General features: G+C 47.8%; 1 pseudogene; it reads right to left on the reverse strand.

The window, feature by feature from the left end:
- Positions 1-31,709: 31,709 nt before the first annotated feature.
- LOC147985369 (uncharacterized) lies at positions 31,710-32,405 on the reverse strand (annotated as a pseudogene).
- Positions 32,406-144,179: the final 111,774 nt, after the last annotated feature.

Here is a 144,179-nt window from a genome sequence, read left to right on the forward strand (position 1 = left end):
CTCAGATCTCAATAACCATCTCACTCTTGGCTAACCGGCCAAGCAATATACCATCTCGATCACCTCGTGATCCATCTGATCACCTTGTGACCACATCACCACTGAATGATCATCGTCGAGATCATACCAACATCATCATCAACATCCTGCCAAACTGTACTGCTCACAATATATATCAATATATAAATCATCTGAAGTCATTTCGTCATTTGAGTGTTGATCAAATGGTGTGACCTAGTACGAACTTATGCCCATGACTGCGGACGTGGCTATCGATAGATTAAACACACACACTCTTTGCAGAGGTAACACACTTTACCCACACCATGGAACCCATGGCCTCGTACTCCCATTCGGGTGGACCAACGGTGTTCCGAAAAAACCGATCTACTACCATGACACTCTCCCGGCCACTCCGACCAACTCCCCTCTGGGATAAGTCATGGGTGGCCTCGTCCCACCAAAGGTATCAACGGCCACCATCGTGGCAAAACAAAAATGGTCCCAAGCAGGGACAAAAAGGGCCTTATCCAACTACGGGCACACAAGGTTATGTCTGCTCATCGGGCCAGGGTACTGCATGCCCATAACCTTCCCTCGTTGGAGGCACCAGCGAGAGGCACGACAATAAACTGCATTAGGGCCTTCCCCATAAAAGACAAATGTGGTTGCACTGGAAAAGCCCGGTTCGGTGGCACCTGACCAACTTAATAACGAAATTTATCCCCAAAATATAATAGTGATAACTAATACTCCGATATCATCTATCAACCTGTAATCCAGGTCAAAGCAATATCCAACAACTAATCCAAAGCATACTATCGTCATACCAACATACTCCGAGGATAGCATAACACTTCTATCCTGATGAATCCAAGAACGATAATACTACTACTCAAATATCAAGAACAAGCTATCCAGCTAAGATCCACATGCAAGCATCATCTCTGAAATCATACTCCAAAACATAACATCAACTAGCATCATGATGAAAATAGCACTAGCCACTAATAATCCAATGGCAACGTGATATCCAAAGTAATACCCCAAAGCATAATACCATCATGAAAATAATCATAATAGCCACTAAGAATCCAAAGGCAACATGTTATCCACCTAAGCTGCAAAATATAAGTCCTAGAACTCCAAGCAACATCATGGCAATAGCAAGATCAAACAATACTCCGAGAAATGCCATGAACAAGATCACACGTAGCTAAAGCAATATTTTAAACAAGTTCAAATAATTTAAACCAGGTCGCTGCATTGCAATCATGCAAATGGATGGTGTGGCTTGCATGGGGTGAAGGGATTCATCAAGAAGAAGTGCGAGAAGCTCACAGAAAGAATCGCCGGAAAATGTTCTCCCTCAGAGGGGGCTGATTTAGTGCAAGGAAAAAATGGTCATTTTCAAAATGTGACAACATTATTAAAATGTTACCAACAGAACAGGCTCTACGAGACGAAGAAGTGGCCTTTGGAATCACCTCACTTGGAGTTACGAGCAAAAAGTTGTAAGGGTTTGACTGCCAGGGACCTATCTGTAATAAAATCATCACAAAGAGGCCTTGGCTGGGAAAACAGAATGTGCACTTCGCATAAATACGCCTTTGCCTCGGGGAAGCGTATTCCGGGCTGAAACAGAGAGAAAATACGCTTTCAGTTAAAGGAAACATACTCTGGCTGAAGGAGAAGCAAAATACGCTTTCTGAAAGAGAAAGCGTAATCTCCGGAAGTACGTATCCACTTATATAATTGGGATTTTTACATCTGTGCCCCTGATTCCTTAGCCATACTCATTCATACCCATGCTCTTAACTTTTTCTCACTTTTCCCCACTCCCTTGCCCGAAACCCTCAGAACTGGTCACAAACGGTGGATGCCGCCGGGTCAGTGCTTTGACCGTTAACTCTGACGAGTGGGGCCGCGCTGACTGTGAAGCCCGTTGGACCTGATGAGTGGGGTCACGGCGGATGGTGCCGCGGTTAGCCCATTGGTCCGTGGTTAGACTTGGGCCGTGCGCACGCCGCAACGACAGAAGCCTGTTATGCATGCACGACATGTCCAGGTAGCCTACATGCATGCACGTAGCTAGCCTACCTGCATGCGCCGCCGCCCGCCACCATGATGCGCTGACCGGCCTCTTCTTCACGCAAGCCACCACGGACGCTGAGCGGCCTCTTTTTCACGTGATCCGCCACGGACGCTGACCGACCTCATTTTCATCGTGGCAATTAGAACCTGTTGGAAATTAAAGTGGTATATCGATCGACGCGGCTCGTTTGAACGTAGCAAATCTAAAGTGTGGCCGGTGCCACTCCCCTTCCCTTCCCCTTTCCCTATTTAAACCACCACCTATTCTCCACACATCCATTTGCGCTGCCCCCTTCTCTTCTTCACCCAAACCCAGAGCACTTTCAAAGCGAGGCAAGGATGCAATACAATGGCCCCACCTTCGAGCTCCCACCGACCGTGTCAGAGAGATGGTATCCGTCTGGCGTCGTGGTGGAGAGGATGCTCCGCGTGTGGGCATTCTCACACTGGAGGGGTGCAAGGGGGTTTGCCGAGTGGTTCCTCCGTGCAGGCTTCGCCCACCTCTCGGCGGGCTTGCCGGTGATGTTTCGACTGGAGGAAGTGTGTCCAAACTCCAGGACTCCGCCGATAGGGCTCACCATCACCTTCACCAATAGATTTGATGCGTACTACCTCCTCGGCAAGGTGTTTTGGTGTGGATGTGAATTCATCGCATTCACAACCCACAACATCTTCACAAACTTCGACTGCATCTTCCCCACCCGCGATGGTATGCACAACCTCCCCTACTATATCGGCCAGGATGGCATGGAGAGGGAGCGGTGAAGAGAAGGCGCAGTGAAGATGGTGGTGAAGTCCCTGTCTCGATCGTGAGCTTGTCTTTCCCTAGGGTGTTAGGGATTTTTATCTTTTATATATTTCTATCTTAATTATGTCGTTGGTTGTACCATGAACTCTTAATCCCTATCGTGTTATCCCCTAAGAACTTTGTTATGCTTTCTACCCTTCTTTGATATGTCATTGGTTATCTGTGTTTTTGCTTGCTATTTCTATCTTATTTGACGTGAGATAAATCGCTAGATGGATATGGTGCTGTACACGAGCCCTTCTTCTAAAACAATAAATGATTGAGTATTCCTCAATGAAAACCAGCAAGTTTTCGCCCATTTAGAGTAGGGTCAAGTTTTCGCCCATTTAGAGTAGGGTCAAGTTTTCGCACGCGCGGATAATGGAGTAGTTGAAGTGTCAAAAAGGAAACTAAAGCTAGAAAAATGAGTCATGTTGATGTTGAAAAGAAGAAGAAGAAGAAAAGCTAATTTTTTTGAATTGTTGGTGGCCCTATTCCGTATATTTTATGAACAAAAACAAGCTAATTTTTGAATAGTTTGTGGACTATGCTATGGTTTAGGGTACCCTATGTTTTATGTAAGAAGTATGCTATGGTTGCTACTTTTTATGTTATGGATGTATGCTTTCTACGTGAGATATCGGTCGATGGATATGGTGTCGTAGCCGAGCCGTAGACAAGCTCTCTAGATGGATATGGTGCCATAGCCGAGCCTATACATGCTCTCTAGATGGATATATGCTGGCTAATGGTGCCACCGGACTTTATTTTAGACGTGGTTTCAGATGGATATCATGATCTACATAATTAAGTCTGACATGTTCTTAATAAAAAACAAAAACAAAAAATCGTGTATACAATATTTTTCTTGCAACAAAAACTTGTTTATAATACCCACATGTCAAAAAATGAAAGTGTTGTGCCATAGGCTATATACAGAAGGAAATTGCCATGTTATGTACAAATAAATTTGACATGTGCAAGTCCAACAATAAATCAATTTACCATCATGCACTATTTTTGTTCGGCATGGCAATAAATGGATTTACCATGGTAATAATCAAGGGAAAAACAGAGCCAACATGTGGGCCTTCGACACTCAACGCAATGAGATGGCCCAACCAGAGCTTAGTTTCAATTCGGGCCCTAGAACTACGTTTTTTTATTCTACGATCGGTGTTGTCTGACGAAACTGAAAGTGTACAAAACTGACGAAACTGACGGGTACCCGAAACTGACATGATCCACAAATTAAGCAACACAAAGCATAGAGCACATGATCCACAAATTAAGCAACACAGAGCATAGAGCACATCATCCACAAATTAAGCAACACAAAGCATAGAGCACATCATCCAAAAATTTAAGCAAATCATAGAGCACATGATACACATATTTAACCAAATCCTAGAGCACATGACACCACACTAATAACATCTCTAACGAGTGATGACTAGCAAGCAAGCAAATCCTAGAGCAACTACACAAAAATAAAAGGGATAAAATCCTAAAACTATCAGATTCGCCTACTTGTTCAATTGAATCATCTGCTTCAAGTTCTTGTCCATCTTCTTTATTTTCCCCTTCAGATCTGCATCCCCGACTGTCAGAGCAGCACTTTTAAAGACCAAATTTGTTGTTGCTGGCGGCAGATTGAGCTCCCGGGTTGGGGCCCCATTGAATTAAATCCGCTTAACGTAGTCATCCAGCCATTCAAAATGTGTGCATTTCTTCACGATTTGAAATGAAAACATGAACCCTAAATCCCAGATCGAAAAAGAATTAAAAGCAAATAGAAAAAGAAATCAGAGAAAAATGATGAGATCTAACCCGCCCTTGTGGCTTGCTCTTGCATTTCACGAACTCGCGCCCATAGTTGCCATTCTTGACCTCCTTCGAAGTCAACCGTATCAGTGGCGCGCTGCATGGGCAGTCAGGACATCGCTCCATGGGAAGTGGACCATACTGGGTCCATGAGGGGTGGGAGGTTGAAGTGGAGCTCGACATATCGCCCAAAGTCACCAGAGAAGAAGAAGCAGAGGAGTGGCTCCTCTCGTCGCCGGAGAAGAAGAAGCAGAGGAGTGGCTCCTCTCGTCGCCGGAGAAGAAGAAGCAGAGGAGTGGCTCCTCTCGTCGCTGCAGAACCAGCACCAGAATAAAGGGGGTACCCGAAGAAAGGGGAGGCACAACCAACAAGTCTCGCGGATCGGCTCTCACGGATCGCCCCACGATCCAACGATGCGAAGCCGTCCATGTGATCCAATGGCGCGGAACCTGCTCGCAGCCTGCCCTCAGTATTACTTATAGAAGACCACATCTGAGGGCTGTCGCTTGGCACTAGGGTTTGATCGGACGGCTAACGTTTGAAGCTAGGGTTAGGCGAAACCCCGTGGGGTTTAGAGGGGCTTTGAGCGGGTCAACGGGGTTTCAAAGGCTTTGACTGAGCATAAATAATTTAAAAAATCAAAAAAATATGAAACCTTCGCCGTTTGTCGTTTTATAGGACACACTAACGAGGAAAAATACTAAACTTGGTATACGTACATTTAGAGAAAAAAACCTAGCTAGCACGATCGAGGTCAAATGATCACCATTAATTAAAAAAATCAAAAAAATATAAAACCTGCACACAATGTTGTCTTATGTGACATGTTACCAACCAAAAATCATAAACTTGGTCTATGGGCATTTTCATGAAAAAACCTTCACACACATGAGCTATCATGTACAACGTTTCATAGAGACCAAGGCGAAGAGTTAGGGTTTCCCTTCGGTTTTTTGAAAATTTAAAAAAAATCAGAAAAATCACCAAAGCTTGATTTCAAGGTGAATAAGAAGGATCTGAACTTAGTTTTCCATTTTCATATGGTAAACGTGTTATTTAATGATTTTCTATTAAACTATGTTTTTTTGAAAAAAATGTGAAAATAGAAAGATTAATTCAATAAATATAGATTCTTCGAATATACAATATATAGATTGATTTGGTGTTAATAAAAAATATTTGGCTCATTTGGAGTAGGTCCAAAAAAACTTGATTACAAATGGGGCTGTTTACCCTAGCTTGGGAGCTCATTTGGAGCACATTTCTCATGACTACAAGTTTTGTAGACGCAAAAGAGATCGAATTGATCACCTAACGTTTATAATAGTTCAGCAAACTGTGCAACTCACACCACAGGGGAATGGACTGAAGTGTTGGTTCAAATTCAATGTTTGCCTAAAATTCAAAGTTTGCCTCAATAGTTCAAATTCAAATTTACATATAGAATTATTACACCTTACAAGTTTTCACAGTACTTCAAAATTTCAAATTGACGACAGAATCCTTATTACAAATCTTTAAAGTTCAAAGTTTATGACTTGCATTCAAGTTCAAATTCAAATCTTTGCCTTGCTCCTTGTGTTCTGGGATGGGTTAACCGTCTTGCTTATGGTTTCCCTGGCTGGGATATTTTGTGCTTTTGAAAGCTTTGTCTTGTTGCTTCTGATCTTCACTTATGGTGGTGGCGGTTTTGTTGAGCTTTGACTGATCGAGCAAGTGATGACCAGTTGACGGTCATCTGTGGGCTCACTAATGTTTCAAGGAACTTCAGACAAAATAACTTCCTCCTCTCTTATAGCTTCAAAACCTTCATAAGCCATGGTTTCAAATTCCGCATCAGATGATGGTTCAACCGAAGTTTCTTCCTCTCTAGGTCTTTTCTGTCTTGTGCCTCTAATTATCCTAGAGCTAGGTCAAACAAAAATAAGCTTAGCCATCGATAAAAAAGAGAACAAATGCAAAAAAATGGAAAGATTGCACACCTACCAAGCTGCTACTTCAGTTGCTTCATTCTCTAAACTTGCTGCATTCTCCTGTGATGCTGCATTATCCTCTAAACTTGCTGCATTCTCCTCTGCTGCTGCATTCTCCTCTACATTTTCTGCTGCCCATTGTTCCTCTTCTCCAAATGATGCATCAACTGGATTGGGACAACGCCTAGCAATATGCCCTAAGATACCACATCTTTTGCACTTACGCTGTTTTTTACACGACCCTCTTCACTAGCTCTTATCCTGTTTTTCCTTGGTCTTCCTGGTGGTCTAGTCAGTACAGGAGAATGGAGTTTGAACCCTGGGTCTACTATGTTCCATTGGTCTTTTCCCAAGAGTGCAGGCATATTTTCAGCATAAGCAGCCCTAAATTTGGCAACAGAGAAATATTCAGAGCAATACTGATCAACTTCACCATCTTCACCTCCAATAACAGTCATGAGATGTAGGGCATGTATGCACGGCTTCCCGCGGATCTGCCATTTCCTACAACTGCATTCATTGGTTGCAAGGTTCACTAGATATCTCCATTCCCTATTTTTACTGCTAGTGTATGTCACCTCAGCCTCGTATGTCGATGGTCGAATGCATTTCATTCTTAGTCCTCTTGCCTTGGCATGCAATGCCTTAATCAGAGATGGGAGCATAAGATGGCCAACATATTGTGTTTCTGAAATTCTTTTACGAAGAGCCATCTTTACCATGATCATCTGCCTAATCTTATCAAATGCTTGCCACAACAAAATCCCTTTCACTGACTTGAACTTTGCATTGAAACACTCAGCGAGGTTATTGGTCACATAGTCTACTTTGCAGATTTCATTGAATTTGCTTCTTGACCACAACTTTCCATGATGTTCATCCATGTACTCCTTCACCAAAGGATTATGAGCATACAACACTCTCAAATGGTGCTCATGCTTGCTCAAGATGCATGTGTATGATGCTGGCCATAGATTCTCATCATAAACTTTGCATTTGAATTTCTTTTTAAAATTCTGTGCTAGGTGTTGCATACATTCCCTATGTTTCACTCCAGGGAATACAATTTCTACTACAGTTTCTAAGCCCTTGCAAGCGTCTGTGTGTATAACTAAACCTGAGGGTGTACCTATAATGTTGCGCAACTGCTGCAGAAACCAGACCCAACTCTCCTGAGTCTCTACCTCCAACACACCAAATGCAACTGGGAATAGCCAGTTGTGTCCATCAACTGTAGAAGCTGCTGCTAGCTGGCCTCTCCATCTTCCATTCAAAGCAGTCGCATCGGCAGCCAAATAGGGCCGACAACCATTCACAAACCCCTGCCAGCAAGCCTTGAAACAAACAAAAGCCCTCCTGAAGCACTCCTTCTCCATTGCCTTCCCTTTTAATTTGTACTTAACTGTATGCTTGTCAATCTCTACAACACTCCCTGGACTAGTCGTCTCCACTTCAGCTTTGAAGGTGTAAAGCAACTGAAAACTCTCATTCCATGGACCATTAATCCTATCCCTTTCCTTCGCATAGAAAATCTTCATGTATTGTACATTAATCTTGTAGTTCTCAAATAGCTTCCCACAGAGTGCTGTTGGACCAATTGTTGGTGTTCCCCTCACCCAATCCAAGATTGCATCTGCCACCCACCTAGTCTTCGCAAGCTTAGGTCTGTCCTTTCCCCCTCCCCCTCCAGGTGGGCAAGTGTGCCCGTGTGGGTTGCTTTTTATCTGAAACAAAATGAAAAATGATGTCAAATACAATTAAGAAACAATACACATGACCTGAATATAGAATGGATAAATAATCTAATAACAATATTCAGTTGTAATACCTGAATCAATTTGCTCTTTCGCATAGTGCATGCATGCAACCTCCACCTACACCTATCATAAGGGCAATGAACAGTGAATCTTCCTGGCTCACTCCTATCAACCTCATAAGAGTTTTCAATGAGAATGCAATATGTAGTCACTGCATTACGATAGTCCACCATCGATTCGAATACGGTTCCTGGAGTAAGGTCAGGATTCTCCCTGTTCCACTCAATTGTTGGCAAGTCCTCACCATCATATTCTTGTAAAACTAAGGAGTCGATGTTCTCCTTCCTCTCTTCATCATCAGTGTCATCAAATCTACACGGCTGCTAGGCTCCTCTGCATATTCATCTTCCACTGCCTATTGACTGACTCTATCTATCAGTTCAGGGAATAGAATATCATCCTCATCATCATGTCAAGGCACTTCCTCGTCAGGATCTGCATCTACTTCTACATCAGGTGCAGAAGGGAGAGGAGAAGTGGCAGAATTAGCGGCAGCCGACATGTTGTGGCTTTCAAGACCACTAGGTTTACTTGGTCTCGACCTACAAGGAGTGCGAGGACGCTCGCTATTAGCAAAGACAAATGATGCCTGAACACCCTTCGGGATATGTTGTTTGCGTGACTGAAGCACACCGATATGGATTTTATTGAAACGGCTGTCAGCATTCAAACTAAATAGCAATCCCAGATGCTCATCACTAGTTAATGGGAGAAATCTCTGCTCGGTACTGTTGAAATATCTCAGTTCAACATCATCGGCAGGGCTCCACGGATACTCAGAATAGAGTGCCTCATGGAAATCTTTGAACGAAATGCTGATTTCTACCACTTTAGGATAGAAAAATCCAGAATTCACACACGATTTAGTTCCACGCAGTTCGCTAGTTTCCATTCCAACCGCCAGCCGAAAAGCAAGTGCAAGATCAACCCTATTCGATTGAAATAAGATAAAGGGCGCAGTTAGGCCAAAAATTTTCAGATAAATTGCAGTGATTCACACCAACGGTGGTCAAATACGGCCTAATTTATGGATCTCCTAATCAATTTGAGAGGGAAATGATGCTTACCCAGGTGGAATCCATGAACTATCAGCCTCTGATTCAACCCAATCATCTCCACGGTCCATGGGTCGGACGGGGTGCCCCCAACATCGCTTCCTTATCCTAGATGGGGAGATAGGGTAGATGCGGTGGAGGCGGAACAACGACGGCACGGCAGCGGCGGAGGGGGCGGCGCAGAAGCGACTGGATCTGATTCAGGTTACAGTGAGTGTCAGCTTCGCGGCCCCACTGTATACCACCTAACGGTCAAAATGTGGACTCCGCCCTACGCGACCCCACTGGTTAGAGTTAACGGTCAAGCCATTGACCCGACATCAACGTCCGTTGTGACCATTTCTGAGGGTTTCGGGCAAGGGAGTGGGGAAAAGTGAGCAAAAGTTAAGAGCGTGGGGATGAATGAGTAGAACTAACGAACCAGGGGCATAGAAATAAAAATCCCTATCCAATTTGGCAAAGGCGGGGCCGGGCTCTGGGTCACTGACGGACGGGGCCCGTCACATTACTCTCTCTCCTCCCTCCTTCTCCTTCTCTTCCCCGACGCGCACATAGAGCAGAGGAGGGTCAAGGCAGCAGTGAGGCCAGCGTAGGCCCGGCCAACTCCGGCGACCTCCTGCCGGAGTGTGGGCACTGGCGAGAGCAGGGAGAAGTGTCGCATCCTCCTGGACCCCGCAGCAGCGCCAGGACGGAGCGGGATGACGGCGGCTAGCTGCGACCGAGGAAGAGGGCGGCGACCAAGACTTGGGCGCATGTCCACGGTGGCTCCGGCGAGGAAAAGAGGGGTGGGAGAGGTTCGTTGGGATGTGTGTGAGCTAGTGGTGGTGGTGGCATGGAGAGAGGGGCTCAGGCTCGAGTGAATTTAGCCGGAGGAGGGCAGTGGCCGTGGCGGCAATGGAGGTCGAGGAGGACTCCGGGAGCTCGGGGAAGTGGATGGACGGGGCTAGTGGAGTGCGGGGATGACGATGAAATGCTCAGGAGAAGCTCGGGTGGCCTTTAAATAGGCATGGACGAGGAGGCCGAGCTGGCCGTCGCCGTAGACGCGTGGCCGGCGCCGCGGATGCGTGTGCACGCACCCGAGCTTGATGGTAGACGATGGGGAGGCACAGGGATAAGCTCACGGGGATATGGGAGCCAAGGGAGCATGGGGAGGAAGAAACGAACACCATTAATGCTTGGTCGGCTACTGTGCCCCCGTGGGCGTGCGTCGGTGAGCGTCGACGAGGAGGTTTCCCGAGGGGTCAGTGACACGAGAGCGATGGGAGAGGAAGGGGGAGTCAGGTCGGAACGCTAGGACACCAAAACTCCGTCGAAGAAGAGCTGGCCGGTGCTCAGAATGTGTCGGATGCCGCCAGAGCGTGAGAAACGCCATGCCAGGGCGGCAGTGACCATGGGCACTAGCATGAAGAGGACAAGAGAGGCTGCAATGAGATGTCTGGTGATTAGTCCCTGCATCACTGAGTCTGTGGGGGGTGATGGATCAACAAAAGGAGCTCTGAGGTGAAGTGAGGCATCGAGCAAAGTTTGTTGTATCAAACTTGGCTGTGCACTGCTGATCAACAGTGAATTAATTGGTACCAATGGAGTTGTCTGGGCTGATTAACTGAGGAAGGACTATGATCCTGGAGGTTTTGAGAATAAATGGACCAAGGATTAATATAGTTGCTTTGCAACTGACCAAAATGGTCCAGAATCAAGATCATGATGGTTCAGTCACATGGAGTATCAACTTGAGCTGAAATTTGGCAAGGCATAATGATTTGGACATATAGAGATGCTGTAAAAATTTCATACCAATTGGATTCACCAAAATGGTACTTCCTTCATAGCTATTCTCTCTGTCCAAAAACTTGCAAAAATTCTAGAGAAATATGGGATTGAAGAATTGACACCAAAATTGGTGTAGGGAGGTTTTATGGTCATGAGAACGCTTGGTAAATTGTCAGCCAAAATGAAGCAATATAAAATATACTTGCTTCACAAACTAAAAATATTGACAGAAGCAAATATTTGGTCCTGTGCTCACATAGATGATTGGATGGGGCTGCAAATTGGAGGAGTGGAATAATGTGAGCACCTAAAGCAGTGTGCAAAATTTCAACTCATTTGAATACTCCTAGATAGTACTTCACAATGCCTTCTGTTTGACAAAAAGTTTGAAAAATTGTTGAGGAAGATTGGCTAGGCAAATAAAATTGAATTTTTGCATGAGGCAATGATTTTGATGAGATAGCATGCCCAAAAGGTTTGGGAGCAAACAAGATAAGATAAATGGCAGTTCCTTCACAGAATGCCATTTAGGACAAAATAGAAAAAACGAATATTGGGGAATTATTTTTGAACTGGCCAAGGAAATATTTGGGCATATTTGAGCAATATATGACCCAAAGGAATTATGAGAATTATTTTGGAATTTTTGGATAGACTATAGGTTGCTTCACAACCTAGGGCACTTGAGGTTATTCCTTTAATAGAAAAGGAATTTTCCCCAAGAAAAAGAATTATGGAGTTGGCTTAGAATGGAAATGGCATGATCTTGGAATGAGTTTGAGGTTGATGAGTCACTTGGGAGAAGAAATGATGATGATCTCCTAGGTTGCAAGGCCACAGAACCACTCAAAAATAAAAACAAATCAAAAATCAAATAAATCAAAGGAAAAAAGAAAAGGGCCAAAAACCAGGTTGTTACAAACCTTCCCCCCTTAAATAAATCTTTTCCTTGAGATTTGGTTGCTCAGGGAACAAGTATGACTTGAAGACACCATTTCCAACTCGGGTATCCATTTCCTTTATTTATTGTTCCCCCAAGAATTTTAGATGATCAACTTACCTTGCTCTGGGGTGGTTTGCTTTACCTTTCCCAAATTCTGTTAGATTTTTGCTCATATACCAATTCCCCTTGCTGACATTGATTCTCTCATATATGTGATGTTATCCAATGGATCTGAGCATAAATTTTCCTTTTGTCATGAAAACCTTTTTACTTCTGCAATGGGGTTGCTCAAACAAATGCATGTCCTCCGGTTTCAATAAATGCTGAGAACCATGGCCGTTCTCCTGACGGGATCTGACTGCTCATAGAGGGTACTGATTTATCTGGATTGATTTCCTTGGCTCGAGCATGATATAGGTACCAAAAATTTGACTGCCTTCTGTCGTGAGCAATATGCAAGGGTATGGACTTATAATCGTGTCAAACCTCGAATATTAACATCTTGGGGCTGTCCTGACAGGAATGCTGGCGGGAAAAATACTTTTCATGACCTGTTGCCTAGGCACTTGGTTCCACCAATGAAGATACCTTATCTGGGCTGATGGTTCAACTTTTGATTTACCCATTTTGTCGGTATACCCATCTGCGGCAATAGTCTGTGAGATGCTTTAACACTACCATTGAAGTCAAACTGCTGAGGCTGCAAAGAAATCTTGGATATGACAGAACAGACTTGGGTATTCCACACTAACCATTTTAAGCGGGTCAACGGGATATGAAATCCTTGTAGAACAGAGTAGGCCTCTGAGGGTATGCCTTTGTGGATCCATATGGAATCATGGCCTCTAACTGAATTGGGTATCCCGACCCTGACGGTGGCGCAAAAATCTTCATACCTTTGCTGTTGGTCTCATCCTTTGACTATCATGATTTTCTTTGTCAGGATACCTTATTGAAATAACTTGGCCACATATGTCCTTGATCCTTCGTACGACCATGCAGGTGGTTATTGTAATGTTTTTGGCATTGTTCCTTGTGCTGATTTTCTGACCTAGGTCCGCACATATATGACATATACTCGGAGCTTGTAGCTGTATAGAGCTCGTTGTGGTGGCCAATCATGCAATAGGGTGACAAGAGTTCACGAGATCTCCTTGTCAGTTGCGGGAATAATGACCTTGATGACCATTATCAAGGCTGTTGATGCTGTGATGTCATCTCCAGATCTTGTCGATCCTTGTATTACATGAGATGCATCTCTGCTTATCTTCCTTTGCATGACTTATGAGGTTGTTAAATCTTACTTTTCTTAGGTATATCTGCTTGACCTTTGCCACATCTTGTATGAGTGACTGATATGACCGGGGATACACGCTTACCATATGTAAGAAGAATATGATACTGAACACTCGATCCTTGCGATAGGCATATGTCTTAACTGAATTGTACTTCTGACAATATTATTGCGGATCTGATCCTTGAGTTGTACTGCCATATACTTCCAATCCATCACATAATCTTTGAGGATGGTGCAATAGTGTGGTACTGTCGTGAGCTGAGTGGCTTATGAGAGAAGCCATCCGAGTAGCTTGCCGAGGAAGACTCATTAGCTTCTGCTCGAAGCTTTTGTCTGGGTAGCGTGCTGGAGAAGTCTGGGTTCCGTATCTGAGAAGCTTCTCCTCAGGTTGCTTGTTGGGAAAGATTCGCTCCCATCTGTCAGAAGCTTTTACTGAGGTATCTTGCTGAGAAAGACAGGGTATCTCGGACCAGAATCTGCCATATTTCGTACTGAGAAAAATTGAGGATCCTTGCATCATAAGCTTCTTCCAATGGTGTCTGGAGGAAGACTGAGTTTCTCATATTCAAAACTTCATACTGATATGCAGGCGGAAGGCCATACACACACCCATAATATTCTGCGACTGATTACTTGCATGAGAAAATTTGTTTGACTGTCTTCCTTGATCATAGCACATTCTAGCTTCCTTTAGGATGACAACATATTTCAAGCATCATTTCTTGCTGAGCCAGACCTTGTATATGAGCCATACCCTTGACTAAAAATATTCCATTGGTCTTGCAACTGACTTGTCTTTCTACTGTGAGGATTTTGTACTGATGTAGACTCGATGCTGATAATCAATCCAAGACACCATTGGTATTCTGAGCAGATATTAATGCGGTTGACTGGGCAGACCATAATGTTCAGCTGAGCTTCTTCCAAATTTGTAAAATTCTTATTGCTTCTTCGAGTCTGGTGTCGGTTGATGAGAAATTTCCATAAGGGGAAATAAGGTAACACCGAGGGCCCAAAAAGAAAGAAGCAAAAGAAACAACTCAACGAAACAAAAGCACACAACAATCAATCCACACACAAACAAGGTCACATATTACTGCTAGTCACACAATATGCATGCATACTTAAGCACACAAATCTCGCGGAATCTCCGGTTCTACGATCTAGCATGCTGTGACGGTGTGCATGAATATGGATTAATGTGTGGAAGAATTGGTGTAAACATCGCTACACCAAGTGGTGGCTTAACCAGGTAGCAACCTGGACTAGCTCGGAGGCAAGGACGTACTTGGTAACCGTGTAACGGGACACGAATGCCGCGACCACATTATTATCAAGCGGACGGAAAAGATTCGTACTCATCCAAGGAATAGGATAGCGAGAAAAACTGAGTCGGCTGGCATTGCCCTTTCTTGAGAACTAAGACCATTAAGGGTTGCCAACACGAGAAGATAAAAAGGACAATCCGGGGTAGCAACATCTCTACCACCAAAATGATAGGCGGGACTGAAAGAAAGATATCAATGCGATACCCGAGCACCATTTTCTGCAAACAGTTTCGGGATCACTTGGCATCACTCTGCTGGGATAGAAATGACTCCAAACACCGAAGAATGAGCAAGAAAAGAAACTGCAAGAAATGCAGGGGCTGAGTTGTAGTGGATCGAACCGATGCCAGCTACACTCACAAGATTAAACCGTTAGCAGCTAAATAATAACTCTATATGCATGATATGCAACAAACAAATGCAACAACCAAGGCAGACTCCATACTACCAGTTTCTATCAGTTTCTACCGTTTGCGCTAACTAGGGCGTCCTACAGCCAGACCTGCTCTAATACCAAGCCTATGGCACCCCGGCTCAGAGAAACTGGAACGCCCCGTATTCCATCCCAGTGATCGAGGAGAAGTCTCTGGAATACGACACTTCTTGACATAGAACAAATTAGCTCTTATTACAAGGATAATAATACAAGGGTCTGATATTACAAAGAATCACATCAACACGGCGACACTACGCCTCTGATACTACACTTTTTTTCGACAAAGGGTGGATTTTATTGACTCAAAATGAAGCATCAAGTAAATACAAACATAATGAGCACACACCTGGCCTCTGCATAGCTAGGATGCACACAGCCAACACCAACGTACACACACAAAAACACACCAGCAAATAGCAAAGTCATACAAGACCAAAGCTATGCTTAAGCGAGATAAAAAACCCTCCAAAGAGATCAAAACAACGATCGACAAACTACAACAACGATCATATCCGCACCAACCATGTCTTGACACCACAAGGACAACTAGGTTCTTCAACAGCAACACCTGCAGGAAGGAATGATGATCAAGCGTCGTCGTTGCCGGATTCAACAACCAAATGTCAGAATCTAGGTTTTCACCCTGAAGAACGAGTCTAGAGCACATACGAGCAATGCCTTCAACAAGGTATCATTGCCTGGTATAACATTGGGTCAACCTAGGGTTTTCACCCCGGAGCTCAAGACCGGGTGCTCGGGAAGCACCACCAAGTCGAAGTCAATTATGTGTTGTCGTCGCCACTTTTCTGCAATCCCGGCAACTACATGCACTGGGTTAGAAATCCATCACCGCTGTTGCACAACCATATCCTTTGCGTCAAGACATTATCCATAGATTTCCTTTCATCACTGAAGGCAAACTGGCCAAAGTGAGATCAGCCAAAAATCACAAAGAAGCCTTCCGACTGCACCCCACACCATTGGTACGAGCCGCCCGCAGTAGCCCCGAGATCTCGAGAGGCAAACCCTCATGAAGAATTTTCTGTGGCCACCGCAATCTGGGCGCCGACCTAGGCCGTATGTCGCTGATCCACTGCATGGCTTCCATAGCTCGACTTCCAGCAATAGCAGGCCCAATGCAAAGGACTAGCCATGAACCAAGCCCGTGGAAGGATCCACACAAATCGCATCTGTTGCATCAGATCCAAACAGAGGGCAGATGGACTCACCGACCTGCAGCCAAGCTATGAGCGGGTAGATGCCTTCATCACAGAGGAGCTATGCCTCATATGGAGTTGCCATCATGCGTCGGCCGGGCCAAACTATCATTGATGAGTAGTAGTAGCGCAAACAAATCACAAACTATATGCCATACCAGATCGGGAGAGGAGGGTCAGGGGATGGGATGGCGCAAGCGAAGTGAGGTGGCCCGCCGCCACCGGCTGGCCGGCCATGGAGGCCGCCGCCGGCGATGGCGAGGAGGATCGAGAAAGGAGGGAACCGAGGTTGCTGGCGGTTGGGGTGCCTCCGGAGTCGCGAGAGCAGCGAAACAACTCGTAGCAGCGGAATACTGTTGGGGAACGTAGTAATTTCAAAATTTTCCTACGCACACGCAAGATCATGGTGATGCATAGAAACGAGAGGGGAGAGTGTGATCTACGTACCCTTGTAGGCCGACAACGGAAACGTTAGCACAACGCGGTTGATGTAGTCGTACGTCTTCACGGCCCGACCGATCAAGCACCGAAACTACGGCACCTCTGAGTTTTAGCACACGTTCAGCTCGATGACGATCCCCGGACTCCGATCCAGCAAAGTGTCGGGGTAGAGTTCCATCAGCATGACGGCGTGGTGACGATCTTGATGTACTACCGTCGCAGGGCTTCGCCTAAGCACCGCTACAATATTATCGAGGATTATGATGGAAGGGGGCACCGCACACGGCTAAGAATATGATCACGTGGATAAACTTGTGTGTCTAGGGGTGCCCCCTGCCCCCGTATATAAAGGAGCAAGGGAAGGAGGCCGGCCGGCCCCTATTGGCGCGCCAGGAGGAGTCCTCCTCCTAGTAGGAGTAGGACTCCTACTAGGAGGGGGAAGGAAGTGGGGAGGGAGAAGGAAAGGGGGGCGCCACCCCCCCTCTCCTAGTCCAATTCGGACCAGGGGGGAGGAGGCGCGCGGCCCACCCTGGCTGCCCCTCTCTCTCTCCACTAAGGCCCATATGGCCCATTACTTCTCCCGGCAGGGTTCCGGTAACCCTCCGGCTCTCCGGTTTTCTCCGAAATCACCCGGAACACTTCCGGTGTCCGAATATAGCCGTCTAATATATCAATCTTTATGTGTCGACCATTTCGAGACTCCTCGTTATGTCCGTGATCACATCCGGGACTCCAAACTAACTTCGGTACATCAAAACTCATAAACTCATAATATAACTGTCATCGAAACCTTAAGCGTGCGGACCCTACGGGTTCGAGAACAATGTAGACATGACCGAGACACGTCTCCGGTTAATAACCAATAGCGGAACCTGGATGCTCATATTGGCTCCTACATATTCTACGAAGATCTTTATCGGTCAGACCGCATAACAACATACGTTGTTCCCTTTGTCATCGGTATTTTACTTGCCCGAGATTCGATCGTCGGTATCTCAATACCTAGTTCAATCTCGTTACCGGCAAGTCTCTTTACTCGTTTCTTAATACATCATCTCGCAACTAACTCATTAGTTGAAATGCTTACAAGGCTTATGTGATGTGCATTACCGAGAGGGCCCAGAGATACCTCTCCGACAATCGGAGTGACAAATCCTAATCTCGAAATATGCCAACCCAACATGTACCTTTGGAGACACCTGTAGAGCTCCTTTATAATCACCCAGTTAAGACGTGACGTTTGGTAGCACACAAAGTGTTCCTCCGGCAAACGAGAGTTGCATAATCTCATGGTCAGAGGAACATGTATAAGTCATGAAGAAAGCAATAGCAACATACTAAACGATCGGGTGCTAAGCTAATGGAATGGGTCATGTCAATCACATCATTCTCCTAATAATGTGATCCCGTTAATCAAATGACAACACATGTCTATGGTTGGGAAACATAACCATCTTTGATTAATGAGCTAGTCAAGTAGAGGCATACTAGTGACGTTTGGTTTGTCTATGTATTCACACAAGTATTATGTTTCCGGATAATACAATTCTAGCATGAATAATAAACATTTATCATGATATAAGGAAATAAAATAATAACATTATTATTGCCTCTAGGGCATATTTCCTTCAGTCTCCCACTTGCACTAGAGTCAATAATCTAGATTACAGAGTAATGATTCTAACACCCATGGAGCTTTGGTGCTGATCATGTTTTGCTCGTGGAAGAGGCTTAGTCAACGGGTCTACTACATTCAGATCCGTATGTATCTTGCAAATCTCTATGTCTCCCACCTGGACTATATCCCGGATGGAATTGAAGCGTCTCTTGATGTGCTTGGTTCTCTTGTGAAATCTGGATTCCTTTTCCAAGGCAATTGCACCAGTATTGTCACAAAAGATTTTCATTGGACCCGATGCACTAGGTATGACTCCTAAATCGGATATGAACTCCTTCATCCGGACTCCTTCGTTTGCTGCTTCCGAAGCAGCTATGTACTCCGCTTCACATGTAGATCCCTCCACAACGCTTTGTTTAGAACTGCACCAACTGACAGCTCCACCGTTTAATGTAAACACGTATCCGGTTTGCGATTTAGAATCGTCCGGATCAGTGTCAAAGCTTGCATCAACGTAACCATTTACGATGAGCTCTTTCTCACCTCCATATATGAGAAACATATCCTTAGTCCTTTTCAGGTATTTCAGGATGTTCTTGACCGCTGTCCAGTGATCCACTCCTGGATTACTTTGGTACCTGCCTGCTAGACTTATAGCAAGACACACATCAGGTCTGGTACACAGCATTGCATACATGATAGAGCCTATGGCTGAAGCATAGGGAACATCTTTCATTTTCTCTCTATCTTCTACATTGGTCGGGCATTGAGTCTTACTCAATTTCACACCTTGTAACACAGGCAAGAATCCTTTCTTTGCTTGATCCATTTTGAACTTTTTCAAAACTTTGTCAAGGTATGTGCTTTGTGAAAGTCCAATTAAGCGTCTTGATCTGTCTCTATAGATCTTAATGCCCAATATGTAAGCAGCTTCACCGAGGTCTTTCATTGAAAAACTCTTATTCAAGTATCCCTTTATGCTATCCAGAAATTCTATATCATTTCCGATTAGTAATATGTCATCTACATATAATATCAGAAATGCTACAGAGCTCCCACTCACTTTCTTGTAAATACAGGTTTCTCCAAAAGTCTGTACAAAACCAAATGCTTTGATCACACTATCAAAGCGTTTATTCCAACTCCGAGAGGCTTGCACTAGTCCATAAATGGATCGCTGGAGCTTGCACACTTTGTTAGCTCCCTTTGGATCGACAAAACCTTCCGATTGCATCATATACAACTCTTCTTGCAGAAATCCATTCAGGAATGCAGTTTTGACATCCATCTGCCAAATTTCATAATCATAAAATGCGGCAATTGCTAACATGATTCAGACAGACTTAAGCATCGCTACGGGTGAGAAGGTCTCATCGTAGTCAATCCCTTGAACTTGTCGAAAACCTTTTGTGACAAGTCGAGCTTTGTAGACAGTAACATTACCGCCAGCGTCAGTCTTCTTCTTAAAGATCCATTTATTCTCAATTGCTTGCCGATCATTAGGCAAGTCAACCAAAGTCCATACTTTGTTCTCATACATGGATCCCATCTCAGATTTCATGGCTTCAAGCCATTTTGCGGAATCTGGGCTCACCATCGCTTCTCCATAGTTCGTAGGTTCATCATGATCTAGTAGCATGACTTCCAGAACAGGATTACCGTACCACTCTGGTGCGGGTCTTACTCTGGTTGATGTACGAGGTTCAGTAGTATCTTGTTCTGAAGCTTCATGATCATCATCATTAGCTTCCTCACTAATTGGTGTAGGTGTCACAGAAACTGGTTTCTGTGATGTACTACTTTCCAATAATGGAGCAGGTACAGTTACCTCATCAAGTTCTACTTTCCTCCCACTCACTTCTTTCGAGAGAAACTCCTTATCTAGAAAGTTTCCGAATTTAGCAACAAAAGTTTTGCCTTCGGATCTGTGATAGAAGGTGTATCTAATAGTTTCCTTTGGATATCCTATGAAGACACATTTCTCGGATTTGGGTTCGAGCTTATCAGGTTGAAGCTTTTTCACATAAGCATCGCAACCCCAAACTTTCAGAAACGACAACTTTGGTTTCTTGCCAAACCATAGTTCATAAGGCGTCGTCTCAACGGAATTTGATGGTGCCCTATTTAACGTGAATGCGGCCGTCTCTAGAGCATAACCCCAAAACGATAGCGGTAAATCAGTAAGAGACATCATAGATCGCACCATATCTAGTAAAGTACGATTACGACGTTCGGACACACCATTACGCTGTGGTGTTCCGGGTGGCGTGAGTTGCGAAACTATTCTGCATTGTTTCAAATGTACACCAAACTCGTAACTCAAATATTCTCCTCCACGATCAGATCGCAGGAATTTTATTTTCTTGTTACGATGATTTTCAACTTCACTCTGAAATTCTTTGAACTTTTCAAATGTTTCAGACTTATGTTTCATTAAGTAGATATACCCATATCTGCTTAAGTCATCTGTGAAGGTGAGAAAATAACGATATCCGCCACGAGCCTCAACATTCATCGGACCACATACATCTGTATGTATGATTTCCAACAAATCTGTTGCTCTCTCTATAGTACCGGAGAACGGTGTTTTTTGTCATCTTACCCATAAGGCACGGTTCGCAAGTACCAAGTAATTCATAATCAAGTGGTTCCAAAAGCCCATCAGTATGGAGTTTCTTCATGCGCTTTACACCGATATGACCCAAACGGCAGTGCCACAAATAAGTTGCACTATCATTATCAACTCTGCATCTTTTGGTTTCAACATTATGAATATGTGTGTCACTACTATCGAGATAAGAATAGACCACTCTTTAAGGGTGCATGACCATAAAAGATATTACTCATATAAATAGAACAACCATTATTCTCTGATTTAAATGAATAACCGTCTCGCATCAAACAAGATCCAGATATAATGTTCATGCTTAACGCTGGCACCAAATAACAATTATTTAGGTCTAATACTAATCTCAAAGGTAGATGTAGAGGTAGTGTGCCGACCGCGATCACATCGACTTTGGAACCATTTCCCACGCGCATCGTCACCTCGTCCTTAGCCAATCTTTGCTTAATCTGTAGTCCCTGTTTCGAGTTGCAAATGTTGGCAACAGAACCAGTATCAAATACCCAGGTGCTACTGCAAGCATTAGTAAGGTACACATCAATAACATGTATATCACATATACCTTTGTTCACCTTGCCATCCTTCTTATCCGCCAAAAACTTGGGCAGTTCCGCTTCCAGTGACCAGTCTGCTTGCAGTAGAAGCACTCAGTTTCAGGCTTAGGTCCAGGTTTGGGTTTCTTCTCTTGAGTAGCAACTTGCTTGCTGTTCTTTTTGAAGTTCCCCTTCTTCTTCCCTTTGCCCTTTTTCTTGAAACTAGTGGTCTTATTGACCATCAACACTTGATGCTCCTTCTTGATTTCTACCTCCGCAGCTTTCAGCATTGCGAAGAGCTCGGGAATAGTCTTATTCATCCCTTGCATATTATAGTTCATCACGAAGCTCTTGTAGCTTGGTGGCAGTGATTGGAGAATTCTGTCAATGACGCAATCATTTGGAAGATTAACTCCCAATTGAATCAAGTGATTATTATACCCAGACATTTTGAGTATATGCTCACTGACATAACTGTTCTCCTCCATCTTGCAGCTATAGAACTTATTGGAGACTTCATATCTCTCAATCCGGGCATTTGCTTGAAATATTAACTTCAACTCCTGGAACATCTCATATGCTCCATGACGTTCAAAACGTCGTTGAAGTCCCGATTCTAAGCCGTAAAGCATGGCACACTGAACTATCGAGTAGTCATCAGCTTTGCTCTGCCAGACGTTCATAACATCTGGTGTTGCTCCAGCAGCAGGCCTGGCACCCAGTGGTGCTTCCAGAACGTAATTCTTCTGTGCAGCAATGAGGATAATCCTCAAGTTACGGACCCAGTCCGTGTAATTGCTACCATCATCTTTCAACTTTGCTTTCTCAAGGAACGCATTAAAATTCAACGGAACAACAGCACGAGCCATCTATCTACAATCAAGCAAAAACAAGCAAGATACTATCAGGTACTAAGTTTCATGATAAATTTAGGTTCAATTAATTTACTTAAAGAACTCCCACTTAGATAGACATCCCTCTAATCCTCTAAGTGATTACGTGATCCAAATCAACTAAACCATGTCCGATCATCACGTGAGATGGAGTAGTTTCATTGGTGAACATCACTATGTTGATCATATCTACTATATGATTCACGCTCGACCTTTCGGTCTCCGTGTTCCGAGGCCATATCTGTATATGCTTGGCTCGTCAAGTATAACCTGAGTATTCCGCGTGTGCAACTATTTTGCACCCGTTGTATTTGAACGTAGAGCCTATCACACCCGATCATCACGTGGTGTCTCAGCACGAAGAACTTTCGCAACGGTGCATACTCAAGGAGAACACTTCTTCATAATTAGTGAGAGATCATCTTATAATGCTACCGTCAATCAAAGCAAGATAAGATGCATAAAAGATAAACATCACATGCAATCAATATAAGTGATATGATATGGCCATCATCATCTTGTGCTTGTGATCTCCATCTTCGAAGCACCGTCGTGATCACCATCGTCACCGGCGCGACACCTTGATCACCATCGTAGCATCGTTGTCGTCTCGCCAATCTTATGCTTCCACGACTATCGCTACCGCTTAGTGATAAAGTAAAGCATTATAGCGCAATTGCATTGCATACAATAAAGCGACAACCATATGGCTCCTGCCAGTTGCCGATAACTTGGTTACAAAACATGATCATCTCATACAATAAAATTTAGCATCATGTCTTGACCATATCACATCACAACATGCCCTGCAAAAACAAGTTAGACATCCTCTACTTTGTTGTTGCAAGTTTTACGTGGCTGCTACGGGCTTAAGCAAGAACCAATCTTACTTACGCATCAAAACCACAACAATAGTTTGTCAAGTTGGTGCTGTTTTAACCTTCGCAAGGACCGGGCGTAGCCACACTCGGTTCAACTAAAGTTGGAGAAACTGTCACCCGCTAGCCACCTTTGTGCAAAGCACGTCGGGAGAACAGGTCTAGCGTAAGCGTACGCGTAATGTTGGTCCGGGCCGCTTCGTCCAACAATACCGCCGAACCAAAGTATGACATGCTGGTAAGCAGTATGACTTATATCGCCCACAACTCACTTGTGTTCTACTCGTGCATATAACATCAACACATAAAACGTAGGCTCGGATGCCACTGTTGGGGAACGTAGTAATTTCAAAATTTTCCTACGCACACGCAAGATCATGGTGATGCATAGCAACGAGAGGGGAGAGTGTGATCTACGTACCCTTGTAGACCGACAGCGGAAGCGTTAGCACAACGCAGTTGATGTAGTCGTACATCTTCACGGCCCGACCGATCAAGCACCGAAACTACGTCACCTCCGAGTTTTAGCACACGTTCAGCTCGATGACGATCCCCGGACTCCGATCCAGCAAAGTGTCGGGGTAGAGTTCCGTCAGCACGACGGCGTGGTGACGATCTTGATGTACTACTGTCGCAGGGCTTCGCTTAAGCACCGCTACAATATTATCGAGGATTATGGTGGAAGGGGGCACCGCACACTGCTAAGAATATGATCACGTGGATCAACTTGTGTGTTTAGGGGTGCCCCTTGCCCCCGTATATAAAGGAGCAAGGGGAGGAGGCCGGCCGGCCCCTATTGGCGCGCCAGGAGGAGTCCTCCTCCTAGTAGGAGTAGGACTCCTACTAGGAGGAGGAGTAGGACTCCTACTAGGAGGGGGAAGGAAGTGGGGAGGGAGAAGGAAAGGGGGGCGCCGCCCCCCCTCTCCTAGTCCAATTCGGACCAGGGGGGAGGAGGCGCGTGGCCCACCCTGGCTGCCCCTCTATCTCTCCACTAAGGCCCATATGGCCCATTACTTCTCCCGGTAGGGTTCCGGTAACCCTCTGGCTCTCCGGTTTTCTCCGAAATCACCCGGAACACTTTCGGTGTCCGAATATAGCCGTCTAATATATCAATCTTTATGTCTCGACCATTTTGAGACTCCTCGTTATGTCCGTGATCACATCCGGGACTCCGAACTAACTTCGGTACATCAAAACTCATAAACTCATAATATAACTGTCATCGAAACCTTAAGCGTGCGGACCCTACGGGTTGGAGAACAATGTAGACATGACCGAGACACGTCTCCGGTTAATAACCAGTAGCAGAACCTGGATGCTCATATTGGCTCCTACATATTCTACGAAGATCTTTATCGGTCAGACCGCATAACAACATACGTTGTTCCCTTTGTCATCGGTATTTTACTTGCCCGAGATTCGATCGTCGGTATCTCAATACCTAGTTCAATCTCGTTACCGACAAGTCTCTTTACTCGTTTCGTAATACATCATCTCGCAACTAACTCATTAGTTGAAATGCTTGCAAGGCTTATGTGATGTGCATTACCGAGAGGGCCCAGAGATACCTCTCCGACAACCGGAGTGACAAATCCTAATCTCGAAATACGCCCAACCCAACATGTACCTTTGGAGACACCTGTAGAGCTCCTTTATAATCACCCAGTTACGTTGTGACGTTTGGTAGCACACAAAGTGTTCCTCCGGCAAACGGGAGTTGCATAATCTCATAGTCATAGGAACATGTATAAGTCATGAAGAAAGCAATAGCAACATACTAAATGATCGGGTGCTAAGCTAATGGAATGGGTCATGTCAATCACATCATTCTCCTAATAATGTGATCCCGTTAATCAAATGACAACACATGTCTATGGTTAGGAAACATAACCATCTTTGATTAATGAGCTAGTCAAGTAGAGGCATACTAGTGACGTTTGGTTTGTGTATGTATTCACACAAGTATTATGTTTCTGGATAATACAATTCTAGCATGAATAATAAACATTTATCATGATATAAGGAAATAAAATAATAACATTATTATTGCCTTTAGGGCATATTTCCTTCAAATACTTCTAGCAGCGGAACTGTTGGGAACGTAGCATGCAATTTCAAAAAAATTCCTATGATCACGCAAGATCTATCTAGCAGATGCATAGCAACGAGAGGGGGAGAGTGTGTCCATGTACCCTCATAGACCGAAAGCGAAAGCGTTAGGTTAACGTGGTTGATGTAGTCGAATTCGCGATCCAACTGATCAAGTACCGAACGTACGACACCTTCGAGTTCAGCACACGTTCATCTTGATGACGTCCCTTGAACTCTTGATCCAGCAGAGGGTTGAGGGGGAGTTCCGTCAGCACGTCGGCGTGGTGACGGTGATGGTGATATGATCCGTGCAGGGCTTCTCCTAAGCACTACGACGCTATGACCGGAGGAGTAAACCATGGAGGGGGGCACCGCACATGGCTAAGAGAACAATTGGTGTGCCTTTGGGTGCCCCCCACCCCTATATATAAAGGAGGGGGGAGGCGTGGCCGGCCAAGAGAGGCACGCCATAGGGGGAGTCCTACTAGGACTCCCAGTTCTAGTAGGATTCGCCCCCCCTTTTCCTTTCTTCACTGGAGGGAAAAGGAAGGAGATGGAGTAGGAGAAGGAAAGGGGGTGGCGCCCCCTTCCCTAAACCAATTCGGCCTCCTCCCTTGTGGGGGGCGCACCAGCCCCTTGTAGGCTGGTTAGCCTCCCTCCTATGGCCCATATGGCCCATATCTTCAACCGGGGCGTTCCGGTAACCCCTCCGGTACTCCGGTATATACCCAATACACTCCAAACCCTTCCGGTATCCGAATACTACCTCCCAATATATCAATCTTTACCTCTTGACCATTTCGAGACTCCTCGTCATGTCTGTGATCTCATCCGGGACTCCGAACAAACTTCGGTCACCAAAACACATAACTCATAATACAAATCGTCATCCAACGTTAAGCGTGCGGACCCTATAGGTTCGAGAACTATGTAGACATGACCGAGACACATCTCCGATCAATAACTAATAGCGGAACCTGGATGCTCATATTGGTTCCTGCAGATTCTACGAAGATCTTTATCGGTCAAACCGCAATAACAACATACGTTATTCCCTTTGTCATTTGTTTGTTACTTGCCCGAGATTCGATCGTTGGTATCATCAGACCTAGTTCAATCTCGTTACCGGCAAGTCTCTTTACTCCTTTCGTAATGCATCATCCCATAACTAACTCATTAGTCACATTGCTTGCAAGGCTTATAGTGATGTGCATTACTGAGAGGGCCCAGAGATACCTCTCCGATACTCCGAGTGACAAATCCTAATCTTGATCTATGCCAACCCAACAAACACCTTTGGAGACACATGTAGAGAATCTTTATAATCACCTAGTCACGTTGTGACATTTGATAGCACACAAGGTGTTCCTCCAGTATTCAGGAGTTGCATAATCTCATAGTCAGAGGAATATGTATAAGTCATGAATAAAGCAATAGCAATAAAACTTAACGATCATTATGCTAAGCTAACGGATGGGTCTTGTCCATCACATCATTCTCCTAATGATGTGATCCCATTCATCAAATGACAACACATGTCTATGGTCAGGAAACTTAACCATCTTTGATTAACAAGCTAGTCTAGTAGAGGCATACTAGGGACACTCTGTTTTGTCTATGTATTCACACATGTACTAAGTTTCTGGTAAATACAATTCTAGCATAAATAATAAACATTTATCATGATATAAGGAAATATAAAATAACAAATTTATTATTGCCTCTAGGGCATATTTCCTTCAGAAACAACAACGAAGGTGGTGAACTCCACTCCGCAGGGACTCTAGCTGGGACACGATCTAGCTCGCATGCGTGGAAACCTCGACAAGCAATCAATCAAACATGGCATTACCTGCAATCTGGCATGACACGCCAGGTTAGTACATTGAATGTACTTGGAAGATCACAACAACTAAAAGCATCAAGGAAGGACAATAACATAACATTAACAGGTTAATTAATTATCAAATACCATGGTAAGAAAGCAACTACTAAACCTGATATGAAACTACTACAATACTGATAAACCAACATCTCAGATCTTAATAACCATCTCACTCTTGGCTAACCGGCCAAGCAATATACCATCTTGATTCCCTCGTGATCCATCTGATCACCTTGTGACCACATCACCACTGAATGATCACCCTTGAGATCATACCAACATCCTGCCAAACTGTACTGCTCACAATATATATCAATATATAAATCAGTTAAAGTCATTCCGTCATGTGAGTGTTGATCGAACGGTGTGACCTAGTACAAACTTATGCCCATGACCGAGGATGCGGCTATCGATAGATTAAACACACACACACACACACACACACAGACACACACTTTCTGCAGAGGTAGCGCACTTTACGCACACCATGGAACCCATGGCCTCATACTCCCATTCGGGTGGACCAATGGCGTTCTGACAAAACTGATCTACTGCCATGACACTCTCCCAGCCACTCCGACCAACTCCCCTCTGGGATTAGTCATGGGTGGCCCCGTGCCTACCAAAGGCATCAACGCCACCGTCGTGGCAAAACAATAAAGGTCCCAAACGGGGACAAAAAGGGCCCTATCCAACTATGGACACACAAGGTTATGTCTGCTTACCAGGCCAGGGTACCGCACGCCCATAACCTTCCCTCGTTGGAGGCACCAGTGAGAGGCGCGACAATAGACCGCATTAGGGCCTTCCCCATAAAAGGCAAATGTCGTTGCACTGGAAAAGCCCAGTTCGATGGCACGTGACCAACTTAATGACGGAATTTATCCCCAAAATATAACAGTATAACTGATACTCCAATATCATCTATCAACCTGTAATCCAAGTCAAAGCAATATCCAACAACTAATCAAAAGCATGATATCGTCATACCAACATACTCGGAGGATAGCATAACACTTCTATCCTGATGAATCCAAGAACGATACTACTACTACTCAAATATCAAGAACAAGCTATCCATCTAAGATCCACATGCAAGCATCATCTCCGAAATCATACTCCAAAACATAACATCAACTAGCATCATGATGAAAATAACAGTAGCCACTAATAATCCAATGCAACGTGATATCCAAAGTAATACCCTAAAGCATAATACTATCATGAAAATAATCATAATAGCCACTAAGAATCCACAGGCAACATGTCTCCACCTAAGCTGCAAAATATAAGTCCTAGAACTCCAAGCAACATCATGGCAATAGCAAGATCAAACAATACTCTGAGAAATGCCATGAACAAGATCACACGTAGCTAAAACAATATTTTAAACAAGTTCAAATAATTTAAACCATGTCACTCCATTGCGATCATGCAAATGGAGGGTGTGGCTTGCCTGGGGTGAAGGGATTCACCGAGAAGAAGTGCGAGAAGCTCGCGGAAAGAATCGCCGGAAACGTTCTCCCTTGAAGGGGGCTGATTTAGTACAAGCGCAAAATGGTCATTTTCAAAATGTGACAACATCATGAAAATGTTACCAAAAGAGCGGGCTCGACGAGACGAAGAAGTGGGCTTTGTAATCACCTCATTTGGAGTTACGAGCAAAAAGTTGTAAGGGTTTGACTGACAGGGACCTATCTGTAATAAAATCATCACAAACATGCCCTTGGCTGAAAAAACAGAACACACACTTCGCAGAAATACGCCTTTGCCTAGGGGAAGCATATTCCGTGCTGAAACAGAGAGAAACTGCGCTTTCAGTTAAAGAAAACGTACTCTGGCTGAAGGAGAAGCAAAATACGCCTTCTAATAGAGAACGTGTAATCTCTGGAAGTACGTCTCCACTTATATGACTTGGCAAAGGCGAGGCCAGGCTCTGGGTTACTGATGGACAGGGCCCAGGCATCTCTCTCTCCTCCCTCCTTCTCTTCCCTGACGCGCACGCAGAGCAGAGGAGGGGTGGAGGCAGCAGCGAGGCCGGCGTCGGCCCGGCCAACTCCGGCCACCTCCCATCGGAGTGAGGGACCGGCGAGAGAGGGGAGAAGTGACGCATCCTGCTAGACCGCGCAGTAGCGCCATGACAGAGCGGGACGACACGGCTAGCTACGACCAAGGACGAGGGCGGCGGCCGAGACTTGGGCGCCTGGCCACGGCAGCTCCGGCGAGGAAAAGAGGGGTGGGAGTGGTTCGAGGGGTCTGGGTGAGCTACTGGTGGAGGTGGGATGGAGAGAGGGGCTCGAGCTCGAGTGAATTTAGCCGGAGGAGGGCGGTAGCCGTGGCGGCAATGGAGGTCGAGGAGGACTCCAGGAGCTCGGGGAAGTGGATGGACGGGGTTAGTGGAGTGCGGGGATGACGATGATATGCTCGGGAGAGGCTCGGGTGGCCTTTAAATAGGCGGGGACGAGGAGGCCGAGCTGACCGTCGCTGTGGACGTGTGGCCGGTGCCGCGGATGCGTGTGCATGCACCCAAGCTCGACGGTAGATGACGGGGAGGCGCAGGGATACGCTTACGGGAAAGAGGGAGCCAAGGGAGCACGGGGAGGAAGAAACGAACGCCATTAATGCTTGGTCGGCTACTATGCTCCCATGGGCGTGCATCGGCGAGCGCTGACGAGGAGGTTTCTGGAGGGGGCAGGGACACGAGCGCGACAGGAGAGGAAGGGGGAGTCAGGTAGGCACACTAGGACACCCGAACTCCATCGAAGCAGAGCTGGCCGGTGCTCAAAACGCGCCGGATGCCGCCAGAGCGCGAGAAACGCCATGCCAGGGCAGAAGTCACCACGGGCACTGGCATGAAGAGGACAAGAGAGGATGCAATGAGATGTTTGGTGATTAGTCCCTGCGTCACTGAGGCTGTGGGAGGTGATGGATCAACTAAAGGAGCTCTGAGGTGAAGTGAGGCATCGAGCAAAGTTTGCTGTATCAAACTTGGTTGTGCACTACTAATCAACCTGGAATTGGTTGGTGCCAATGGAGTTGTCTGGGGTGATTAAATAAGGAAGGACTATGATCCTGGAGGTTTTGAGGATAAATGAACCAAGGATTAATATGGTTGCTTTCCAACTGACCAAAATGGTCCAGAATCAAGATCATGATGGTTCACTCACAGGGAGTATCAACTTGATCTGACATTTGGCAAAGCATAATTATTTGGACATATAGAGATGCTGTAAAAATTTCATACCAATTGGATTCACCAAAATGGTACTTCCTTCACAACTATTCTCTCTGTCCAGAAACTTGCGAAAATTCTAGAGAAATATGGGATTGAATAATTGACACCCAAATTGGTGGAGAGAGGTTTTATGGTCATGTGAATGCTCTGGTAAATCTTCAACCAAAATTAAGCAATATAAAATATACTTGCTTCACAAACTGAAAATATTGACAGAAGCAAATATTTGGTCCTGTGCTCACATAAATGATTGGATGGGGATGAAAATTGGTGGAGTAGGATAATATGAGCACATTAAGAAGTGTGCAAAATTTCAAATCATTTTAATACTCCTAGCTAGTACTTCCTGCACAATGCCTTATGTCTGACAGAAAGTTTGAAAAATTGCTCAGGAAGATTGGCTAGGCAAATAAAGTTGAATTTTTGCATGAGGCAATTATTTGGATGATATAGCATGCCCAAAAAGTTTGGGAGCAAACAATATAAGATAAATGGCACTTCCTTCACAGAATGCCATTCATGATAGAATAGAAAAAGGAATATTGGGGAATTATTTTTGAACTGGCCAAGGAAATGTTTGGGCATATTTGAGAAATATATGATCCAAAGTAATTATGAGAATTATTTGGGAATTTTTGGATGGACAGAAACATAGGTTGCTTCACAACCTAGGGCACCTGAGGTTATTCCTTTAATAGAAAATGAATTTTCCCCAAGAAAAAGAATTATGGAGTTGGGCTAGAATGGAAATGGCATGATCTTGGACTAAGTTTGAGGATGATGAGTCACTTGGTATAAGAAATGATGATGATCTCCCAGGTTGCAAGGCCACAGAACCACTCCAAGAAAAACAACATATCAAAAATCAAATAAATCAAAGGAAAAATAATAAAAGGGCCAAAAACCAGGCTGTTACACCAAAGGTCGACCTGCTCGGTGTGGTTCGCCAGCTTGTCCCCTGCATCTTTTCAAAGGAGCCTTGCGGTATCCAAGTCCTTCACCAGCTGCTTCTCACGAACCCCGCTGGACTCGACCGAGCTCTCCAGGGTGCCAATCCTGGCCTTCAAATCTTCAATGGTGCCTTTGGCGGTCTCAAGGCCTTGGCTCTTGGAGGAGAGCTGCGATTGCACATCCTTCAGAAGGATCTATGCTTTCCGTGCCTCCTCCTTGAGGGTCACAACCTCCTTGGCGCTCCCGGCAAGCTCTTCAGTCAATTTGGCCACTTGTTGGTCGAGATCGGTCTTGGCAGTGGATGCAGCGGCAAGGTCATCAGCAAGCTTCTTCAGTTGGACGGCAGAATCATCAGTAAGGGCACCCAGGGCTACCTTGTGCTTGTGCTCCAGCTCCTTGGTGCGCTGCTGTACGAGGGCCTCCAGCTCATCATCATTGGTGCGAAGGGTGGCCTCAAGCTTCCCTTCCCGGGAAGAGATATCCTTCTCCATGGCGTCCAAAAGCGACGTGCGCTCCGCCAGGCGAGTTTATCAGGCAAGAACATCCTCCCTTGCCATCTAGATCGTCTCCTGCTGCCTCATGAGGACTTGGAATTGCTTGTCCTACCAATCGCGCTACTCGATTCCCTTGTCCCTCAGCTTCTGGTCCACCTTGTTGGCGGACTTGTGCTGCTCCTTGAGCACCTGCCATTTCTGGCCGTGCCGATCCTGCATCCCTTTAATGCCTGCCTCCATGGACTCCAGGAAAGAAAAGTCCATGGTAAAGGTGACGGAGTCGTCTTCTTCTTCGACCCCCTGGTGTAGTGACGCCAAAATGCGTTGGAGCTCTCCGTCAAGTCCCACGCTTGTCGCCGCTGACGAACCGGGGGCTCCAAGCCCAGGCTGTGCAAGCACCAATGGTAATTGACTCGAGGCTGGTGGCACGGCCCCCGCCAAGGTGCCAAATGAGGGGAGGGCCAGGGTCCATGGTTTGGAGGGGGGGTTTTCTCTTCAACCATCGCCCCCGATCCTGGCGCGCTGCCGGGGGTTTGCTCTGTTTCCGTCTAGAGCTCCTGAACACCCGCGACAGCATGTTCCCACCCCTCCGAGGAAGCAATCTTGGCAGCTTCCTCCGTGGCATCCTTCCCTATGCCGGCCACCTCTTCTAGCAGTTCGGGCTCTTTGACCAAAGGAGCTACAGGCAGAGTCAACAATCGATGATAAGGAAGCAGAAGCATTAGAGAGCCAGGGACATGAAGCAAGATTTGAAGGAAATATGCCCTAGAGGCAATGATAAAGTTGTTATTTATATTTCCTTATATCATGATACATGTTTATTATTCATGCTAGAATTGTATTAACCGGAAACTTAGTACATGTGTGAATACATAGACAAACCGAATGTCACTAGTATGCCTCTACTTGACTAGCTCGTTGAATCAATGATGGTTATGTTTCCTAACCATAGACATGAGTTGTTATTTGATTGATGAGATCACATCATTAGAGAATGATGTGATTGACTTGACCCAACCGTTAGCTAAGCACGATGATCGTTTAGTTTGTTGCTATTGCTTTCTCCATAACTTATACATGTTCCTATGACTATGAGATCATTCAACTCCCGAATGCCGGAGGAACACTTTGTTTGTTACCAAACGTCACAACGTAACTGGGTGATTATAACGGTGCTCTACAGGTGTCTCCGATGGTGTTTGTTGAGTTGGCATAGATTGAGATTAGGATTTGTCACTCTGATTGTCGGAGAGGTATCTCTGGGCCCTCTCAGTAATGCGCATCAGCCTTGCAAGCAATGTGACTAATGAGTTAGTTACGGGATGTTGCATTATGAAACGAGTAAAGAGACTTGCCAGTAATGAGATTGAACTAGGTATTGAGATACCAACGATCGAATCTCGGGCAAGTAACATACCGATGACAAAGGGAACAACGTATGTTGTTATGAGGTTTGACCGATAAAGATCTTCGTAGATTATGTAGGAGCCAATATGAGCATCCAGGTTTCACCACTGGTTATTGACCGGAGATGTGTCTCGGTCCTGTCTACATAGTTCTCGAACCCGTAGGGTCCGCACGCTTAACGTTTTGTGACGATTTGTATTATGAGTTATGTGATTTGATGACCGAAGTTTCTTTGGAGTCCCGGATGAGATCGGGGACATGACGAGGTGTCTCGAAATGGTCAAGACGTAAATATTGATATATTGGAACGCTATATTCGGACATCGGAAAGGTTCCGAGTGAATCGGGTATTTTTCAGAGTACCGAAGAGTTACGAGAATTCGTATTAGGCCTTAATGGGCCACAGAGGAAAGGAGAGAAAGGCCTCAAGGGTGGTCGCGCCCCTTCCCCATGGACTGGTCCGAATTGGACTAGGGAAAGGAGGCGCCCCTTCCTTCCTTCTCCTTCTCCCTTCCCTTTTTTCCTATTCAATGTAGGAGGTGGAATCCTACTAGGACTTGGGAGTCCTAGTAGGACTCCACACTTTGGGCGCGCCCTATGAGGGCCGGACTCCTCCTCCCTCCATCCTTTATATACGTGGCCAAGGGGCACCCCATAGACACACAAGTTGATCATTGATCTATTAGCGGTGTGCGGTGCCCCCCTCTACTATAATCCACCTCAGTCATATCGTAGCGGTGCTTAGGCGAAGCCCTATTCCGGTAGCATCATCATCACCGTCATCACGCCGTCATGTTGATGAAGCTCTCCCTCGATACTCTGCTGGAGCGTGAGTTCGTGGGACGTCACCAAGCAGAACGTGTGCAGATCGCGGAGGTGCCATACTTTCGGTACTAGGATCGGTCGGATCGTGAAGACGTACGACTACATCAACCGCATTGTCATAACGCTTCCGCTTATGGTCTACGAGGGTACGTAGACAATACTCTCCCCTCTCGTTGCTATGCATCACCATGATCTTGCATGTGCATAGGAAATTTGTGAAATTACTGCGTTCCCCAACAGTGGCATCCGAGCCAGGTTTATGCATAGATGTTATACGCATGAGTAGAACACAAAGGAGTTGTGGGCGTGGGTGTCGGTGTCAAAACCGGCGGATCTCGAGTAGGGGTCCCGAACTGCGCGTCTAAGGCGGATGGTAACAGGAGGCAGGGGACACGATGTTTACCCAAGTTCGGGCCCTCTCGATGGAGGTAAAACCCTATGTCCTGCTTGATTGATCTTGATGATATGAGTATTACAAGAGTTGATCTACCACGAGATCGTAGAGGCTAAACCATAGAAGCTAGCCTATGGTATGATTGTATGTTGTCCTACCGACTAAACCCTCTGGTTTATATAGACACCGGAGGGGCCTAGGGTTACACAGAGTCGGTTACAAGGGAGGAGATCTTCATATCCGTATTGCCAAGCTTGCCTTCCATGCCAAGGAGAGTCCCATCCGGATACGGGATGAAGTCTCCAATCTTGTATCTTCATAGTCCAACAGTCCGGCCAAAGGATATAGTCCGGCTGTCCGGAGACCCCCTAATCCAGGACTCCCTCAGTAGCCCCTGAACCAGGCTTCAATGACGATGAGTCCGGCGCGCAGTTTTGTCTTCGACATTGCAAGGCGGGTTCCTCCTCCCAATACTCCATAGAAGATTTTGAACACAAGGATAGTGTCCGGCTTTGCAAAACAAGTTCCACATACCACCGTAGAGAGAATAATATTTCCACAAATCTAATCTGCTGACATGTTTCGACAACAAGACATCATGTCATGGCCCGATCATTATTCAAACCGTTTTTCTCAACCAGCACTGCACATATCGCAAGGCGGTTTTCCTGACACGTCTTGTGAAAGCAGAGATCGTGTCCCCCTTATTACGGGATTCTCATCAATACGGACGTGGGTAACCCAATCGTGCCTGTTGGGATGACTCCTCGATTTTAGGCAAGTCCCAAACGGCCACGAGGAGGACGCTTGATATTCACCCTCTTTATAAAGAGGCCAATGCCTGCCTTTTTTTCCCTCTCGTGCTCAATCGAATCCTTCCCCTGCCTCGAGTTCCAACACCCAAGGCTCAGGTCAGGCGCCTCAGACCTTCAACCATGTCCGGATCCAACCTCCAAGGTCGGTGGATGCCTTCCTCTATCACAGAGGAGGACATCAAGAAGCTAAGAGAGGCCAGGTATCTGATCGCCGAAATCTCGCACAGGCTGCCTGCCCGAGGGCAGGTCATCCGCACTCCCGAACCCAACGAGAGTGTTGTGTTCATCTCTCACTTCCTCTGAGGGCTAGGCCTCGCTCTGGATCCCTTTGTTAGGGGGCTCATGTTCTATTATGGGCTGGATTTTCATGATCTGGCCCCGGATTCCCTCCTTCACATCTCGTCGTTCATCGTCGTGTGTGAGGCCTTCCTCCGCATTACCCCACACTTCGGCCTGTGGCTCAAGACCTTCAATGTGAAGCCGAAGATGATCGAGGGGCGACAAGCAGAGTGCGGAGGTGCCATAATAAGCAAAAGCGCTGACGTTCCATGGCCAGAGGGTTCCTTCCCAGAGGTGTTCAGTTTATGGCAACGGGAGTGGTTTTACATCACAGCTCCCCGAAGTGCCAAGTGGGTAGCCGCCCCTGCCTTTCGCTCGGGACCTCCGCCACAACTGACGTCATGGATCAACAAGGGGTTGAACTGGGGGCCGGTAAATGATGTGCCGATATTGCAGAGTTGCATCCGAGATCTCCTTGAGAGAGATGTCAGCCTGGTCATGGTAATGCAAGTCATGCTAGTTCGTCTAGTCCAGCCTTGCAATTGTCGACCCCTCCGTATGTGGGAATTCAACCCGGAAGGACCGCGAACTATTCAGCACTTCCTCGGCATGACGCTCGAAGAGGTGTACAAATTGTTCTCCGGACCCCAAATAGAGTGTCCGGACACCACCGAGGATGCGGGTCTGAGTTGTAATCGCCCCGATACCCAAGTAAGTAATCCCATGGCCGAACACGCTGTCTTTTTATTTATCATAACATCATTATGAAAAGTCGCTCTTTGACCAGGACTGGATAACAAAGGCGAAGATGATCAGGTGTTCGGCCCCCCTTCCCGAAGGCTCGGCCAATCCAGTACTAGTCAAGATGCTCGAGCCGGCGCCTTATCAGGCGCCCTCAGGGGAAGATAAAGGGGGGAATACAGAGGCTGAAAGCGGGCCTCACTCACTATTCACCCAAACCGGGGGAATTAGCGCCTCCGCGAAGGAGGATAACCAGGGAGAAGAATTTGACATTCCCTCTCCCCAAGGAAGGAAGAGGAACACCTCTGAAGACCCGGAAACAAAGGTTTTCAAACGGGGGAAGAAATCTTCGCCAGAGGGTCCCGTCTTGGAGGGTACTCTTGCTGCACAGTGCCCGCAAGGGGATCAGCCCTCGACCGAGCTGTAAGTAAACAAAAAGTACTTAATAGTGAAAATATCCTACCTTACTTCTGAAGACAATAACCGAAGCTTATATCTTGTAGTTCGGATCATAGCCCTTCTCGACAGAGTTCTTCTTCGAGGGATCTTCTTCCGGAGATGATGGAGAGCGAAACACCTCCCCCTGCCACCCCGCCTCATGAGGCGGGCGACCCTGAAGTGTCGTCACGGAGGGTTTCTCTTGATCCGCCAAGGCCAGAGGGTAATCCTTTGGCCACCCGAAGTCCTCAGTATTCGGCTCCTAAAGAGAGCAACAGAAAGAGTTCGGAACCGTACAGTGTGCAGTCAGACGCACTGAAGGATCTTCTAGAGCAAGCGGCCGTCTCAGAAGCGCATCATACGCTAATGGGTACGGTAATTGAAAGGATTTCATCCGCCGAAAGCGGGTTGCATGAAGCTTTTATGAGTCTGCTGAAAGGCTTTAAGGTACGTGAAATAGTGTATGTTTTTGACAGTACCGCACACGTTAGGTGTGCCCTATGCAGATAGTAGCCCCTAAGACTCTGGTTGCCGTCAAGGACGGCGGCAAACAAAGGATCATAGTCCCAGGTAATAATCAGGCCGCCTTCATGTGTAGGTGGCTGAATGTCCGGTGGCTAGCCGGACTGATGAGTTTGCCGAGCTTAAGCGACAACTTGATGCGGCAGATGCCGACATCGTGCTTGTCAACAAGCGGCTTGACGAGGCACAGGGTATGTGATTTCTCCGGTGATCAACACATAGTAAGAGGAGCATGATGCCGGTATCTTTAATATGTTGTGACTGCAGATGGAGCTGCCACCGTGGAGACCCTTCGGGCGGAACTTGCCTGAGCCAAGGAACAAGCCAGTAATAGCGATGCGGCCGCTCTAAAGGCGGTCAAAGAGCTGAGGGCCGAACAGGCCGCGCGTTACCAAAGCAAGGAAAGAATAGCCAAGATGGCCGTGGAGTTGAAAGATGCTGCTGACCGTTACCAACTTCTTGAAAAATAAAACTGAGAGAAGGCAACGGACCTGGAGAAGGCCATGGTAGCAGCCAAGGAAGCCCGCTCCAAAATCAGAGCGACGAAGGAGGAGCTGCATCAAGCTGGAGATATCGCGTCTGGGAAGCCCTTTTTGTTTGCGGACTAGGTTCAGAGATCCGAAGTATGCCCATCTTGATCAACTATGGAGTTATGTAGACGCATACGTGGATTTGGCAGCAAGTGCTGCTGATGCGGCCGAGTACTTCAAGGATCAAAAAGATCGTGAAGTGGAAAAGCTGTTCTGGTCACAGTTCCATGCTCCAGTGCGTCCGCTGCTGTTGAATGAGCGAATGGCCGAGTGGGCCGAGCTCCATAGGTTGTCCGGACTTGCCACAAGGTCTGTTGTGGATCATCTGTGGCCGGAAGGGCCAAGGCTGAATAGTTATTTCAGTTTAGTGCAACAATTCCTTGGTGCTGTGCTGCACATCGACGCTATGAAGATGTCGGCATGCATAGAGGGTGCGCGGATGGCACTTTCCCGTGTCAAGATATACTGGGCAGAGATGGAGGCCACCACTATTGCAACACAGGGTTCAGCCGTGGGCCGAGTAGCTGCCGAGCACTACTTTGAAGAAGTCCTTGAAGGCACTCGTTCGATAGAAGCCGAGTGCTCGAAGAATATTATGTTCTAGTGACATGTATTCCCATTGTAAAAACAATGTTTTATTGAATTATAAAGGTTGTGTTTATACTTTTGCCTGAAAGTATTATGATGCCTCCTGTGCGGCCGTTTATGTATATATATGTATATAACCTGAAAGTTTGCAGTCGTCGGCTTCAACCCCCACGCATATAATGCAGGGGTGTTCACAAAAAACGCGTATTCACACTTGATCCAATGTCTTGTTCCATGAAGGAGGTGGTAGCGCAGCGAACGAGGCAATCGGACTATATTGCTTTAACACTTTCACTTAGCCATAGGAGTTTGACGGTGGGACTACTATATAGCCCCTGGTACTTCCGCGCTCGTCCGAATACGGGGCGCGTAGGTACATGACCGGGAAACGGCCCTTCGGTAATGCGGAGGAATCCCGAAGATTCCGCTAAGTCATCGAGTGGTTGACCAGTCTCGCGCTTTATCATGACAGCTAGTTTTCGGCTTTCTCTACTGAGGTGCTCATCCGGATGAACCAGGGCACAATCGCAGTAGTTCTCCCAGTGCTACCTTAGCCGATATAGCGGAACGTAAGGTACCAAAACATGGGAGCCGGGCAAACCCAACATTTGACCAAAGACATGATTCGGAGCTGTTGCATATAAGGCCAAACTCACGACGCCGAACACTCCCTAAGGTATTCGGTCTTTATAACATATGCCGGGCTGAACAATGCCCTTAATAATAAACCCCGAGTGTCCAGGTACGTGCAATATCCTGACGTGGCCACATGCCAATAACGTCAGCATCCTTCTCGGTTGTATTGAGTATCCGGAGGATGTGAACAACAAGAGACAGTAAAAAAGGTTTACGCAGGGTCTTAATCTGAAAAGAAACCTTTGAGCGGGTCCCTATTACACGTCTGCGCCTGTGTCTCCGTTGTGCCGTGTCCTGGACGGGTGTAGCACGATTGTCATCTATAAAAGAGAAGAACTTAGGTGAAAGTTGCCGTGCCTGAAATTTGGTTATTATCAATAAACCATTAAACTTCAAGATAAATCAAGTTGAGCTGAACTAGCCCTGATTACACGCCGGAAGCCCCTGGTACCGTCTATGGGGGTTTAACCATCAAACCAATCTCATGTATATGTGGTGATGCATCGGACTCGTCTAACCGTGTCCGTGGTCTTGACGACCTGTCATTTATTCTGGTTGGTGAGGCCGTCTAGTGTTCGGCTGTTAAAGCTGCCGCACATTCTTCCGCGCGTAGAGAACGCTCAATATTTCCACTAACTATGATGGTGCCTCGTGGACCCGGCATCTTAAGCTTGAGAGAAGCGTAATGCGGTATTGCATTAAAACGAGCGAAAGCCGCTCTTCCGAGTAGTGCTTGATAGCCACTTCGGAATGGAGCGATGTAGAAAGTTAATTTTTCGCTTCGGAAGCTGTCGGGAGAACCGAATACAACCTCTAGTAATAGAGAGTCCGTATAGCAGGCCTCTGGGCCTGGTATTACTCCCTTGAAGGTAGTATTACTTATATGGCTTATTTTTGTCGGGTCTATCCCCATTTTGCGGACTATGTCCTGATATATCAGATTTAGACCACTGCCACTGTCCATAAGGACTCGTGTGAGATGGTATCCGTTTATTATTGGGTCTAACACCAAGGCAGCCAATTCTTCATGCCGGATGCTTGTCGCATGATCCTCGTAATCAAAAGTGATCGGGCAGGCCAACCAGGGGTTGAACTTAGGGGTGACGGGCTCTATGGAGCGTATATCTCGGAGTGCATGTTTGCTTCTCCTCTTTGTCGCATGGATCATGTTTACTGTTTTAACCTCTGGTGGGAATTTTTTCTTTCTTCCGGTGCTTTGCTGGCGAGGTTCGTCCTCGTCTTCGCTTGGTGTCTTCCCCCCTTGTGTTTGGCATTTAGCTTACCAGCCTGCTTGAAGACCCAGCATTCTCTGTGGGTGTGATTTGCAGGTTTATCGGGGGTGCCATGAATCTGACATAGTTTGTCGAGAATTTTGTTTAGGCCAGACGACCCATCTCTGCTGCCTTTGAAAGGCTTTTTCTGCTGACCTGGTCGAGAGCCTCTGAATCCGGCGTTTACCGCCGTATTATCTGGCTATCTTCTTTAGTTCAACGCTTGTTTTTATTGCTTCGTGGTTTTCCATTGCCATCCCTGACTTCGGATGTGCTTGGGTCGCTGGTGCTACTGCGGGCTAACCAACTATCTTCGCCCGCGCAAAAGCGGGTCATGAGGCTTGTCAGGGCTGCCATTGTTCTCAGTTTTTCTTGGTCGAGGTGTCTGGCGAGCCATTCGTCTCAGACGTTGTGCTTGAAAGCTGCTAAGGCCTCGGCGTCCGGGCAGTCGACGATTTGGTTCTTCTTAGTGAGAAACCTGTTCCAAAGCTTTCGGGCTGACTCTCCGGGCTGCTGAATTATAAGACTTAAATCGTCTGCATCCGGAGGTCGGACATAGGTCCCTTGAAAATTAGCCCGGAAAGCGTCCTCGAGCTCCTCCCAACTTCCAATTGAGTTTTAGGGGAGGCTTTTCAGCCAGTGCCGAGCTGGTCCTTTAAGCTTGAGGGGCAAGTACTTGATGGCATGGAGATCGTCTCCACGAGCCATATGGATATGGAGGATAAAGTCCTCAATCCAGACCCCAGGGTCTGTGGTCCCGTCGTACGCCTCGATGTTCACTGGTTTGAATCCTTCTGGGAATTCATGGTCCAGCACCTCATCAGTGAAACATAGGGGGTGTGCGGCACCCCTGTATTTGGATGTATCATGGCGTTCGGACGGTTGTAGTATTCGGTTTTGATTTTGTGCCGGAGCACGATTCCTAGATCCATAGATGGATCTGGTCATACTGAATTTTTGGCGCAAGTCCTCACGTAGATCGTGTGTTGACTTATGTTCGACCTTGTTAGCCTCTCTATCGCTGTCACAAGGTGGTTGATCCGGCAGGTTGGCCGTTTCATTTTTCGGCTGTGTGGGCTCTAAGGCCTCATCGTCGAATTCAGGTAATAGCTTGCGCTTTGGATAGCTCTTTGTGTGGTAACTTCCACCATACCTTTCTTCGTTGTCGAGCAATTTGTTCCACCTGCTGTTGAGCATATTTTGTGCGGCCTTAGGCCTTTGCTTCTGCTTCTTCAGACTCCTCGTTGTGGCAATAAGCCTTCTGCCGAGGTTCTCTTGCTCCAAGTGTGTTTCCGGGATGATGTGTACATCTTCGTCCGGACAGTTTTCCTCCCCAGAGGGTGTTTGATGAGGTTTATCCTCGGCGTTGCTGTGTTCGGACATCGGATCCGTACTGTGTTCACCGTTTGCAGTTTCGTCGTGCTCTGCCGCCAGGGCAATGTGGTCGTCGTTTCCTCTGGAGTCGACCGGAGTGTTATTTTCTCTTGCGCTGTTATCGCTGTTTTTGCCGAGGCGAGATTTGGAGCGGCGCCTATGCCGACGCTCTGTTTGCTTCTTGGAGGGGTCATCCTTCGCTGTCTCCTCCCGTTCCTCGTCATCATTTTCTTTGGGTGTATCCACCATGTATATGTCATGTGGTGAAGTGGTTGTCCAGCGCCCTGTGGGTACTGGTTCCTGTTCCTCTTCTGCATCGTCGTCCATGCCGTCGATGTCTTCGGAGACGAAATCGAGCATGTCGGTTAAATCATAGACAGAGGCTACTTAGTGGGTGGTGGGTGGGCAGCGAATTTCTTCGCCGTCCGCATCCCATTCTAGCCGGACATAGTTCGGCCAAGGTTCTCCTGACAAGGAGAGAGACCTTAGTGAATTTAGCACATCGCCGAAAGGCGAGTGCTGAAAGATATCTGAGGAGGTGAACTCCATGATCGGCACCCAATCGGATTTGATAGGCACGGATGCAGGCGGTTCGGAGTCCGTGGCTGGAGATGAATCCAGTGGTTCGGCAACACGGCTCTCGTAAGGGGTGAAGTCATTATCCGGCTCCATCGCCACTGAGAGTGCGACCTCCATGGCGGGGTCTATCCCTCCGTCCTCGGATGGCACAATTTGCTCCGGATTGAAGGCCGGAGTAGTTGCAGATGCGATCTCCCAAACACTGTCCGACGATATTGCTACGTCATGCTCGTCGTGATTGTGTGGCACACCTGACATGGGCTCGAATCCGTCGAAGATCAACTTTCCGCGGATGTTGGCAGTGTAATTTAAGTTTCCGAACCTGACCTGATGGCCAGGGGCGTAGCTCTCGATCTGCTCCAGATGGCCAAGCGAATTGGCCCGCAGTGCGAAGCCGCTGAATACGAAGATCTGTCCAGGGAGGAAAACCTGACCCTGGACCGCATCATTACCGATGATCGAAGGAGCCATCAAGCCTTACGGTGATGGCACAGTGGAACTCTCAATGAAAGCACCAATGTCGGTGTCAAAACCGGCGGATCTCGGGTAGGGGGTCCCGAATTGTGCGTCTAAGGCGGATGGTAACAGGAGGCAGGGGACACGATGTTTACCCAGGTTCGGGCACTCTCGATGGAGGTAAAACCCTACGTCCTGCTTGATTGATCTTGATGATATGAGTATTACAAGAGTTGATCTACCACGAGGCCGTAGAGGCTAAACCCTAGAAGCTAGCCTTTGGTATGATTGTATGTTGTCCTACGGACTAAACCCTCCGGTTTATATAGACACCGGAGGGGGCTAGGGTTACATAGAGTCGGTTACAAGGGAGGATATCTTCATATCCGTATTGCCAAGCTTGCCTTCCACGCCAAGGAGAGTCCCATCCGGACACGGGACAAAGTCTTCAGTCTTGTATCTTCATAGTCCAACAGTCCGGCCAAATGATATAGTCCAGCTGTCCGGAGACCCCCTAATCCAGGACTCCCTTAGTGGGTATATACATATTTCTTGCCGTCACTAGTTGATTCTTGATTCGGCGGTATTGTTGGATGAAGCGGCTCAGACCGACATTACGCGTACGCTTACGCGAGACTGGTTCTACCAACGTGCTTCGCACACAGGTGGCTGGTGGGTGTCAGTTTCTCCAACTTTAGTTGAATCAGATTCAATGAACATGGTTATTTCTGAAGATCAAAAAGCAATCACTATACCGCGTTGTGGTTTTTGATGCGTAGGTAAGAACAGTTCTTGCTCAGCCCATAGCAGCCACGTAAAACTTGCAACAACAAAGTAGAGGATGTCTAACTTGTTTTTGCAAGGCTTGCTGTGATGTGATATGGTCAATACATGATGGTATATAAATTGTTGTATGATATGATCATGTTTTGTTAAAGTTATCGGCAACTGGCAGAAGCCTTATGGTTGTCTCTTTATTGCTTAAGATGCAAGCGCTATATAATTGCTTTTCTTTATCGCTATGCGATAGCAATAGTTGCAAAAGCAATAGATGGCGAGATGACCATGTGATGACATGTTGATAAAGATCAAGATGATGGAGATCATGGTGTCAAGCCGGTGACGATAGTGATCATGACGGTGCTTTGGAGATGGAGATCAAAGGCACAAGATGATGACGGCCATATCATATCACTTATATTGATTGCATGTGATGTTTATCCTTTATGCATCTTATTTTGCTTAGTTCGGCGGTAGCATTATAAGATGATCTCTCACTAAATTTCAAGGTATAAGTGTTCTCCCTGAGTATGCACCGTTGCAACAGTTCGTCATGCCGAGACACGACGTGATGATCGGGTGTGATAAGATCTACATTCACATACAACGGGTGCAAGCCAGTTTTGCACACGCGGGATACTCCAGTTAAACTTGACGAGCCTAGGATATGCAGATATGGCCTCGGAACATCGGAGACCGAAAGGTCGAGCGTGAATCATATATTAGATATGATCAACATAGTGATGTTCACCATTGAAAACTAGTCCATCTCACTTGATGATCGGACATGGTTTAGTTGATTTGGATCACGTGATCATTTAGATGACTAGAGGGATGTCTATCTAAGTGGGATTTCTTAAGTAATATGATTAATTGAACTTTAATTGGTACAAGGCCCCGCCGAGTCCACTCGCGACTACCTCATGCGTTGGGCCGAGCTCCGCAACTCTTGCGAAGGGGTGCACGAGGTGCAAGCCATAGAATATTTCGCTGTCGGGTGCCGAGAAGGCACCCTCCTCAAGCACAAGCTCCTCTGCGACGAGCCGACTACCCTCGACAAGCTTATGATCATAGCGGGCAAGTACGCTACCGCCGACTCCTCGATGAAGACCGAATTCCGGGTAGACGCGTCCGGAAAGGTACTCAACCCAGCGCCCAAGACGCCGGCTGGGGACTCCGGCCGACGCCCACACCAGAACGACCACAAGCGCAAGGGCCCGGTGCCGCCCTCCACCAGTCGGCAGGTGGCCACAGTCGAAGACAAGCAGCCCGAAGCGCGGCCCGCACCCAAGAAGCAGAGGGGCGGCAAGCCGGCTTGGCAGCCGGCCTTCTCCTACGAGCAGACTCTCGACGCCCCGTGCAAGTTCCACAGCAGCGCGAAGCCGTCCAACCACACGACCCGGAAGTGCCACTGGCTCACCCGTATCTCTAAAGGCGAAGGGCTCGCACCGCCTCCGCCTGCCGGTCCGCCGCCTCCGGCTCCGCAGCCGCCGGCCGCTCGGCCCGCAGTCGGAGCCGTGCACGATGAGTTCCTCGATGAGCATGCCGCCTATATCATCTTTACAAGTCAGCCCGAAGACCAGCGCAGCAAACGCCGAGAGCACCAAGAAGTCAGCATGGTTGCTACCAACCCCGCCGAGCACATGCACTGGTCAGAAAAACCTATCAGCTGGAGCCGGACCGACCACCCAGAGGTGATGCCGTCTCTCGGCTCTTATGCGTTGGTTTTGGATGCCACCCTTGCAACGGATAGACGCGCTGCCCGATTCTCCCGCGTGCTGATAGACGGCGGGAGCAGCATCAACATCCTGTACCGTGACACCATGGAGAAGCTGAATGTCAAGACGAAGCAACTCATGCCTACTCGGACTGTGTTCCATGGCATCGTACCCGGCCTGTCCTACGCCCCCATTGGCAAGATCAAGATTGATGTACTTTTTGGGGACAAGGAGCATTTCCGCCGGGAAGCGATCTGGTTTGAAGTGGTGGACCTAGAGAGCCCTTACCATGCATTGCTTGGCCGACCTGCCTTGGCCAAGTTTAGGGTAGTTCCCCACTATGCATACCTCAAGATGAAGATACCGAGCACCAAAGGCGTCATCACCATAGCCGGCGATTACAAGAAGTCCTCTGAGTGCGCAGCAACCAGTAGTCGGCTGGCCGAGTCCCTTGTGATTGCCGAAGAAAAGAAGATGTTGGACCGAGTCGTGGCCATGGCCGGCAAGCAGTCGGCCTTGTCCCCCGATCCCAAGGAGCATGATACTCAAGGATCTTTCCAGCCGGCCAAGGAGACGAAGAAGATACCTCTTGACCCCGAGCACCCAGAGAGGTTTGCTGTCATCGAGGGAAACCTAAACAGCAAATAGGAAGGCGAGCTCGCCGATTTCCTCCGTGAGAATCAGGACATCTTTGCATGGTCCCCCAAGGACATGCCGGGCGTTCCGAAGGAATTCGCCGAGCACAAACTACACGTCCGAGAAGACGCAAAGCCAGTCAAACAACCCCTCCGCCGACTGTCGGAGGAGAAACGCAGGATTGTGGGAGAGGAGATAGCCCGGCTTCTGGCAGCCGGCTTCATTATGGAAGTTTTCTTTCCAGAGTGGCTCGCCAACCCGGTCCTCGTGCTAAAGAAGAACAACAAGTGGCGCATGTGTATAGACTACACGAGCCTCAACAAGGCCTGCCCCAAAGATCCCTTTGCCCTGCCAAGGATTGACCAAGTGATAGACTCCACGGCCGGATGCGAGCTGTTGAGTTTCTTGGATGCTTACTCAGGGTATCACCAGATAAAGTTAGATCCGGCAGACCGCCTGAAGACCGCCTTCATCACGCCATTCGGAGCCTTCTGCTACCTGACTATGACATTCGGCTTGAGAAATGCCGGTGCCACTTTTCAGCGTTGCATGCAGAAGTGCCTCCTCAAGCAACTCGGCAGAAATGCCCACGTCTACGTAGACGACATTGTGGTGAAGATGGAGAAGCGCGGCACCTTGCTGGAAGACCTCAAGGAAACATTTGAGAACCTACGCCGGTTCCAAATCAAGCTTAACCCCGAGAAATGCGTGTTCGGAGTACCAGCCGGCCAGCTCCTAGGCTTCCTGGTCTCCGAACGCGGCATCAATGCAACCCAGTAAAGATCAAGGCCATTGAGAGAATGGCGATTCCCACCAAACTTCGAGACGTCCAGAAGTTTACCAGATGCTTGGCCTCCCTAAACCGCTTCATCAGCCGGCTCGGAGAGAAAGCTCTTCCCCTCTACCGCCTCATGAAGAAGACCAACCACTTCGAGTGGAATGACCAAGCCGATCAAGCTTTTCACGAGCTGAAGAAGATGCTGGCCACGCCGCCTGTCCTGGTGGCGCCGACTGAGAAAGAGCCCATGCTCCTCTACATTGCCGCAACCAGCCGGGTGGTCAGCACCGTCATCGTAGTCCAACGCCCAGAAGAAGGCCGAGCCCAGCCGGTCCAGAGGCCGGTGTACTATTTGAGCGAGGTGCTGTCTACCTCGAAGTAGAACTACCCGCACTACCAGAAGATGTGCTACGGCGTGTACTTCGCCGCCAAGAAGCTGAAGCCCTACTTCCAAGAGCATCCCATCACGGTTGTATGCACCGCCCCGCTGGCCGAGATCATAGGAAGCCGGGATGCATCCGGTCGGGTGGCGAAATGGGCCATCGAGCTGGCCTCCTATACGATCTTCTACCAGCCTCGCACCGCCATCAAGTCCCAAGCATTGGCCGACTTCCTCGTCGACTGGGCCGAGACCCGGTACCTACCGCCGGCTCCCGACTCCAATCATTGGCGCATGCACTTCGATGGGTCCAAGATGCGCACCGGCTTGGGAGCTGGCGTCATTCTCACCTCTCCCAAAGGCGACAAGCTCAGATACACGCTGCAAATTCACTTTGCCGCCTCCAACAACGTGGCCGAGTACGAGGCGCTCATACACGGGCTCCGGCTTGCCAAAGAACTCGGCATTCGCCGGATCCTATGTTATGGCGACTCGGACTTGGTGGTCCAGCAATCATCCGGCGACTGGGATGCCAAGGACGCAAATATGGCAAGCTACCGCTTCCTTGTTCAGCAGATCAGTGGGTATTTTGAAGGATGCGAGTTCCTCCACATACCACGAGCTGACAACGAGCCAGCTGATGCCCTGGCTCGAATAGGCTCCACTCGGCAAGCAATACCAACCGGTGTCTCTCTACAACGCCTCCTCAAGCCATCTATCAAGCCGTCTCCAGAGTCCGATTCCATCTTCGTGCCGCCTGACCCCAATGCAGCCGGCTCAAAGAACCAAGCACGTGACCTGGGGACTTTGATAGTCGGCCAGGGGGTATCAGCAGGCGGCTCGGGGACTTCCGTAGTTACACCCGACCTGGGGACTGCCTCACCCGGCTCGGGGACTGCGGTAGTCGGCCCGAAGACTACACCAACACAACAGGCAGCGGCCGAATCCAGCATTTCACCGCCCAGCCCGCCCGCCCTGGTCGCAGCGGCCGTTTTGGCAATAGAAGAAGTCGCAGCTCCGTCATGGGCTCAATCCATCCTCAACTTCCTAATAAACCAAGATCTGCCGGCTGATGAAGTAGAGGCAAGACAAGTCCAACGCCGAGCCGGAGCATACACAATCGTCAACAGAGAACTCATCAAGCGCAGTGTCACTGGAGTCCTCCAGCGATGCGTTGAGCAAGAGAAGGGCATTGCAATGCTCAGAGACATCCACCAAGGAGAATGCGGCCACCATGCGGCCTCAAGATCACTCGTCGCCAAAGCCTTCCGCCATGGTTTCTTTTGGCCGACTGCTTTGGATGACGCCAAGGAGTTAGTTAAACATTGCAAAGGGTGCCAACTCTTTAGCTCCAAGCAACACATGCCGGCTTCAGCACTCAAGACCATTCCCCTCACTTGGCCCTTCGCCATTTGGGGACTGGACATGGTGGGCCCATTCAAGACGGCGCGCGGCGGCATGACACATATGCTTGTCGCCGTGGACAAATTCACCAAATGGATTGAGGCAAAGCCGATCAAGAAGCTGAATGGGCCGACTGCCGTGACATTTATCGCAGATATAACAACTCAGTACGGCGTGCCACACAGCATCATCACCGACAATGGCACGAATTTCACCAAGGGAGCCTTGGCACGTTTCTGCGCGACGCAAGGCATTCGGTTGGACCTAGCGTCTGTCGCCCACCCGTAGTCAAATGGCCAGGTCGAGCGAGCCAATGGCCTCATCTTTTCCGGCATCAAGCCTCGACTGATCGTACCACTGGAGCGTTCAACCGGCTGTTGGCTCGATGAGATGCCGGCTGTCCTCTGGAGTCTGCGCACTACACCAAACAAGTCAACCGGCTTCACTCCTTTCTTCCTCGTATATGGTGCCGAGGCGGTCATCCCAACTGACACCGAGTTCGACTCGCCTCGGGTAACCATGTACACGGAAGCCGAGGCCAAGGAAGCACGAGAAGACGGCATCGACCTGCTGGAGGAAGGCCGGCTGTTAGCCCTCAGCCGGTCCACGATCTATCAGCAGGGCCTGCGCCGCTACCACAGCCGGAAGGTCAAGCCAAGATTCTTCCAAGAGGGCGATCTTGTGCTCCGGCTGATCCAGCGAACAGCCGGCCAGCACAAGCTCTCGGCCCCTTGGGAGGGCCCCTTCGTCATCAGCAGAGCCTTAGGCAACGACTCCTACTACCTGATCGCCGCGCAGAAGCCGAAGGCACGAAAGAGAGACGACTCCGGCAAGGAGTCGGAACGACCATGGAACGCCAACCTCCTCCGAAGGTTTTACAGTTGAAATGCAGTATGTATCATGCTAAATTTTGTACTAAGTATGAGACAATAGGCCCCCCGAGGAGAGCTCGGGGACTGCCATCTTTTGTCTATGAATGAAAAGCATCATGCTTATGGTCTTGTCATTGCATTCACTTTTTTCCGTCCGGCACCGGGTTCGACTAGTCGGCCCGGGGACTGGCCGCCTGGAGTTATATTAGAAGTCCTACCCGCAGTCAGACAAGTAGTGTGCCGGCTCCCAAGCCTCCTCTTGCCAAAAGTCGTAGTTCGAAGAACCGGCTGTTCGGCTAGCAAGAGTTAAGGGCAGGAACGGGTGCCCACACGAAAAACGGCTAGGGACTAACGGACTAATATAACAAAAGCCGGTTTTTCTCCCACCGCCGACCGGCTACCAGAGTAGCCGGCCGGCTTCCATTCACCTCGCTCCAATCTAAGAAAGCTCTAGTACTTGCCTTCCCAGAAGGGGAAGGCGGCAAAGGAAACAGCCTAAGGATAAAAAGCATACGTAAATGGAAGCCAAACATGCACACAATCATATTTACATAAAAGACCTTCAAAAGGCCAGCATTCGACATAGTTTGAATACACCCCTAGTGGGTGGAACTGCGCAAGTTTGATAAAGTTGTTCAAAAGGCAACAAGCAAGAAAAAACAAGGACGGCAGACTAAGCCAAGGGAGCGATTGGCGAGTCGGGCAGGTCGGTGGAGACGGCAGTGCCGACTGGAGGAGTGGCCGGCTGGCGAACCTCGGCATGATCACCGCCTCCCGCAGAGGGCGCGCTAGCACGCGCCTCGTTGCTGGAGGCACGATCAGGCTGAGGCTGGCTGGCCGCTTCGCCGGCTGGCTCAACGTCTTCGCCCTCCTCTCCTTCGTCGTCTTCGCCTTCATCGCTGGAGGCGATCTCCTCTTCCGAGTCTTCACCCGCTGCCGGGTCCAGCCCGAACCACTCCTCCGGCTGGGCAACGCCGTCATCATTGATCTCAGGAGCGAAGACGCTGATGTCAGTACACTCGGCCATCGTCGAAGCGCACTGAGCGATAGCCGGCCGCACCTCCTCCAACTCTTCGTCGGCCTCCAGCCGCTAGGTGCGCAGCTGGTCCAGGTTCAGCCCCGGATACCAGGCTCGGACGAACTCCAGCGCCCGCCCAGCTCCAAGCCGGGCTGCCGACGCCTTCCAGGCCTCGAAGCGGCCAACTGCCACCTCCAGCCAGTCGGCAGTCCGACTCGGGGTGCGGGGAATCGTCTCGCTTGGCTAGAGGGCGGCCAACACCTGTGCCCCGGCGCGCTCGAGGCGGCGGAGCATACGGTGAGCCGGCTGCAGCCGCGCTTGGACCGCCAAGAGTTGCTCCTCAAGCGTCCGACTCGCGTCCGGCGCGATGTTGGCCCCCGCCTGACGGCGCGCTTCGCGATGGGCCTCGATGGTTTGGGTAGCGAAGACGGAGTAGCCGGGAAAGTAGTCTGCACAGAGAATAAAAAGCAGCACAGGTCAGAACACGAATCAGGCGGCAAGGGGCATGCAAGGAGCGAGGAAGGCGGCTTACCGTCGATCAAATCCTTAATACGGCCGAAGCCTTCATTCAGCGCTTGCCTGGTCTCAGCCCAGCCCGCCGCTTCGGTCTCGAACTCGGCCTTCAGGGCGGCTTCGTTATCCTGCGCCTTCTTCAGGGCCGCCTTGTGGCTCTCCTCCTGGTCAGACAGCTTCTTGGCCAAGCGGTCACGCTCCAGGACCAAGGCGTCGTACTCAGTTTCCTTGGCGCGAAGGGCGGCCTGCGCCTCGCTGAGCTGCCCCCTCAAGTCAGCATTGGCTCCTGCAAGCATGAAGACAAAGGAAATTAATAAGGTGAAGTCGTCAAGGAAGATCCGACCCGGCTGCTCAGCAGTCGGCCCGAATCTCGGGGACTACACCCAGTGGGTGCGCTGACACACCCCCACAGGAGATGAACGAAACAAATACGCACTCCGGCTGCTGGTCAGGTCCTCGGTTCTCCTGCCCAGCTCCTGAGCCTGGGAGTTGAAGGCGGCTGCACGGAGGTTGTGATACTCCTGAAAGATTATACAGGAAGCAAGGATAAGTTAAGTTGTCAGAACCTAGTAAGTTCCAAGCCGCCTGCGCAGTAGCCGGCTCGAAACTCGGGGACTACACCCAGTGGGTGCGCTGACGCGCCCCCACGGAAGAAATCGAAAGAGCAAAATAACCAAGGACAGAAGAGTCACCCGGATGACGACCCGCGTCAAGAGAAACTCTGGACTGTATCGCTGCAGTGAGGCGGCCTGAGCTTGAAGCCGGTTTCGGACCTCCTGGGCCGTCGCGTTCAGCTCGCCCGTCCCCCCGCTGGGAGTCCACTCGGACGTGCTGACGCTGGCCGTCTCCAGGGCCTCCGCCGTCTGGCTGGCGCCCGCTGCTCGGTGCGGTTCTGGCACGGAGGAGCCACCCCCTGTGCACCGGCGCAATGTCTGCTGCACCTCGAGGCCGGCCCCTGCCACCGGCTCGCCCCTGGACGGCTGCTCTGGCGCCGCAGCTGATTGGCCGCCTTGCCCCGCTCTAGTCGGCGCCGTCTGCAACGCCCCCTCCACGAAGATCACGGGGTCCTCCCGCCTCTCCATCACCGGCGGGCCTTGGTCGACCTCCTCCGACGGGGGCACGGGAACGTCGGGGGCCACGGCGCGGAGGGGAACAGCAAGCAGCGGAGGCCGGTTGTGTGAGGCCTCCGCCTCCGCGGCTGCCGCCTTCGCCCGGGCCTTGGCCGCCACGTCGGCCTGCTCCTTCGTCGCCTGGACGGTCCTTCGCTCCGCCGCCTCCCGCTCCTCCCGCGCCTCCCACGCGTTCTGCTCCGTGGCCTCCTTAAGGTCGGTGCGGGAATCCACGCGGCGGGAGCTTGAGGACCCTCCAGTCGGCCTGACTACGGAGCCGCCAGGACCTTGCTCGAGAGAAAGCGGTGCCCTGTCCGGCAAGAAAAGAAAGGTTTAGAAGAGTTTCGGACGAAGAAGACAAAAAATATGTACGCAAGACATTCGACGACTTACGCAGAGATCGCCTGCGGCTGCTTCACCGCCTTGCGGAAGCAGGCCGCCTTCGCGGCCGCCTCATCCCGCTTGGTCGCCGTCGTGGAGGCCTTGTATTTTTTCGGCCGGCTGCCGAAGAAGGTCAACGCGGCCCGGTGCTTCTGCGCGCCGCCACGGACAGCCGGCACGGCAGACGAGCCCGCGCCTTGATGATCGGGCGCCGGCTGGCGTTGCGGGGCGACTTCGACCTCGTCGTCATCCGGCCAGTCCTCGAAGCTAGCCCCGAGTCCCGCGCCTCCGGCCTCGTCGCCTTCCCCCACGATGGCGTCTTCCATGGCGGCCGCTCCCAGGTCCGGATCGTCGGCATCGTCCACCATGCGGTCGGGGAGGAGCTGGGGCTCTACCCCCGCGGCCCCGGCTGTCGGTGGGAGAAGAGGGTTCTGCAAAAGGCAAACCAATTGATCAAAGAGTCGGCTATCATGAGGCCGGCTACAAAAAAGGAAGAAAATAAGAAAGAACTTACAGCAAGCGGAGGGTTGGCGCGGGAATACGGCTCCTTGCCGTATCGCCAATCCTCGGCGAGCTTGTAGTTGGAGACATAATTCACCATGTAAGCCACATCTGCGTGAGGCATCTCCCTGGTGCTCAGCCGGCACGGGTCGAAGCGGCCGCTCATTTGGCAGATCATGTGAGGCCGGCCTTGGAGCGGAAGAACCCGGCGCTCCACGAAGGCGGCCACCAAGTCGGCTCCGGTCAGGCCCTCCGACTGGATCATCACCCGAAGCTGGGAGACGGTTGCGTTCCCGGCCTGAGACAGCGACCTAGCCCGGTAGCTCCATGAAGGCTGCCTCCCAGCCGGTGGGCCGGCTACATAATCCGGCAGGTTGACGTAGTCGCCTTGCTGGGCGACGTTCTTCACGCAGAAATAAGACTTCTGCCAAAGATTCACCGACTGGATCAGCGGAATGGACGGGAACGGATTGTTCTCGCTCGCCCGCCTCATAGCAATGAAGGCTCCGCAGGGGGCGGGCACGTCCGCGACGACGGTGCCGAGCTTGCTTCGGAAGAACTCCCCCCAGAGCTCGAGCGTGGGGAGAACTCCAAGAAAACCCTCGCACAGGGTGACGAAGGCCGACAGCAGCATCACCGCGTTGGGCGTGAGGTGATGCGGCTGGAGGTGGTAGAACTTGAGGAAGGCTCGAAGGAATCCGCTCGCCGGGAGGCTGAAGCCGCATAGGCAGTGCGAGCAGAAGATCACCCGCTCGCCCTCCTCCGGTGCCGGCGAAATCTCCCACGCCGGCGCTTGACGAACCCGCACCAGGTTCTCGCCGGGCAGACGCCGCGTCCGGCGGAGGAACCCGACATGGTCCTCGTGGACGTTGGAGCCATCCCACGAGCTCGACAGCGCCATGGTAGTGATGCGGTGGGGAGCAAGACGAAGCAACGGCGAAACGGCGCGGCAAAGAGTTGCTGCGGCGAAGAGAAGAAGAAGGAGAGAGAGGGGCGGAGTGAGGGAGAGCACGCGAGCCTCTGCCGCTCCCCCTCCTCCTCCTACTTATAGACCGCGCGGCGGAGCCGAGGAGGCGCGGCGTGGGGGAATGTGGGGATCAACTGCGCCCACTCCCCCACTTCCCGCGATTATTATGCCTTGATGGCAGAATAAAACCGCCGCGGGGAGGCGAGCGGTCCATGTGGGCCGCAGAAGATCCGCGCTCGGACCGAGGCCTGCGAGTGGCGGGCCCAGGCCCGCCTACGAGAAACGGCTTTTTTCGAAGACGGCGCGCACGAGCAAAGCCGGCCCCTCGGGATAGGAAGCTGACCTAGCTTCTCGTCCCTTTGTCAGCCTCGAAGCTCGATCAGCTTCGGGGACTACTGTCGGAGTAAATAACCATGGGTAGCCTAGCCGGCTCCCCCTGGCCCTTCTGAGAAAATTATGAGTCGATTCGGCCCTCAAGAATCCAAGACACAGGGCCGCTTTCCCCTTGCCGGCTGTCTCCAGGCCGGCTATCGGAAGGCGGCCCGACTTCAGCCCTCATGAAGAGAAGCCGCGGGAGGGCCGGCTCCGAGAAGCCGGCCGCGAGAAGGCCGACTCCAAGAAGCCGGCTCCCATAAAGCGGTCAAGATCGTACCCTCGAAGTCTGCATCCACATAACGGCAATGTGACGGGGCGTGGCTACAGTGAAGCTTGCCACCCCCGAATCCCGGAGCACGCCTGGCACAGTGCGCCGTACGGGTGGCCATGACCCGTCCGGCGCAGCACTGTTGCCACGTTGACCCTGATGTCATCCACGACGAGCTACCAGTACGGCCCACGAGCGGTGGGCCCCTTCGGGCAGAGAGACACCCGAAGGCGGCCAGACCTCCCCCAGTCGGCCCAAGATAGAGCCGGCTCCCCACAGCCGGCTTGCCACCTCCCTCGAAGAAGACGCCCCATTAAGGAGACAAGACGCGGTGGGGCTACAGTGATCGCCCACCAGGCGGCGGCACTGTAGCCACGCCTACTTCGGCGAAGCCCTCGCCACCAAGATTGAGCAACAGTAACCAGCCGCCGACAAGGCCCTGACAGTGGGGCCTGCCTGTCGACCAAGGAGCCGGCAGCTGGCGGGACCCACTAGCCGGCAGGCCCCAGCAGCCGGCGCAGAAGCCGGAGAGCATAGACACAGACGGCTGGGCCCCGCGCCCAGCCGAATTACCATTGTACCCCCGGGGGGCAGGCCTATATAAACCCCCCAGGGCATCCATGCAAAGAGAGATCAATCCCTGCTAGTCTCAGACACCACATAGGGAGGAGAAGAGAGCAAGCCGTGCCCTTCTTCCTCCTCTCGCCAAACAGCTCAAGGAGCACTGTGTAGCTACTTGTTCATCTAGTGACCATGCGGAGACCCCGCAGAGCAGCAGTAGGGGTGTTATCTCCACGGAGAGCCCCGAAGCTGGGTAAGATTTGCCGGCGTGCATGTCTTCGCCTCATCCCGTTTCCAGGCACCGGCGACGTCTTACTGGCTCCCACAATGATAAGCCACCTGTTGGCATATGTCGCACCTACCACCCGACAATGAAGGTGCCTGGCGGTTTGTTGGACAAGAAAGAAGTTGTCGTGGATGCTACGGCCCGATATGAATGCGCTTTGGTTCGGGAAGACCATTTCCCCAAGCCTGGGGGCGAGCTGGAGGGAAAGAACCTTCGCAAAGAGCTTTGCGAGGAGGTGGATCAAGCTGATCGGCCGGTAGTCGGAGAGGGAGGCAGCGTCTGGTCTCTTGGGGAGCAGCATGAGGAGGGCCTTGTTCAACCGCTGGAAGCTCTGACCGTTAAGCTCGTATAACTTGCCAAAGGCCTCGACGATGTCGTCCTTGATGATCGTCCAAGTGGAGTGAAGGAACTCAGCCATAAATCCGTCAGGCCCGGGCGCTTTCCCGGTGGGCAGGAGCTTGATGGCGTGCCAAATCTCGTCAGCAGAGAATGGGAGATCAAGAGCCGAGAGGACGAAGGAGCGCGGCTCAAAGGCTGGGAAGTTGAGGGAGAAGGCACGCGAGTCCACGGAGCCCAGAGAGCCGGAGAAGTGCTCAAAAGCCACCTAGGCCATGGCCGCCTCATCGGTGAGGCACTGGTCCCCGACCTGAAGCGTGTGGATTCTCTTCTTCTAGAGGCACTGAGATGCGTGTATCTGGCGGAAAGCAGAGTTGGCAGCACCGACGCGTAACCAAGAGAAACGTGATCGCTGGCGAGAGAGGGATCGCTCCAGGGATGCCAGACCGAGGTAGGTATGCTTCAACTTGCGGCGCAGCCACGTTTCCAGGGCGGAAAGGGGGCGGAAGTCTTGAGCCTCGTCGAGCCGCGCGATGATCTCACGTGCAAGAAGCAGTTGGAGAGAAATCTCGCCCATGCGCCGCGAGCCCCAGCTGCGCAATTTGCGCGCTGTGACCTTGAGACGGTCGTAGAAACGGCGGAAGGGGTCCAGCTTCGGCTCCATGGAGTTCCAAGCCTCTGCAACCACGGCGAGATAGCCATCCATCTTGGGACAATAGCTTTCAAAGTGGAAACGTTTGGCTCGCTCAGGGGGGGTGGTGCAGTCGATGAGGAGCGGGGAGTGGTCTGAGACTATCGAAGCCAAGCAACGGAGCAGGCAGCTAGGTTGGGCAGCCTCCCAGGAGGGGGTACACAACACACGATCATTGCGCACAAGCATGGGGTGATCTTGCTCGTTGGACCAGGTGTATCGACGGCCATGAAGGTATATGTCCGAGAGTTCCATGTCGGCGATGAAGCTGCGGAAGCGATTCATGGACCTGTGATTGACCCGGCCATTATTCTTGTCAGAGGCGGAGACAATCATGTTGAAATCCCCGCCAACTACCCAGGGGCTCGCGCATGTGCTCCGAAAATCTTGGAGCTCGGTGAGGAATGCGAGCTTGTCGGCATCTGTCTGAGGGCCATAAACACCCGAGAGCCACAAGTGATGATTGCCCGAGAGGGGAGTGACGAGTGCCAAGGCGTGGTAGGAGCCGATTTCAGGATGGGAGAGGGAAATCTTAGAGCTGTCCCACGCAAGTAAAATTCCACCGCACGTGCCAGTCACAGGAAGGAAGAAGAAATCACCAAAAGAAGCCCCAACGTCTCGGAGACCAACGAGGACGAGACCAACTCGAGCTTAGTTTCTTGAAGGCAAACAATACAAGGTCTAGCGGAGGAAATCACGCTACGAACTGCCGTGCGCTTAGCCCGTGAATTGAGGCCGCGCACGTTCCAAAATACAATGCTCAGATCACAATCCATGAAAGGGGGGGGGGACGAAGAAGATGTGGGGGGGGGGGAGATTAACCCTCCACCAGGCACGGGCTTGCGGACGGGGCGCCAACAAGCGAGGATGTGGGAGGCAGGCTCCAGCCGTAGAAATCTACGAAAGCCAAGATCACATCCTCGGCGAGCGACTGCTAGAAGAGGGCAGAGTAGCGGGCCAGAATGGCATCATCTAGAGGCTCATCCTCCTTGAGCAGGCCCAACCTATGTAGCAAGACCCGTTTAGCCTTCATCTCGGAGTCAAGGCCACGGTCGGCCCGAGCAATGCGCCCACTGCGGCGAGGTGTGAAGTTGGGTGGGATCGCATTGTGGCGCTTGCGGGGGACTGGAGAAGGTAGGATAGACGGAGCGGGGGCTTGCATGGCGCACAGGAAATCCACCAGGTTCGCCGGAGTTGGGTTGCATGCGGGTTGGACGTGCATGGGCAGGGGGCAGAGCGCCAATTCCTGCGGTGCATGTGGCGCGCATGAAGTGGGCGGGGCGTCCATGGGATCCGATAGTGGTGGGGCCTCGCAATCCACATTGGGGGAGGCGACGCTGGGGCCAGCATCAGACCGCTGGGGAGGGGCTGTCAATGGGGGGGGGGCAGCCGAGGGATCCACGCCAGGGTAATCAGCCAGCGGCCCAGTCACGGGAGACACAGTCGCGAGGGCCACCTGGGGAGACACAGGTGATGCCCGAGGACTGGCGGGAGCGGGGCCGGGCGATGGGGGGTTGGTCTCATCGGCAGGCGCGACAACAGGGGAAGCGCCAATGGGATCCAAGGCCGGGCCCACCAGGGAGGCGTGGGAATCGGCCGCCACGGAGGGGAGGGTCCCCTCCAGGGGGGGACGACTAGATTCGAATCATGGCCAACGGGCGGTCGTCGATGGGGTGGCCGGCGGGGTCAGGATCGGTCTCCGCGGGAAAAGCCGCTTTGTCGGTAGGCGGGGCCTCAAGCTGGCGCACGGCAGGGTCAGGCAAGGACACGCGCTGACGCACGGGTGGGGCCTGTTGACTGGAGATCGCTGAAGGGTGCGCCCCAAGCACCCCGTGCCAGCCACGGAACATCGGCGAGGAGCGCCGCTGGCGCCGGCCGCCGGAGTGACCGCCGGAGTGGTGCCCGTGGGAATGCCCATCCTGCGCGGGGAAATCATGCCGCTGGGGCCAGGAGGGAGGGAGGGGACGTGAGTCTGGCGGGGCGTCGCCCGCCCCGTCTGGGGAGCACGGAGGGGGCGGCGGCGGCATAGTCGGGAGACGAAAATCCTCGGAGCGGGCGACGTGGATGGACACCGGGAAACGGATGAGGCTGACGACGAAGTTGGAAACGCGGTCCGGGTCATCACTGGGGACAAGCACACCAGGCTCTGGCAGGAGGAGCTCGGAGGTCCGAGGGATGGCATCGGGGTTGGCAGTCCAGGCGCTGAGACGGAAGACGGACATGTCGCGTCCATCACGCGTCTCGGGCGCCAGGTGCTCGATGAGGCAGAACGGGGACAGCAAGGTGTCCGCCGACGAGCGGTGCCAACCATGCTCGCGGATGCCCACGATCTCCAGCTCGACACGAAAGACGACGCGCACCGGCACGCCTCCGGCGAGGCTGCTCCAGGGGTGAAGCAAAAGGCGGAACTTGGGCGAGCGGACAGGCACGGCTGCAACCCTGGCACACACGTCGGCGTCGGCGAAGCGGATGAGGAACCCCTTGGGGTGGCGACGATGAACCGAGAGGGCTGAGACCGGCAGACCGAACTGGCGTAGGAGGAGCGCCTTAACGTCCTCGCAGGAGACCCCAGGGCGGGGGGGGGGGCTGGGATGGTGGCGACGAGAGCCTTACGCAGGGTCATCTCCGCCGCGATGATGTCGCCGGAGCGGGGCGGGTAGCACACTGCCCCGGCCGGACGAAGCGACGGGTGGCCCGAGAGGGGAAGAGCCGCCGTCGAGGAGAGGGCGCGCGAGGAGGAGCCGAGCATCCCGGAAGACACGTGAGGCGAGGAGGGGGCGGGAGAGGGGACCGACGAGGTCGGGGACGAGGACGAAGGCAGGGCCAGCCCGGAGGACACGGGGCGGCAGGGGCCGTCGACGCTGGATGCGGAGGAGCTCGCAGGCCGCGGGGAAGATACACGCGGCCGCTTCGCGGCGGGGACCAGAGCACCGTCCGGAGAGGGGGGGCATGGCAGGGTGCAGTTCCTGGCGATGTGGCCGAAGAACCTGCAGCGCTTGCAGCGCACGTCCTTGCGACAGTCGATGCGGGGGTGGCCCAGGTCCAGGCAGCGGGGGCAGTTCGCGCCCGCCGGAGAGGCCGCGGCTGGGGCGGGGGGCGAGCGGGGCCGTGGACGGGGATGGCGACGCGGGCGCTGGGAGCGCGGACGGCTGGCGACGAGCTGCCAGCCCCCCTCGTCAGGGGGCGGCACATGAGCAGGCGGCGAGGGCCCGGCACGGTGGATCTCCGAGCGCGGACCGCGCCGGGCCAAAGGGGGCAAGGGGCCAGGCGGCGGCTGGACGGCGTCGCCGGAAGGGGACGCGACCGAGCTGCCCACACCACAGAGCATCTCGCAGTAGGAGGGAGGAGGGGAGCACTCCCGGCCAGATCCTGCAGAAGAGGGGCTCGAGTCAAGCCAGCGCTGGGCGCGCGGGCGGCCCGAAGAAGGCGTCGGGGAGGGGGAAGCCATGGCTTGGGCGGAGGCGGCTCGGTGGACGCCGGGGCGGAGTGGCCGCCGGCGGAAAGGCTCGGGAGCGGGCGGGCTCTCATTTCTCTAGGAACTGCCTAGAGTTTTACTAGCATACTGAATAACATTTAATTTCTTGTCAACTCTTTGTCCTAGAACAGCACCAACATCATAATCGCTAGCATCACACATAATTTCAAAGGGTAAATTCCAATCAGGTGGCTGAACAATAGGTGCAGTAATCAGGGCTTTCTTAAGTATTTCAAATGCTTCTACACAAACATCATCAAAAACAAAATGAACATATTTTTGTAAGAGATTAGTGAGAGGCCTAGAAATTTTAGAGAAGTCTTTAATAAACCTCCTATAGAAACCAGCATGACCAAGGAAACTTCTTATACCTTTGATATCTTTACGACACAACATCTTTTCAATAACATCTACTTTAGCTTTATCAACTTCAATACCTCTTTCAGAAATTTTATCCCCAAGACAATACCTTCATTAACCATAAAGTGGCACTTCTCCCAATTCAAGATAAGATTAGTTTCTTCACATCTCTGCAAAACTCGATCAAGGTTGCTTAAGCAATCATCAAAAGAAGTTCCGTAAATGGAGAAATCATCCATGAAAACCTCAACAATCTTTTCACAAAAGACAGAAAATATAGCGTTCATACATCTTTGAAAGGTAGAAGGTGCATTACATAAACCAAAAGGCATACGTCTATAAGCAAAGGTACCGAAAGGGAAAGTAAAAGTGGTTTTCTCTTGATCTTCTTTTGACACAGGTATTTGAGAGAAACCAGAATAACCATCTAGAAAGCAAAAATGAGTATGTTTGGATAATGTTTCTAGCATTTGATCTATAAAAGGTAGAGGGTAATGATCTTTTCTTGTAGCTTTATTTAATTTGCGGAAATCAATTACCATTCTATAACCTGTAACAATTCTTTGAGGAATCAATTCATTCTTATCATTAGGAACAACAGTAATAACTCCCTTCTTAGGGACATAATGAACATGACTTACCCATTGACTATCAGCAATAGGATAAATTATACCTACCTCCAGAAGCTTTAGTATTTCATTTCTTACCACTTCTTTCATCTTAGGATTTAACCGTCGTTGATGATCAACAACCGGTTTAGCATCATTCTCCAATTTAATTTTTTGCTGACATAGAGTGGGACTAATGCCCTTAAGATCATCATGAGTATATCCAATAGCGGCACGATGCTTCTTCAGAGTTTTCAATAATTTCTTTTCTTCATGCTCTGAAAGGTTAGCACTAATAATAACATGATATATCTTCTTTTCATCAAGATAAGCATATTTTAGAGTATCAGGTAAAGGTTTAAGCTCAAACACGGGATCACCCTTAGGTGGAGGAGGATCTCCAAGGGATTTCAACAGGCAAATTGTGTTTCAAAATAGGTCCCTAATTGAAGAATACTTTATCTATTTCCTTTCTTTCATTCATAAACATATCATTTTCATGATCTAGCAAATATTGTTCTAAACGACCAGCAGGAGGCATGACAATAGAAGCAAGACCAATAATTTCATCCTTACTAGGCAATTCTTTATCATGGGGTTGTCTGCGAAATTTAGAGAAATTAAAATCATGAGAGATATCTCCCAAACCAACAGTAACAATATCTTTCTTGCAGTCTATCTTAGCATTAATAGTATTCAAGAAAGGTCTACCAAATATAATGGGACAAAAATTATCTTGTGGGGAACCAAGAACAAGAAAATTAGTAGGATATTTAATTTTCCCACACAAGACTTCAACATCTCTAACAATCCCAATTGGTGATATAGTATCTCTATTAGCAAGCTTAATAGTGACATCAATATCTTCTATCTCAGCAGGTGCAATATCATTCATAATCTCTTTATATAAGGTATAAGGAATTGCACTCACACTAGCACCCACATCACATAAGCCATGATAACAGTGATCTCCAATTTTAACAGAAACAACAGGCATGCCAACAACAGGTCTATGTTTATCTTTAGTATCAGGTTTAGTAATCCTAGCAGCTTCATCACAGAAATAAATAACATGCCCATCAATATTATCAACCAAGAGATCTTTAGCCATAGCACTAGGTTCAACTTTAATTTTTTCAGAGGGTTTGGGTGCTCTAATATTACTTTTGTTAACCACAATTGAAGCTTTAGCATGATCCTTTATTCTTACAGGGAAAGGTGGTTTCCCAATATAAGCAGTCGGAACAATAGGATCAACATTATAAGTAATAGTTTCTTCTTCAACTTTAATAGGTTCTACTACTTTAAATTCAATAGGAGGATGATATTTAAACCACTTCTCCTTAGGGAGATCAACATGAGTAGCAAAAGATTCACAAAAGCAAGCTACTATCTCAGAGTCAAGTCCATATTTAGTGCTAAAATCACGAAAAGCATCGGTATCCATAAAAGATTTAACACAATCGAACTTAAGGTTTAGACTCCTTCCCTTCATCGAGATCCCAATCTTCAGAGTTGCGTTTAATTCTTTCCAATAAATCCCATTTGAATTCAATGTCCTTCTTCATATAGGAACCCGTACAAGAAGTATCGAGCATGGATCGATCATTATGGGAAAGCTGTGACGCCCCAAGACCGGAGCTTCAGGTGCCTTCCATGTTTTCCGGGTTTCGTCGTGTGTTTTGTTTTGCTTGTGGCATTCATCATTGCTTCATGTCTTCTTGCACCTCTTCTTCAAAAACTCAACTAAATAAAATGCATAGACCTTTGATCTATTTAAATTGAGGGAAGAGTGACTTCTCTTTATAACTTTATCCTCCTAATATTTAGGGAGCTATTATAGATATTCCATTAACTTGAAATCACCCATAACACAATTACACTACTCTTCAACTCTTCTTTTATCCGACTCAATGTCATATATATTTCCTTGTCATCTCTCTCGCAAGTTACACCCATGCATCATCACCTCTCACTTCCTTCTTTTTTTCATGTCTTTGCAATTGATTTTTTTCCTCCTCCTTTAATGTTCATCTTTTCCTTATAAATCTTGCATCTTGCCTTACACCTCTCTGCCAAGTTTCTTCCCATTTGAAGTTGTTTTGGTTAGGTTCAAAAATGCCTCAAGTTTGAATTATATTCAAACTTGTTTTATTTTTCTACCTCTAAAAATGTCCAGGACAGTTTCCTAAATTGTAGCACAATTTCAGGACCTTGGGATTATTTTTATATTTCCAAAATTCCTTCCATATGCCCCTGGCCTTTTTCATTTAGTTTTCTATTAGAAGAAATTCAAATAGAGGATAAGAAGCAGGGCAATCCGGTAGCAGTAGAGGCCTCGGCCCAGCTCAAACCCTGCGCCAACTAGCCAACCTCCCACGCTGGCCCGGCCTCCCTGGCCCACTCTCTCCTAACCCTAGATGGCCCAAAGCCCAGCTCCTGCACCTCACCCTATCTCCCCCTCGTTCCCTGCCGCCGCCAGCCATTTGCCGATCTGGATCGACCCGATCGATCTCCCCCTCTCTCCCTCGTTTCCACCTTGTCGACAGGAGAGCGCACGCATCGCTAGGGAGAGCCTCCCTCGATCCCCTCCTGCTTCGCCTCGCTCGACCCCAACACCCGCGCCGGTGACCTGCCTTGCCCTGCACCAACTCCGTCTCTCTCTCCTCCCTTGCACCTCTACCAGCGCCAAGACTCCAGCACCACCGAGCCTCCCTACATCCTGGACAAGACCGGTCGACACCAGTTGCCGTCGCCCGCGGGCTCATCTGACCCGCGCGGCCATGGCGCCGCCGACCTCCATGGCTCGCCTGCACCCCGTCTCGTCCTCCTCGAGCCGGCAGGTCGATGCCCTGCCTCTCCGCCGTTCGCCTCCGGCGAGCAGACGCACCATGGCCTTCCTCCTCCCATGCCCCTTGCTCCGGCCATGGCCATGGCGCCCGTGCCAAGACCAGCGGGCAGCTTCCACGCCCGAGGCCTCCTCCTCAACCTCGCATCCCTCCTCTGCGCCTCCTGCCCGCCGGCAGGGCCTCGTCCCTACCTCCGGATGTGCCAAGCTCGTTGCCGTCCTCGCCCTGTGAGCTCACCGCCACGCCACTGCCTCGCTGCAGCTTCTTCTTCGCTGTCCCGTTCTGCTGCCTCCCGCGTCCGGTCGCCGTCGGTGCCCACGACCAGCGTTGTGCCTCTGCTCGTGGATGCCGCTGCCAGTGTGCGCACCCTGCTGCTACTTTGTCGGCCGCCTCCCTTCGTTGACCACCAAGAACCGAGGCCTATTTTGTTGCTTCGTTTGGATGCGTCAAGTTCCTCTACTAGCCGTGCACGCCTTGGGATTCGCCCAAGTTCCGACGATGCTTTTGTACAACTACGCCGCGGAGACCAAGACCGGCAAGTCCACGCGGGAGCCCGGATGACTACTTCCATGATGATGCGAGTACAAGTACCCTCGACGTGTTTTTCGCCAAGTACCGCAACACCAAGATCCCTCGGATCAGTCAACTTCATCTACGAAAACATGTATGACCGTCGTCGAAACCACAAAGTACCTCTACGAACGGATATCGCCAAGTACCACGATACCGACGACATCCACTACTACTGTCGCCGAGGGTTTCGTCAAGTTCAACTTCTTTGGCTACGAACGGTGATGACCCGAACATCTACGGACGTGTACAACCATCGTTGCCCGAAGAAGCGCGGGTCGCAAGCGCCGGGAACAACTACCGTCGCCGTGGATCCGACAAGTTCGCAAGAAGGACAACTTCCCACTACGACCCGTGAACAACTACTTCCACGACGACCGTGTACAACCACCGTCGCGAGAACGTATACTTCCCCTACTTTGCACCGAACCCGGGAAGGCTCCGAGAATGCACCCCTTCGAAGGTATAACCGCCGAGACGATGACCCGTGGACCGAATGCATATGTTGTATGAAATGCTCGCGTTTGCTCCGTGTTGGACTTGTTTGGTGCACGTTGCCCCTCTTTCGCCTTGCCACCGACATGTGGGAACCCAGTAATTGGGAGCACCCCACCATCCTTGCATGACACGCTCCCGTCACTTCCTTTTGCACCGGTATCCCCGTGGCCTACCAGATAACTGATATGTCGCCGTGGCATCATTTTCGTATTCGTCGCCGTGGCAACCCTTTCCTTTCCACCACGGTGAGAAATGCTTCATAATGCTCTTGTCAATTTTTAAAAAAATGGCATAAACTTTCTCATGTCATCCGCATCATGTTTATAACATTTAAATGGTTAAAATTGTTGTTTGCATTAAATTGCTAAATGCACATGATGATTTACTAGAATTGTTGTTTGATGTTTCCGGCCTCATTTGAAATGCCTAACTGTGTATTTTACTCATGTTTCACCTCTTGCCATGTTTAACAACATTTAATATTGTTGGGTACATAAATGAGAGAGAACTAAATAATTGATGTGGTGTTCCGTCAATATGCAACTCGTTGCATATTGAGATCCACTTAACTTGTAGTTTTGTTTGTGCCCTTTGCCAGGCCATGCATTTTTTAAACGGGACATGCATCATACTTGGTTGTGTATCATGCCATGTTGATGTGATGGTTGTTTACTATGTTGTTTGCTTCTTTCCGGTGTTGCTTCTTCGGGTTAGATCCGGTAACGTCGTTTTGTGAGGATTCATTCAACTCCGTCCGTTTGTCTTCTTCATGGACTCCTTCTTTGCGGGATTTCAGGCAAGATGACCATACCCTCGAAATCACTTCTATCTTTGCTTGCTAGTTGCTCGCTCTTTTGCTATGCCTATGCTGCGATACCTACCACTTGCTTATCATGCCTCCCATATTGTTAAGCCAAGCCTCTAACCCACCTTGTCCTAGCAAACCGTTGTTTGGCTATGTTACCGCTTTGCTCAGCCCCTCTTATAGCGTTGTTAGTTGCAGGTGAAGATTGGAGTTTGTTCCTTGTTGGAACATGGATATTTTGTTGGAATATCACAATATCTCTTATTTAATTAATGCATCTATATACTTGGTAAAGGGTGGAAGGCTCGGCCTTATGCCTGGTGTTTTGTTCCACTCTTGCCGCCCTAGTTTCCGTCATATCGGCGTTATGTTCCCGGATTTTGCGTTCCTTACGCGGTTGGGTTATAATGGGAACCCCTTGACAGTTCGCCTTGAATAAAACTCCTCCAGTAATGCCCAACATTGGTTTTACCATTTTCCACCTAGCCTTTTCTTTCCCTTGGGTAGGCCTGCCCAAGGGTCATCTTTATTTTAACCCCCCCGGGCCAGTGCTCCTCTGAGTGTTGGTCCAAACTAGAGCCCTGTGCAGCGCCCCCTTAGGGAAACTCGAGGTTTGGTTTTAGTTGTATGGAGCACTCATCTGAGTGTGCCCTAAGAACGAGATATGTGCAGCTCCTATCGGGATTTGTCGGCACATTCGGGCGGTGTTGCTGGACTTGTTTTACCATTGTCGAGGATGTCTTGTAACCGGGATTCCGAGTCTGATCGGGTCTTCCCGCTAGAAGGAATATCCTTCGTTGACCGTGAGAGCTTGTGATGGGCTAAGTTGGGACACCCCTGCAGGGATTTGAACTTTCGAAAGCCGTGCCCGCGGTTATGGGCAGATGGGAATTTGTTAACGTCCGGTTGTAGAAAACCTGAAGTTGACCTTAATTAAAATACATCAACCGCGTGTGTAACCGTGATGGTCTCTTTCCGGCGGAGTCCGGGAAGTGAACACGGTGTTGGAGTAATGCTTGACGTAGGTTGTTCTAGGATCACTTCTTGATCATAGTTGTTCGACCGTGCTTTTGCCTTCTATTCTCGCTCTCATTTGCGTATGTTAGCCACCATATATGCTAGTCTCTTGCTGCAGCTCCACCTCATACCTTTTACCCTTCCTATAAGCTTAAATAGTCTTGACCGCGAGGGTGTGAAATTGCTGAGTCCCCGTGACTCACAGATACTTCCAAAACCAGTTTGCAGGTGCCGATGTTACCGAGCAGGTGACGCAACCAAGCTCAAGGAGGAGCTCGATGAAGATCTTGTCCTTTATGTTGATCCGCTTCCAGTTGATCAGTAGTGGAGCCCAGTTGGGGTCGATCAGGGATCTGTGTAGCATTTGGGGTAGTCTTCTTTTATTTTGGTTCCGTAGTCGGACCTTGTGTGTATCTGGATGATGTAATATTTTATTCATGTAATTGTGTGAAGTAGCGATTGTAAGCCAACTATGTATCTCTTTCCCTTATGTATTACATGGGTCATGTGAAGATTACCTCACTTGCGACATTGCTTTCAATGCGGTTATGCCTCTAAGTCATGCTTCGACACGTGGGAGATATAGCCGCATCGAGGGCGTTACAAGTTGGTATCAGAGCCTTACCCGACCTTAGGAGCCCCCTGCTTGATCGAATCACTGGCGTTATTGAGTCTAGAAATGTTTTGAGTCATTTAGGAATTATATATATCGGAGAGTTAGGACTTCTTTTTACTCCTCAGTCCCTTCATCGCTCTGGTGAGGCATCCTGATGTAGAGTTTTGACTCTTCTCTTCTCAACTTTCACTAAAAAAAATTTAGGATCACGCGGGTATCTTGGAATCGTTCCGATGGTTTTGTGACGAGAACATTGTTCTTGGTGCCTCCTGACATTTAGGGGTTGTGGCAGTGTCCCGGGGAGTTGAGCTCCGAGGTGTTGTCATCACAATTTTATCGTTGCAGTTCTGGAATACCTGAGTTTAGTTTCGCCGACATTGAAAATCTCTTTTATGCAGTTGTTGGTGAGATAACCTCGACGCCACCCAGTACTGGGGCAGGAGTTCGGGAGTATTGCCATAACTCGTATAATGGATGATTTTCGAAGGTTGAGGTAAACGATTTCCGAAGGTTTCTTGGTTATGTGTTGAAGGATGGATACAGCTGGATGTAGGATTTGTTAGTTTGGGTGAGATATTATGCTTCCCCTGTATCCCCAACACCTGATTGCATAATCGGAAAGTTTCAGGAGTTTATAAGTGGGAATTCAAGTAGCTCTTAGGATATCTTTCCGACAGATGTATGATATGAAATTGGGGTTTGACGTCTAGTGGTCCGCCTATCCACGGTTGGTTTTACAGTGGCCTCGTTATGTCTTAAAGAGTCCTTGGCTATGCCGACTCGGGGACGCTTCGTATGTCATGTGCACTGCCTTGTACATGATGGTGCTGTACGATCGAGCCCGTGTAGGCCCCACCACGAAAACTTCAGACAAAATCTCTATCATATGTTTGTTCCGGCTGGTTCTGCAAGCCAATCATTGTTTTGTTTTGAGTTGTGGTATTCGATTTGCTTCGAAGTCAAATGTTGATTCCATACCTTTTCCAAGTGGTGTTCTCATATTCCTATGTGAATACTAATCCTTCTCAATCATCAAGTTTGTCATTTCAATTTGTTTTCACCGGCGTGTTTCTCTTCAAGTGGATCCGATCATTTCAACAACCGCAAGATCAAGTATCAGTTCTTCTCAACGGTGTTTGTTTCATCCGTCTCCAAGTTGCCTTTGTTTTTTCCCGCCCACCCACCCCTTTTTCCTCAAGGACTCAGATTTCTTAATCAAGTATCCTTTTATTCATGAGAAGTCTCTCCATTCTTTTCTGTCAATGTTCTTATCCGGTGATGCTCATGAAGATACTAACGGAGCCTCAAGTTCATCATTATTCATTCTTTTTCTTCTCCGGTGGAACCAAGTCTAGCTTTGTTGACCATATATTTTCCTCGTTTGAAATGTTTCTCCATACCGGTGCACCCCATAATCATTCTCCTCTCGCTATTCAATTGTTCCGGAGTGCTCAAGATATCTCAGAAGGCTCGTCCTTTCATTCAAGATCAGTTCAACCTATTTCGAGGTTGTTATCTCATTCAAGCCATTTAACTCAACCAGTGCTTCGCTCTTCTAAATCATTCCAACGGTGTTTCTTTTGAGTGGGCCCTAACCCATAGTTTTTTTCCAAGGATCTTACCTGACTCTTCTTATTTTCCTGGAGTTTTTCAAATACATTTCAAAGTTTGACGTAAGAATGAATTGACATCAGTCAAATGTCTTTCTCCAAGATTTCCCAAATTCTTTTCATCATTGGCTCAACCTTTCCATTCTTCATTCCGGAGTGCCTCAACAATTCATGGTGGTGTTTCTCATCGTCATTCTCAACATTTGAAGACCGAAGAAGAGTTTTACCTCTATATCTTATCCGTTCTCTCAGAGATTCGTGGTTCTAATTCGAGGCCATCCTCTCATAATTGTTTTGATTGTGAGAATTCTTTTCACCCATCCGGAGCATTTCTTGAGTTGTTTTCCATTTCTTTCCTCCGAAGGCCATCTTTTCAAATATTATTCATTTCAGCTGGCAGCTCACATGCTCCAAATCTTACCGGTGCATCGATCAAATATTCTCTAATCAGTTCTTGATCTCTTTGTTCTCATGTATCTAAATCCCCTCAAGCTTCTTCGTTCATTTGCTAATTCTTTCCAGTGTTTCTTTATATTTTTCATTGTTCATTTTCAATTCTTACGGTGGTTCATTCAAGATTCTCTTCTTTCGTTTATCATATCAATTTATTTGTTATTTCTATCCTACCGGTGGTTCGTTGAAGACATTCCCAAGTTTATGTTATATCTCTCTTAATTTTCTCTACGAGAATAAGTAATATGCCAAATCCGTTGATTGTCATCAATTTAATTGTTGACGGATAAGCATAATGTAATTCTTATTCTTGTTTCATCGACTAAATTCAATTCCTTATTCCGAAGCCTCATCAAAATTCTAGGTTTCAATTGTTTCATCTTCTCTTTCCGCAATTCCAAGCTCTCTCAATTTTCTCGTCATGAAGATCCATCTAATCATTGCGAGGATTCACCTTGTGTTTTCAACTTCTCTTTCCTTTCGTTTGATCATTCTTTTATTACCGGAGTTCTTCATGGAGGCTGTACATGTTGGTTCATTAAGGATTTAATTTCCTCTCGTAGTGTTCATCAAGATACTTTTTAGAGGAGCTCAAGCATTCTTCATCTTGTAATCCATAGTGCAATTCTTTCTTACGTATCATTAGAGGTGGTATTATGTCATTCTTGATAATTTGAGTTCATGTTCCATGATTCACATGTTGTTAAGAATGAGATATTTTAAACCCATCAATCTCGTCATTGGAGTTATCTAGGGTTATAATTCACCTAAAGCCTTCCCTAAGGATTGTTGCTAATTATGGTGCTTATAAATGATCCAAGTTCTTCATTTATCCTCCCGGTGAGACAAGTTTTCTCGTCTCCTTGTTCATATCAATCCAATTCTGCTTCCCGTTAGTGGCAGGTTGACACCTCATAATTTGAGATGTATTCCATAAGACCATATCAAGATTATTCTTTCCGTTGTTGTTTTTTCCAACAACTCCGTTCGAACCTTCCCCAAGGATGCATGTTCAAGCTCTTTTGTGGCAGAAATTGGCATTTTCTTCTCCATTCTCCTATTTCAATTATCTATCCTCTATTCTTTTGTTCCGGAGGCATTATGATGTTGCTCTTTTCAACCCATCATCTCGTTTTGTCAAGATCATGTTCTTTTCATGCCTATCCATTTAACTGGAGTGTTGTGCCCTTTTTCTCAAGTTCTTTTCACTTTATCATTCCTTGTACATCTCGTTTTAACCGGAGTGCTTGCATGTACTTCTTGTACTTTGCAACCTTTCTCTTGTGTCTTTCAACCTACAGGGTTCTCGTGATGTTCCTTGTTCCTCTTTTCTAACGGAGGTTTTCAACTTTATTCATATTCGTTGTATTCTTTCTTTCAAATTTGTTCAACCCCTCAAGGTTCCTTGGTTTCACTCATTGGTCAAAGAAGCAACTTAGTTTTACTTCTTCTCTTTCTCTTCCGTTTTCCCTCTGGTGCCATTCTAGATCTCGGGACGAGATCCTCTCGTAGTGGTGGAGTGTTGTGACGCCCCAAGACTGGAGCTTCAGGTGCCTTCCATGTTTTCCGGGTTTCGTCGTGTGTTTTGTTTTGCTTGTGGCATTCATCGTTGCATCATGTCTTGTTGCACCTCTTCTTCAAAAACTCAACTAAATAAAATGCATAGATCTTTGATCTAGTTAAATTGAGGGAAGAGTGAATTCTCTTTATAACTTTATCCTCCTAATATTTAGGGAGCTATTATAGATATTCCATTAACTTGAAATCACCCATAACACAATTGCACTACTCTTCAACTCTTCTTTTATCCGACTCAATGTCATATATATTTCCTTGTCATCTCTCTCGCAAGTCACACCCATGCATCATCACCTCTCACTTCCTTCTTTTTTTCATGTCTTTGCAAGTGATTTTTCCTCCTCCTTTAATGTTCATCTTTTCCCTATAAATCTTGCCTCTTGCCTTACACCTCTCTGCCAAGTTTCTTCCCATTTGAAGTTGTTTTGGTTAGGTTCAAAAATGCCTCAAGTTTGAATTATATTCAAACTTGTTTTATTTTTCTACCTCTAAAAATGTCCAGGACAGTTTCATAAATTGTAGCACAATTTCAGGACCTTGGGATTATTTTTATATTTCCCAAATTCCTTCCATATGCCCCTGGCCTTTTTCATTTTGTTTTCTATTTGAAGAAATTCAAATAGAGGATAAGAAGCAGGGCATTCCAGTAGCAGCAGAGGCCTCGGCCCAGCTCAAACCCTGCGCTAGCTAGCCAACCTCCCACGCCGGCCCGACCTCCCTGGCCCACTCTCTCCTAACCCTAGATGGCCCAAAGCCCAGCTCCTGCACCTCACCCTATCTCCCCCTCGTTCCCTGCCGCCGCCAGCCATTTGCCGATCTAGATCGCCCCGATCGATCTCCCCTCTCTCCCTCGTTTCCACCTTGTCGACAGGAGAGCGCACACATCGCTAGGGAGAGACTCCCTCGATCCCCTCCTGCTTCACCTCGCTCGACCCCAACACCCGCGCCGGTGACCTGCCCTGCCCTGCACCAACTCCGTCTCTCTCTCCTCCCTTGCACCTCTACCAGCGCCAAGACTCCAGCACCACCGAGCCTCCCTGCATCCTGGACTAGACCGACCGACACCAGTTGCCGTCGCCCGCGGGCTCATCTGACCCGCGCGGCCATGGCGCCGCCGACCTCCATGGCTTGCTTGCACCCCGTCTCGTCCTCCTCGAGCCGGCAGGTCGATGCCCTGCCTCTCCGCCGTTTGCCTCCGGCGAGCAGACGCACCATGGCCTTCCTCCTCCCATGCCCCTTGCTCCGGCCATGGCCATGGCGCCCGCGCCAAGACCAGCGGGCAGCTTCCATGCCCGAGGCCTCCGCCTCGACCTCGCATCCCTCCTCTGCGCCTCCTGCCCGCCGGCAGGGCCTCGTCCCTACCTCCGGATGCGCCAAGCTCGTCGCCATCCTCGCCCTGCGAGCTCACCACCGCGCCGCTGCCTCGCTGCAGCTGCTTCTTCGCTGTCCCGTTCTGCTGCCTCCCGCGTCCGGTCGCCGTCGGTGCCCACGACCAGCGTTGTGCCTCTGCTCGTGGATGCCGCTTCCAGTGTGCGCACCCTGCTGCTACTTCGTCGGCCGCCTCCCTTCGTTGACCACCAAGAACCGAGGCCTATTTTGTTGCTTCGTTTGGATGCGTCAAGTTCCTCTACTAGCCGTGCACGCCTCGGGATTCGCCCGAGTTCCGACGATGCTTTTGTACAACTACGCCGCGGAGACCAAGACCGGCAAGTCCACACGGGAGCCCGGACGACTACTTCCATGATGATGCGAGTACAAGTACCCTCGATGTGTTTTTCGCCAAGTACCGCGACACCAAGATCCCTCGGATCAGTCAAGTTCATCTACGAAAACATGTATGACCGTCGTTGAAACCGCAAAGTACCTCTATGCATGGATATCGCCAAGTACCACGATACCGATGACATCCACTACTACTGTCGCCGAGGGTTTCGTCAAGTTCAACTTCTTTGGCTACGAACGGTGATGACCCGAACATCTATGGACGTGTACGACCACCGTTGCCCGAAGAGCCGCGGGTCGCAAGCGCCGGGAACAACTACCGTCGCCGTGGATCCGACAAGTTCGCAAGAAGGACAACTTCCCACTACGACCCGTGAACAACTACTTCCACGACGACCGTGTACAACCACCGTCGCGAGAACGTATACTTCCTCTACTTTGCACCGAACCCGGGAACGCTCCGAGAATGCACCCCTTCGAAGGTATAACCGCCGAGACGATGACCCGTGGACCGAATGCATATGTTGTATGAAATGCTCGCGTTTGCTCCGTGTCGGAGTTTTTCGGTGCATGTTGCCCCTCTTCCGCCTTGCCACCGACATGTGGTAACCCGGTAATCGGGAGCACCCCACCATCCTTGCATGACACGCTCCCGTCACTTCCTTTTGCACCGGTATCCCCGTGGGCTACCGGATAACCGATATGTTGCGTGGCATCATTTTCGTATTCGTCGCCGTGGCACCCCATTCCTTTCCACCACGGTGACAAATGCTTCATAATGCTCTTGTCAATTTTTTTTAAAAAATGGCATAAACTTGCACATGTCATCCACATCATGTTTATAACATTTAAATGGTTAAAATTGTTGTTTGCATTAAATTGCTAAATGGACATGAGGATTTACCGGAATTGTTGTTTGATGTTTCCGGCCTCATTTAAAATGCCTAACTGTGTATTTTACTCATGTTTCACCTCTTGCCATGTTTAACAACATTTAATATTGTTGGGTACATAAACGAGAGAGAACTAAATAATTGATGTGGTGTTCCGTCAATATGCAACTCGTTGCATATCAAGCTCCACTTAACTTGTAGTTTTGTTTGTGCCCTTTGCCATGCCATGCATTTTTAAACCGGACATGCATCATACTTGGTTGTGTATCATGCCATGTTGATGTGATGGTTGTTTACTATGTCGTTTGCTTATTTCCGGTGTTGCTTCTTTGGGTTAGATCCGGTAAAGTCGTGTTGTGAGGATTCGTTCAACTCCGTCCGTTTGTCTTCTTCATGGACTCCTTCTTTGCGGGATTTCAGGCAAGATGACCAAACCCTCGAAATCACTTCTATCTTTGCTTGCTAGTTGCTCGCTCTTTTGCTATGCCTATGCTGCGATACCTACCACTTGCTTATCATGCCTCCCATATTGTTAAGCCAAGCCTCTAACCCACCTTGTCCTAGCAAACCGTTGTTTGGCTATGTTACCGCTTTGCTCAGCCCCTCTTATAGCGTTGTTAGTTGCAGGTGAAGATTGGAGTTTGTTCCTTGTTGGAACATGGATATTTTGTTGGGATATCACAATATCTCTTATTTAATTAATGCATCTATATACTTGGTAAAGGGTGGAAGGATCGGCCTTATGCCTGGTGTTTTGTTCCACTCTTGCCGCCCTAGTTTCCGTCATATCGGTGTTATGTTCCCGGATTTTGCGTTCCTTACGCGGTTGGGTTATAATGGGAACCCCTTGACAGTTCGCCTTGAATAAAACTCCTCCAGCAATGCCCAACATTGGTTTTACCATTCGCCACCTAGCCTTTTCTTTCCCTTGGGTAGGCCTGCCCAAGGGTCATCTTTATTTTAACCCCCCCGGGCCAGTGCTCCTCTGAGTGTTGGTCCAAACTAGAGCCCTGTGCAGCGCCCCCTCAGGGAAACTCGAGGTTTGGTTTTAGTTGTATGGAGCGCTCATCTGAGTGTGCCCTAAGAACGAGATATGTGCAGCTCCTATCGGGATTTGTCGGCACATTCGGGCGGTGTTGCTGGACTTGTTTTACCATTGTCGAGGATGTCTTGTAACCGGGATTCCGAGTATGATCGGGTCTTCCCGCTAGAAGGAATATCCTTCGTTGACCGTGAGAGCTTGTGATGGGCTAAGTTGGGACACCCCTGCAGGGATTTGAACTTTCGAAAGCCGTGCCCGCGGTTATGGGCAGATGGGAATTTGTTAACGTCCGGTTGTAGAAAACTTGAAGTTGACCTTAATTAAAATACATCAACCGCGTGTGTAACCGTGATGGTCTCTTTCCGGCGGAGTCCGGGAAGTGAACACGGTGTTGGAGTAATGCTTGACGTAGGTTGTTCTAGGATCACTTCTTGATCATAGTTGTTCGTCCGTGCTTTTGCCGTCTCTTCTCGCTCTCATTTGCGTATGTTAGCCACCATATATGCTAGTCGCTTGCTGCAGCTCCACCTCATACCTTTTACCCTTCCTATAAGCTTAAATAGTCTTGACCGCGAGGGTGTGAAATTGCTGAGTCCCCGTGACTCATAGATACTTCCAAAACCAGTTTGCAGGTGCCGATGTTACCGAGCAGGTGATGCAACCAAGCTCAAGGAGGAGCTCGATGAAGATCTTGTCCTTTATGTGGATCTTCTTCCAGTTGATCAGTAGTGGAGCCCAGTTGGGGTTGATCGGGGATCTGTGTAGCATTTGGGGTAGTCTTCTTTTATTTTGGTTCCGTAGTCGGACCTTGTGTGTATCTAGATGATGTAATGTTTTATTCATGTAATTGTGTGAAGTGGCGATTGTAAGCCAACTATGTATCTCTTTCCCTTATGTATTACATGGGTCGTGTGAAGATTACCTCACTTGCGACATTGCTTTCAATGCGGTTATGCCTCTAAGTCGTGCTTCGACACGTGGGAGATATAGCCGCATCGAGGGCGTTACAAAAGCCGAGCATAGATTTTTTGAATGATAATTTCTCTTGAGAGCTCATGATTGGGGCATGAATATAACATTGACTTAAGGCTCCCCCAAGCTTCAGCGATACTTTCTCCTTCACAAGGCCAAAAATTATATATATAATTCTGATCACAATGAACCAGATGCATAGGATAAAACTTCTGATGAAATTTCAATTTCAATCGGTTGTAGTTCCACGATCCAATATCATTCAATAGCCTATACCATGTCAATGCCTTTACCTTCAAAGATAAAGGGAAGACTTTCTTCTTGACAACATCCTCGGGCATACCTGCAAGATTAAATAATCCACAAACACCATCCACATAGATTAGGTGCAAATCAGGATGTAATGTTACATCTCCTGCATAAGGATTGGCTAGTAGTTTCTCTATCATACCCGAAGAAATTTCATAATAAATATTTTCAGTAGGTTGAGGAGCAACTCTTTGCTCTTCTGGACAAGGTGAAGATACCCCGAACAAGCCCGTCAAAGGATTATTTTCCATAGTAACAAGTGACAGTAAATTTCAGCACACTATATAAATATTTCCTTACCAAAATCCACTTACCAAAGGAGCTTCCCTCCCCGGCAGTGGCACCAGAAAAGAGTCTTGATGACCCACAAGTATAGTGGATCTATCATAGTCCTTTCGATAAGTAAGAATGTCAAACCCAACGAGGAGCAGAAGGAAATGACAAGCGGTTTCAACAATGTATTCTCTACAAGCACTGAAATGATCGGTAACAGATAGTTTTGTGATAAGACAAATCGTAACGTGTAACAAGTTAATAAAGTAACTAAGGTGCAATATAGCTACGAGATCCTTCTTTTTTCTGTGGACATATAGCATGATAATATGGTACAGAAAAAAGAAGGAAGTAACAGCTATTTACAAGAGCCTCGCAGTGTGCAATATAGCTACGAGATCCTGTTGTCTATTGGAATTTCACTTTAGAATGGTTGGTCTTGTTCTTCAAACAGTTACCCTAGAAGAAGATACACTTGTAAGGCACATACATAAATACAAGTTCAATATGTGGTCTGATCAAATACATATACCCTACATGATACTTTGGATCAGACCAGTGTTTAACAAGGGCTTTCCAGTCTTCATCTGTAATATATTCCACTGGAGATGTTTGGGCGATTTCATTGTTAGCCTTGCCTTCAAAGTGAGATTTTCTAAGGTGGTACCGATACTATCGTAGAGCAGACTGAAAAACATGAGTGCATTCTTGTTTAGTTGCATCATCTTTCGGATCTAACTTGAACCTCATGTGTGGAAAAAAGAATGCAAGTCTTATTAGGAGGAAGCTAGAAAGTATGGCACAGAGCAAGACAATATTACAAATTGCGATGAGTAACATTACTTACTGATAAATGGTCAAGGAAGGTGTTAAACTGGGTATTGTCTTTCTCATTCCTGTACTGGATCCACGTTGGGAGGATATGTGCATGACACCTAATGGCAATGGCTGCCTCTGATACTAACTTGGCTGACTCTGTAGCATCACGTGGCCTTTTTAAACCTGCCTCAAAATGGATCTCCATTCTTCCTCCTTTAGATTTTGTTAATCTGTCAAGCATTATCCCTGATGTCTATTTCTGCTTGTGCCGTGGTGCTAGTTCAACAACGAATATGGAAAGTGTTAGTGCACATCAAACTGTGAGAGTACATATAAACGAGCATGCAACTGCAACTTGACTCGGTCAGGTACCATCTTGGTGTTGATGCTCATGAGGTTCATCTGATCTTGCCAAGTCCTGTTGTGTCAGCAGTGCTTTAGAAGTAGTGTTAGGTGTGAATGCAGCTTGGGAACTGGCCAGTTCCAGAGCAAATGAACGAGTAACTCGTTGAGATGCTGGTACAGTTGAAGCGGATGTTGCAGCTAGTGGAGCAGGTGATACTATGTTTGTAGATTTAGCCGGTGGACTTGGACCTTCTACTGCACTATAAGTACCAGCAGAATCTTGAGGGCAGATCCTTTTCCGTTTCACCCGACGAGTAACACCATTCCGTACTATATTCTTTTCCTTGCTCTATTTGACTTTGCCATGTCAAGGCATACCCACAACACAAAAGAATAAAATTGCTCTTTAGAACTCATTGATGCATGATACAGACAAGCAATACTATGTAAGAAAAATAGGACGGCGTGACATATTGATAGCTACGATGTGTAAACTAAGCAGAAGGATTTTCAAGAAAATAGAAGTAATGCAAGCTAGACACCATATGAAAGATGCAACCAATATAACTCTGCCTAGTTAAAAGTGTCTTGTCATAAGTGACATTTCAAAAAATTATAAGCAGTACAATGTAGAAATCAATGCAAGATGCAACCACTATCAAACTGCCATGTTAAAAGCTTCCAATTATGAGTGACTGATGCGGGATACACAACAACAGTACTTTGATGTAAGAACATGGTATGATTGATAGATGCAGTGTATTCTAGACACAAAAAGGCATGTCATATGCACATGTATAACGTATAAACTCACCACGTGCAATTTAATCAAAATAGAAGAAATACAGGCTAGACAACATATGCAACATGAAACCAATTATCACATTGTCAACTTAGAGCAAGCACCTGCGATGGTGGAGTACGGGAGATGAACTCATCATGTAGACTTGGGACTTCAACTTCATTAGCAGTAGCAGTGGCATATCTAGAGAGTCTCTGTACGCATCGGTCCGGAGGACCACCAACATCCCTAACCAATTATCATATTGCCTTATGAAGTCAAAACCTAAGGAAGATGAATAAAATTAGCTCTGCATAACTGGTTGATGCATGATACAGACGAACACTACTTTGATGTAAGGCAAGCGCAGGATAGGAGGCTGGAATATATACAAAAAGAAGACAGCATTGCATATTCAGACGTACGATGGGAGGAGGGAATATGTATGAAAAATAGTAAGCAGAAGGCATTTCAACAAAATTAGAAGAAATGAAAGGTAGGCACCATATGAACATGCAACCAATATCACTTTATCAGGTAAAAAGTGTCTCGTCGTAAGTGCCATTTCAAGAAATTAGAAGCAGTACAAGCTACAAGACAATGCAAGATGCAACCTACATCATACTCCCAAGTTAAATGTGTCTTATGGGTAAGTGATCGTTGCAGGTATAAGTTGTAAGCTACGCAGATGCAATTCAACAAAATCAGAAGCAATACAAACTAGACATCATATGGAACATGCAACCACATATAACAGTTCCAAGTTAGAGCAAGCAACTTTGATGGTGGAGTAGGGGAGATGTGCTCATCATCTACACGTATGTTCTAGAAACAGGAACATGTGTCATATTCACAGGCATTATGTGTAAAGTAAGCAGGTGCAATTCAACAAAGTTAGCAGCAATACGAGCTAGACATCATACGCAACATGCAACCACATATAATAGTGCCAAGTTAGAGCAAGCACCTGTGATGGTGGAGTAGGGGAGATGTGCTCATCATCTACACAGCTACGTTGACTGTCCGGCCTTGTGTTGTCTTGCGAATCTTATTGGTAGGATGGCGGAGTAGAATCTGTAGAGACCCTCTATTTGAGTTGCTCCGAAGGACCACCATCATCCACTGTCGGACTAATTTCCTTCAGCTATATTGATTTTGCATTGTGAAGTCAAACCGATAAGAAAAAGGAATAAAATTCGCTCTTCAGAACTCATTCATGCATGATACTGACGAACACTACTCAGATGAAAGGCAAACACATGATACGAGGATGGAATATGTACGAAAAACAGGACGGTGTGACATATTCACACCTATGATGTGGTAACTAAGCAGAAGGCATTTCAACAAATTGGAAGCACTGCAAGCTAGACACCATATGAAAGGTGAAACCAATACCACTCTGCCAAGTTCAAACTGTTTGGCATTTCAACAAATTAGAAGCAGTACATGCTAGAAATCATATGCAAGACACAGCCAATATCACAGTGGCGACTTAAAGGTGCCTTATCATAAGTGACTGATGCGGGATATGCAAGGACAGTAGTCTGATGTAAGAACATAGTGCGATCAGATATAGTATGTTCTAGAAACAGGAACACGTGTCATATTCATAGGCATTATGTGTAAAGTAAGCAGATGCAATTCAACAAAGTTAGAAGCAATACAAGCTAGACATCATACGCAACATGCAACCACATATAATAATGCCAAGTTAGAGCAAACACCTGTGATGGTGGAGTAGGGAGATGTGCTCATCATCTACACAGCTAAGTTGTCTGTCTAGCCTTGCGTTGTCTTGCGAATCTTGTTGGGAGGATGGCGGAGTAGAATATGTAGAGACCCTCCATTTCAGTTGCTCGGAAGGATCGCCATCATCCAATGCCTTACCAGTTTCCTTCCACTTTATTGATTTTGCATTGTGAGGTCAAACCGACAAGAAAAAGGAATAAAATTCGCTCTTCAGAACTCATTTATGCTTGATACTGACGAACACTACTCCGATGAAAGGAAAATTCATGATATGAGGATGGAATATGTACGAAAAACTGGACGGCTTGACATATTCACACCTATGATGTGGCAACTAAGCAGAAGGCACTTCAAAAAATTAGAAGCACTGCAAGCTAGACACCAACCATATGGAAGGTGCAATCAATATCACTCTGCCAAGTTAAAACTGTCTCGTAATAGTGGCATTCATCAAACTAGAAGCACTACATGCTAGAAATCATATTCAAGACGCAAACCAATATCACACTGCCAACTTAAAGGTGTCCCATGATATGTGACTGACGTAGGATACACAAGAAGAGTAGTTTCATGTAAGAACATGGTGTGATAGACAGATATAGTATGTACCAAAAATAGGAAAGCGTGTCATATTCACACGTATCATGTGTAAGCTAAGCAGATGTAGTTTACACTAATTAGGAGCAATACAAGCTAGACACCATATGCAACATGCAACCATATATCACACTACCAAGTTAGAGCAAGCACCTTGGATGGTGGAGTAGGGGAGCAAAGACTTGGAACTTGTAATGCAATAGCAGTACAAGGAGAATCTGTATAGATGCTCCGTTTACATTGCTGTAGAGGACCACCATCATCACCTTTCTTACTCTTTTCCTTCCTTTTTTTGATTTTGCCTTGTCAAGTCAAACCCACAAGAAAAAGGAATAAAAGTTGCTTTTCAGAACTCATTGATGCATGATACTAACGAGCACTACTTCCATGTAAGACAGCCGCATGATAGGAGGATGGAATATGTATGAAAAACAGGACGGCATGACATATTGACATGTATGATGTATAAAGTCTAAACTAAGCACAAGGTGTTTGAACTAGTTAGAAGCAATGCAAGCTAGAAACCATATGAAAGATGAAACCAATATCACTCTGCCAAATTAAAAGGGTCGCCTAACAAATGTATTTGACCAGATTAGAAGCAATACATCGCAATAGGCTAGAAATAATATGCAACAAATAAAGGTGTCTCATCGTAAGTGATTGATGCAGGATACAGAAGAGAGGTAGTTTCATGTAAGAACATGGTTAACACATAGATGTAGTGTGTACCAAAAATAGGAAGGCATGTCATATTCACAGGTATAATGTGTAAACTAAGCAGGTGCAATTTACCCTAATTAGAAGCATTACAAGCTAGATACCGTATGCAACATGCAACCACATATCACACTGCGAAGTTAGAGCAAGCACCTGTGATGGTGGTGTAGGGGAAGTGCGGTCTTCAAGTACAGAGCTACGTTCAATATCTTCAATTGGGGTTGCTGTTTCTTGAGAATCATGTGGAGAGGATGAAACTGCACTCTTTATAAGAGTAGCGCGTCTCATACTAACCCACGGGCGTGACTGTCTCATCATAAGCGATAGATGCAGGATACACAAGAACAGTAGTTTGATGTAAGAACATGGTGTGATAGGCAGATGTAGTATGTACCAAAAACAGGAAGGCATGTCATATTCACATGTATAATGTGTAAGCTAAGGAGATGCAATTTAACAAATTAGGAGCAATACAAGCTAGGCACCATATGCAACATGTAACCAGATATCACATTGCCATATTAGAGCAAGCACCTGGGGTTGTGGAGTAGGGGAGATGAGATTTGGAACTTGCACTGCAGTAGGAGTAGCAGGAGAATCTGCAAAGACCATCTGTTTCGGTTGCTCCAGAGGACCACCATCATTCCGTGCCTTCGTACTTTTAGAGTTTTCCTTGTCAAGTAAACACACAAGAAAAATGAATGAAATTCGCACTTCCAAATTCGTTGATGCATGATACTGACGAACACAACTTTTATGTATGGCAACCACATTGTAGGAGGATGGAATATGTACGAGAACGCTAAGCAGAAGGCATTTCAACAAATTGGAAGCAATGCAATCTAGACACCATATGAAAGATCCAACCAAAAGCACTCTACCAAGTTAGATGTGTCTCATTGTAAGTGGCACTTCAACAAATTAGATGCAATACATGTTTGAAATGATATGCAAGATGCAACCAATATTACATTGTCAACTTGAAGGTGTCTCATCAGAAGTGATTGATGAGGGATACAAAAGAAAAGTAGTTTGATTAAGAACCTGGTTAATACAAAGACGTAATATATACCAAAAACAGGAACGCATGTCATATTCACAGGTATAATGTGTTAACTAAGCAGATGCAATTTACCCTAATTAGAAGCATTACAAGGTAGACACCATATGCAACATGCAACCACATATCACACTGCCAAGTAAGAGCAAGCACCTGCAATGGTGGCGTGGGGGAATTGCGGTCATCAACTAGAGAGCTACGTTGACTATCTTCATTTAGCCTTGCTGTTTCTTGATAATCATGTTGGGAGGATGACACTGCACTCTTTAAACGAGTAGCGCGTCCACAGTAACCCACTCAAGTGAATGTCTCATCATAAGTGATTGACGAGGGATACAAAAGAGCATTAATTTGATGTACGAACATGGTTAATAGACATATATAGTATGTATCAAAAACAGGAAGGCATGTCATTATCAAAGGTATAATGTGTAAAGTAAGTTGATGCAATTTAACCAAATTGGAAGCAATACAAGCTAGACACCATATGCAACATGCAACCACATTTGACAGCGGGAAGTTAAAGCAAGCACCTGTGATGGTTGTGTGTGGCAATTGAGATCATCAACTGCAGAGCTACATTTACTATTTCCATCTGCTGGCACTGCACACTTTAGAGTGCTGAGACGCTTAGTGCTTATCTTCGAATTACACTGGAGCGACTTCTGTCTTTTCTTTTTTGTATTCATCAAGATTGCATCAGAGTCTGAAATACCCATGCATAAAAAAACAATAGTGTGTGCACAAGTAGTACAGTGTAAAGGTAGCAGATAGCTGGTCGGTGAGAAATAAATGACGAGAGACATATGATAGCTCTACAACATGCATGGCACACGAAATTACTAGATTCTAGGATTTTGAAATATGAGCACAAGGATGGCCGGGAAATGCAGATGCTCCTCCAGCACACCACAAGGTGTGGTCCTATGAAAATAACAGTCGATTGAAAACAAATAGGCCAGTCCATTTTTTCTGCACCGTCCGATGTACAAAGAATGGGCAGATCGCCTTCATCTACCTCCAGCCAGTCAGTGTTATGATCTTCCTCGAAATGCCAGCGACCACCGGCCCAGTCCCCTGCCTCCGCCCTCCCCTCGACCTCACCAATCCGCCGTGCTTGGCACCGCCCCGGCCATCCCTTCAAGCCCCGCCGACCTCCAGATCGGGCGCAAGCAACTCCTGCGCCCCACACCCCTATGATAGACATCGATGCACCACTTCCCTGGCGAACAGGCGGACCATGTGCTCTGCGCGCCTAAGCGGGTGCTGCTTCTTTTAATTGCGATTCAACTGACCCTGAATTGAAATCCAGGTGGGCTACTGACCTCTAGCAAAGGTGAAGTAGTAAATGGGAGGAAACCTTGTGCATTTAGTATCATGAAGAATATGTAGTACGAAGCGCTCAACTAGTTTCTTTCGTGGGATGAAGATGGTGTGAGCAGAGACGTAAGGTTTGCACGAATAAGGGAAGAGGAGTACCTCTTTCTGCTGGCAGTGTTGTGTCCTCCTTCTGTTTTTCCAATGATCTTCTTGTGGTTCGCTGGAAAGGAGAAGTTGTGGAGGACGGTGGAGCCTTGGACGAACCCATGGGGCCAAGTTGTTGAGTGTGGTGCGGTGGCCGTCTGTTGGCGGCGAGGAACCAGATCTGAGGTGGCGGACGACGGTGTAGCGGGAACAGCTCCGGTGCGGTGGACGGTTGTGACAGTGGAGCGACAGCGGTGAGGCACAGGACGGCATGGTCGAAGTGGTTCTGGTATGGCGCACGTCGGCGTGGGCGTCATGGAGGTAGCTCTGCGTCAGCTTCAGCTGATAAGTCCTTGAGGGTGCTGCGGTTGCGGTTGTGTTGGACGACGACGTCGGGGTACCGGCTCTGGCGTGATGGAGGAGGGCGGCGGTGGATTGGGCGCGATGGGGTGGAGGACAGAGGAGGTTGGGGTTTTGCGGTTGGTGGAGAGGGCGTTTTGGCGCCCATGGAGTATGAATGGGGAAACGAAGGGAGGGGGACTAAGGGTGAACAATGTTTCAGTTTGGGACGCGCTTGTTTGAAATTTGGGGAAAGTTACAAACTTTGCCCCCATCTAAAATTTCGGACATATTATGGGTTGGGGGTAGGACAGTAATCTCAGGTGTCCCAAATGGTGGGCGGGATAGATTTCGGCCGAGCGCATGGGTGTTTAGGCGCCCACGGCGTAAGAATGCTTCTAGGAGACGGTTGAGACTGGCATGTTGGTGAAGTTACAAACCTACCCCGGTTTAGACCTTTGGACATCGGGCCGATAGGATACACATGCCAGAGTCAGGACAGTAATTTCCTACCACCGAACATTAGTCTCGCGCGGTTTCGGGTGACCAGAGCCTTATTTGGCGCTTCTTTCAATATTTGGGAGCAGAAGCATTAACGTTTTCGGTTCTCTTGAATTGAACTTTCAGGATTTTTCAAACTTCACAAATCTTTACTCTTGAAAGTCCTAAAACTACAATTGTTTTCGAATGGATGGGGTACATTTGAATATACATTGTACACGAGTATATATTAAAAAATATTCAACTTACCTTAGTTCATGCATGGTTCCAGATATAATCTCCTTGGTTGCAAAAAAAAAATAGTTAGACATGCGTATCACGCACACTCTCTCTCTGTATCTCTCTCTCTTTCTGATTACTATGTACCACTCTTTTCACTAATCTCAGTTGGAAAACACTATTTCTCTCACATGCATATATACACAAGCACGGTCTCTACTAGCCCTCTATACGCACATATATGTGCCTACGTGTCTCCCGCACGCACATTATCTTTAGACCTCTCTCGCACACATCCCCTCCCACAGACACACCTCTCTCTTAGTAGTTGGTAGATATGATTCCATCAGATCATTCGGTAGGATATCCCTGACTGTTAGGCTGGATGGTATTACGAGGCAAGGTTTTACCCAAGTTCGGACCCTTGCAGTTGAGGAAAAAGCCTACTCCTGGTACTGTATATTACTGATAAGGGTGTGTACAAAGTACACGTGAATACCAGGCATTGTGCGTGTGTGTATACTATCGACGAACTAGCCCCCAGGCTTCTATAACATACTTGGGGCCTAGGGTTACAAATCATATATAGTCAGCTTATCACCAGTGGGGATAGAGTCCTCCACGACTCTGGTACCTTCGTGTTGTACGCCGAGTCCTCCACATGGGTCTTCGTATAATGCGTCTCGGTCCAACCTATGTGGCGCATGATGGAATCGACCCATGAGTCCTCATGTTGACCCACCACAACTAGAAATGTTGTGCCCACCCCAACCACAAAATGATGTGCCCACCACACCACACACGCAATCGGCCACTAATACATGAAAGTTAATTGCATGGTGCATCCAAAAATATTTATTCTGCATTGTGAATGTTTATATTTTTTCCTAAAATATTAGTCACGGGAAAGAGAAACGAAGGGCATGTCTCTCCTTGTCTCCACCAGACACCCCCTCTTTCTACACCACTTTCACGTACGCACACAAACTATCTCTCGGCCCTCTAAAATTATGAATTCCCATGACACATTCACGCATGATGGTCACTGTATTTCAAGTGAAAGCACTATATAGTCGGTGGACTTCAGAATATGCTCATTACAGTCACCGTATATTCGTGGTGATCATACGGTATCTAGCTCATGATACGTCTCCGTATTTTTTTAATGACACTGACAGACATTGTATTTGATGCGTGCTCCGTATTTTGTTGATGACACTTACGGTCATTGTATTTGAAGCAAAAGCACAATATCGTCAGTAGACTTCAGAATAAGCTCATCACGGTCAGCACACACATTTTGTGGTGCTAACCAACCTGTGGTTGGATGGTTAGGAGGACAGTGGTTTCTCGAGCCCACCAGGGTTAAAGTTCTGGTGCTCACATTTATCCTGGGTTAATTTTAGTATTTTTCCGACGATATGCGTTCAGTGGGAGGAGACGTTCCACTCGACTACGAGGCACGTATGGTAACTTCGTAAAATCTCAAGATCATATGCTGGCTCACTCTCTTGAAGGTGCTCATAGGGGTAGGGTCTGCGTGTGTGCGCTTATAACGGCGAGTGCTTGCACGTATATATGAGCGCTTGCGTCTGTACCGTGTTAAAAAATACATGTCGTGATTATACGGTCACTAGCTCACCCGTACAACTCCGTATTTTGTTGATGACACAATCAATTGACCAGTCAAACATTCCACGTGGCGCAACTAGTGTTGCAACATCAGGGTGCGTAACCGTGGGGCCCACCTGTCAATGCGTATATGAAAGAAAGAACTGGTAGTTTAAGTCTGTACTGTGTTAATAAAATGCATTTTAGGGTGATCATACGGTCACTGACTCACCATACAGCTTCGTAATTTGTTGATGACACAATGAATTGACCAGTCAAACGGTCCACATTCAGCAACGCACATTACCATAGGGCCCACCCGCCTGCGCGTATATGAAGGACATAAATGGTAATAAATTAGTGGTCAGTGGGGATTCGAAGTCGTGAGACCTCTGGTTGGCAGTCGCCGGCGGTGGGGGCGCCGTGATTGGGCGGTGGCGTGGGGATCTCTAGAGAAAAAACTTGGCATGGGGGGCCCTAGAGGGATGGCCGGGGCGGCGGCGGACCGACGGTGGGGAGTGGTTTCGGGGCAGGCGGGGCGGCGTGGCCGCACGGGCCGGCTGCGGGCGGCAGCGGCCGGCGGTGGCTGGCGGCTCAGGGGGTTGAAGATAAACTCCAGGCCCTTGATTTCGTATCCAACGGCTGGAAAATCTACTGACCAGAGATGAAAAAGTCAGTCGACTGACGTGTAGCCTCACGAACACACGCACGCATGCAGGCGTCCAACACTGACACATACACATGCACTCATGAACACACGCACGTACGCACACATGCATGCAACACTGAAACGTACACATGCATGCACGCAACACTCGCACGCCTGCATGCACACCGGCGACACCGCACATGACGCAGGACACACGCTCAACCTATACGTCCATGCACCCTTTGTTAAGGACATGGATTGTTATGGGTATTAATCAATCTTATCTTTTTTTGCAAGGTTTAATCAATCTTGTCTGTGACAAGCAGAACATTGATGTTTGCAGCGGTCTTTATGAATCACAATGTATCGAACGGGCTATCAACGTATATATGAAAATTTTAAAATTCTCTTACATTATATAGTAGGCTTATCTAGATGAAATAGATGACGTCACACTCAATGAACAATCATCAGTTTTTGAAATGCCCGCTTCTGACCGCCCTGGCCCACCAAAAGTTCCTCCGTCATGCGCTGCCTGCATTGGGTCACTAACATACAGGCCATGTACCCAAAGAGCCCACACGTCAATGGAAGAACGGCCCGGTGTCATACATCAGAGTCGAGGGAGCCACTTGATGCACGCCCGGCTGAACGCGCCTCCTTGCCGCATTCGAACACCTCCATGAAACCCGTGTGGAAGCCGAGAAACCCACTCTGGACACACATCCGTTCATGGCTGGGCCGACATTAAACGCAACGCCCGCCGAGCTCCTCCTGTCCGCTGTCTATTTAATCTCCTATTTAAACGAGGCCAAACGTCGGCCAAGAATCACACCCCTCTGCCGCTCCCCTATCTCCTCCTTCACCATTTTGTCCACTCTTACAATGGCTTACGAAGAGTAGTTATCCCGCATCCAAGCCGGCTAGGTGGCCCGCTGGATACGAGCTATGTAGCTCGCTGATCCACCTCCCTCCCCTCGCCCGACGGAGCCAGTTGCCGCCTCAAGCCGGCGCGCAGTTCAGCAACTCGCTGCTCCAGGCCAGCTCGACAAGGAGCGGCGCATGGGCGTTGTCGCTGCCGTCCACGCCGCCGCCTCATACCGCGCCTCCAGTGTCTGCGATCGCGTCTCCCGTTTCTATGGCCGAGACTCCCATGCCCGTGGCCGCGCCATGCAAGCGGAGACAGAAGCCGGGTGCACAGAGAGCAATGAGTCGGTGGCCAGCGCCTCCGCATCCGCCACCATCATTGAGGGGAAGTAGAACACGGGAGGCCGCCGCCGCTTGGGTCCCATGAAGGCCACCACGGAGGCGATGCCGGCGCACACAACAGGTGTCTAGCCAGATCCTTTTGTTGCGAGGACCTTCGTCGACCCCGCATCACTACAAAAAAAAGACACATTCGTGACATTTTGGGCCGAACGAATTTTTTCTGTCATACTTATGACACTTCTATGACGATAATTGTGACAAAACCCGGTATCATCATAGATGTGGTGGGGTCCTACTTCTATGACAAAAAATCATGACAGAAAAATGGGCTTTTCGTCCTGGGCGGGCTGGAGACGCAGGTGCATGACATTCTTTGGGCCGTCCATGACGGAAAAACCATGGTAGAAGCGCGGGCGAGGAAAATATCGAGGTGTTCCCGGTTACGGTGGATGGTCGGGGCCGAGCGATGCGCGTTTCTCTTGTACATGCACGCGCGTGGGTGCGAGGCGTTGGGCTCTAACTGAACCCGAGCGAAGCGTTGGGCTCTAACTGAAGCCGAGCGATTGCACTGCAGGCTACGCGTTACTGAACCCGAGCGATCGATCGATGGCTGTTAATTGAACCCGAGTGATCGATCGATGGCTACTGCTGCTAACTGAAGCCGATCGATGCTGCCTCTGGATAAACAGTGAGCGTTGCTGGGGGGGTTTGGATGAACAGTTCCCGGTGGGGGTGGATGAACAGGACCCCGTGGTGTTGCCTCTGGATGAACAGTGAGCGTTGCTGGGGGGGGGGGGTTGGATGAACAGTTCTCGGTGGGGGTGGATGAACAGGACCCCGTGGTGTTGCCTCTGGATGAATAGGACCCCGATTGATCAAGCCGGTTGGGGCTGGATGAACAGGACCCCCGTGGAGGGCTGGATGAACAGGACCACCCCGTGGAGGGTAGGACGAACTGTAGACGGTGGAGGGCTGGATGAACAGTAGCCCGTGGAGGGGTGGTTGAACAGGAGCCCGTGGAGAGGGCTGGATGAACAGTAACCGGTGGAGTAGCACGCGGTGGAGGCTGGATGAAAAGGAGCCCGTGGATGAACAGTCGCAGGTGGAGGCTGGAGGAGGTCTACGGTGGATGAACAATACCCCGTGGAGGCTGGAGGGGGTCGACGGTGGAGATGAACAATATCTCGTGGAGTCCCGTTTTGCGGTACGCCACACCCCTCCAGATGAACAGGACCCCCGTTTCGACCGTAGCGCTCCAACACAAGTCCGTTTCCTCCGTTTTACGATACGCCACACCCACCCGATCAACAGGACCCCCGTTTCGATCGTAGGAGGTCCGTTTCCTCTGTTTTGCGGTACGCCAGACCCCTCCCGATGAACAGGATCCTGTTTCGAACGTGGCCGGTCGAACACTAGGCCATTTCCTCCGTTCAGCGGTACACCAGGCCTCGTTTCCATCGGCTATTACGTCCAAGCCCTCCTGATGAACACGACGACGCATTCCGTTCCGACACAGCCGGTTGGCTCCCCATGAACACGACGACGACACTGTTTCTCCGTTCCGACCCAGCCATGTACATGAGCCCTGGCCGTACGTATGCGCGAGTGGGCGTTCGAGACCCTGCCTGTATGTACGTACGTGGCCGTATTTTCTTTCTTGCACACTGGCCGTTGTACGTACGTGTACATGCTACGTGCGCGCCTCTACTATGACACGTGCGCGCCTCTGCATCGACCAGTATGTACGTACACATTCACGACCAGAATGACAACGCTACGTACGCTTTGACCAGGTGGGTCCCGACTGTCAGGCACTTCCTTGCGTGCGAAGATGTAGCTGGTGGGTCCTAGCAATCAGGGGGTGAATCGTTTTTTTGCCCGGACGCACTTCCTTGCGTGCGAAGATGTAGCTGGTGGGTCCCAGCAGTATGGGGAAACATTTTTTTCGCGAAATACGGTGGCCTGTCCGGTGGGTCCCTGCTATCAGGTGCAGGAATAATTATTTTGCGCGTAATAAGGAGGCACTTCCTTGGTGCGGCCGTGGACCCAGCTGTCAGCCTCTACACGTACATTACTCTTCCGATGGAAGTCGTTCCTTGACCACGTTGACCATGCCGCACCGAGAGCACCAAGGCGGTGGATGACGGTGAGGCCTAGGAAGGGGACGACGCGGAGCCAGGAAAGACGCGGCAGTGGAAGCCCATGCGGAGAGGAGTACGAGGGTTCACTGGTTCGACTGCGGTGTGAGGCTGCCGTCACCGTAGGGCCTGGCCAATGGTGGGAATAGTAGGGGGCGGTGAGGCCTCCGCGGCAGCACAGTCGGCCACGGGAGGCAAGAGCATGCGGCACGACCGGCGCTGCTTCAGGCGGCTGGAGCAAGAAGACCAGAGGTTGAAGAAGCACTACGGCCGTTGGATGGACATCGTACGGTCATTGGAGGTAGAATCGTTCATATTGACTAAGTTGACAAAGCACTCGTCCCCGTCAACTTAGTAGGCCCACAAGTCAGCCACCCACCAAGGTGGTCCCAACTAGCAGGGGGTATTCATTTTTTGTGTGTATTAAGGCGGCACTTCCGGTGGGTCCGAGCTGACAGCGGGGGGAACGTTTTTTTTCGTGAAATACGGTGTCCGTCCGGTGGGTCCCAACAGTCGGGGGGGGGGGAAACGTTTTTTTGCCAAATACGGTGGCCCGTCCGGTGGGTCCCTGCTGTCAGGTGGAGGAATGATTATTTTCCGCGTAATAAGGAGGCACTTCCTTGCGGCTGCCGTGGACCCAGCTGCCAGCCTCTCCACGTACAGTACTCTTCCGATGGAAGTCGTTCCTTGACCACGTTGACCACGCCGTGTCGAGAGCACCAGGGCGGTGGACGACGACGAGGCCTAGGAAGGGGACGACGCGGAGCCGGGGAAGACGCGATAGTGGATGCCCACGCGTAGAGGAGTGTGAGGGTTCACTGGTTCGCTGCGGTGTGAGGCTGCCGTCGCCGCAGAATAACAAGGGGTGTGGGTGAGTAGAGGGATGGCCTGGCCAGCGGTGGGAGTAGTAGGGGTGGTGAGGCCTCCGCCGCATCGCAGCTGGCCACGGGAGGTAGAAGCACGAGGCACGACCGACGCTGGTTTTGGAGGCTGGAGCAAGAAGACCAGAGGTTGAAGAAGCACTACGGTCGTTGGATGGACATCGTATGGTCACTGGAGCTAGAATCATGCATATTGACTAAGTTGACAAAGCCCTCCGTCCTCGTCAACTTAGTAGGCCCACAAGTCAGCCTCCCACTATACTGGGTCCCAGCTAGCAGGGGGAGTATTCATTTTTTCTACATAATAAGGACGCACTTCCTTGCGTGCGAAGATATAACTAGTGGGTCCGAGCTGTCAGCGGCGGTAACATTTTTTTCGCGAAATACAGAGGCCCTTTCGGTGGGTCCTAGATGTCATGTGGAGGAATCATTATTTTGTGTGCAATAAGGAGGCATTTCCTTGCGTACGTCCATGGACCCAGCTGTCAGCCTCTCCACGTACATTCCACTTCAGATGCATGTCAGTCGTTGACCACGTTGACCAGGCCGCGTCGAGAGCACCAGGGTGGTGGACGACGGCGAGGCCTAGGAAGGGAACGACATGGAGGCAGGGAAGACTCAGTAGTTGTTTCCCACGTGGAGGGGAGTACGACTGTACGAGGGTTTACTGGTTCATCTGCCATCGCCAGAGAATAACAGCAGGTGTGGGTGAGTAGAGGGATGGCTAGGCCAACGATGGGAGTACGGTGGGGCGGTGAGGCCTGCGCGGTAGCATAGCTGACCGCGGGGAGGAGGGAGCAGACAGTCCCGCCGGTGCTTGTTTGAGCGGCTGGAGCAGGAAGAGCAGAGATTGAAGAAGCACGATGGCCGTTGGATGGACATCCAACAGTCACTGCTTGTGCATCAACCTTTTTTTTAGGAAAGCCTCAAATCTATTGAAAACAGCATACAACCCATCTGCCATTATTTCTAATAATTTACAGCCCATTTGCTAATTCTTAAGGTTTTTTTGGAGCCCATATTCTTTTTGTTTGCATTACAGCCCATATTGTGGCCATGGTTAAAAAATTATACGAAATTTTGCATATTTCGGTGCGGTCCGAACTATTTTTAATCTCGAAATGTCGAGTCACATTCAAACTGATTTTAAAAATAAATGTATATCAATATAAAATCCAAAAAATTGTCCACGCATAAAAATTAATGCAATTTAAAATCTCGAAATGAAAAAGAAGAAATTTGAAACTAATTGCTGGTTTGATGTGTTTTAAAAATGTACATCCCATTTCTCATTACTGATAGGCCATTTTCTCGTCCAGCCGAATGAAGCTCTCCTTGTCTTGAAAGATTTGCAGCCCAACAGGCCTGACAAAGCGACTTACTTGGCAAATCACAAAAAAACTGGGCTAGCCATTTTCAGAAAGAAAAAAAACTACTGGGCTGGTCTGTGGTAAACATAAAAGAGAAGGCTGTCTAGACAGGCCAGAATGCCCCGTAGAGCCCAGTTGACACCCTGCTTCCGTCTGGAAAAAAATTAGATAAATGCCACTCCAATTATGGTGATTCATAAAAATGCCACTGCAATTTCCAAACTTTGAAAAATGCCACTGCAATTTTTGCAAACTTTGGGAAACGCCACTACAATTTGCAAACTTTGAAAAACGCCACTCCAGACTTCAAAAAATGCCACTGGAAATGGCATGAAATGGCGTTTCAAAGTTTGGAAATTGCAGTGGCATTTCTCAGAAACACCAGATTTGGAGTGGCATTTATCAAATTAACCCAAAACAAAAATAACTGGGCGAGCTGCTGGGTCCCTGGTGTCAGCCGCTCGTTGTGCAATTCTCTCGTTTATTGACTACGTTGACAATGGCATGGGACCCAGATGTTAGAAATCCATTAGGAGGAGCCATTTTTATTGGCTTGAAATAAGGAGGCACTTGCTTGCGTACTGCCATGACCTTGGCGGACCCCTGCTGTCATCCTCTCCACGTACAATCATCTCTTGATTGTGCATGCGTCAACTTGGTGAGCCCACAAGTCAGCCTCTAAACCCGTGGAGGACAAATACAACCCATTTAAAAAAATAACAGCCCATTCCATATGTTCAAATGGAAAGTTCAACATTCAGAGCAAAGTAACATGTCTGATCCACATATAGAGTACTGAACTTCCACGTTGACAACCATCATAGCCAACTTAACTATCTACTCCCACTAATACTCTAGTAGCATACAAGTACTAACTTAGTCTTAGCTAACTAGACGATGCCGGCCGCCATCTGCGGTACACGCTAAACGCCGGCACCGGCGTCCTTCGCCTCGCCTCGGACTTGCCATAGGTGCGATAGGGCACGTTGCTCACGCGCATTGGCCCTTTCCATGCCGGCGTGGTCCACCGAAGCTTCGGCTTCTAAGCGGGAAACCCACTTGACGAGCTGGTAGTAAAAATCAGCGTCACGAACGCGTGCGTACCAGACAGCCTCCAGGGCTATTTGCCGGGCGTCGGCCTCCACTTAGTCGGCCCAGTTGCGGGCGCTCTCAAGACTCAGAGCGTCGGTGCGATGATGCTCCATGTCCCGCTGGCTGCGCAAATCGGCGATATGCTGCTCCTTTGCCAAGCGGTCGCGCTCCAACAACTCCTGCTCCTCCGCCAGGTGGTCGCGCTCCAACAAGTCCTCGATCTCCGCATTGCCATCTAAAGACCGATAGAATGCCTCCTCCCTCCATCTGCCTTCCGGTGAAAAACCAAACACTAGTTCCGGCGGTGACTGCCTCCGGCCTCGCCTATCGCGGACGGGCGGGGGCATGTCAGACGTGGCGAGAGCGAGGATAAGTGGCGAGCAACGTCGGGCCGTTGGGGGCTTATGAGGATAGGGCGAGTTGGGTCACGGTGCCACCATAGATGGCCGGAAAACAATACTTATAGGCGGAAAGTAGCGCGACGGTCATCAGAATTCAATGCATAATTAAGCAGGCATGGCTTAGCGCGCCAGCTTGCCATGGAAAACAAGAGAAACTGAAATTCGGACCGTGTCGTCCCGTCCTGTCCGTGTTGGGACGCACGCCGGCATGACGGTCAAACGAGTGCACTCGAATCATCTCCCTCCATGTCAATAATGACTCCACGAATTTAAAAGGCCCGCAACAATTAAAGCACATCTTTTTTCGCATCAGTTAGCTGCCTTAATTACGGCCGGCTGCATGCAGGCACTCAAAATCGCTCGCAGCCTGTACGCGGAGCAGCATGCAACGAGTCACAGCCGAGGGCATTAGTTGATGAACTTTAGCTGGGAGATAAGGCATTTGCGAATGTTTTCACTGGCAATTTCTTCAGATTCACATGGCATGTTCTTCAGTGCAGCTTGTCATTTTCTTCAGAGGTAGGCATTTTTATTCAAAAAACTGCCACTTCGGATCTTGCGTCGCAACTAAAATTGCCAGGAGCGCATTAGTAGGCTAGCTAGTGATCGATCAGTAACTTGTAAACACTAGGCAAACAGATATAAGGAACTGTTAATGCATCTCAATGATTCACAGATCATATACAAATATGTAGCTCCAAAAGCAAAGATCATCCACAACTAAAACCAACTAGTACGATTCCCATACATAAGATCAACATGTTAATGCATCTCAATGATTCACAGATCATATACAAATATGTAGCTCCAAAAGCAAAGATCTAGAAAAAAAACATATGTTATTCCTACTAACATGGATGCTTCTCTTGGCCAACATTCAGTACAGACTGAAAGACAAATTTGTTTGTGAAGTCTACAATTCCTCTTGCAAATGTAAGTGGTTTCACCAACAGCTGGAACCATGAGAATGAACCACACACGATGGAGGAACAATCCACTGCAATATGGTTTGGTCTTCTCTCGATCACACGACGAGACTATTTTTGGAATACAAACTTTAACTTAGGCAAAATGATGCCCATTGTATAATCAGACCAAAGCAATAAAGCACCTAGTGTTGGCCAATAAATAGTACAGTACTACTTTTCTGCAGTCCATGAAGTGACTATCCAATCTTTCTATGTATATTTTCAAATGGCACTGCTTGCAGTGACTATACTATTCTCTTGTGCAGTTCAACCAAAATTGCAGTCACTTTGTGTGTTTGCCAAATAGCAATAGGCAGACATCTCTGTCTGCACAAATATCAAGCAGCTAGTAAACATATACCCCACCTTGTATTTTCGGTTTAAACATGTCTCTTCCGCTTAGCATCTGTCATGTTTTGCACTGGACAATTTGATACAGTCAAGTTTTGCTCTGGACAATTTCATATTGAATTGATTTGCTTGTTCAGAGCAGAAATCTAGCGCCTATTCTTCATCAGACCAAGGATATCCATGTTCGCAGTGATGGAAGAGGTGAAATCGATACAACCGAAATTGAGCATCCAATCATTGAATCATGTCCTGCACCTCCAATGTAGGTCCACCCTGCCAATAAATTCACATGCAAACCACTAGTATTACTATCTAATGACAGTACAAAAAGAGTAGCAAGATAGTAGCAAACCATGTACCTTCTTAATGAACAACTCATAGTGCCACCAATTGGATATAAAGGTTTGGAAGAAAACATGCTCCTAATGTTGAACCAGTTGGACTTTTTGTGCAGTTCCACTAAAATCGAGCATCCCTATTTGCATAGATATTGAAAGTGTGATTACTATAAAAGTGGCACTAGTTGAAGCATAGACTCGCAAATATAAGCATTCCAATTTCTTAATGGGAAAAGGTAGCAAGATTGTTTCTAACCACCTGTTTGAAGGAATAAATAAGGCAACAACGGCTGATGTCAGAAAGGCATATATATAGTTCTTTCTGAAAGAATGATCGATTCCTGACCTTTCCTCTTCTTTTAAGCATATTTTGTGCAGTTAAACTAAAATAAAATGCCATCACCGCCTTGACAATTCAGTGACACCGTACAAAAGGAAATGACTTAACATTACATCATGATGTCAGGTATATAGTTGACAGGCATTAGAGACAAACTTACAGACCTCCTCCAATAACATAATGAACATTAATTTTAACAAAGGTGCGACTAGCTTTACCGGGATAATTTGAGTGAACTCTACACCCTCTGTTCCTTAATATAAGACGTTTTTGCGGTTCAGTTTAAAGTACCCAAACGTCTAGTATTTAGAAAAACATGTAGTAGTTTTCTTGAGCACATATCTGGGAAAGCTTGACGCACTTTATTTATGTCGATACACTAATGCAACACCATTCGGAATTTCGAATACTACAAATATACACTAATCCAGTGGCTAGTGCAACAGTAGAGTAGTTATTTTATTACAGGGTACATTACAATGGTTTTACTGAATAGATTTCAATAAACTCTGGCACTAGAAGATTTCTATAAGAACTAAAAATACAAAATGTAAAGGTAACACGTTTCAGCATTGGTATACTAGTTGTGCATGAGCATTAAACCAAATACAAAGTCTGAAGGTAATTAGCATTATTAACTAATGACAGTATAAAAAAATTGCAAACCATGTACCTCCAAGGTAAATATCATTTCGAACTCGGGGGGACCATAAAGATTACTATCCCAATCTTGATAATCGATCAAACATAAAAACTTGATCGGACGAATCAAGAGAACAGCCGGAGGAGGAGGTGCCCACTCTTGACCTTTCCTCTTGTCTTCATAATTTTTTGTGCAGTTTAACCAAAATAAAATGACATCAGCGCCTTGGCATTTTGGTGACTCTGTACAAAAAATAACTTATCTCATGAAACTGAGGTATGTAATCTATAAGCATTAACAGTGCAAAAATCTTAAGGTAGTAACAAGTTTCATCGTTGGTATACTGGCTGTGCAACAACATTAGAATGCCTTAGCTGAAAAATCTTTAATACATCCACAATCAATAGCTAACCCTGAAATAATCCAGTGACACTAAATGGCATTGCTTAAATTTATCGGTGGCATTAGACTGAGTGCGACATTAGTTAAATGTGGCATCACTTTAGCAGTAGCATTGCTTGACTTGACTGCTGGCATTATACTAACAGCAAAAGTGACAATAAGAGCATGGGAGGCCCATTCGGACAGTGGGCGCACCAGTACGATGTACCTCCACGGACGCATAGAGTGGTGAGGGAGGTATGGTTGCCCAGAGCAACAAATATCCAGGCAACATATGTGGATTAAGTCCCATTTTTGTTATGTTTAGCCACCTTTTTCCTATGTGAGGACAACAAACCGATCAACCTGGTCATTCTCTATTGCGTTGTCATGCCTTTCTACCCTTCTTCAACTAAGAGACACGAGACTCGTTCCTTAGCTACTGATTTTCCCCTTTTCAACCTAGATGCGGGTTCGATGCCTACTCTCTTGGACAGTACATTCTCCCTTCCTTTCCTTATTCAACCCAGACATGGATTAGTCTACATGAAGTAGGGTTTCCTTTAATAGTGCAAATTAAGGTTTTCGTCTGTGTGACCAGCAGAGCAGAGGATAGCAAATTGGGAAGATGGTGGAGTGGAAAAATATCCACATGCAGCGACATGGCAGATGAGGCAATAGAACAAGGGTATGGTTCGAAAAGGGGTAGCATGCCTGAGGGTCGGCTAGAAGTGGCTTCGCTCGTGGTCGTCGTCCTCCACACGCACTACGGCAGCTAGCTTGGGGACGAAGGCCATCCAGCGCGCGCTAGGTCTGAGAGGACGGCCTTGTCGTTAGTGCGTGACCTCGCTCGCCGACGACGAGTGCGTCAATGCTGCACGTCCTTTTCTTCCCCGGCGGATCTGTGACCACCGGTGAGGAGGGAGAGAGAGGTCGTATTTTTAGATCTGGAGAGAGGGTGATAGTGTGAGAAGCAAGTGGGCAGCCCTTAGCAAGAAAGCTTTGAAGCTCCAGCCAATATATCTTTTTTATACTACTAGTACTAGAGGTGGAGTAGTGGTAGAGTAGTTTATATTTTCTCTGCAAATAGTACCAATTAGTCGTGCTTCAAAATTGAACGGCATGCCATTAAAAAAATAAAGTCAAGAAATAATATGGCACTTCGGGCCAACGCGGCCAGATCGCATTTTGCGCGAGAAATTACACACCATGTTTCGTTGACATGTGGTCCCGTTCCAACATATCAGTGAGATGACGGCGAGTCCTTTTGTACAATTTACGAAAGGACGTGTAGGCTGGGGCGCCTCTTCGTGTACAGTGGCAAACTGGCAACCGTCCACCGACTCTTCGCCTTTCTGTCTTGATTTGGAACTGTTGTCACACGATCTTCCTCCCTCCTCCATTTGCCTTCACCCTTCATTCTGCCATTGTTCAGTCGTCTTCTCCATGGAGGGAACAAGCCGGAAACGACCCCGTTATTCTTGCCCCGATCTGAAAGATGACGTTGTGGGGGAACTCATTGATCGGTGCGACGTCATCACCTCGGCTAGCATGGCAGGTTCGTTCAAGAACATTCTCGACTCAACTAATAACATCACTACAAGGAACCCAAGGGTCCAGGAGCGGTTTGATCTCCCTTATCTTCTTCGCTATAAGCCTGTTCACATGGGCGCGGACGACAGAGGGCTCGCCTTCTACAAGTTGATGCCGCTTGATAACGATACGTGTGATGTCAAGATGCCATCGCTTCAGGGTAAGGCCTGGGCTGGCGCAAATGGAGATTGGGTTGTTTATGTTGGGTACAATTGCGAGTGCAAACTTGTGAATATGTACACTCGTCAGCGGATTCCACTTCCAAAAATCTCAGAGTGCCTGGAGGTTGAGCACACAGATGATCTACGTACGTTCAAATACCATCATGGTGACTGTCGTCTATGGAAGATTGCAATTTGTCGAGTTCCCAACCACTCTTGGAATTACAAGAACTATCAAGTTGTTGCTATCTTCGACAAGCTTGTTGCCTTCCTTACTGATTCCACGGTTCGTCCATGGGTATTGCTCAAAAATCAATTTCTGTACACGGATGAGTACTGTGATGCAATTGAATACGAGGATCTTGTGTTTGCTGCCACCACTCGTGGCACTGTTTTTGCATGGGATCCTCATAGTTTCAGTACGTTTGTCTTCCATCATAATTATAATTGTTTCATCCACATGCATGCGGGTTAGCAATTTTCCCTTTACTAATTAACCTTCTTGTGTTTCCAAGGTCCTGTGAACATTCCACCATCTATACTTGAAAAATTTTATAACCAAGGGGGAGATGACAATGGTGATGATCACGAGCATGAGGACGAGAAAAACTTATATACTCAGTGGCGCCTGGCAACTAATTCTGATGGATCACCTCTTCTTGTCTCTATACAGTGCACTGTGATTATTACTACTTAGGTAGAAGGTGTTCTTTCCCATGGTCGCCCTCTCCGGACCTATTCCAACACCTGTTGCAGGGTATTCGGGATGGATACTAGTGTGCTAGCGCCAACACCTTCTCCCTGGTACAATATTGATAGTCTTGGAGAAAACTCGCTCTTCCTTGGACAAAACTATCCAATGATGGTGAATGGCGATCCAGCTGTTGTTGACACAATGTTACTACCATTTATGAGAAGCAACTGTATCTATACCTCAGACATTGTGGTGGTTCCCTACCCTGGTCCTGATATATGCCGCTTCAGCCTGGATGATCAGTCCTGCGTTGCTCTCGATATTGACAATAGCTGACCCTTCCCAGAGCACCTATGGTTCAAAGCAAGCGTTTCCAATGCCGAGGATTTGTTGAGTTGAAGTTCATTTCATTGCTTGTTATTTTTTGTGTGATGAAAACTTCAGTATTTACTAGAATGTTTTGTTGGAAATAATCTATAATCCAACATGTTCATCGTTGTCGTTGTGTGTTGATGACTTGTTGTATGTAATGAATGGTACATTTGGAAATCGTGTCATAGACTCAATTTATGAATGGTTTTCGAGTCACTTCTTGGAGTGTGAGTACCGTAGTAGTATAGCCAACATCCGGTTAGTATATGAAGTTGCCACATCACATAGAGCCAACCTAATATTGGAGTACCAGATCTGAGATGCCACGTGTACCAGATGAATGACTCCAAGTTCGACCACCATGATGCTAGGTGCGAGCCGAGGAACATTGTTGGAGAGACCCCCCTCATAATTTTCCTACATTGGTCGTTTGATTCATAGGATAGAATGCTATAGGATTGGTTCCTATGTAATCATGTTTTAATTGGCAATCTAGCATCCACTCCAACTTTTGTTTCACTTCCTTTGATCCTACGAAGAGAGTACTTGCTCTAAATGATGTGCCACTGCAAGAGCCGCCTATATTAATTAACCATGCTCTAAAAAGGTGGACCAGCTTTGGCTATAGTAGTACTATACTAGGTTAGTAGGTGACCTTGCGCTTGGCTCTTCTCCTCTTCTGGAAGTCGAACAATAATGATGGTACTACTTCTGGCAATCTGATACCAAATGAACTGCTTCACGTCCACCACTTGTAAGCAAAAGTTTCTCCTCGTGCTGCGAGCCACCGTGCACGCGTTGGCGAGGGAGAAGGTGTAGTAAGCAAGCTTCTCGTCGTTCTGCGAGTTGATGGGACACATCAAAGTTACGTATTTACTAGTACTCTCTTCAAAAAGGGCCGACCATGTCCATGGCTACCATCCCGTGCTCTGTCATTGAGTACATGCACTATTCATGTGCCATCGAGGAGAAAAAATATTGCGTGGTACTAGGTGCCATCGAAGTGCATGACTCACTTACGCACTGCATATCTCCATTTTCTTGCAGGACACGCCACCTTGATGCTAGATATCCCGCGTGTCATGGAGGCATATAGTATGATTTTGTAAAATGGAGGCATATAGATGTCCCGAGTGCCGGCAACGGGATGAACGAAGCTCATGTCTTAAACGAAAGAGTGGAAGAACATAGATTCCCAACGACCGAGAAGGAGCTACAAACCTCGGGGTGGAGCGTCTGCACTCATAATATTTTATACTATTCAGCGATATAAAATCAACCAAATCTCTCCATGTTCCTATACCATTCTATAGTACTATGAGAATAACTTTGAACGTAAGCCATTGATTCACTCTATCCAATGGTCATAGTTGGAAAATCCAAACAAAACCAAGCATTGGATCAACTCTTTTTTGGAGATCAACTCTTTTAGCACTTAGATTGTTGCCGCCTGCCCACCTAGCCCACCTATATATCCGCTCACTTGTGATGACCACAGGAGCTATCCACTCATATTGTATGTTATAAAAATAAAGGTCGATAACTAATGCAGCACCTCGGGCCAACGCGGCCAGATCGCATTTTGCACGAGAAATTACACACCATGTTTCGTTGACATGTGGTCCCGTTCCAACATGTTAGTGAGATGACGATGAGTCCTTTTTTACAATTTCCGAAAGGACGTGTAGGCCGGGGCGGCTCTTCATGTACCGTGGCAAACTGGCAACCGTCCACCGACTCTTTGTCTTTCCTTCTCGATTTGGAACTGCTGTCACAAGCTCTTCCTCCCTCCTCATTTGCCTTCACCCTTCCTTCTGCCATTGTTCGATCGTCTTCTCCATGGAGGGAACAAACTAGAAATGACCCTGTTATAATTGCCCCGATCTGAAAGATGACGTGGTGGGGGAACTCATTGATCGGTGTGACGTCATCACCTCGGCTAGCATGGCAGGTTCATTCAAGAACATTCTCGACTCAACTAATAACATCATTACAAGGAACCCAAGGGTCCAGGAGCAGTTTGATATCCCCTATCTTCTTCGCCGTGACCCTGCTGACTGGCGTAGGGACGAGGGAAGCCTCGCCTTGTGCAAGTTGATGCCGCTTGATAATGATACGTATGATGTTATGATGCCATCGCTTGAGGGCAAGGCTTGGGCAGGCGCAAATGGATATTGGGTTGTTTATATTGGGTACAATTGAGAGTGGGAACTTGTGAATATGTACACTCGTTAGCGGATTCCACTTCCAAAAATCTCCGAATTTGAGCACACAGATGATCTACGTGCGTTCAAATATGATCATGGTGACTGTCGTCTACGGAAGCTAGCAATTTCTTGAGTTCCCAACCGCTCTTGGAATTACAAGAACTATCAAGTTGTTGCTATCTTCGACAAGTTTGTTGCTGTCCTTCGTGGTTCGACTGGATGGATACTGCTCAAAAATTAGTTTCTATACACGGATGTGTACTGTGATGCAATTGAATACGAGGGTCTTGTGTTTACTGCCACCACTCGTGGAACTGTTTTTGCATGGGATCCTCATAGTTTCAGTATGTTTGTCTTCCACCGTAATTATAATTGTTTCATCCACATGCATGCGAGTTAGCAAGTTTCCCTTCTCTACTAATTAACCTTCTTCTTGTGTTTCCAAGGTCCTGTGGACATTCCACCACCTATACTTGAAAATTGTTATAACAAGGGGGAGATGAGGACGAGGAGGGCCGATATACTCAGTGGTGCCTAGCAACTTCCGATGGATCACTCCTTTTTGTCTGTATACAGCCCACTGCTGATGTTACTGCTAAGGAAGTAGGTATTGTCTCCCATGGTCACACTCTCCGGACCTATTCCAACAACCTTTGTATGGTATTCGGGATGGATACTACTGTGCTAGCGCCAACACCTTCTCCCTGGTATAGTATTGATAGTCTTGGAGCAAACTCGCTCTTCCTTGGACAAAACTATCCAATGATGGTGAAAGGCGATCCAACTACTGTTGACACAATGTTACTACCATTTATGAGAAGCAATTGTATCTATACGTCGAACATTGCGGTGGTTCCCTACCATGGTCGTGATATAGTAGGTCGCTTCAGCATGGATGATCAGTCCTGCATTGGTCTCGAGATTGACAGTAGCTGGACATTCCCAGAGAATCACTTGTGGTTCAAAGCAAGTGTTTCCAACGGCAAGGATTGGTTGAGTTGAAGTTAATTTCATTGCTTGTTATTTGTTGTGTGATGAAAACTTTAGTATTTATAATGTATCCTCGTTGTCGTTGTGGGTTGATGACCTGTTGTATGTAATAAAATGATATGCATGTGATAAACTTACTAAATTTATGAATGGCTTTCGAGTCGCTTCTGTGAGTGGGTGCTGCGACGAGGCAAAAAAATATTTTCCGAATACATAATTGTACCTAGCACAGACTCCAGGAAATTTGGCCACAGTGTGAGGTGGGCCATATGTTAATGTGTTCGTTGTATGTAACCAGCACCTCGAATCCTTGATACTACTACTATAAGTACTATGAGTAGTAGGGTGGCATGGGCCAGAACAAGCATTCACGTCCAGGAGTACGACACACGCCACCAGCAAGACTTCCATATGACACCATATTTGTTGGAGTCCGTGCTACAACAATCTCTTCAACCTCGTTGTTTCTCTAACTCAGTCATCACGTGGCGGGCGAGGTGGGGGTTTGCTGATAGTCGGTTTCCTCAACTGCGGTCCCACTTGTAAGGCCAACTCCAATGCACGACCCCAAGCAGACCTCCGTTTTTCCCGGATTCTGTCCGTTTGGGTAGGGCAATGGGGTCGTGTCTGGGCCATTTCTCAGATGCGGTGGCCGTGCGCCGAACGCGCGGACGCATCCGGCCGCGTACATTTTTCTTTGCAAACACATATCTTTTTTTCATCATTGATTTTTTGGAACATGGAAATACATGACCAAAATTTTGACTAGAAAAACAAGAACCACAAGAATACATTTTAGAAGATATCCAACTTCCATAACTGCTCCTGTAAGTTGGATTAGTGCCTTCTCGATGCATTCATTGTTGATCTGTGGAGGCTCGATCCTGCGTGCTTCTTTCTTCTTCGAGTGTAAAGAAGTAGAGGTGTCTAGCCTCTATTCTATCAACAAGTGCACTATTCTAATCTCTAGCCTCTATGCTAGCTAAAAGTGCTAGAACATCTACTAAATTGCGCTCTATCAATATATCGTTGTACTCTTCTTCCCAATACCAAAACTTGCATCCATTCTACACAACAAAATTTTAAGTTAGCACAACTAGTATAATCCGAGAGCACAACCAAAGATTTGGTCGAGTTCTTCCTCCTTTTGCCGACACGTGGGACATCCAGCATCCAGGTCGTGTCATGCAAGAAAATAGAGTGGTAGTTGAAGCCACGTGATGTGCATCTTGGTTTAAACTGTAAATAGAATCTTACTACTCTTGAGTAACTCCAAAAGCGGCCACCAAAGATCTTTATTGTATTTGTTTTTCATCACCAGCACGTCGAGGTGAAAGCTGTGCAGGTTTAGTGGGTCCTCTTGCGTTTTCACTGACATGTGGGACTGCATATGAGCAAATAGACAATGGGCTCCGCGCGTCTGCTGGCTAGCTAAGAAGAGAGATAGAGGAGGGTTGAGCACAGACTCCAGGAAATTTGTTCTACGTAACCAGTACCTCGATATAGTGGGGTGGCATGGGCCATAACTAGCATTCATGTCTAGCAGTATGGCACACGCCACCCACACGAGTCCCATCCGACACCAATTTTCTTGGAGTCCGTGCTACAGCCATCTCTTCTCCCTCCTGTTTTCTCAGCCATTACACGGTGGGCGGGGTGGGGGTTTACTGATAGCCGGTTTGCTCAACTACAGTCCCAATTGTAAGTGAAAATGCAACACAACACACATCCCCCCTTGAGCGGCGTGCCGGACCAACAGTGTGGGGGTGCGACGCGAACACGACAGGCTTTTCCTTTTGAACTTGTAACTTGTAAAATTTGGTTTTGCTCCATGGCACGAGCGATAGATAGAAATAACGATTTTCCCTAGAGTAATGAGAAGTTTGGTTCTGGCGCGGTTCATGCATGGAGTACGTAGGAAAATTATGAAGTTGATGCGAAAGGTAAGATAATTACTAGTAGTACCATATACTACTACATGGATTCGACGGAAAGATAAAGATACATATGGATCCATCAATGACATCCTCACGCCCTAGTGCACTGGGTCACCAACCGACGTGTGATGAGCAGCGGCATTGGCAGCAAGCTCAACGTGCTTCTAAACAATGCCGTCCAAGGTTGCCCTGCGGTCCAAGAAGGCGAGCGTCCTATCGTCCTCCTCTTGCATGTAGTAGTCCTTGTGGATGATTTGCGCGTAAACATGGGTGATTATGTCAATGGTGGCTTGCTGCGCCAGGCGCTGCGCGGCGAGCACGACCTCGAGGTGGACATTCTCCGGCGTGACGGCGGGCAGTCGCAGGGCCACCAGTGCATCGGAGAGGTTGTCACCATAGAGGCCGTTGAGGGTGGTAGGCATCGCAGAGCCTGGGTGCATGGGCTGGAGGCGTACGTCAAGGTCATCCGCGAGCTTCTTGACGACGGTGAACTTGTCGAGGAAGCCGACGAGGACCTTGTCGAATAAGGAGACGAAGCTGTCGTCCAAGCGGCCCCTTGCCCTGGCGGTCTCAAGCACTACCTGGAGACGTTCCTCGGTGCCGGGCCGCAGGCCGGTGTCCTGGACCATCTGGCATAGCCGGCTGATGCTCACGCTCATCGCCTCCATGGGTCTAGCTTCTAGTCAACCGATCTTGCGATTGGAGTGATCACTCTTGCGCTTGGATGTGTAGGATTTCGTAGATTGGACTGGCGGGAGCCTATATATGAGAAGTGTAGACCGCGTTGAATTCACCTGTGTGTTGGCCATCTACTCCTCGCCCCTCTACTGCACCTGCCTTTGGCTATATGACAGGTTGGCCAGCCATCCATTGGGCATACATGTCATACACCCAAAGGCAGGTGCAGTAAGTCAATGAAGCTGCGTCCCCCTCCGTGCCCGTGCATGCTTTCAATGACTTGAGACTACCAAACATCACATGCAGTGGTTAGTTCATTGCATGTAATCCTATTAAGTAGCAAAAAGACATTAAGTTATCTCACTGATAGGAATAAAACAATACAACATGTATTTATTTACAGAGGGAGTAGTACATTTTTTGTGACATGCATTACTAGATATTGCTAGTCAAATACAAAATCCAGATGGACGTGGTATTACTACTAAATCCAGACGGTGGTGCTAGTACTAGTAGTAGTAGTAGTACCACCAATATAGTAGCACTGTACTACCCGTTGGTCAAATTATTACGTGTTGCTCCTCACGGTGAAGTGACAAGACCCTATGTCGGAGATGACACCTGAGTATTGGCACCGTGTTCGGCATACCATAGTCAGCCTCACCGTCTGTAGTCACTATCATCATGGCTGTAGACCTAGCCTGCTTGCAATTAGCCATGTTTGACATAATTTCCCATGCGTAGATGCCCGTGCATTGCACGGAACACCAAGATTGGGGGGTGGACGGCGCCGGCAGCGGCCATCGTGCCATATTTTTCCATGGCCTTCTAGATGTGGTGGGGAGGAGATAAGGCTGATTGTGAGAGAAAAGGAGTTGTTTGTAAATAGGGAACACGTGCGGGCATCTTTTTGAAAAATTGGATAAGTTTGGTTTGTATGCGTTAGATCTAGATCTGTAGACTATTGGTGAAAGATGGCAGGCACAACATCATCACCAACTCAGGACCTGTTTGATTCGCAAGATTTTGAAAACGCAGGAATAGGACACAACAATATTACAAGTTTCAAACTGACATTACAAATGTTAGGAGTAATGCTGCACCTATGAAGAGGGAATTACTTGGAAGTTTACGTAAGAACTTCCGTTACTTTAGGTGGATGTAGCATTATGGTACAAACTAAAATCCACCGCCCTGACAAGTCACTAATGGGAAAATAAGTTTTTGAGTCTCTGGCCACTTGATGTTTCAAAAACAAATTCAGCTTCTGTGGAGACTTTGTCATTTAGGCTTAGACGCTTGCGGTGATCAGCACGCCATTCATTATTGCGCCAGAGTATGCCAAACCTCATTACCTTGAGAACACTTGCCTCCAGAGCAAAGAACCTGGCCAATTTAATCTCAGATGTGCTGCCTCGGCAGTCGATCAAATCAATTTCTGTAAGATGGAGATCAAGGCATTCGATGAGATTGTTATAGTGCAGCACATTTTTCACTTTCAGGTCTTTTTTTATCTGCAAAAGAAGAGAACATATTTAGTAGCTGGCTGTATAAGATTTTCGTGTCATCAAGAGGTACCAATATCATTCGCTCATACGATAGGGTTGGCTGGCTAGTGATATTTTTTCACTCTCTCTATCTCTCTATTTCTCTTTCCTCTCATTTACCTAGGAGTATGTGAAGAGCTTGGGAATTTGTTGCCTTCCACTATGTGGCCGATGCCATATTTCACAAAATTATGCCACATAATACGCATCGATGTCAAATCAAAAGATTTTGGCACCGCTCTCGTGATGTGAGAGAGTTGGCCTCGCTGTGCACGCAGACCCACATGTATAAACAAATCAATCAAACCAACTACACCAGCCTCTCACTCTCCCAAAGAAGTGTTTTTTATTGCCTCAGTCCTCTCTCTCTCTCCCACGCAAGTGTTTTTTCATTGCGTGAGTTATTAATTTGGCACCGGAGCAAAGTAGGTGATCTAGATTGGGGCACCAGGTGAGCAATGGAGGGGCATCGATGCCAAATGCATCACAAGTGAATTTGGCACATGTTTTTCCCTACATAGTGGAGGGCTGTTATAGCCCACTTTTGTACTACCTCTTATTTAGTATAAAATTTTGACCATAGATTTACGTAAGAAAATGCCAATGCATGTCACTAAAAATTACACCATTTGAAATTATGTTCAAATACGAATCCAACGATATAGTTCTTAGTGACACACACTAACATTTTGTCAGTTAAACCTATGGTCAAATTTTGGTACTACAAAATAGGAAGAGTAAACCAGGACGGAGGTAGTACTTGCTCTTAGGGTAACCATAGAGTTATTGGAGTAGTCTAAGTTACTTTCCACTATGACTAGCCTAGGCTACTATAGTAGTACAACAAAAAAATGATGCAGGTGATCACGTGAGAAAAAAATACTAAAAACATTTCTTTCGGTGCAGTGCGTAGATGCAGTTTTGAACACTACACTTGTCATCGTAATTTGGGAAAATTACGAAAAATTTGAGCTACGTTGTGATTACCGTTTACTAATAGGAAAGAAGTTTCACCTCGATGAGTAGCTTCTCCGTGCACGGAAAGCATGTAAGGAATCCAACAACTTGATCCAGATTGGGGCCGATAGATTTTATTGCCAAGATCTTCACTGTGCGCATAGACTAGGTCAAGCTTGTGGGAATCATTTTCTGGAAGACGGTCGTAAATACATCAAGAAGAAATTCAAAAATGTGAATTTCAAGAAGACGGAGAAGAAGATGAGTGTTGTACCTGAACGATTACAGATCCAATAAAGAGTTTGGAGAATTTGGCAGATGAGTGCACCACCGCTGTCAATTTCGGCACGTCAATGACCCTGATTTTTGTTGGAGCTTCTAGATTCGATACAAGCAATCTCTCAAGGGAAGGCGCATTCTCAATGACCATAACGTGGAACAGCTGGAGTGATCTCTTCCCAATTGATGTCTTGTTGCGGGGCCAGCAAGACACATAAATCCATCGGAGATTCGTCGAGGCGATGTGGAGGCTAATGAACTCATGGATCTGCTCAAGACGAAGGTACTCGAGCGCAGTAGAGTTGTGAAGCAGGTGCTCCATAGCCTTGTTCGAGATGACAACGTCAAAGAGGTTGAGCTGCTTGAGTTGAGGGAGAAGAAGGCGGGCGCGACATTAATCTAGGGAAGATAGCAGGAGCTGAAGCTGGCGCGGTGCAGCGTTGGCGTGAGGCGGAGCACGGATGGCGGCAGAGAGCGACATCGTCCAGCTTCAAGGCTGAGCTCCTCGAGCTGATCTAGGGCGGGGGATAAGAACCACTCGTCGAACTTGGGTTGGACCTTGCAGTTGTTACTGAACATGCGGATGTCAAGGCGTCTGGCTGGCCCAGGGTGCGATGAAAGGATCTTGGAGATTGTGGTCATGCGTTCGCAATCCCCGTCACAGAGGCAGCTGTCGACGGTGACGTTGAGGGGGACGAGGCGCCAAAGGGGGCGCCACCGCCGGGAGAGCAGGGCCGTTCGCACAACATATTGGTGGGGAGGAGGCCGATGATGACGAGCATCATTTCGTCGGGGAGGCTGCTGATGAAGTCCAGGCTCGCCGGATGTGGTTTTTGCTCGAGCCGCCTCCGCTTGTTGGCTGCCTCGCCGTCCATATCAACCGGCGGCGACGCCAGTGTACACGTGTGCCGGTGTGTGTTGTGTGCTGGGTGTGCGCGAGTGCGTTCTTCTGTGCATGCCGCCACGCAATGGTGAATTGTGCGCGAGTGCGTCCTCCACGCGGAAGAAGTGTGTCCTCAATGCGCCCTCAATTTACTAGCATGCGGGGTGCTACCCCGAGTGGTTTCAACTTTGTTTACTTCACTGCGTGTCAGATGGGCCTCTAGTTTACTTATTTTCACCCACTGCCACATGGGCCAGCACACGAAGATACATAACACGAGCTGACAAGGCAGCATGTGGACTGGTTGACCGGTCAACTAAACAATATACGGAGCTATATGCTGACACAGTGAGCGTATAATCCGTCGGTATAGAGTGTTCGTGTGAGAGGGGAGGCCTGTGAGAGATATCACAGAGAGAGAGAGAGAGAGAGAGAGAGAAAGAGCTACTCCCTCCTTTCGATAATGTAGTTCCAACATTTTTTTAAAGTCAAACTTTTGAAACTTTGACCAAGTTTATAAAGAAATTACTTATATCTACAATACAAAAGATAAATGATAGTATGAAGTAAGTACATGTTGTGATGAATCTATTGATCTTTCCAGATGTAAATGTTTTTCTCCACATATACCTGGTCAAACTTTTCTGAGGTTTGACTTTTCAAAACATCCATATGCTTATGGACGTGAGAGAGTCCCTAACTAGAGAGAGAGAGAGAGAGAAATAGAAAGAGTGAGTGAAAAAAGTGTGTGTGCATGTGTGAAAGAGACATGGGGAACACTCGATAAAAGTCGAGAAAAAATGTGCGTGTGCTATGCAAACATATCACACATGCATCTTCGACAACGGAAGCAAGGATGAGGAGATAGTGTGTGGTTGTTTGCAACCGAGAGAGCAAGACCCCTAGCACGTGGCCAAGAGTGGTCTGACAAACAAGGGAGAGAGGTCGAGAGAGACGTACGGAGAAAATACGGACATGGGGAGGAGAGAGTGTATGTTTGTCATAGAGAGATCCCCTGGAGATCGTGATGGGACTACATGTGTTGGGGATATGACTACCAGGTATGACCCACCCAGGAGGGGCCGGGTCAATAAGCAATGGCGGGTTAACTAAAGGAAGCCCGAAGAGTATACAAGGTGACGGTTTATGATAAGGTTGTAGTAGGCCGAAGCCCAAAGGCGGCTTAAGGCCCATGAATATAAACCGCCATGTATGATAAGACTTGTAAAGTAAGACACATTTTATGAGCCGGCCGGGACTCTGTAAGCCGCAGGGCGTCAACCCGTGTATATAAGGGGACGACCCGACGGCGGCTTAGGGCAAGTAACATCAAATAGAGAACTAGGCTTAGCGTATTTTTCTCCCTGGTCATCGAAATCTAGCAATACCACATCAACTGGACTAGGCTTCACCTTCACCGTAAGGGGCCGAACCAGTATAAACCTCTCGTGTCCTTTGTCCTGATTAACCCCTTTAAGCTTCCTAGTAGCGATGGTTGCAAGACTAAGTCCTTTCACTAGGACATCTGCCGTGACAATTCCATGACAGTTGGCGCCCACCATGGGGCCAGCGCACGGTGGATTTGAGTTCTCGAAGGGCAACTCCAAAGGGCTCAAGGGATATGTGATGGGGAACGTAGTAATTTCAAAAAATTTCCTACGCACACGCAAGATCATGTGATGCATAGCAACGAGAGGGGAGAGTATGATCTACGTACCCTAGTAGATCGACAACGGAAGCGTTTGGTTGATGTAGTCGTACGTCTCCACGGCCCGACCGATCAAGCACCGAAACTACGGCACCTCCGAGTTCTAGAACACGTTCAGCTCGATGACGATCCCCGGACTCCGATCCAGCAAAGTGTCGGGGAAGAGTTCCGTCAGCACGACGGTGTGGTGATGATCTTGATGCACTACCGTCGCAGGACTTCGCCTAAGCACCGCTACAATATTATCGAGGACTATGGTGGAAGGGGGCACCGCACACGGCTAAGAATATGATCACGTGGATCAACTTGTGTCTCTCTAGGGTGCCCCTGCCTCCGTATATAAAGGTTCAAGAGGGGGAGGCCGGCCGGCCATCATAGGGCGCGCCAGGAGGAGTCCTACTCCCTCCGGGAGTAGGACTTCTCCCCCAATCCTAGTTGGAATAGGATTCGCGAGGTGGAAAAGAGAGAGAGAGAAAGGAGGGGGGCGCCGGCCCCCTCTCTTCTTGTCCTATTCGGACTAGGGGGGAGGGGCGTGCGGACCAGCCCTGGCTGCCTCTCCTCTTCTTCCACTAAGGCCCACTAAGGCCCATATAGCTCCCGGGGGGTTCCGGTAACCTCCCGGTACTCCGTTAAAATCCCGATTTCACCCGGAACACTTCCGATATCCAAACATAGGCTTCCAATATATCAATCTTTATGTCTCGACCATTTCGAGACTCCTCGCCATGTCCGTGATCACATCCGGGACTCCGAACAACCTTCGGTACATCAAAATGCATAAAGTCATAATATAACTGTCATCGTAACCTTAAGCGTGCGGACCCTACGGGTTCGAGAACAATGTAGACATGACCGAGACATGTCTCCGGTCAATAACCAATAGCGGAACCTGGATGCTCATATTGGCTCCTACATATTCTACGAAGATCTTTATCGGTCAGACCGCATAACAACATACGTTGTTCCCTTTGTCATCGGTATGTTACTTGCCCGAGATTCGATCGTCGGTATCTCAATACCTAGTTCAATCTCGTTACCGGCAAGTCTCTTTACTCGTTCTGTAATACATCATCCCGCAACTAACTCATTAGTTGCAATGCTTGCAAGGCTTAAGTGATGTGCATTACCGACAGGGCCCAGAGATACCTCTCCGACAATCGGAGTGACAAATCCTAATCTCGAAATACGCCAACCCAACATGTACCTTTGGAGACACCTGTAGAGCTCCTTTATAATCACCCAGTTACGTTGTGACGTTTGGTAGCACACAAAGTGTTCCTCTGGTAAACGGGAGTTGCATAATCTCATAGTCATAGGAACATGTATAAGTCATGAAGAAAGCAATAGCAACATACTAAATGATCGGGTGCTAAGCTAATGGAATGGGTCATGTCAATCAGATCATTCACTTAATGATGTGATCCCGTTAATCAAATAACAACTCCTTGTTCATGGTTAGGAAACATAACCATCTTTGATTAACGAGCTAGTCAAGTAGAGGCATACTAGTGACACTCTGTTTGTCTATGTATTCACACATGTATTATGTTTCTGGTTAATACAATTCTAGCATGAATAATAAACATTTATCATGATATAAGGAAATAAATAATAACTTTATTATTGCCTCTAGGGCATATTTCCTTCAATATGTTGCGGGCCGGATGACCAAGAGTCGTCGCGGCAAGCTCTACATCGACGACGAAGGTTGGAGCCCCGACGCCGGCTCAATTTAGTATGGGTACCGGGTCCCCTTCGGCGGAATCCACGTCTTCATCGGCCGGATCGGCGAGCCAGGCCCTGAGCCGGACATCTACACTGACCTCGTCGAGATGGCTCAGCGTGCGAGACCCGCCCGGACTCAGCCCGCCATGAAGCGTGCCTTCGTGGGTTGCATCCATGGAGGGGAGTTCTCTGAAGGATCTGTGGATGGTCGTGAGACGGCCATCTATTCTGACGGTGAGTCGTCCACAGGCGACACAAATTCATTGTATCAACTACCAGATGGCAGGCTTGGCGGCTGTTCCGATGACAGCAGTATTCCGGACCCCTTTGAGCCGCCGAACAGAGCGGGGGTCTTCGTGACTGGTACACAGCCCGCACAAAACTCTACAGCTGCGGCAACAATAACCTCCAGGACGGCCGCGATCCGGTCAGGAGACCCTGCGCCCGCCGGCTCAAGTGCTGATGGATCTTATGGATAAGATGACGGCCCTGTTGACCGCCGTGGTTGAACCGGCGGATAAGGCTCAACATGATGTGGAGGTGGCACGGCTATGTGAGGAGATAGCTCAAGCCAAGGAGAACTTGGCGGCGAAGGACGACCGGATGGCTGCGGAACAGGCGGCTTTGGACGCCCGGGCTCAACAGCTTCAATCAGAGGCTTTTCAGCTTTCGATGAATCTAAACGCGTCAAACGAGATCATGAGGAGAAGGCACCAGAAGACTCAATCACGTCTGCCCCTAACTTATGATCCTAGGAATCTCTTCCACACAGCCGGGGCTGGTCCCAGTAACCCGCTGGAGGCCAACCAGATTACAACACCCGGGGCTGGGGCGCCGGGTCAGCCGTGAGCTATGGAACCCCCTCAGCTGAATATGGCTCCACCTCGTCATACACCAACACTGTCGGGTCATTTTTCTAACCCTTTAGAGAATCTGATTGCTGCATCAGCATGCCAAGCGGCTCTCCCAATGAAAGCCGATTCCCCTACGGTGATCGAAACGCGAAGGGTCAGAAATCTTCTTCAGACAGCTCTGGCATAGCAGGAGTCATACTCTTATAGTCGAGACATGATCCATTCAACCCCTCGCCCAAGCCGGAGCCCAAGCTATAGCAGGCATATGGATTCAGCAGCCATGTCAAGCAATGCTCAGCGCCGTAACCAGCCACGCAGGTATGACCCGGCACATGAGGGAGCTCTTAACTTGGTGGACCAGGAGAGGATCTGCCAAGAGGCTGAGCGAGCGGTTCAACAGGCAGCGGAGCAGGCGGCTCACCGGGCTTTTCCGGTTTATCCAACGACCTCTGTTGAAGCAGGTGTGGCCACAAGGACAGGAGGAGTCCATTGCTTGGTGCCGGCTCTACGTAATGAGTGTTTACCAAAGGATTTCAAGGGGCCTCGGAAGGTTCCTAATTACACAGCTGACTTACAACCCGGGGCATGGATCGAAAGTTATGGGATGGCCATGGAGTTGCTAGAGGTCAATGACGCAGCAATGGCTAAGTACTTCACCATGATGTTGGATGGAATAGCTCGCACTTGGTTAAAGGGGTTGCCACCAAATTCCATCGGCTCATGGGTCGAGTTAAAGGCCTGGTTTATTCAGAACCTCAAGGATACGTGCAAACAACCCATGTCGATTGTGGATTTGACTAACTGCAAGCAAGAGGAAGGTGAATCCACGACCCATTGGGTGCGCCGGGTGAAGGAAATAATACATTCATCTGATAAGATGGATGCCGGCTCCGCGGTCTTAATGTTGGAGAAAAATTGTCATTTTGAACCTCTGAAACAGAAGCTGGGGCGGCTCAAGCGTGATTGCAATGACATGGGCCAGCTGATGGTGGATCTAGTCAAATACGCCGATTCTGATAGTACCAAGGATCCTGCGTCTGACGGAGAGAAGACAGGGAAGGGAAACAAGAACGGCAACGGCAAAGGTCATCAGCATAACCCGGCAAATCAAGGAGGTAATAATAAACATAAGGCTGACAGTAGTCTGGAGTTTGTGGCTAACACCAATGCACAGGGCAAAAATCAACAGCGTATGGGGAGGCCACCTTGGTCAGGCCGGTCAGGTCCCACCCTCGAGCAGTTGCTAAATGAACCCTGTCCGAGACACGACACCTGGGAGAAGCCGACCACCCATCTATGGAAAGAATGTACTATCATGAAGGCTTTCAAGAACTAACATGTTCAACGGTAATCATGGGCCTGGCAATGGCTCAGGCGGTGGCGGCTTTCATGGCCCGGGCGGCGGCTTAGGCAGCGGCGGTTTTCATGGCCAGGGCCCTCAAGGCAATCAAGGCAGCTATAATCAGCAATCTGGCCAAGGTAGTCAACGGTAGCAGCAATCCGGGTATCAGAGTAACCCAAAGTAGCTAAACAGTGGGCAATACCACGTGTTCACCACCAGTTTATGCAAAAGGGACCAGAAACTTCATAAGAGAGTTGTGAATGCGGTTGAACCGACGGTTCCACGTTATTTGAGATGGTCTGAGTAGCCTATTGTGTGGAGTAGGGAAGATCACCCTCCCCGGGTCAATAATCCGGGTACCTGGCTTTGGTGGTGGCCCCTCAGGTTGGTGGATACAAATTCACTGAAGTACTCATGGATGGAGGCAGTAGTATCAACATTCTCTATTATGAGACGTTCCTTCGCATGGGGTTGACTGACAAAAGTCTTAAGACATCCAGCACCGTGTTCCATGGAGTAGTGCATGGTAAGTCGGCATATCCAGTTGGCAAGATTGAGATGGAAGTAGCCTTTGGAGATGAGCATGATTCTAGGGCGGAGAAGTTAACTTTTGAAGTGGTCAAAATCAAAAGCCCATATCACGCCTTGTTTGGACGGCCGGCTTATGCAAAATTCATGGCACGGCCGTGTTATGTTTATCTGTAGCTCAAGATGCCGGGTTACAAGGGTACTATCAACGTGCATGGAAGTCGGAAGATAGCTTTGGAATGTGAAGAAGTTGATGCTGCTTACGCCGAATCTGTTTGTGCGACATAGGAATTGAAGTTTTACAAGGATAATGTCGACCCGGCGGACATGACGTCTTTGAAAAAGCCAACCACGGAGCATGAGCCGGCGCTGAAGTTTAAGTCAGTTGACGATACCGAGATGATTGATTTTGTGCCTGGCGATTCATCCAAACAATTCATTATCAGTGCTAACTTGGATCCCAAATAGGAAAGCGTGCTCATCGAGTTCATCCATGAGAACCGGGACATCTTTGCATGGAAACCTTTTGACATGCCGGGTGTACCGAGAGAATTCGCTGAGCACACTCTCAATATTGATCCCAAGTTTAAGCCGGTCAGGCAGTTTCTTCGGCGGTTCAACGAGGAAAGGCGCAAGGCTATTGGAGAAGAGGTGGCCCGACTCTTGGTGGCCGGGTTTATTTTTAAAGTTTTTCACACAGAGTGGTTGGCTAACCCGGTGCTTGTGCTAAAAAGAATAGCACTTGGCGTATGTGTGTGGATTACACATATTTAAACAAGGCTTGTCCGGCTGATCCTTTTGCTATCCCTCGCATTGATCAAATCATTGATGCTACGGCGGGTTGTGAGCGTTTGAGCTTTTTGGATGCTTATTCTGGCTATCATCAGATCAAAATGGCAGTCAAGGACTAGGCGAAGATGGCTTTCATTACTCCATTTGGAGCCTTCTGCTATGTGTCTATGCCTTTTGGGCTCAAAAGTGCCCAGGCAACTTATCAGAGGTGTGTACAGAATTGCCTTCATAATTAGATTGGGCGTAATGTTCATGCTTATGTGGACGATATAGTGGTGAAATCCAGAGAGAATGAAACCTTGATAGCTGATCTGAAGGAAACCTTTGATAACCTCCGGGTCTACAAGATGATGCTTAACCCAGCCAAGTGCATTTTTGGAGTCCTAGCTGGCAAGCTTTTGGGCTTTTTGGTGTCTAACAGAGGCATTGAGTCTAACCCGGAAAAGATTAAGGAGATTACATCTTTGGCTAAACTGGTGTGCGTCAATGATGTTCAGCGGCTGGCGGGTCGTGTCGCAGCTTTGAGCCCATTCATAAGCCGGTTGGGTGAGAAGGCTATGCCGTTGTATCAAATGATGAAGAAGATGGATGATTTTGTCTAGAGTGACGCTGCTAATTCTGCCTTTGAAGATCTGAAGAGACAGCACGCTAAACTGCCGATCCTTCCTGCTTCATTGAGGAGCCACTGTTGTTATATGTGGCTGCTAACACACGTGCTGTCAGTGTGGCCATTGTTGTTGAGCGCAAGGAGGATAGCAAGGAACATCCGGTTTAATGGCTGGTTTATTACGTCAGTGAAGTGCTCATTGAGTCTAAACAGAGATATCCACATTGGCAGAAGCTTGTTTATGGGGTGTTCATGGAAATCCGGAAGCTTAAGCATTACTTTCAGGGTCATCCTATCACTGTGGTTCGCTCTGCCCCTTTGGGAGATATTATTCAAAATAGAGAAGCCACAGGACGAGTCGCCAAGTGGGCCATTAAGCTTGGGTCTCATGGTTTAAAGTATGTGCCACGTACTGCCATCAAATCTCAAGCAATAATGGACTTCATTAACGATTGGACAGAGTTGTAGATACCAGAAGAAAAGCCAGACAACACATATTGGACGATTCATTTTGATGGGTCCAGACAATTGGAAGGCTCAGGGGCTAGAGTTGTTTTAACTTCTCCTCGAGGTGACAAATTTTGTTATGTGTTGTGATTGATGTTTCCTTGTACTAACAACATAGATGAGTATGAGGCCTTACTCCATGGCCTACGAATGGCTAGAGAAATGAGCTTAAGGCGGGTACGGTGCCTTGGCAACTCAGATTTGGTGGCTCAACAAGTATCACGCAAGTGGGATTCCAAGGATCCTATCATGGCGGCTTATCGCTGAGAGGTTGACGCCGTTGCTGGACATTTCAAGGGTTATCAGGTGGCGCACATTGACCACAGAAAGAACGAAGCAGCTGATGCTTTAAGCCGGCTGGGATCTCAATGTAAGTGTGACTCCTCGAGACCGTTGCGCCAGGCGTCTTTCAGTTATTCGCCGTCATTGCCATGTCATTTGCTTGCATGTTGCATTTCATCATGTCATCATCCGCATTGCATCATCATGTTTTCGAAACTTGCATTAGTTCCGGTTTCCCCAGTTCCGTTCGTTGTCCGTTCTGAGCCGAACCACACTTGCACGCGCCCGCGGCATGTCCGAAATATTATTTTTTAAGTGGCCGAAAAATGTTCTCGGAATGGGTTGAAATTTGGCGTCCGTTCTTATTATAGTGTAGATAGACCGCCTATCAAATTTCATCGCATTCGGAGTACGTTTGATGCCCCAACGGATAACTATAGCGGCAGTATAACTGGTCTAACGTCAGACGTTTTCGGTCTCCGGAAACTGTTGCCGGGCTTTCCCTCTCTTTCCTCTCTAGACCGTCTACACAGTCCACTACCTACTGCCAGGCAACTTAAGCTCTCTCATCAGCCCGCGGCCCTCCTCACGCACGTGTTCGTAAGCTGTCCCGGACCCGACCCGGGCAGTCGTCACCGTTGGATTCGGATCATCCCCAAACATCCCTAAAACATCTGCGATTACTTGTTTGGCCTTCCCCAGCATTTTATCTCAACCGTCTGATTTCGATCAAATGGTCCAACTCCCCTCTTTTCCATATATATAGTCCACCCCTAGTCTAATTTCAGACCAAACCCTAAAATCTAGGGCACTTGTCCCATCCACCCCAAGCCGCCGCCAGTCCTCCTGTCTCTTCCTCCTCGGGTTCATCCCCGATCCAAAAAAATCCCCTCCTCGCTTTCACCACCACACCAACCCGAGCTAGCCACCTCTCCTTCCACTTAGCCACTCCATCGGGATCCATCCCGCATCCTCCCCTGCCCATTGGAGCCGCCAACAACCTCATCCTCCGTGGGATCCACCCCGATTATCTTCTCACAAACCACATGCGCTCGAGCCTCCCCTCAAGCTCCTTCTCCTCAATTTCAGCCGACGCCCCAGGTACTCGATCCGGATGGGATCGAGGCAGTCGCCGCCTTGCCTCCACTTCGGCAGCTCACACCATTGGAGCCCGAGCCACCTTCCCGCCACCTTACACCTCCTGCATCCTCGTCGTCCTTCGGCCCCGCAGCCGCCTTCGTCCACGACCACAGGAGCAAGAGCTCCTGCAGCCGTGAGCATCCGAGGCCCTGTACGCCATGGCCACCCTCGTCTTCAGGTCACGTCACCCGCGCTCGGATTCGGCGCTCTCAGCATGCCCACACACGGATTCCCCATCCCCGACCTTCTCCTGCCTGTTTTCCTTGCTGTCTCTCATCCCTCTCGTGTTCTCTCTGTCTAGGAGCACCGACGACCGCCACCATCACCGGAGGATACATCACCCGGCCTCCTCAAGCCCCGACGCCGGTGAGCCATCACCACCCTCCGCCCATGTCCCGCCGCTGCTCTGTTTTCCTGACGAGAAGAGGATCGCGCTAGTTGCAGTGCCTCCCTGTACCCGCAGTTGCATCGTCGATCTTCCTCCACAACGCTGCCGCTTCTCATCTCCCCATGCCGCTCGAGACCGCCTGGGCCACCTCTGCGCTGGATCCATGCCAAGGCCATGCCGCCGCGGCTCTGCTTCTTGTCGAGCAGAGGACGCCTGCTCGTCTCTGCTTTGTTGACCGCGTCCAGCTGCTTCGACAACGACCCCCCCCCATGCCGGCCTTTTCCACTTCTAGCCCGCCAGGCCTGCCTGCGCCCCTCTCCAAGGCCCAATGTGAGAATCTCCCCTACACCCTGGGCCAGACCTCTGTTTCGGACCATATATATTTTTTCCTGTGCGTGGCGGATTTTTCCAATTATCCCAGGATTTACTGATTTGCAGAAAACCCCTTCCACTTCATGCATATTATAACTCCTCAATCGTGCATCGGATTAAAATAAGTTATATATGAAAAATGCTTAGATTTATGTGTAGTTTAATAATATGCCACTTTCATGCATGTTTAAAATGCTTAAAATGATGTTTGCTTTAATTTTCTTTAATAACATGCTAAAATGATTAAATTCATAACTAAATAACCGTAGCTCCGATTTTAATAAACTTTATATGTAAATGGGGTAGAAAAATGCCTAGTTTAACATGGTGCACTCATCTAGCATGTTTAACAACTCTAAAATTTGGTTTAGGGCAGAACAATACCAAATCCATAAATATGCACATGAGGATTTTCCGGACTTGTTGCTTGTTGTTCTGGCCTCATTTAAAATTGCCTAGATAGGTAGTTTTACTATGCTTCACCTCTTGCCATGCTAACCAACATTTAATTTTGTTGAGTACATAAACGGGAGTGAACTAAATAATTGATGTGGTGTTCTGTCAATATGCAACTCGTTGCATATTGAGCTCCACTTAATTTGTAGAATTGCTTGTGCACTTTTCCATGCCATGCCTCATTAAACCGGACATGCATCATACTTGTTTATGCATCATGCCATGTTTATGTGAGGGTTGTTTACTATGTGGTTTGCTTCTTTCCGGTGTTGCTTCTTCGGGTTGGTTCCGATAACGTCGCGTTTGTGAGGATTCGTTCGACTACGTCCGTTTGTCTTCTTCATGGACTCGTTCTTCTTCCTTGCGGGATCTCAGGCAAGATGACCATACCCTCGAAATCACTTCTATCTTTGCTTGCTAGATGCTCGCTCTAGCTATGCCTATGATGCGATACCTACCACTTGCTATATCATGCCTCCCATATTGTCATGCCAAGCCTCTAACCCACCTTGTCCTAGCAAACCCTTGTTTGGCTATGTTACCGCTTTGCTCAGCCCCTCTTATAGTGTTGCTAGTTGCAGGTGAAGATGGAGTGTGTTTAATTAATGCATTGTTGGAACATGTTTATTGTTGGGATATCACAATATCTCTTATTTAATTAATGCATCTATATACTTGGTAAAGGGTGGAAGGCTCGGCCTTATGCGTGGTGTTTTGTTCCACTCTTGCCGCCCTAGTTTCTGTCATACTAGTGTTATGTTCCTTGATTTTGCGATCCTTGCGCGGTTGGGTTATAATGGGAACCCCTTGACAGTTCACCTTGAATAAAACTCCTCCAGCAAGGCCCAACCTTGGTTTTACGTTTGCACTAACAACCTAGCCTTTTTCCCTTGGGTTTCCGGAGCCCGAGGTTCATCTTTATTTTAATCCCCCCCCCCCCCCGGGCCAGTGCTCCTCTGAGTGTTGGTCCAAACTAGAGCCCCTTGCAGCGCCACCTCGGGGAAACTTGAGGGTTGGTTTTAGTTGTACGGATTGCTCATCCGATGTGCCCTGAGAACGAGATATGTACAGCTCCTATCGGGATTTGTCGGCACATTCGGGCGGCTTTGCTGGATTTGTTTTACCATTGTCGAGATGTCTTGTAACCGGGATTCCGAGTCTAATCGGGCCGTCCTGGGAGAAGGAATATCCTTCGTTGACCGTGAGAGCTTGTGATGGTATAAGTTGGGACACCCCTGCAGGGTTTTGAACTTTCGAAAGTTGTGCCCGCAGTTATGGGCAGATGGGAATTTGTTAATGTACGGTTGTAGAGAACTTGACACTTAACTTAATTAAAATGCATCAACCGCGTGTGTAGCCGTGATGGTCTCTTCTCGGCGTGGTCCGGGAAGTGAACACGGTTCTTGTGTTATGTTTGACGTAAGTAGTTTCAGGATCACTTCTTGATCATTTCTAGTTCACGACCATGCTTTTTCTTCTCTTCTCGCTCTCATTTACTTAAGTTAGCCACCATATATGCTAGTGCTTGCTGCAGCTCCACCTCACTACCTTTTCCCTACCCATAAGCTTAAATAGTCTTGATCGCGAGGGTGTGAGATTGCTGAGTCCCCGTGACTCACAGATACTTCCAAAACCAGTTTGCAGGTGCCGATGATACCAGTGCAGGTGACGCAACCGAGCCCAAGGAGAAGCTCGATGAAGATCGTGTTCGTTGTGTTGTTTCGTTTCCAGTTGTTCAGTAGTGGAGCCTAGTCGGGGCGATCGGGGATCTATCATTAGGGGTGGTCTTCTTTTATTTTGGTTTCGTAGTCGGACCGTGATTGTATTCTGGATGATGTAATGCTATATTTATGTATTGTTCGAAGTGGTGATTGTAAGCCATCTCTTTATCCCTCTCTTATTCAGTACATGGGATGTGTAACGATTACCCCTCTTGCGACATGCCTACAATGTGGTTATGACTCTAAGTCATGCTAAGACACGTGGGAGATATAGCCGCATCGTGGGTGTTACAAGTTGGTAATCAGAGCCTTCCCCGACTTAGGAGCCCCCTTCTTGATCGAATCGCTAGCGTTGTTGAGTCTAGAAAAATGTTTTGAGTCTTTTAGGATTATATATATCAGAGAGTAGGATTCTTTTTACTCCTCAGTCCCTTCGTCGCTCTGGTGAGGCCTCCTGACGTAGAGTTTTGACTCTTCTCTTCTCAAATTTCACTAAAAAAATTTAGGATCACGCGGGTATCTTGGAATCGTTCCGATGGTTTTGTGACGAGAACATTGTTCTTGGTGCCTCCTGGCATTTAGGGGTTGTGGCAGTGTCCCGGGGAGTTGAGCTCCAAGGTGTTGTCGTCACAATTTTATCGTTGCAGTTCTGGAATACCTGAGTTTCGCCGACATCGAAAATCTCCTTTATGCAGTTGTTGGTGAGATAACCTCGACGCCACCCAGTACTGGGGCGGGAGTTCGGGAGTATTGCCATAACTCGTATAACGGATGCTTTTCGAAGGTTGAGGTAAATGATTTCCGAAGGTTTCTTGGTTATGTGTTGAAGGATGGATACAGCTGGATGTAGGATTTGCTAGTTTTGTGTGAGATATTATGCTTCCCCTGTATCCCCAACACCTGATTGCATAACCAAAAAGTTTCGGGAGTTTGTAAGTGGGAATTCAAGTAGCTCCAAGGGTATCTTTCTGACAGATGTATCATATGAAATTGGGGTTTGACGTCTAGTGGTCCGCCTATTCACGGTTGGTTTTACAGTGGTCTCGTTGTGTCTTAAAGAGTCCTTGGCTATACTAATTCCGGGACACTTCGTATGTCATGTGCACTACCTTGTACATGATGGTGCTGTACGATGGAGCCCGTGTGGGCCCCACCACGAAAACTTCAGACGAAATCTCTATCATATGTTTGTTCCGGCTTATTCTGCAAGCCAATCCTTTGTTTTGTTTTCAGTTGTGGTATTCGAGTTGCTTCAATGTCAAATGTTGATTCCATACCTTCCCTAAGCGGTGTCCTCACATTTTCTATGTGAATACTAATCCTTCTTGATCATCGAGATTGCCTTGTCAATTCTTTCCAACCGGCGTGCTTCTCTTCGAGATGATCCCATCATTCTCCCCATCCGTAAGATCAATTATCTGTTCTTCTCAACGGTGTTTGTTTCATCCGTCCCAAGTTGCCTTTGTTTTCCCGCCCTCCCACACTTTTTCTTCAAGGACTAAGATTTCTTAATCAAGTACCCATCTTATTGATGTGAAGTCTCTCCATTCTTTTCCGTCAATGTTCTTATCCACTAATTTCTCGTGGAGATGCTCACAAGTCTCAAGTTCACCATTCTTCCTTCTTTTTCTGCTCCGGTGGATTCAATTCAAGTTTTGTTGATCATATCCTTTCCTCGTTTTAAATGCTTTCTCATGCCGGTGCACCTGTTAATCATTCACCTCTCGCTATTCTTTTGTTCCGGAGTGCTGAAGATATCTCGAATATTCGTGTTTCCACTCTGCTTTCATTCAAGCTCTTTCGAGGATGTTATCTCATTCAAGCCATTTAATTAAACCGGTGCAATCTCTCCTTCAAATCATTCAATGGTGCTTTTCTTTTGAGTGGGTCCTAACCCACAGGTCTTTTCCCAGGATCTTACCTGACCCTTCTAATTTTTCCGGAGCTACTATCAAATTCTTCTCCAAGTTGACGTAAGAATGAATTTTCATTAGTCAATTGCCTTCTCCAATATCGTTTCTCAAATTCTTTTCATCGTTGGATCAACTTCTTCATTTTTGATTCTCCCGGAGTGTCTCAACGATTCATGGTGGTGTTTCTCATCGTCATTTTCAACATTTAAAAACCAAAGAGGAGTTTTCCTCCATATCTTGCTCCATTCTCTTCAAGATTCATGGTTCTAGCTTGATGCCTTCCTCTCATAATTTTTTTTGATTGTGAGAATTCTGTTCACCAATCTGGACCAATTCAAGATTCTTTTCAGTTTGATTCTCCGGAGGCCATCATCTCAGATTTATTCATTCTAGCTTTCAGCTATCATTCTCCAAATCTTACCGGTGCATTGTTCAAATATCCTCTAATCAGTTCATGATCTCTTCGTTCATTTGCTAATTCTTACCGGTGATTCATCCCTTTACTTCATTCATTTTCAATTCTTACGGTGGTTCATTCAAGATCTCTCTTCCTTGGTTATCATATCAATTCATTTCGTTCTTTCCAATCCTAACGGTGGTTCATTGAAGACCTTCCCAAGTTGGCGCTATATCTACCTTAATCTTTTCTACGATAATAAGTAGTTTGCCAATGTGTTGCTTGTCATCAATTTAATTGATGAAGGATAAGCATAAGTAATTCTGATTCTTGTTTTCATCCAAGTGATTAATTCCTTATTCCGGAGGTTCATCAAAATTCTTTATTTCATTTGTTTATCTTTCTTTTTCTGGAGTTTCAAGTTTTTTCTGCATTATCTCGTCACGAAGCTCCATCTAAATCATCGCAAGGCTTCATCTTGTGTTTTCAACTTCTCTTTCCTTTTGTTTGATCATCCTTTTGTTACCGAAGTTGTTCATGGAGGCTACATGGGGGTTCGTCAAGGATCCTTTTCACTCTTCAATTGTTCTTCAAGATATCTCTCGAAGCTATGATCCGTCAAGCTATACTTCAAGTATTCCTCTTCTTGCATTCCGAAGTGCAATTCTTTCTACAGTATCATTTGAGGTGGTATTATGTCATTCTTGATAATTTGAGTTCATGTTTCATGAATCACATGTTGTTAAGAATGAGGTATTTTAAATCCATCAATCACTTCATTAGAGTATACTGGGTTATATTACACCTAAAGCTTTCCCTAAGGATTGTTGCTATTTATGGTGCTTATAAATGACCCAAGTTCTTCATTTATCATACCGGTGAAATAAGCTTCTCATCTCCTTGTTCATACCTAGCAAATATTTTGTCTTCCGTTAGTGGTGGAATTTCACCTCATAATTTCGAGATGTTTTCTATAAGCCCACAACAAGCTTACTCTTTTCGTTGTTGGTTTTCCCAACAATTCCGTTCGACCCTAAAGATGCTTTTCTAGCTCATTGGAGGTAGAAGATGTTGTTTTCTTCTCCGTTCTTTTGTTCCGACGATCCAACTTCTATTCTTTCATTCCGGAGGCATTGTGATATTGCTTTCTTCAACCATCATCTCATTTTATCAAAGATCATGTTCTTTCCTTTGCTTATCCATTTAACCGGAGTGTTGTGTCATCTCTTCTAGTTCTTTTCATCTTATCAAGTTGCTTATCACTTTTCAACCGAAGTGCTGCCCAAATTTGTTCTTCCTTGTTTCTCTTTTTCTAACGGAGTGTTTTCAACTTTGTCCATCTTTGTTCTATTCTGTCTTTCAATTTGTTCAACCTCTCAAGGTTCGTGGTTTCACTCATTTGTCAAAGAAGCAACTTTGTTTTACCTTTTCTCTTCCTCTTCCGTTTCCCTCCGGTGCCATTCTAGATCTCGGGACGAGATCCTCTCGTAGTGGTGGAGTGTTGTGACGCCCCGAGACCGTTGTGCCAGGTGTCTTTCAGTTATTTGCCGTCGTTGCCATGTCATTTGCTTGCGTGTTGCATTTCATCATGTCATCATCCGCATTGCATCATCATGTTTTCAAAACTTGCATTAGTTCGGGTTTCCCCAGTTCTGTTCGTTGTCCGTTCTGAGCTGAACCACACTTGCACGCACCCGCGGCATGTCCGAAATATTATTTTATAAGTGGCTGAAAAATATTCTCGGAATGGGTTGAAAGTTGGCGTGCGGTCTTATTATAGTGTAGATAGACCGCCTGTCAAATTTCATCGCATTCAGAGTTCGTTTGATGCCCAATGGATAACTATAGCGGCAGTATAGCTGGTCTAACGCCGGACGTTTTCGTTCTCCGGAAACTGTTGCTGGGCTTTCCCTCTCTTTCCTCTCTAGACCGTCTACACGGTCCACTACCTACCACCAGGCAACCTAAGCTCTCTCGTCAGCCCGCGGCCCTCCTCACGCGCACGTCCGAAAGCTGTCCCGGACCCGACCCGGGCAGTCATCACCGTTGGATTCGGATCATCCCCAAACATCCCTAAAACATCAGCGATTATTTTTTTGGCCTTCCCTAGCATTTTATCTCAACCGTCTAATTTCGTTCGGATGGTCCAACTCCCCTCTTTTCCATATATATAGTCCACCCCTAGTCTAATTTCAGACCAAACCCTAAAACCTAGGGCACTTGTCCCATCCACCCCAAGCCGCCGCCACTCCTCCTGTCTCTTCCTCCTCGGGTTCATCCCTGATCCAAAAAAATCCCCTCCTCGCTTTCACCACCACACCAACCCGAGCCAGCCACCTCTCCTTCCACTTAGCCTCTCCATCGGGATCCATCCCGCATCCTCCCCTGCCCATTGGAGCCGCCAACAACCTCATCCTCCATGGGGATCCACCCCGATTATCTTCTCACAAACCACATGCGCTCGAGCCTCCCCTCAAGCTCCTTCTCCTCAATTTCAGCCGACACCCTAGGTACTCAATCCGAATGGGATCGAGGCAGTCGCGGCCTTGCCTCCACTCCGGCAGCTCACACCATTGGAGCCCGAGCCACCTTCCCGCCACCCTGCGCCTCGTGCATCCTCGTCGTCCTTCGGCCCCGCAGCCGCCTTCGTCCACGACCACAGGAGAAAGAGCTCCTGCAGCCGCGAGCATCCGAGGCCCTCTACGCCATGGCCACCCTCGTCTTCAGGTCGCGTCGCCCGCACTCGGATTTGGCGCTCCCAGCATGCCCACGCACAGATTCCCCATCCCCGACCTTCTCCTGCTTGTTTTCCCCACTGTCTCTCATCCCTCTCGTGTTCTCTCTGTCTAGGAGCACCAACGGGCGCCACCATCGCTGGAGGATACAACACCCGGCCGCCTCGAGCCCCGACGCTGGCGAGCCATCACCGCCCTCCGCCCAAGTCCCGTCGCTGCTCTGTTTTCCTGATGAGCAGAGGGTCGCGCTAGTTGCAGTGCCTCGCCGTACCTGCAGTTGCATCGCCGATCTTCCTCCACGACGCTGCCGCTTCGAGTCTCCCCTTGCCGCTCGAGACCGCCGTGCCAAGTTCCAGCGGCCGCCTGGGCCACCTCTGCGCTGGATCTGTGCCAAGGCCGCGCCGCCGCAACTCTGCTTCTTGTCGAGCAGAGGACGCCCGCTCGTCCCTGCTTCATTGACCGCGTCCAGCTGCTTCGACAGCGACCCCCCCCAAGCCGGCCTTTTCCACCGCTAGCCCGCCAGGCCTGCGTGCACCCCTCTCCAAGGCCCAATGTGAGAATCTCCCCTGCGCCCTGGGCCAGACCTCTGTTTCGGCCCATATATATTTTTTTCCTGTGCGCGGCGAATTTTTCCAATTATCCCAGGATTTACCAATTTGTAGAAAACCCCTTCCACTTCATGCATATTATAACTCCTCAACCGTCCATCAGTTTAAAATAAGTTATATATGAAAAATGCTTAGATTTATGTGTAGTTTAATACTATGCCACTTTCATGCATGTTTAAAATTCTTAAAATGATGTTTGATTTAATAACATGCTAAAATGATTAAATTCATAACTAAATAACCGTAGCTCCGATTTTAATAAACTTTATATGTAAATGGGGTAGAAAATGCCTAGTTTAACATGGTGCACTCATCTAGCATGTTTAACAACTCTAAAATTTGGTTTAGGGCAGAGCAATACCAAATCCATAAATATTCACATGAGGATTTGAAAGTGCGTTATATCGACTAGAGGGGGGGGGGTGAATAGGCGATTTTTATGAAAGTCTTCAAAACGTGGGAGTTATGAAGATAAACGATAGAAATAAACCTAATACCCTGCAGCGGATGGTAGACTACACTAGGCAAGCCACAGTCAAGTATTCAATAGAGTGAAAGCACAATGACTAATAGCAGCAATGTAGTAAGGATTAGGTAGGAAGATATTGTGAAGCCAGACAGAACACACAGTCACTCAGTGAAGACAAAAGATAGTGCAAACATACAATGACTTCACAAAGAGTAACAGTAAGTAAAGGGAAAGGAAGATGAAACCAGTGACTCGTTGAAGACAATGATTTGTTAGACCAGTTCCAGTTGCTGTGACAACTGTACGTCTGGTTGGGGTGGCTAGGTATTTAAACCTTAGGACACACAGTCCCGGACACCCAGTCCTGAACACGCAGCTCAGGACACCTGGTCCTCACCGTATTCCCCTTGAGCTAAGGTCACACAGACCTTGCCCAATCACTCTGGTAAGTCTTCAAGGTAGACTCCCAAACCTTCACAGACTTCGTTCACCGGCAATCCACAATGTCTCTTGGATGCTCAGAACGCGACGCCTAACCGGCTGGAGGATGCACAGTCCTCAAGTGTAATAAGTCTTCAGATCACACAGACAAGAAGACTTAAGTGATGCCCAATTCTCTTTGGCTCTGGGTGGTTAGGGCTTTATCCTCGCAAGGAATTCTCTCTCAAAGGCTTCGAGGTGGGTTGCTCTCAAACGACAAAAGCCGTACTCTCAATCTGAGCAGCCAACCGTTTATGGTTGTAGGGGGTGGGCTATTTATAGCCACTGGGCAACCTGACCTGATTTGTCCAAATGACCCTGGGTCACTAAGGAACTGACACGTGTTCCAACGGTCAGATTTCAAACTCACACGGCAACTTTACTTGGGCTGCAAGCAAAGCTGACTTGTCCGACTCTGGACAAGATTCGCTCTCATAGTCTTCACTCGAAGACATAGGTTATGGTTAGGCATCACTTCAGTCATTCTGACTGGTTCTCTTGGACCCCACTTAACAGTACGGTGGTTCCTATGACTCAACACAAAAGAAAAAGAACTATGAAAGATCTAAGTCTTCGAGCTCCATAGGCTTCATGTGGTGTCTTCTCTTGTCATAGTCTTCAATGTGAATATCTTCATATACCACCTTTGACTTCAATGTCTTCATACATTTTTAGGGGTCATCTCTGGTAGGAAAACCGAATCAATGAGGGACTTCTACCTGTGTTATCCTGCAATTCTCATAAACACATTAGTCCCTCAACTAGGTTTGTCGTCAATACTCCAAAACCAACTAGGGGTGTTACTAGATGCACTTACAATCTCCCCCTTTTTGGTGATTGATGACAAACTAGTTGAAGTTTTCAACGGGGAATATAATCTGTGAAATTGTAAAGGATAAGGAATTGTCTTCATAAGTTGCAAGGGCTCCCCCTGAAGATGTGCATATAAGTAATTTTCTTTTGGAATGCAAATGCACATGGCAGGTTGTACTTGTGGAGATCCACTTCAACTTATGATGACAATCCACTATGTATGTGAAAGTATATGAAGATAATGACAATGCATAATGGAAAATGGACGTCTGCAGAATGATCTAAGTGCGGAATTAATCGTCGCACATGCGGAATTTATCATCGCAAAACAAAGTGGCAGATAAGTAGCAGACGACCATCGAGTTTCAGTGTTACAACTCAAAGAACCAAATGTAGCAAAACGAGAGTTGTAAGCACAAAGCAAAATATAAAGCACCCGCCCATATGGACCCGCTTGAAGACTATCAACCTCATATGCTTCTCCCCCTTTTGTCAGTAAGGACCAAAAAGGTTTGAAGACATAGAGCATCTACTCGTTCCCATGAGGAGTAGGTGAAGCAGCAGGGTCGTTGGTGGTGTTTGGCGGTGCTGAAGAACTTGGAGCAGAGTTGAAGCATGCTGAAGAAGGTGTCGGTGAAGTAGCATCGTCTTCATCCTCGATAACTCTGGCAGTCACAGTTGCAGCAGAGGAAGAGAACTCAGAGTCTTCAAGGGATGGAGTTCCTCGCACCACAGCCCTTCGAGGAGGTGTGGAGTCAAACTTGAATCGCTCAGTGAAGCCATCCTCTAGAAGATCAGCTTCAGTAGAGATATCCACATCAGGCAGAAAAATCCTATGATTGCGAGCAGATGGCTGATATGAGATATCGGAGTGAAGTTTAATTAGCTGCATTACCCATGGGGCGTAGAACTTCAAGCCAAACAGATCAGAGCCTGATGCAGCAAGTTGGCGGATGAATAAGTCTTGTGCATTGAAGCATTTTCCATGAAGAATATAGAAGACCAAAGTCTTCATTGCACCCTCAAGCTTGGCATTTGGAGAGTGCCCTTTGATGGGCCAGAGAGTTCGCCTAATGATGTGATAGATGGTTCTTGGCAGATACTCAAGGTCTTCAACGAAGAACTCTGTTGGATAAGCAGCATCTTGGGGCAATGGCTTCATCATGCTGAGCATCTGACTCATATTAGGTTCCGGCCTCTTAAAGATGCTCTCAATAGTTTCACTATGCAGCTGACAGCCATGCTCATAGAGATCGCCAGGAGTGGGCAAACCAGTGAGCTCAATGATATCAAATGCATTGGCTTCGTGATGAACGTTTCCGGTCATCCACTCCAGGACCCAAGTCTTCGGATCTCTGCTGTACCCGCAGATGTGAAGTGTGGCATAGAATTGGAGCAGCAGCTCTTCATTCCAATGCTCTTGGTCAGTAACGAACGGCAGCAGTCCAACCTCCTTGAAGCAATCCAAAGCTTCTTCCAGACAGGGTAGACCAGCTATGGCTTCAATGTCAAGGCGCTTGTGTGGGAAGATGCGACCTTGGTTGTAAAGAATGCATGAGTAATAGCTTCACCGAGGATAGCTCCAGAACCGATCAGATGATATCCTTTCCCTTGAGTAGGGGTTCCTGGCGCTATCAAAGAATGTGTTGTCTGCCCTGAAGCCATTGGTATTGAAGGAGCCAGGTGCTGATGCAGGACCTGGGAACCTTGGCAATCTTGGGATTGGCTTCTATACCTGAGGCCTGTGCTCAACATGATAGTCGAACTGGGGACCGGCAGTAGACTCAGGAACAGAAGTGACGGGATCAGTGGCTTCGCTGTCTTCTTCTTCCGTTGGGGAGGACTCCACATTAGTTTCATTGGTGGTTGTGGCAGCCGCAAGATTTTCAAGCACGTTCTCCTTGAGAACTGCTTCTTGGTGGGACAGGGGGACTTGTGGGACTTCTTCTTCCGTGGCTGATGCAGCCGGATTGTCTTCAACAGAGATTTGAGGCCTTGGACCTTTGCGAAGTCTGCGCAACGCGGGCGACGCCTATGGAGTTGGAGTGGGCTGGGCCTCATAGTCTTCTTCCTCTTGTGGGCGATCTGCCCATGAAGCATCCTGTGCAATTGGCATCAGTGGACGACCAATGCTGATGAGTTCGCTGTTTTCAAGCTGAGGAAGGACTGCACCATCTTCTACATTGTCATGTTGACCAATGTCTTCAGCAGCGATGGGATCAGCTGCTGGAAAGTCTTCAGCTTCATGAGCCTCTGTGGAAGCAGGCTCATGGATAGTCAGTTGGCGTTCAGCTTCAGGATAGACCATAGAAATGGGTTCAACTATCAAGGGCTCTGTGGGAGCAGCCCGATCTTTCTTGGTCTTCCTCTTCTTCTTGGAGGGGGCAGTTGGAGAGGCTTCAAAATGTTTCCTCTTCCTGGCTTCAGCCTCAGCAGTCCTTGTCTTCTTGAGCTCTGAAGCGGTTGACCGGCTTTTTGGCTTCGAGCCAGTCAGTCTAGTTGGGAAGACAATCGGAACTGCTTCCTACCTTGGTGCGTCAGGTTCAGCCATAGCAGGCTTCTTCTTCTTCTTTGCGGCCATCCTGGGGTCGATGCCAGGACGCCCAAGGGCCTTGCGCTTCTCAGCCTCATTGTAGGCTTGCACACATCTGTCAGCCAGAGTCTTCATGCGCTCACGCGAACCCTGAGCTTCTGCACGTTTCTTTACAAAGGCTTCCTTGGCTCGTGCATCATACTCTTGAAGTTCTTCACTTCCTGCACGCTGAGCTTGGCCATATGCTTCTTGAACTGAGCCTTTTCATAGTCAATCTTTTGCTTCAGTTCAACAATGCGCTGGGCAATAGCGAGTTCTGAAGCAATGGCGCCTTGGAAGGCGACACTGAGGCCAATTGGTAGCTGCAGATCTTCAAAGCTGATGTTTGGCGTGTCAAACCACTCGTCAATGAAGTTGTGGATGATGGTCACATCAAAGAGAGGCAGATCATTGAAGATTTCTGCTTCTTCTTTGCTCTTGATGAGTTGCTCAAGAGCGTCATCTGCTAGATCTTCATCACTTGACAGATCAATGTCGTCATTGTGCAGAATGGCAGCAGCAGTTAGCTCTTGTCCGGTGTGAGGCAGAGGCATCTTGACCTTCTCGGGCTTGGAGATGCGAGATAAGTCTTCGGACTGCACACTGTCTTCAGGAGGTGCAGTTGCCAGTGGCTTCGCCCTTGAGATTTTTGGTGAGGGGGCAGGCTTTGAAGCTTTAGGCTTCTTCATCTTCTTTGTCTTCGGCGCTGCAGGAGCTTCTTCTGATTCATCGTCAGCTGCAGGCTCATTCACTGCAGTTCCTTGAACTAAGATGCGGGTGATGAGGCCTTCAAGGTTGTTGAAAGGACCGATGACATTTGGTTCTGCATCTCGTGTGCCATCTGCCCTTGGTGCTGAGGGACCAGGGTTGAAGTCTAACCCCAAAGTCTTCTTGTTCTGCTTCGCTGAGTTCTGGGCAAACTGGAAGTTGCGCTTGAACAGATTGTCGTCACGACACCATAGTAGTGATGATGGGTGTGCATCAGCAGGCTATGGCCCACGGACCATGCAGGGATAGAAGCCTTGTGCAATGGCTTCATCTCTGGACCTGGGTAGAAGATTCTTGTATAGGATGTCTCCCCACGGTCTCTTGATGGCATTTTTCTCATCATATTCCTGGGTTACAAATCGGTATTTGAACCATTGTTCTGCCCAATATCTTCGAATCCATTGGATTCGGGTCTTGCGCTGATTGTAATCCTCTTCAGGATCTATCTTGTACAGTTCTGAGAGTTCATCTGGCAGATCTCTGGATGTTTCTCCATGACGCTTTCTGCCACCCTTCCTTGCTGCTTTCTCTGAAGCCATAAACTTTAACTTGAAAGGCTTCAACACGTTCAAAGGCTTCAAAGGTTTTCGCTTGCTGGACCAACAGGAACTGGCTTCGGGAGAATTAATGTGATGCTGTAAGAATTCTGCAAATGAATGCAGACTATGAGAACCAAAGGATTCTCCCACGAACATGTACCTGTGACAGCATTAAGGTGCAAGGGAAGGGGAAGAGGTCATATGCATTCTCAGAAGATTTTGAAGATAAATCAGTTTAGAAGACATTGACCTTATCATGCGAAGACATTCACTCATAGATAAGGAGTTGGTTCCAGATTTGTATGAATCCACAGATCAATACAAGTGAGGAATCTAACTACTTTGTAAAGCATAAGTGAATATACTAGGCATGTTATGAGATGCAGTATGAGAGAGATCTAACTTGTGTGAATAGAAACTGCTTGTGGTAGAAAGTGACAAATCCATAGGATCAACGGTGCTGTAAAAAGGAAGTTTTATTTAACACACTAAGAACTGCTAGACGAAGTGGAAGATGAGGCCGAGCAGTTCGATCTTCCGTGCCCTAACTTGGCGACGGAGGACACCTACGGCGACGGCGGAGAGGACGATGTCCGCGGTCGGCGTGAAGACGGCGTCGGAGAGGTTGCGGCAGCGAAGCGCTTCGTCGCTGGCGTCGTCGAGGGCTAGTGGTGGCGCTAGGGTTCGTGCGAGAGTGGAAGAAGAGATAATGACCGCTGTGAAGTGTGTATTTATAGGTACATGGGCGGCATTGCGCTATTACACAGGTGCCCCTGGCGATTCGCATCTGAGGAACACGTGGCCATTATGCAGAATTTTGGGGTTTGTTCCACGTCCCACGCAGGCCTTGATTGTCGGGTGGTCGTTCCTACTTCTCCGGGTTTCATGTGGAGGAATGAGCATTGAGAACGGACTTAATGGTTGTCTCTGTATCTTCTGCTGACAAGGATGCAGAGAAGACATTCGATAGTTTCAATAGAATGCATATGATTTGGAGAGATAGAATTTGAGATAGAAAGCATGGAGAGGTTAGGGTCCGATCACATTCACTTAGTTCAAAAGATTTCAACAAGAAGACATAGCTATAAGTGAATGTTGTAGAGGACAGAACACTAGTATACATATATATCTATATAATTAACATAGTGAATATAATCATGAAGATATGTTGAGATTGAAGCCAAACCAAATGTGAAGACATGGCAATTGTAACGCCATGAGTGAAACACTTCAAATAGAACATTTGGTGGTGGCGTTACCCACCGTATAGGAAGTATTAGACCCAGACACGGCGCACAATTATCGTGGCGCTCCGAAGTCAAATTCCACATTAATGTATTCACACTTAGAATGTATGTCTTCATTGATTGAAGATATACTTTACTTCGTGTGTTGCACATCTAAGTCATCAATATGCATAAGGGTTAGGATGTGTGCCTAATCATAGGACATTTGAGGATTCCAGGATATTTAGCTCACACCGTAACTTGCAAAATCTCTTCTCATCCAAGGGCTTGGTGAAGATATCTGCCAATTGCTCTTCTGTGTTGACGTGTATGATATCAATATCTTCCTTCACAACATGATCTCTGAGAAAGTGATGACGAATTTCAATGTGCTTTGTCTTCGAGTGCTGAACTGGGTTGTTGGCAATCTTGATGGCGCTTTCGTTGTCGCAGTAAAGTGGCACTTGCTTCAGATGAATGCCATAGTCCTTGAGTGTTTGCTTCATCCACAGAAGCTGAGCGTAGCAAGATCCAGCAGTAATGTATTCAGATTCAGCAGTGGAGAGAGATACACAGTTCTACTTCTTTGAAGACCAACATACAAGTGATCGTCCCAGAAAGTGACATGTGCCTGATGTAGACTTGCGATCAACTTTGTCACCAGCATAATCAGCATCCGAGAATCCAACCAGATCAAACTCCGAGACCTTTGGATACCATAATCCTAGAGTCGGGGTGTGAGCCAAATATCGAAGAATTCGCTTCACAGCTAAGTGATGCGACTCCTTTGGTGCCGCTTGAAATCGAGCACACATGCAAACACTAAGCATAATATCTGGCCTAGATGCACATAGATAAAGTAAAGAACCAATCATGGAGTGGTATACCTTTTGATCGAACTCTTTACCATTGTCGTCGGGACCCAGATGATGTTTGGCTGGCATTGGTGTTGTGAAGCCTTTGCAGTCTTGCATACCAAACTTCTTCAGGCAATCTTTGAGATACTTCTCTTGGGATATGAAGATGCCTTTGCGTTGTTGTCGTATTTGAAGACCGAGGAAGAACTTAAGCTCCCCCATCATGGACATCTGATATTGCTCTTGCATCATATATCCAAACTCTTCACTGTACTTCTGATTGGTGCAGCCGAAGATAATGTCATCCACATATATTTGGCACACAAACAGTTCACCATCATATGTCTTCGTGAAGAGAGTGGGGTCTAGGGAACCAGGTATGAAGCCTTTGCTCTTCAGGAAGTATTTGAGTGTGTCATACCAGGCCCGAGGGGCTTGTTTGAGGCCATACAATGCCTTGTTGTGCTTGTATACCATGTCAGGATGTTTTGGATCTTCAAAGCCAGGCGGTTGTGCAACATACATTTCTTCTTCAATCTCGCCATTGGGAAAAGCACTCTTCACATCCATTTGATATAGAAGTATGTTATGATGATTTGCATAGGCCAGCAGTATGCGTATGGCTTCAAGTCTAGCCACAGGAGCAAATGTTTCATCGAAGTCAATGCCTTCCACTTGAGTATATCCTTGAGCAACGAGACGAGCTTTGTTTCTGACAACTTGACCATGCTCATCTTACTTGTTGCGGTATATCCATTTGGTGCCTATTATATTGTGCTTTCGTGGATCAGGACGCTTAACTAGTTCCCATACATTATTCAGCTCAAACTGTTGAAGCTCTTCTTGCATAGCTTGAATCCATTCAGGTTCCATGAAGGCTTCTTCAACTTTCTTGGGCTCTGTTATTGAGACGAATGCGAAGTGCCCATAGAAATTTTCTAGCTGAGTTGCCCTTGAACGAGTGAGTGGACCGGGTGCATTGATGCTATCAATTATTCTTTCAATCTACACTTCATTGGCAACGCGAGGATGTACAGGGCGAAGATTTTGCTCTTGCTGATCATTGTCGTTGTTAGAAGGAATGTCTTCAGGATGAGCATTGTCTTCATGTTGATCAGGTGCTGAGATGATAAGTTCTTCTTCAGGATGAGCTTCAGAAGGTATAATTTCTCCAGTTCCCATTAGCTTGATTGATTCACTAGATGGAACTTCATCTAGCACATTTGGCAGTTGCTCTCTTTGTGAACCGTTGGTCTCATTGAACCGCACATCCACTGTTTCAACCACTTTGTAATGAAAGAGATTGAAGACTCTGTAGGAGTGTGAATCCTTTCCATATCCAAGCATAAAACCCTCATGTGCTTTTGGTGCAAACTTTGAGGTGTGATGTGCTTTTGAGGACATCACATAGTGTCTGATGCCCTTTAAGACTTTTGTACATCCCTGTTTCAAGAAATGTCTTCAACCTAGCATTCTCATCAACAATAGCAGTGGTATCCTCAGCAGAGGGGTTAGTTACCACATCAACAGTTGAAGATATTGAACAGTAGTAGCAGTAGAACATTCAGCAATAGAAGTAGCATTATCACGCTCAATGCATTTAAGACATGGTGGTTCAAATCCTTCCTGAGCGGGACTGATCTGTTTGGTGCGAAGTGACTCGTTTTCCTTTTGAAGATCTTCATGAACCGCTCTCAATTTCTCAAGATATTGTTTCCTTTGAAGATAATCATAGGAAAGCTTTTCTTGAGTTGTTGAGAGAGTTTCATGATGACTTTCAAGTTCCTGATACTTAACGTGAAGATTTTTTATGTCTTCAATTAAGGATTCAGATCGAGTCATTTCAGCACCTAACAGATCATCGCTTCTGTCTAACAGTTTTTGAATATGTTCCATAGCTTTCTGTTGTTTAGTTGCAATTTTAGCAAGTGTTTTGTAGCTGGGTTTTGAATCACAATCAGGGTCATCGTCACTAGATGTTTGATAGTGAGTAGTGCGTGTGTTTACCTTGGCACCGCGTGCCATGAAGCAGTAGGTAGAAGCAGAGTAGTCCTTGTCATTTGCATCGATGTCGGTGACGAGGTCATTGTCTTCAGTATTGAAGATGGACATGGCAACGTATGCTGTAGCCAGACTTGCGACGCCTGAATCGGACTCCTCCTCAGACTCCACCTCCGCCTCCTCAGAAGCGGACTCCTCCTCTGAATCCATTTCCTTGCCAACAAACGCACGTGCCTTGCCAGATGAGCTCTTCTTGTGTGATGAAGACTTTGAGGAAGACTTGGAGGAAGACTTTGAGTATTTCTTCTTCTTCTTCTTGTCGTCAGAGTCATATTCCTTGCTCTTCTTCTTATTTTTGTTCTCATTGTCCCACTGTGGACACTCAGAGATGAAGTGGCCAAGTTTCTTGCACTTGTGACATGTTTTCTTCTTGTAGTCATGAGCAGAAGCTTCATCATTCCTTGAGCTTGATCGGGAAGACTTTCTGAAACCTTTCTTCTTGGTGAATTTTTGGAACTTCTTCACAAGCATAGCAAGTTCCCTTCCAATGTCTTCGGGATCATCAGAACTGCTGTCAGATTCTTCTTCAGATGAGGAGACAGCTTTTGCCTTCAAGGCACGAGTTCGCCCATAGTTTGGACCGTAGATATCTCTTTTCTCAGAAAGCTGAAACTCATGTGTGTTGAGCCTCTCAAGTAAGTCAGATGGATCGAGTGTCTTGAAATCAGGACGTTCTTGAATCATCAGGGCTAGGATGTCAAACGAACTATCAAGTGATCTCAGTAGTGTCTTGACGACTTCATGTTTGGTGATCTCAGTAGCGCCGAGGGCTTGAAGCTCATTTGTGATGTCAGTGAGTCGGTCAAATGTGTGCTGGACATTCTCATTGTCATTTCGCTTGAAGTGGTTGAAGAGGTTGCGAAGGACACTGATTCTCTGATCTCTCTGGGTTGAGATGCCTTCATTGACCTTGGAGAGCTAGTCCCAGACCAGCTTAGATGTCTTCAAAGCGCTCACACGGCCATACTGTCCTTTGGTCAGGTGACCACAGATGATATTCTTGGCAGTAGAGTCCAGTTGAACAAATTTCTTGACATCAGCAGCAGTGACATCTTCTCCAGCCTTGGGAACGCCATTTTCGACGACATACCATAGGTCGACATCAATGGCTTCAAGATGCATGCGCATCTTATTCTTCCAGTAGGGATATTCAGTTCCATCGAAGACGGGGCACGCAGCGGAGACTTTAATTATCCCTGTAGTCGACATAGCTAAAACTCCAGGTGGTTAAACCGAATCACACAGAACAAGGGAGCACCTTGCTCTGATACTAATTGAAAGTGCATTATATCGACTAGAGGGGGGTGAATAGGCGATTTTTATGAAAGTCTTCAAAATGTGGGAGTTATGAAGACAAACGATAGAAATAAACCTAATACCCTGCAGCGGATGGTAGACTACACTAGGCAAGCCACAGTCAAGTATTCAATAGAGTGAAAGCACAATGACTAATAGCAGCAATGTAGTAAGGATCAGGTAGGAAGATATTGTGAAGCCAGACAGAACACGCAGTCACTCAGTGAAGACAAAAGATAGTGCAAACATACAATGACTTCACAAAGGGTAACAGTAAGTAAAGGGAAGGGAAGATGAAACCAGTGACTCGTTGAAGACAATGATTTGTTGGACCAGTTCCAGTTGCTGTGACAACTGTATGTCTGGTTGGGGCGGCTAGGTATTTAAACCTTAGGACACACAGTCCCAGACACCCAGTCCTGAACACGCAGCTCAGGACACCCAGTCCTCACCGTATTCCCCTTGAGCTAAGGTCACACAGACCTCGCCCAATCACTCTGGTAAGTCTTCAAGGTAGACTCCCAAACCTTCACAGACTTCGTTCACCGGCAATCCACAATGTCTCTTGGATGCTCAGAACGCGACGCCTAACCGGCTGGAGATGCACGGTCCTCAAGTGTAATAAGTCTTCAGATCACACAGACAAGAAGACTTAAGTGATGCCCAATTCTCTTTGGCTCTGGGTGGTTAGGGCTTTATCCTCGCAAGGAATTCTCTCTCAAAGGCTTCGAGGTGGGTTGCTCTCAAACGACAAAAGCCGTACTCTCAATCTGAGCAGCCAACCGTTTATGGTTGTAGGGGGTGGGCTATTTATAGCCACTGGGCAACCCGACCTGATTTGTCCAAATGACCCTGGGTCACTAAGGAACTGACACGTGTTCCAACGGTCAAATTTCAAACTCACACGTCAACTTTACTTGGGCTGCAAGCAAAGCTGACTTGTCCGACTCTGGACAAGATTCGCTCTCATAGTCTTCACTCGAAGACATAGGTTATGGTTAGGCATCACTTCAGTCATTCTGACTGGTTCTCTTGGACCCCACTTAACAGTCCGGTGGTTCCTATGACTCAACACAAAAGAAAAAGAACTATGAAAGATCTAAGTCTTCGAGCTCCATAGGCTTCATGTGGTGTCTTCTCTTGTCATGGTCTTCAATGTGAATATCTTCATATACCACCTTTGACTTCAATGTCTTCATACATTTTTAGGGGTCATCTCTGGTAGGGAAACCGAATCAATGAGGGACTTCTACCTGTGTTATCCTGCAATTCTCATAAATACATTAGTCCCTCAACTAGGTTTGTCGTCAATACTCCAAAACCAACTAGGGGTGGCACTAGATGCACTTACAGGATTTTCCGGACTTGTTGCTTGTTGTTCCGGCCTCATTTAAACTTGCCTAGATAGGTAGTTTTACTATGCTTCACCTCTTGCCATGCTAACCAACATTTAATTTTGTTGAGTACATAAACGGGAGTGAACTAAATAATTGATGTGGTGTTCCGTCAATATGCAACTCATTGCATATTGAGCTCCACTTAATTTATAGAATTGCTTGTGCACTTTGCCATGCCATGCCTCATTAAACCGGACATGCATCATACTTGTTTGTGCATCATGCCATGTTTATGTGAGGGTTGTTTACTATGTGGTTTGCGTCTTTCCGGTGTTGCTTCTTCGGGTTGGTTCCGATAACGTCGCGTTTGTGACGATTCGTTCGACTACATCCATTTTCTTCTTCATGGAATCGTTCTTCTTCCTTGCGGGATCTCAGGCAAGATGACCATACCCTCGAAATCACTTCTATCTTTGCTTGCTAGATGCTCGCTCTATTGCTATGCCTATGCTGTGATACCTACCACTTGCTATATCATGCCTCCTATATTGTCATGCCAAGCCTCTAACCCACCTTGTCCTAGCAAACCCTTGTTTGGCTATGTTACCGCTTTGCTCAGCCCCTCTTATAGCGTTGCTAGTTGCAGGTGAAGATGGAGTGTGTTTAATTAATGCATTGTTGGAACATGTTTATTGTTGGGATATCACAATATCTCTTATTTAATTAATGCATCTATATACTTGGTAAAGGGTGGAAGGCTCGGCCTTATGCGTGGTGTTTTGTTCCACTCTTGCCGCCCTAGTTTCTGTCATACTAGTGTTATGTTCCTTGATTTTGCGATCCTTGCGCGGTTGGGTTATAATGGGAACCCCTTGACAGTTCACCTTGAATAAAACTCCTCCAGCAAGGCCCAACCTTGGTTTTACGTTTGCACTAACAACCTAGCCTTTTTCCCTTGGGTTTCCGGAGCCCGAGGTTCATCTTTATTTTAATCCCCCCCCGGGCCAGTGCTCCTCTGAGTGTTGGTCCAAACTAGAGCCCCTTGCAGCGCCACCTCGGGGAAACTTGAGGGTTGGTTTTAGTTGTACAGATTGCTCATCCGATGTGCCCTGAGAACGAGATATGTACAGCTCCTATCGGGATTTGTCGGCACATTCGGGCGGCTTTGCTGGATTTGTTTTACCATTGTCGAGATGTCTTGTAACCGGGATTCCGAGTCTAATCGGGCCGTCCTGGGAGAAGGAATATCCTTCGTTGACCGTGAGAGCTTGTGATGGTATAAGTTGGGACACCCCTGCAGGGTTTTGAACTTTCGAAAGTCGTGCCCGCAGTTATGGGCAGATGGGAATTTGTTAATGTACGGTTGTAGAGAACTTGACACTTAACTTAATTAAAATGCATCAACCGCGTGTGTAGCCGTCATGGTCTCTTCTCGGCGTGGTCCGGGAAGTGAACACGGTTCTTGTGTTATGTTTGACGTAAGTAGTTTCAGGATCACTTCTTGATCATTTCTAGTTCACGACCATGCTTTTTCTTCTCTTCTCGCTCTCATTTACTTAAGTTAGCCACCATATATGCTAGTGCTTGCTGCAGCTCCACCTCACTACCTTTTCCCTACCCATAAGCTTAAATAGTCTTGATCGCGAGGGTGTGAGATTGCTGAGTCCCCGTGACTCACAGATACTTCCAAAACCAGTTTGCAGGTGCCGATGATACCAGTGCAGGTGACGCAACCGAGCCCAAGGAGAAGCTCGATGAAGATCGTGTTCGTTGTGTTGTTTCGTTTCCAGTTGTTCAGTAGTGGAGCCCAGTCGGGGCGATCGGGGATCTAGCATTAGGGGTGGTCTTCTTTTATTTCGGTTCCGTAGTCGGACCGTGATTGTATTCTGGATGATGTAATGCTATATTTATGTATTGATCGAAGTGGCGATTGTAAGCCATCTCTTTATCCCTCTCTTATTCAGTACATGGGATGTGTAACGATTACCCCTCTTGCGACATGCCTACAATGCGGTTATGCCTCTAAGTCGTGCTCCGACACGTGGGAGATATAGCCGCATCGTGGGTGTTATAGTAAGTCGGTGCCACCTAACACTTTTTTAGATGTTCTTCACAACCCTTCTATCAAGTTGCCTACAGAGGAAGACTTGGTTGTTCCAGACCTAGAAGCACAATTGGTGGCGGCTCTTCATATCATTCCAGATTGGATAGTGCCATATTTGGCTTACATGACCCGGGGTGAGTTGCCGGAGGATGAAACCTTGGCTCGACAGATAACCCGGCGGTCTAAGTCAATGAAAATTTCAAATGGAGAATTGTATCATCGCAGTGTCACCGGAGCGTTTCAACGTTGTGTCTCTCCTCAAGAAGATCAAGAAATTCTTCGTGAGATACATGAAGGAGATTGCAGCCATCATGCCGGTTCAAAGTCTCTTGTGGCCAAAGCTTTTCGTCATGGTTTTTTACTGGCTAACGGCTCACGCTGATGCGGAAGATCTAGTCAGTAGGTGTGATGGGTGTCAAAAATTTGCACGACGAGCGCACTTACCAGCTCAAGAATTGCGGATGATTCCCATCACTTGGCCGTTTGCAGTCTGGGGGCTTGACATGGTTGGACCTTTCAAAAGGTCTAAAGATAAGAAAACGCACCTTTTGGTGGCAGTGGACAAGTTCACAAAATGCATTGAGCCAGAGCCGGTCAGTAAGTGTAATGCGGCTACGGTGGTTCAATTCATGATGAAGGTGATATTTCATTTTGGCTTTCCACATAGCATTATCACTGACAATGGCACCGACCTGTCCCAAGGAGATATGGAAGAGTTCTGTCAACGGGAGCATATCCGGCTTGATGTTTCATCAGTAGCTCACCCCTAATCTAATGGTCAAGCTAAAAGAGCCAATCAGGAAATCCTGAAAGGTTTAAAACCCCGGCTTATGGTCCCTTTACAACGGACGCCGGGTTGTTGGGTGGAAGAATTATCCTATGTGATATGGAGTATCAATACTACCCCTAACAGGTCTGCGGGTTATACGCCCTTCTTCATGGTTTACGGAGCAGAGGCAGTTCTGCCCAGTGACATCCGTCATGACTCGCCCCGTGTAGCGGCTTATGTTGAAGCTGATAACGAACAAGCGTGACAGTATGCACTTGACTTATTAGATGAGGAGCGAGGCTTAGCAGTGACATGATCAGCAATTTACCAACAGGACCTGCGCCATTATCACAGCCGCCGGGTTAAGTCCAGAACCTTTCAAGAAGGTGATCTGGTGCTTCGGCTCATCCAGGATCAGTCTGATGCACACAAGCTATCCCCACCTTGGGAAGGACCCTTTGTGGTCAGCAAAAACTTAAATAACGGGTCATATTACTTTATCGATGTTCGAGAGCACCAAGACTCACGTAAGTCGGAGGAGGAGACCCACCGGCCGTGGAATATTGCTCATCTCCGACCTTACTACAATTGAGCCACCGGCTCTCATAATGTACATAATTTGACGTTGTATATATTATGATAAGTAATAAAGCAGGACCTCTATCCTTTTTTGATCATATATCTTTATTATTCTAATTACTCAAACGACCAGTAGGGGGCTGATCGTATTCGAATTTAGCTTAACCCTTTTGGTCCGGCTCATGATTGTATTCGAATCTACACGTTAAACCTCATGGTCACTAGGGGGCTTCCTGTTCAAACATAGGTCGTATTCGAACCAAAGAGAACATAGCTGTCGTAACCCTCTTGATCGGCGCAAAGCCAAACTCACTAGGGGGATTCTTGATCGTATCTGAATCATAGCTTAACCCCTTTTGGGTCCGACTTGGATCGTATTCGAATTAGGGTCGTTAAAAATCTCTCAAGGTCATTTGGGGGCTTCCTGTTCAAACATAGGTCATATTCGAACCAAACAGAACATAGCTATCGGTACCCTCTTGATCGGCGCAACGCCAAAGCCACTGGGGGCTACATGATCGTATTCGAATCCTAGCTTAACCCCTTTGGTCCGGTTTACTGATTGTATTCGAATCAGAAGGCTCCAAAATATTCTTAATCCTTGATTTACATCATTTGAAACATACTATTTTTTTACTGGTTTTCTGTTGTCTCAAATCTAACTGTAAGTATGGTTTCAATTTAAACCAGCTCGGTTATTGGA

This window comes from Triticum urartu, chromosome 2A (genome assembly GCF_056163025.1).
Source record: "Triticum urartu cultivar PI428250 chromosome 2A, HENAU_Tu73, whole genome shotgun sequence".
Taxonomy (NCBI): Eukaryota; Viridiplantae; Streptophyta; class Magnoliopsida; order Poales; family Poaceae; genus Triticum; species Triticum urartu.